The 121,896-nt window shown below is 40.5% G+C and overlaps 2 protein-coding genes across 9 annotated transcripts; one reads left to right on the top strand and one right to left on the bottom strand.

The window, feature by feature from the left end:
- Nucleotides 1-1,865: 1,865 nt before the first annotated feature.
- Nucleotides 1,866-66,379, bottom strand: LOC122882886 (helicase ARIP4-like). 8 transcript variants are annotated; one of them, XM_044210798.1, is made up of 24 exons: nucleotides 64,072-64,375; nucleotides 40,657-40,900; nucleotides 34,591-34,724; nucleotides 33,977-34,150; nucleotides 25,907-26,127; nucleotides 25,414-25,497; nucleotides 25,294-25,341; nucleotides 24,770-24,903; nucleotides 23,428-23,448; nucleotides 17,261-17,457; nucleotides 16,855-17,058; nucleotides 16,542-16,680; nucleotides 16,187-16,364; nucleotides 15,409-15,627; nucleotides 12,782-12,900; nucleotides 12,374-12,498; nucleotides 11,383-11,482; nucleotides 11,048-11,253; nucleotides 10,019-10,194; nucleotides 7,860-8,056; nucleotides 7,241-7,431; nucleotides 6,965-7,054; nucleotides 6,506-6,601; nucleotides 1,866-5,926 (listed from the first exon to the last, which is right to left on the bottom strand). In XM_044210798.1, exons 1-24 carry the CDS (start codon nucleotides 64,103-64,105, stop codon nucleotides 4,836-4,838), a joined length of 4,422 nt encoding a protein of 1,473 aa, XP_044066733.1. In that variant the 5' UTR covers nucleotides 64,106-64,375; the 3' UTR covers nucleotides 1,866-4,835. The 8 variants fall into 8 exon arrangements, with proteins under 8 accessions (XP_044066733.1, XP_044066734.1, XP_044066731.1 ...); XM_044210799.1 differs by having other exon boundaries at nucleotides 25,315-25,341; XM_044210796.1 differs by lacking the exon at nucleotides 64,072-64,375 and adding an exon at nucleotides 66,029-66,379 and having other exon boundaries at nucleotides 25,294-25,497.
- A 42,885-nt stretch (nucleotides 66,380-109,264) lies between these two features.
- On the top strand, nucleotides 109,265-110,758 carry LOC122882995. Its single transcript, XM_044211010.1, has 2 exons — nucleotides 109,265-110,129; nucleotides 110,298-110,758. The coding sequence occupies exons 1-2, from the start codon at nucleotides 109,719-109,721 to the stop codon at nucleotides 110,688-110,690; spliced, it is 804 nt and encodes a 267-aa protein (XP_044066945.1). The 5' UTR covers nucleotides 109,265-109,718; the 3' UTR covers nucleotides 110,691-110,758.
- Nucleotides 110,759-121,896: the final 11,138 nt, after the last annotated feature.

Genomic DNA, 121,896 nt, shown 5'->3' with positions numbered 1-121,896 from the left:
GTTGTAAAGGCATAACGAGTGATGGGGTGGCGAATATGATGGGCAGAAACAGCAGAGTTGAGAAAAGAATCATGGAAGCAGCTGGCAAGGACATTGTGTGGAATCATTCTTTCATTCATCCATCATTCACAGGTGTTGGCATGCAAAGGAATACCTCCCGATCTTAACAAAGCACTGAAAGAAGTTATCCGCGTTGTGAACTTTATTAAAGCCAGTGCACTCAACAGTTGGCTTCTGTTCAGATCAGATGTGCACTGACATGGGGGCAGAACACGCGCACTTATTGTTTCATACAGAAGTGCGCTGGCTCTCCAAAGGCAGAGTTCTTACCAGGGTATAAGAACGGAGCAATTAAATTTTATGCTTTTCTCCACAAGAAATCTCCCATGGCGATTTGTTCACTGATGATTGGCTTCTCACATTGTTGTATCTGGCAGATATCTTTTCATCTCTCAACGAGCTGAATTTGAAATTGCAAGGACAGCATGACAATGTTTTCCTAAATTGGAAACACATTCACACTTTCCAAAAATCCCTGAAGCTGTGGCATTCATGACTCAGACGGCCAAACCCAAGTCACTACATGTTTCCGACTGTGTTACAGCACAGAAGAAAATTATGTCACTGACCCAGATGTGAAACGTCTGACTGGACTTCAGACACACCTAGTTGCACTCATTGATAACTCTGATCGCTATTTTCCAATGGGGAGATATGACATTTTGAGTGACAAAAGGTGGATTCAAAATCCCTTTGAATTTGAAAGCCCAGAGTCATTGCTGGAGCTGGGACTAACTCCTGCTGAAGAGACAGAGCTGTTACCAGTGTTGCCAACTCTTGCAAGACAAATAAGCAACTGCAGCTTCAAAAACAAGCCCAATGTTAATATTGCATGTTACAGCCTCAATGTAAACATACTGTATTGCAACATATTAAAATGAAACCAGTTGGAGTTTGAAAAGCAAAAACAGATTATACAGCTTTGGTGGTTACTTTTGTATTTTAGAGTGACGCTGACAACTTGTAAAACATTATCGAGTTAAATTGACAGAATATGTGATTGTTACATTACTCACAAAGTGTGATGTAATGTGATTACATCTACTCTGTACAGCCAGAAAATAAAAAGGCTGTAACAATGCTGATTTAAATTTAAAAAGGAAAACTAAGAAGAATCATGTGCTCCACTGACTTCTTTTATCATCTATAAAAAAAGAATAAATCAGAGTAGTCAATATTGTTTGGTAAAAATTAAATGTAAAAATCACCACAGATAATGGCTAGAATAATGCCTGCATTCTAAAATGAAAGGTCTGTTTTAAATTTAATTAGAAACAACCACCTATAAACTACTGTATTGTATTGTGGGAGCAATGTCAAAATTCCTAAGAATGGTGCAATCAGAAAATAAAATTATAAACCTATTAAATCCTAGACCTAGGCCTAAAAAGATAATATTCAAAATAAGTAAATAGCACATAATGGCCAGCCATTGTGCTGTGTGGTTTAGAGAAGTGTGACTTCAAGGTTTAATAACTTTGGTCCAGGATGGACTGCATTTGTTTTATTTTTTCATCTTCCTCCTCTTCCTCCTTCTTCTTCTTCCTCCTCCTCCTCAAAATGCACAGCAGCTATAATTTGTCTTTATATGTCCACATGTATTTATTCTTTTATTTATTCTTCTTTATATTTCGACATTAATTTTCTTATTCTTTTACAGATGTATTCTTTTTTATGGCACTCCTGTGTCTCCATACTCAGTTGCCTGTGTGTATGTGTGTGTGTGAGGGAGTGTGTGAGGGAGTGACAAAGGGGGGTGGGCACTACATCTGCTACTAATATTGATGTAAAGAAATTAGGAAAAGTATTGTTTAGAACATGTTTATTTACAAACTTCCAAAAAAAACAAAAAAAATCTAAAAGTCTAAAAGTAATCCAAGGTCATACACATTATCCATCGATAAACTACACAACAGGCTTTGACTAGAGCAAATCATCAAAGACAGCAGCTTTAATCTTCTCCTCGGCTAAAATGGAATTCAGACAGTCAGCTCGATTTGTAAAAATAAATATGTAAATTCAAGTAGAAAGCTGTGAAATAAAAGAGCAGTCAGTCAGCACAACAAACACTGAGCTGACCACCAAATAGTTGAGGAAATGTGCATGTTTGCTTTCATAGGGATGACACAGATTGGCATTTCTGATGATATGGTAATGAGCAACTGAAAAAAGGAAAGAGAAGCACTTGATTTCATTATTTTCTTTCTTTTCAGCTGATGTGTGGTTGGACTGCCCCAGTTTCTGACCCATTGCTTGTGAATGAGCTTACTCTACTCACTCTACTTAGATTTGTATCCCACTTGTGAACAGGCAGGCTATTCTGATGAAGGAATCTGAGCTCATATAGATAAGAAAACGTTTTTTTAACACAGCTCAGTATCACAGTTAATGTCATTGTATCCCTGATGTCTTTTTTTGGGTTTCTCATAATCAAGAGCTGATTACAGTTATCGTAAATGGGATATGATATATACTTGATCCTTCTTAAAGATTCTATCCTGGCTATTAATGTGCACAGAAACGCACTAATTGTTTGGTCCACATGCAAGAGCGGCACAAGTTCACATGTGCTGGGTCAGATTGCAGGTTGTCACTTTAAAAAACTGAAGCGTTTTCCATCTGTAGTAACAACAATAGTAATATGACCATAAAAATCTTACAAACAAGATAAAGAAAAGCAACAAAGGAAAACAAAAAACATTGTACAAAAATAAAAATACAAATGAATAAATATGCACTATGTCATAAATAAATAAATTTGGTAAATTCAAACATTGTAAAAAGAGGAGAACAAACATGAAACATAAGTAAACTAACAATTGCAGTATGAAGAACACATACATGGAAGAGAAAGAACAGGAACTGCTGAGTCTTTATTTGACTACTTATGTTAAGAGTTTCATTTTCAACAAAAGAGCTGGTGGGTTTTAAAGCTCTTACTGCAGCCATTTTGGAGGAGAAGATTTTCTACACAAGGACAGTGCCGAACATAGATCAGTTTTTGTGATCAGAGGGGATTCATTTGAACAGTAGAATTATGGTTTATGGTTAATCTGGTCACATGATGAAGCCTTCCCAGCTTTCAACCAGCCTACAGACATATACAGATTTGTGTCTCTTTTACAGTGCAGTACAGTGTTACCTGCAAGGTCATACAGAGAGATGAATATGTACTTCTCGACTGTGGCTGTGAGGAAGCTGTAGAGAGAACTGTTGCTGTGGTGGATTTGATTCTGCTCTACATTGTTGACAACATTATTCAGTCTCTTAAACAATCCTCTTAAATGGAGGTTTCTGATGTGCTTGTGCATTTCTCGTTTTTGGCCAGTCTACACTATTTCTCCAAAACAATCAGTTTGGTTTCACAATGACCTCTGTTCACAAAATGAGAAAGAAAAATAAACAGAGTAGTCATAGTCAGAACGAGTTACCAAACAGAGTAACACAAGTTTTTATTTTCTTTTCCTTTTGTACCCCTTAAGAACACAACACACAGATACGAACACAGTAATGACACAAGCGTAACCAAAACTCTGGGTTGCGAGCTTAATTCCTCTGGGGTTGTACAAATACATATATAGGCTTGAGTGAGTGTTTTGCATCGTTTTTCGCTAGGCTACAGTGAGACTGTGGGTGAGATTCAGAGAGCCGTAGTGACAGCCGTCTTTACCGCTCCTCTCTCACAGTTAACATTCAGAAAGATGGAGGAAAAAGGCATTTTCTGTTGGTTGTTTCTCCGCTACAAAGAGAACACCTCACAAGAACAGTTTTTTGTAATTTTTAACCTGATGTTTTTTAGGCAACGATTTTCTTTAAAAAAGTAAAAGATTACATAAATATAAAATACACAAAAAAAGAAAAATCAGTTCGTGCCACATCTGATGCATAAATAGAAGGAGTCTTTTCAAAAAGGCCTGGTTTAAAGGCATTTGATTAAGCATACATTCTTTCGTTAGAGTTTTAAGGTTTCAGTAATTGTCTTTAACCTCATTCTCATTGAGGCTCAAACGCTTCGTCAATAATTAAAGAAGATCCCGTTTTTTTTTTTGTTCTTCAAGAACATAAACATACAATACCCCTGTCCTGGCAGTGAATTATAGAGTTAAATCAAAATGCTTTCTAAAAGTTCTGTTTGATCTTTTTACCATTTCTTTTGCCATTTTAAGAATAATTCAGTTGCAATATTCTACAAGTGACAAACAATACCATTTACTGATATTTAACAAACATTACTACCAGCTAACTTAATTATCAAATCTTTTATAAGCAACACCACCCTACCATCATCTTTTTAATTAGCTGAAAAAAAATAAGTCTTGACATTTAGCAAAGGTGCATGACTATAATCTCTAATGTCAACAGTACAACTAGTGGCCATTTGTGGTAACAACAGGCCCACACTCAGCAGTACTAAGTCCAGTGATTATTTCAATGCCAGTATTGAACAAAAACTTGGAAGCCCAAAGTCCTCTGATTTTCAAGCTTTGTTCTTCCTCAGGTTTCATCCTCTGATATTCAGCATAAAGATTTGTTGCTCTGCGTGCAGTCTGTGTTCAATCCCCATTCAGACTGTTGGGTAGAGGCAGAGACGAACAGAGGAAACACTTTAGCAGGGGCTCAGTTGTCATCACTTTAGTTGCGTTTCCTTTTTTGTCCATTTCCCTAATGGCCTCGGCCACAGGCTCTTTGAAGCATGCATCCTGGCAAATAGGATGTCATCCTATTTTGATCATTATTAAATTGAATCAAACTTGCTCAAACAACCACATCATGTATCACTGCCCCTTCACCTCAATTAAATCATTGTCATCATCTGAACTGCTGGTGCTGCTAACATTCCCACTGTTCACCAGCACCGGGCCCCTGTGGCTCTCAGACCATGCTGAGGGAGAGAAGGAGGAAGGAGAAGATGAGGAGGAAGTGGAGGCGGCAGTGGGAGGGTAGTGGGAGAGAAAGCTAGCTCCGGCTGGACCAGGAGTGGCAGCTGGACCCGGCAGCATCGACCCTGTGTAGAGGCTAGCCAGAGACTGACTGTAAGAGAGAGGGAAGCCTGGCGGGAGCATCCCAGCCATGCCCGCCATGCTGGGGCTCAGCATGAACAGCGGCAGGGCTCCTGGAACCGAACTGGCAGCTTTGACTGATGCAGAAGATGACGATGATGAAGAAGATAAGACAGTAGTAGCAGTGGTTGTCGTCAAGGAGGAGGAGGAGGTGGGGACTGCGCTGGCTCTGCCAAAACTACACAGATCAGGGTACATGTAAGTGGGATCCCCAAGTTGAGTGTGGGGGGGATGGAAGTAAGGCGAGCCTGCCCCCATGAAGAGTGGGTGCCCAAGTGACCCACCCAACATGGTGGGGTTGAGGCCCAGAGAAGGGAGGCCATAGCCCCCAGTGAAGGGGAAGCCTTGTGAGGCCAGAGGGGCTGAGGAGTGCTTTCCTGCAGGGGGCTGCTCACTGGGCCACTCATCCAGGGACGGGGTGGAGGCTTTGCGCTTGGAGCCTGTTCTCAGGTCTTTGGCGGCAGTGGCGTCCATGTTGGGCTTGATTACATTAGTCACAGAGGAATTATGGTGGCTCATATTTCCACTAGCAAAAATGCTCCCACTGCTGCCATTGGTCTGAACCAGTTTGGTGGAAGGCAGGTTGTTCATGTTGCTCTCTGCTGCCCTCTCTGGTTGAGCTCTGGAGCCTGCAGTGCTGCCAGCTCCTGTGCCACCTGTGTAATGCTGCAACTCCCTGATGATCTCTGGGTCATCAGGTGAAAGAGGGCAGGGGGCAGTCTTGGAGGGTACCTGCTGCTTCCTGTCAGGTGACAGGCAACCGTTACTGCCATTGGCTGACACTTCCTCTGGTGGGGTCTGGGAGTCTGAGAAGAAGAAACAAGGGATTAAATATTAGCTTTTGGAAAAGAATTAAACCCTTCACATGGGCTAGGTTTGCATAAATAATGTCAGTAACATCTCTGCTTGACTAAACCAAGGCCTTGCTTTGGCCCTGATCAGAGCGCTTTTTCCAGGTTGCAAAACGCAAGGTGCACCGCCCTGCCTTTTTTACTGAAGCATACAATTTAAACAGAAAGCAGCTTGCTGCATTTTTTTTAACAATTGTTGCTAGGCAACCACTAAATCATCTGTCATTGGCCTAACCATGATTTTGCTGTGAAGTAAACTCACAAATCTGATCCTATTGGACAATGGGGAAAAAACAAAATGACGTTGGGTGCTTTCCTGCACTGAATTGAAGTTTTTTTTTTTCTTCAACATGAGGCGTTCAAAGCGCTTCTGCAAAAATGCAAAGCGCTCCGGGCATCAAAATGCGAGACGCCCAGGACGCATGAGTAGCGCGCAAAACGCTTACTGCCTATATAAAAACTGGAAAAAGACGCCTCTCACTGCCTAATCAGGGCCTTAAAGTGGAGTTCAGTTCTGGTAATAAATCATCTTACCTTTGGGTGGTGCTGTAGTGCTCTCCTCTGCAGTCCTGGCCTTATTAGCTGCTCTGATGGCAAAAATTCGACCATCAGATGTTCTGATGTAAGTCCCTAAAACAGACAAAGGTGAAAGAAATTATCAGTACACACAGAAAGCTTATTCTGACCTGCTTCATTAAGTGAAGCTTAACTGGTTCTTAGAGAAGATGCTTTTGCAGCATTGTGATTGCATATAGGGCTACAACTGATGATTATTTTCAATCAGCCGACTATTATCGCCATTAATTGATGAATTGTTTCATCTGACCAACACTCCAAAACCCAAACATTTTCAGTTTAGTATCATGCATGACGGAAAAAAGGGAACAAATTCGTACATTTGAGAAGCTGGAATGCAGCAAATGTTCCAAAAATGTATTGATATTGTGACTAACACGCAGAAGTTTTCATAGGTATAATAAAGAGGTACTGTACCTTTGGTGCCCCTGATGACGTGGATGCTCTCTCCAGCGGTGATCCTGGCCTGGACATCTGTTGAGTTGTTGGTGCCTGGAATCACTATGTCTGAAAGAGATAGCCAAGATAGAAACAACGATTACTCTTCAGCTAATATCATAGAGTAGATGATTCTGGGGGAAAAAGGATTAATCGAATGAAGATTAAATAAAAATAGCATGAAGATGGAGAACAAAAAACAAACAAAAAAGAAACCATTAAAAAAAAGGTCCATTACATGTACAATTTGCCTACCAGTAGTGGTGACAATCCTTTGTACAAACACCCCAGCTTTTTGTAGGCAGTTGACGGGGAAACCTCCGAGACAGGATCCTGATGAATCGTCACCTTTGGCAGTGCCTGCAGATGCTTGTCGGGGTATTATGGGAACTGGAGTTGACTGGACACTGGCCACTGGCTTCTCTTCAGTACGAGGAGGTGGGCGCCTAAGCAGAAAGTTTATTTTTTAAGTTAGTGACTTGTGTTTAAACCAGATTTAGATGTTAGATACCCTGGCTAATCAGTTCGTTATGAAATCTTTTAAAAAATGTAAGATTTTATTTGAGCACCTGAATTGTTGCTTCATTAGAACCTTGCATCTCCAAGGTGTCAACCAACTATGATAATCAAGCATTATTTTAGCTTTGTGGAAGCTACATTTTTTTAAAACATCACTGAAAGTGAAGTTGCACTGAAATGTAAGATAAATCTGTAAACACAACCTGCATTTGTTATCCTTTTATGTCACTTGTTCCCATTATTCAAGAGTGCTTTGAAAGGCAAAATGATAAATTAACTAAACAAGACTTTCTAAAAAAGATTTCCCATTAATTTGTTAATTTCGATTTTGTCATTGGTGCTGTGAGCTACTGACCAGTTTCTCTGACTGAAGGCGGGGATGTTGGTGAGGCTCTGGTCACTGGCAGGGTAGTAGTGAGCATAGGAAGGGCGGGTGTATGGCACAGAAGCCCTCTTCTCCTCTTGGTAACCCTTCTTTGCTGCTTTCTTCTCAGCTCTGCTCAGCTTCAGCTCCCTGCGGTCTATCAGCAGTGACTCGTGGGGAAACGGTTGCTAGAAAGGAGAAAGGGTGGATAAAAAAATATGTGAGGTAGATGTCATTTACTGACACCACTGCCAGAGAGTCCAGCTCCACCCCCACAATGTCACTGGCCTTACAGATCAGTTTGATGAGTCTGTTAGCGTCCGCTACCTTCAACCTGCTGCCCCAGCATGTGACAGCATACAGGATAGCACTGGCCACCACAGACTCAAAACATCTTCAGCATTGTCCGGCAGATGTTGAAGGACCTCAGCCTCCTCAGAAAATAGAGGCGGCTCTGGCCCTTCCTGTACAGAGCTTGAGTGTTCTTAGCCCAGTCCAGTTTATTGTCCATGTGTACTCCCAGGTACTTGTAATGCTCTACAATGTCCACACTAACCCCCTGGATGGAAACCGGGGTCACTGGTGCCTTGGCCCTCCGTAGATCCACAACCAGCTCCTTAGACTTTGTCGCATTGAGCTGCAGATGGTTCTGCTCACACCATGAGACAAAGTTCCCCTCCACAGCCCTGTACTCAGTCTCATCACCACCACTAATACATCCCACCACAGCAGAGTCATCAGAAAACTTCTGAAGGTGGCAGGTCTCTGTGTGGTGGCTGAAGTCCGTGGTGTAGATGGTGAAGAGGAAGGGAGAGAGGACAGTCCCCTGAGGGGCCCCAGTGTTGCTGACCACGCTGTCTGACACACAGTGCTGCAGGCGCACATGCCGTGGTCTGCCAGTCAGATAGTCCACAATCCAGGACACAAGGGGGGCATCCACCTGCATCGCAGCCATCTTTTCACCCAGCAGGGCTGGCTGGATGGTTTGAAAGCACTGAAGAAGTCAAAAAACATGATCATCACCGTGCTTGCTGGCTTGTCCAGGTGGGTGTGGATGCGGTTCAGCAGGAAGATGATGGCATCCTCAACTCCCAGCCGGGGCTATAGTTCCATATATGACATTTTATATGTAACATGAAATGCGGTGATATTATGTCTTCGCCTACCAGTGCAATATGACTGGATTCACACTAATCACTATAGTCTGTCAACCTACAACGGTTCGTAGATAGCTTATGGAAAGTAATGCACCATTTTTCCTGCATAATCCTACAAATGTCCAGCAACAGGTGTACTGGACCTTCGTTGTCATGTAACAATAAACATGTGGTTAACGTTGTGAAACGGACGTAGTTTGGTTAGGTTTAGGAAAAGATCATGGTTTGGGTTAAAATGAGTAAGTTATGTTAGTAACTCACAGTAAGTCTCGTGAAGTAAAGCACGTGCCTTAACTAACGTAGGTTAGGTAACTTACATACGTAACTTAACTTATGTACGTAACTTAAAATAAGTAAGCATTACTTAAAATAACTCAGCATTCACACAGGACACAAACCCCACTCACCTGGGTGAAAGTCCTGTGTTTTGACCCATCCACCTCCCTACATGGACTTTGAAGCTCTTTAAACTTCCTCATCTGACTTCTTCCTTTGATCCCGTCATAATTACTGGGGCCACTAGAGGTCCCCGTCTAATGATTAATGTAACTTCCTCGTGGCTCCCTATTACGTGGGTTATATACGAATTATAGTGCATTACTTTTCGTAGGTATAACTACGAAAAGTGAACGAGAACAGCCTCCAACCTACAACTGAACAAATTATCAAAATGATTAAACAAATGTGTGTTTTGTGACACGTTGATGTTCAGACCGAATATCACCCAGTTTTCAACTATGAATCAACGTTGAAATCCTGGTTGGTGGACTCAATGGTTTTAGGGAAGGGAAGGGCAATCCAGTCAGAACAGTAACAGGGCAGTGTTGGACATCCAACCCCACCTTTTATCTGACCCTGCCCCATTCCGCATTCCACAACGGTAAACAGTAACCAACAGTAAAGCCTAAAGAAACATTCCCACATGTCCTACTTTTAAACACCTCTAGGAGGCATATAAGGACAGTGTTTTTTTCCTCAGTCTCCTCCACCTACCTTAGTAATCAGGTGAGGATAGAAGTGCATTGCCTTCCTGAGGACGCTCTCCATGCTGTCTTGGGGCTGCAGCTGGACCTCGGAGGGGTCCGGCTCCTCCTCCACGAAGTGAAGAAGAGACTCCACTTCCCTCCTGGTGAAAGTCAGCACAGGGTTCAAGTCATCCACCACCCGGTCTAATAGAGGGAAGGAGAAAGGAAGAAAGAAGAGAGAGAAAGAGGAAGGGTTCATTCCAGTACATTTGGAGAGGGAGGAGGATAAAAGGAAATGATGGAGGCAAAAGAGAGCAAATGTGAAAAACTTGTTTGATTTCTAACAGCTCTCCAAAGCATAAGCGGCCTCAATGCGTTTGTCTCGCCAGTCAAAGCTTACAGCAAACACTTGAGACAGTTTACTCTGTCAGAAAAGAGCCTCTTGGCAGAAGAACTCAAAAACCTGATTAGTTTTGGGGGTTCTGTCTGCTGGGTGTTCACACAGAAGAGCCTGGACTGGGGTTTTCAGTAAGTCTTGTTACTGACAGATGTTGTCAGATGAAGGCAGTGAAATTCACTGTACAGAGAGAGTAACCAATATTTGTATATTTTAGAAGAAATTTACATGGATTGAGCTTAGTGTGTTTTAATACGTTTTATATGGCTTTTATATTGTCCATTCTGATCTGTTTTATATGTGGTTCAGTTCCTATTAGAGTTTTGTCTTTTTTGTTTTCTTTTTTCCCTTCTTCCTTTCCTTAGTTTCTGTGTTGTTTCTCTCAGGACATCAAATATAAAATAGGACAAATGTTGCAAAAATGTACCCAAAATAATTTTATGTACTGAACTGGGAAATGACTGAAATAGGATGATACATAAAATGCTTTTCATTTGTCATCCATCTGTAAGGAATAAGACTATTTTACATTTTAACTTCCACAAAGTGTACCACATCTTTCATGTGAACAACAGGAAATGAAAAAACACCTGCATGTTAGATTAACTCTCTTCTAAAGGGATATTAAAACATAACTCATCAATGCATATTCTGACTCACCTGACATGCCTTGTTTGGAGATCTGGCGGTCGTAGATCTTCTTCTCCAGTGTGAAGTCGCACACCAGCCGGTAGATATGACACGGCTTCCTCTGACCATAGCGGTAGACGCGGCACACTGCCTGGGCATCATGGCACGGGTTCCAGGAAGCGTCGAACACCACCACACGGTTTGCCCCAATCAGGTTTATGCCCAGACAACCTGCCCTGAGGCCCAGAGAGGTCAGCAATTGGTTATGTTTGTTATCGTTACATTTTATGTCCTGACCTCATTATTTTACATCCATTCTATTCCAGTAATATTACTGTTGTGGTGTGTGTGTGTGTGTGTGTCACCTGGTTGACAGCAGGAAGACCCATGCTGAGGTGTTGGACGGATCGTTGAACTGGTTTATCAGTCTCTCTCTCTCTGAGGCTGTTGTACTTCCATCCAGTCCTTCAAGACATCACACAACCAATGGAGAGTTAAAACTGTTTTCAGTTGCTTTGCATGCTGTGATACTTTGGGATATTCAGTTAAAATACAATTTTATCTTATTCTTCTGTATTTTCTCTCAATTTATAGTTTTAATTCTCCTTTATTTACTTGCTCACTCATTAGTATTTACAAAATCAAGGGCAGCGTTATGTAAACTTTATCCCTGTGGGGTTCATTCTCCACCTGCTATATGTAATTTATAGGTAAAATAAAGCAAAAAAAAAAGTGTATAGAGGACCTAAGTCCTTAAACTAGTACTTAAACTCAAATCACTTTTACTTGGTTGACAAAGTGACTTTTTAACAACTTAATCCCCAAGAGATGATGACTGACATGTAATGGATACAGCTCATGTTTTACAAGGCAATTCTTTAAATATCCCTGAAATACACAAACACCAACTCCACAAAAGCTGTGAATTCCTTTCTGTGCCTGTGGATAAACCAATGTCTGGCTGTTATTAAGAAACACCAGCAGGTGGCAGCACTCATTGTTAGTCAATGAGAGGAGTGGTACCACTGCACAACCAAACCACTATAGTCAGAAATACCCTCAAGAAAAACAGTAAAGCATGGTGGACAGAATTTTTTTTGCCCTCTCAATTGAGTTACTAAACTGTAGAGAATATTCAGACCATCTTCCTTTCTTCCACTGAACTACACCTGCCTGTCACCTGCCCCTGTTACACACTCAACCTGTCTCCTCCTTTTCAAGTCTCCTTGCCATATATTCATTGGCCTTAATAGTTTAATAGTTGGTTTATAGGTGGTTTATAGATATTTAACATTTATTGAACCAAATACTGAACAAAGAAAAACATCTTTAAAATCAGAATTGATGATCACTTACTGTAGTAGTTGTGGTTGCGGACCCAGTTCTGGTTAGGTCTGTCTCTGCTGGACGCGTTGGGTGATGGAGGCACTGGTCTCTTAGCCATAAAATCCTCGATCACTGTTAGTGTGGACAAACTCTGACTGCAGGAGGCAGACAAAAGGCAAAATTACAGATTGCCGGAAAATCTTCAGGCATATAAATGTAATACAAAGTAAAATTTAACCAAATCAGAAAATAAAAGCTGAGAAAAAGACAACCCTTGTCCCTTCTCACTTAGCTGCATAAGTAATTTGTTTAGCTGCAATTAGTTTGTTTATTTGTTATATCACATAAGTGTGAAAATACTTGAAAAAGAAAATAATTGATAAAAATCTTAAATTCTCTATTATTCAGTTGAAGCACTCGTGTTGTCTGATCTTATACCTGAAGATGAGGAGTTTGTCTCCCTTTTTGATGCTTTCTTCTATCAGGTGGAACAGCAGCACCATTTTTGCTGAGTTCTCTAAGATGCCAGGCTTGTAGTCACACATGATGTCCTTTGCCTGTCCATGTGAAGAGAGAGACTGTTAGAATTTATTGTACTATTAAACATCACCTTTACATTCATAGCTCAGCTGATTAGATGTTGTCCTTATTTAAAGTTAGACTGACTTAAAAGATGTGAGGTTACATTGCTGGTTTACAAACCTTATAAGCAAGGATAAGTAACAACCAAAGCTGTAAACTTTATTTAAATGCTTAACTTCACACTTGTCAGTGCAACATATATTGTGAGATTTAATTTAAAAGTGTTCTGATAAGAAGAAGAATGAAAGTTAGTTATCTCAAGCCAACAAGTGTAATAAGACTTAGGAACAAAATTAGGGCTCCACACGGCTCTAAATGTCATGATAAGTATTATTAGAGTATTTATTATTAGTAATATTAGACTAATAGTTAGAAATCCTGTACTGTGATGTACTGCAGGCTGTTCTCATTCACTTTTCGTAGTTAGAACTAGTCAGTAATTATAACGGGAGCAAAGGAGGAAGTCAGGTGATGTACTATAAAGAACATTAAAGTCAGCATAGGGAGGTGGACAGAGTGAATTGGTGGGTGAGTGGCTCAAACACATCTTTCACCTAGGAGACCAGGGTTTGTGTTCTTTGACGTTGACTTACTTTAAGTTATATACTTAAGTTATGTAAGTTACGTAACCTATGTAAGTTAAGTCACGTGAATGTGATTACGCCACATGACTTACTGTCATGAAAAACTTTTCCCTTTACTGTCATACATTAAATCAGAGTAAACTTTTTCTGTTTTAGATCAATAAATATTAACATTTTTTGCATTTGTTAAATGTCAGAATCAAGCGAGGGAGAATTTTTATGTATTTTTTATCACTTTCATCAAAGTCAGAAATATACATACACTTCCTTAATATTTGGTAGAATTGCCCCAAAACTGTTTCACTTGGGCCAAACGTTTTTGGTATCCTTCCACAAGCTTTCTACAATAGTTTGCTGGAATTTTGGCCCACTCCTCTTGACAGAACTGGTGTAACTGGGTCAGGTTTGTAGGCCTTCTTGCTCGCCCTCGCCTTTTCAGTGCCGCCCACAAATGTTCTATGGGATGGAGATCAGGGCTTTGTGATGGCCACTCCAATACCTTGACTTTGTTGTCCTTAAGCCACTTTGTAACTAATTTGGAGGTATGCTTGGGGTCATTGTCCATTTGGAAGACCCATTTGCGCCTAAGCTTTAACTTCCTGGCTGATGTCTTCAGATGTTGCTTCAATATATCCACAATTTTCTTTTCTCATGATGCCATCTATTTTGTGAAGTGCACCAGTCCCTTCTGCAGCAAAGTAGCCCCACAACATTATACTACCACCCCCATACTTCACAGTTGGGATGGTGTTCTGAGGCTTCAAAGCTTCGCCCTTTTTCCTCCAAATATATAAATATATAGTTTATCATTATGGCCGAACAGTTAAATTTTTGTTTCGTCAGACCACAGGACATGTCTCCAGAAATTAAGATTTTTGTCCCCATGTGCAGTTGCAAACTGTAATCTGGCTTTTTTATGGTGGTTTCGAAGTAATGGCTTTCTCCTCCCAGAGTAACCGTTCTGCTCATGGTGGCACAGGACTCGTTTTACTGTGGATAATGACACTGTCTTACCAGTTTCAGCCAACATCTTCACAAGGTCTTTAGCTGTTGTCCTGGGGTTGATTCACACATTTCGCACCAAAAAACGTTCCTCTCTGGGACTCAGAATCCGTCTCCTTCCTGAGCGGTGTGATGGTTGTACATTCCTATGTTTTTTATACTTGCGTATTATTGTCTGAACGGATGAATGTGGGACCTTCAGGCATCTGGAAATTGCACCTAAGGATGAGCCACACTTTTGGAGGTCCACAATTTTCCTGATGTCTTGGTTGATTTCTCTTGATTTTCCCATGATGTCAAAGAAAGAGGCTCTGTGTTTGAGGTGTGCCTTTATATGCATCCACAGGTGTGCCACCAATTAACTCAAATGGAATCAATGAACCTATCAGAAGCTTCTTAAGCTCAGAATGGAATCATCTGGAGTTTTCTTTTTGTTTAAAGACACAATAAACTTAGTGTATGTATACTTCTGACTTTGATGAAAGTGATAAAAATAATACATAAAAATTCTCCCTCGCTCGATTCTGACATTTAACAAATGCAAAAAAAAATGTTACTATTTATTGATCTAAAACAGAAAAAGTTTCTCTGATTTAATGTATGACAGTAAAGAAAAAAAAGTTTTGTGTTTTTTTGAGAGAATATGCTGTGTACTGTAAGATGAGTCCAGCTTTCTTTGAACTGGATCATTGTGGATGAATGGATAGTTCATAATTCTATTTGTATTTATCTTCATTATACTGTGCGTGGCAGCATTGAACTAATACCAATATTGGTAGTGTTCTTAAAAAAGTTGCATAGTGCAGCTTTATGTTACAGGAAGCAAAAACAAAAACATTCAATTAGTTCAAAAACTCTTATGTCACAGCTCTTTTGTATCCAAGTCTTTCAACGTACCCATTCGTAAGTGATGACTTGATTGGCTTTCTCCTGCAGTTGGTTGAGACTCAGTCCACCAATGGGGTTAGGATTTTCCAGGGGCTTAGACTTTTGATTAGGTGAAGTTCCACATCGGGTGGGACCTGTGGAAGTGATGTCATCAAGGTCTAAGTCCTGGTCACTCGCCAGGTTTTCCTTCTGTAAGGCCTCGTACAGCACGTCTGAATGGTTCCATATCTGAAGAATAACAGGAATGAATAGCAGCAGAATGAAAATACTTTCTCAAGGTGACAATCACTGGATTTGCAAAGTATGATAAATATATAGATAGTAATTTGTGTAACAGTGCTACAAGGACAGCAGGACCTCTTACAGAGCGAGAAGACATGTAGAAGTCATTTTGATGTTTATCCTCTAAATGCAGATAAAATGCCCCTGATTAATTGTGGGATTTTTAAAATAAAAGGCTTTGGTAACTGCATCTATGATCCATCCACCTCCCTACATGGACTATAATGCTTTAATATACTTCCTCATCTGACTTCCTCCTTTGATCCGCCTAATGATTAATGTAACTTCCTCGTGGCTCCCTATTACGTGGGTTCTATACAAATTATAGTGCATTATTTGTCGTAATTATACCTACGAAAAAAAGTTATACCTATAATTTGGACGTAATTTTACCATTATCTCCAAAACTAGTAGAGTTCCAAATTTTAAAGAAATCAACCATAGATGTGAAATAGGGGTCCTTTTGTATCCAGATAGCGTTCCACACACATGCCCTCCTCCTCACCTTGCAGCAGACGCAGAAAGCCTTCAGTGGGTTGAGGCTGAGCCAGCCAGTGTTTCCTGCCTCTCTGAAGCGGTTCATGAACTCTGTGTAGAGCGCCCTCTGGAGGGGAGACAGACGCACCAGGATCACATGTTCCTCTTTAGGGGGCAGCTGGTCCTTCAGGACGTCATGACCTCGTCTGGAATAAAGACAAGTTACAGTCAATATTTGTAAAGTGTTACTAAAAATTATGAATAGGTGGGAAAAATGTCTCATGGTTTGACCAGTAGAACCTTTGTATTCTCTATTAAATGTTTAAAGGTCAAGATTTGTTTTCTGGACAGTAGTTGTGTGTTTATGAAGGCAGCTGTCTCACCTCTGCACGAAGCCCTCCAGCAGGCTGTGCAGGACGTGGCTCCTGTACCTCATCAGCTGGATGTCCTGAGGTGTGCTGTCCACACACTGCCCGTTCAGAATGGGACGCTCAAACATGTTACTGAACTCCTGGCGCGTACCTGAAATACGTCAGGATGTAAAAACTGTAGTTAGAAGATTGATAGGAAAACAGCCAAACAACAACCAAATCAGTCTTTTGATCTTAAAAAAGACCTGTCAATATCTTCATGCTAATCCCTGAGAGTGACTAGAAAAAACATCAACTGAAAAAAAATGCAGATTTTCTCCCATACCTAGGAAGTTGGGTCGGACAAAGTCGACCATGCACCAGTACTCAATCAAGTTGTTTTGGAGCGGATAGCCGGTCAGCACCAGGCGTCGTCGGGTTCGGATGTTCTTCAGAGCCTGCGACGTGCTGGCATGGCAGTTCTTGATGCGATGGCCTTCGTCACAGATCACCACGTCTGGACCAGGCCGGGCTAAGGCTCTCTCTATACCTGGAGGAGGAGGACAGGAAAAATATATTCAATGATATTCTACACTACTTTAAAAAGTAGCATATATTAAACTTTTTGCTCATATTTCCCATCAATTTTCTACTCCTCTTTGTTCCCTCCCTCCTTTGTTCATCCTTCCCGTTTCCTCCCCTCCATTCTCTATCTTTCTTCTTTTCTCCCCCCTCTCCTTCATCTTTCCCACCTTTGAGCAGTTTCTGCTGCCTGTCTTCTTCATCCAGGTCAATGACAACAGGTCCCGTTGTTTTCTTGCTCTTCTTCTTCCTTCCAGCCACAAAGCTCTTCTTCAGTGACAGGAGGCGGTACATCTCATAGCCCATCAGCAGCACCCCTCCTTCTCGTGCCCAGTCCTCCACCACCTTGGCCCTGGTCGTTGTGTTCCTGGGTAACGTAAGAAAATATAAGTAAAGTTACTGCTTGTGTTTCTCAAAACTGAGATCACAATTAATTTCCTGTCACAGAGAGGATTTTACTTATTTTTAGGGGTTCCAGCCCAGAAGGGGCTTGTGTATCATTGTACTGTGTTTGTTCACCTGGATCTCACCTGCTCTTCTGGTTATTGGACTTCTGCGTGTTTTTTGGACTTGGGATTGCTGGCCTGCTTCTTACGGATTGTTGCCTGTGTTTATGGACTGTGATTCCCTGCTTTTGCTCTCTGCCTGCCAGACGTCCATGTAAGCCGTTTGTCCTATTAAATCATTGAACTGTACCTGCTCTGCCTCGGTGTCTGTATTTTGGGTCAAAAAACCTTGTGTTTCTCCTGCTACCTGCTTGACAAACTGCAACAGTGAGTCCGAGCTGCACAAATTTTGATGCTCCAAAAAATGCACAGGTTATAAAGGAACAACTTCCTTTAGGTTGCAGTAAAACAGGAAGGGATGTCGTATCTCCCAAATGGTTAATGATTAACACGAAACTTGGGCCAGTACTTTCCCACACCGCTCTGAGGTTCTGTGCAGAATATGGTGCCAGTTGGCCACTAGGTGGCGCTACAAATGGGTCAGTTGTTGCATAAAATTAAGTAATGATTGATTAGTGGGTGTGGCTTTACAACAAATGTAAATTTCTAGACATTTCACATTTCAATCTTCAAAAATCCACCGTATGTCCTACAGAGTTGAATTTTTTTCAGCTATAACAGAAACATTGCCCAAGGGAGAAAAATCAGCACACTATTTAATTTGCAGTAGTCTGCCATGGATATAGACCTAAAGTTTGTGATTAACCATGGAAATTAGATTTATTACCAATATTTGTAGCTCTTTCGAACTGGCTCTTAATGTATTTACTTTTTCCTCCCTTAGAGATTGATATGCAATAAAGCATTATTACCAATCGCATATAGGCACTGTTGACATATTTTGTAAAACACCTGTGCCTGTAGCTCATTTAATGAGCGCATAATAGATAATGCTTCTGATTGATTCATTTTCTGCATTTGAAATTCAACTGACACTTCCCTCCTTTCTAGTGGTTGTAAATCTGGAATTTCTTCTTTTTCATTAGGACACATCCCTGTTAATATTAATTTCTTCTAAACATTCTAATCGCTCCAATTCTGCTTCAGGACAAAGAGCCGCCCATGTTTTCCAATCTCTGTGCTGATCTCCACCTGCGACTTGCATCGCGCTTGTGGGACTGGAGGTCTGAATTGCACTGCCTCCGTGGGCCGCATGATGCGACTTGCACCAGAGGCTTGGACCCCGTTAATACCTGCTTGCAGGTCTAGTTATTTTTATTTTTCCGTTAGTAAAAGTGATACTGCAGCCTACACTGTAAAAGTTATGCAAGTGAAATTCACAGGGGAGGTATAGCCAGGTGCACATACCTCAGACACCAAAAATGACATATGTCCACCAGCAGGTAGCACTATAATCAAGGTAAACGCATTTTGGCCAGTAACTCCTACATAGTACGTCGCACATTCAAAAACCTCACTTGCACGCGTTCCCTAAATTGAGCTGCATCTTGTGATATAGGCCACGCCCATTTCCGTCTATATATTTTTTTTGCAAAATCACAAAATATGCAAAACCTAGCTCTTCCTAGGCCATGAGTCCAATCTGCACGAAATTTTGCACGTGGAATCTGTGGTCAAAAGTTATTAAAAGAATGTTTATACTCCAAAAAATGTACAAGTTATAAAGAAACAACTTCCTGTAGGTTGCAGTAAAACAGGAAGTTATGTCATATCTCTGCATAGGTTTGTCCGATTAACACATAATTTGGGCCAGTACTTTCCCATGCCTGAGTAAGGCTCAGTGCAAAATGTAGCGCCAATCAGCCACTAGGTGGTGGTACAAATGCGAAAACTTTATATTTCATAATCGGCTCCATGGATTCATACGAAATTCGGTATGAACGATCTAGGGTCATGACTCAGTTGATTCAGTAAATTTCTACACGTTTCACATTCCAAACGTCAAAATACCGGCAATGGGCAGGTTCAAACCTTTTTTCACTCAACGGAAGGAAGCAGCTCGATTGGCCAAAATTAAAGCAGCAGGCAGCAATAAGCAAAGTCACTTCAGCTTGCTTAATTCTGTTTGAAAGAAGGAGTGAGACCAATCACACACTTGTTCCATCATCACAAAGCCTGCAGTGTTTCAATCATTGCAGACTCAAAGTTCAGCCATTCATCCCCTTTTTATCTGATTTGAACAAAACATGTTGGAGGAGATAGTGCTGGATGTCTCCAGTGAGTTTATAATCTTGCTAATTTATAATAGAATAGTATATCTCAGTCTCAGCAATGCTGTATAAAATTTTTGGTGTCGATAGAGTCAAAATTCAAAATGTTCTATTCATTTCCTGTTTTTTACAGCGCCATATGGCCATTTGGGCTCAAATTTCTGTGGAAGCATTTGCACATCATTTCCAGTTATTGGGCCAGGTTTTGTGTTTCTAACTCGATCCAGCTCACAGCAATTTGAGCCGCAGCATAAGACATAATAATAACAAACCAGCACAAACTCATTAGGGTTCTACCGCTTCAATATCTGAACATTAAATATAGCTGCAAGTGGTAATTCAGGGATTCAAGCCAACACAGACCAAAGGTTGCCCCCTAGTGGAAGGTTTGAAGAAAACTTTCCAGGGATGTTTGAGGTACTTATATGGACATATACGTTTTGTGATGATTTTACAAACAATTTCTGATTTATAGTCTGATTTATAGTATTTGCGTTATGCCACGCCCATTTTTTGCAGTTGTAGCGCCCCCTAGTGGTCGATTGAACGACACTTTCAGGGTATGTTTCAGGTACTTATATGGACATATCCTGTAAGTTTTGTGGTGATTGGCCCAATGGTTGTTGAATTTGGTCTATTTATGTGCTGAGCCATGCCCCTTTCATTTGTCAATATCTTGAAAACTAAATAAGATATCAACAAGCCTTATGCAACTTTTGAAAAGCTTGGTCCAGTGAAGAGCCACCAAAAATTTGGTAGCAATCAGACCTAGGATGGAGGAAGAGGATGTCAAAAATGTGCACTTCAAAATAATTCAAAATGGCGGGAAATCTAGTTTAGCATACTTATATGGTCCAAGAGGCTTTTTTGTTGAGAACATTGAGCTGGATGTGTCTGAGAAATTACAAGTCAATCAGTTAATGTGAGAGGGGCGTGGCCTATTCAAACTTTCATTTTTTGGCCTTAATTACAGCGCCACCATGTGGCCAATTGGGCTCATATTTCTGGGGAAGCATTTGCACATAATTTCCAGTCATTGGGCCAAGTTTAATTTCTTTAGCTTGCTCCACCTCATGGCAAATTGAGAAAAGTAGATAACAGACACAAAAACAATCGCAAATATAACCGCAAGCGACAATTTGTGGGTGGAAAATCTGGTTAGGCGGACTTTAGTGGACCAAGAGGCTTTTTCTAGAGCACATTGAGCTGGACTTGTGTGAGAAATTTCAAGTCATTCTCACCTTTGGTGTGAGGGGTGTGACTTGTTCAAAATTTGGGCATTTTTGGGCATTAATTACAGCGCCACCATGTGGCTTATATTTCTGTGGAAGCACATACACATCATTTGTTTCTAGCTCATTCCAGCTTACGGCAATGTGAGCCGCGACATAAGACAAATAATAATAATAAACCAACACAAACTCAATAAATGTGATGTGTGATTTTTTCAGAATTTTTTGTTTTTTTTTAGCATTTTATGTTTAAACTGACAAAATACCTCAGTCTTGCACACGTGATATCATTGCCTCAACTTGTGAGAAGGTGTGTGGAATTAACATCTCCCCAGTGGTGCAGTAACTAAATCAGCACTTCTGGGAATACAAAGATCCAGGGTTCAAATGCTCAGGCTTGCAGGTCATGCCAACAATGTGGCAATTCATGTATGATGTGTTTTTTCAAGTGCTCTTTATTAATGACGAGTCCTGCAATCTTTAATATTATTGTTTAATATTTAGATTGATTTTTAAATTCATTTTTAAAAATAGTCACCTTTTGCTCTCCACTAACAGTGTATCTGAATAGCCAAGTGGTTTCAGCTCTCACCAGTTTGGTACCCCTCTCAGATCCAGTGGTTGGGGTATCGAACCCAGCAGCTGGCAATATGTTGTTAATCAAACTTACACTCTCTTACTTCAAACACACAGTGTACATCCTCATGTTCTGGAAAACCTCCTGCCACTAGTAATGCTCAAATTTCTGACCTAACATATTAATTTTAGTACATTTTTAATACATTTCTTCTCAACAAAATGTTAATTTGCGCTTTGTCTGTCAGAGATCCTCTGCTGGCTCTGTGCTCTGGTGTTCAGCTTTCCCTATTAGATAGCAAGGTTCTTGGTTCGATACCACCTCAGGGCAGTCTTCCATATTTTATTACAATTAAAGTAGTTATATAGTGTATGTTTATCATGTACCATCATTCAATTAAATTCCCTCACTCTTTAATATTATTACTTAGCATTTAGTTTGATATGCATTTAAAAAAATAGTCATCTTATGCTGTCTGCTAACAGTGTGTCTTAATTGTAAAGTGGATTAAGTTATTGCCACGTGTTCCCCTGTCACATTCCAAGGATGTGAGTTTGAATCCTGCTAATGCCATGGTAGCCAAATTTAGTAAAGTTGTATAGATGGTAAGTCTGTAATATTTGATATAATTTTACCTGTAGGTAGCACTACAGGTAGGATTCGAAAAATTGCTGCTGGAGCAGCAGCTTGCAGCAGCAGCAGCGGAAGTAGGCAGGCCTTACAGCTCTCATACGCAATTTCTCCAGAAATTGTACATTCTAGTTGTTCTTCAAATATTCTTCATGAGATTTTTTTAGTACTTTTCTTTATTCTAACATGTTTCAGTGATTTTATGGGTTGTACTGGCCCCAGGCCATCGGTTATGTCGGACCCTGGCCCACTTCTAAATCCCCTCTGATTCACATCTTTGTTATAATGTTACATTGTTTGAGGGAACTATAACATTAGGTAACTGGACACAACCGTCACTTATGCTAACGTAGCTCCTCAGGGACTGAAACTGTTATTTTTCTAATTTTGATAGTCTAACCAGTGGCAACACATTAGTTAAGGTTTTAAGGACTATGACTGTCTGTAGTTGTTGTTTATTGTGTTTAAATATGCAGAACTGTAATTTTATGGGTTATTGTTGTTCGGACGAACTGCCAACCATACCATGTGATACCAACGTCGTTATACTATTGGCTCACAAGCCTTGTTAAAAGCAGGAACCAAACTTCAGACATCTCACATATAGATAAACAAAACATTAATTTTGGACCTGTCAAAATTTTTTAAATGATTAATTCACAATCATATTTTTTTTTTAAGAAAAGCGATATTTTTATTCTGCACCTTTCTAAAAGCTCTGTTGATGTATTATTTTTTAAAAAAGTGTCTACATAAAAATGTTATCAATATAACCTTTAAGCAGAATTAGTGATTTTGCTCGACTTTGTGAAGCCTAAAACCCACTCATTGCTGCTCGCAGCTTTAGTTTTGAGCGATTGAGCTGCTTCCTTCTGTTGAGCGAAAAAGGGTGTGAACCCGAGAATCCGCCAATCGGCCACATGGTGGCGCTGTAATTAAGTCACAATAATGCAATGTTGAACAGGCCATGCCCCTCACACCGTAAGTCTGAATTTCTCACACACATCCAGCTTGTGTGCTCTGCATCTCCTAAACCATACTGTAGGTATGATTGCTACCAAGTTTTCGGTGGACCATCATTGGACAAAGTTTATCAAAAGTTGAATAAAGCTTGTTGATATATTGTTCATTTTTCAAGATATTGACCAATGAACTTCAAAAGGGGTGTGGTACAGCACGTAAATAGACAACAACTGTTGGGCCAATCATCACAAAACTTACCAGACATGTCCACATATGTACCTGAAACAAATAGAAAAGTTTTATTTGTGAAAATGCCAAAAAGGGAGATTTCTCTGCTTTTTTCACATCTAGGCCACATTTGACCAGGTCCAGATCAAAAGCTTTAAACTTCTAACAGTCTGTGTTGACTTGAACCCCGGAATTGCCATTTGCACATATTTTACTTTTTGTTTTACTTTACTCGGAATCTCTGAAATAGTCTGCTCCATTTGCACAGAAAGAACAACACCCTCTCCCTCCCTGTGGTGGGAAACAATCCCACTTTGCGCAAGCAAGCAAACAATACAGAAAGTTGTATAAAGGCATTGCAAAGTAAAAGTAACTCAAATTTTACAAAAAAAAAAATACCCACAACACATTTATTACAATGTAATAAACCAACCCAGTGGCACACAATGTCAAATGCAATGTTGGAGCTGTTTGCGCTCCCAGTGATGGGCTAAAATGTGATTTGTAGCACCTTGAAGTGGAACTACAAGAATGAAGTCTGAAATATTTGAATAAAACCAAAACAGATGAGAGAGACGGAAGAAAAAAAAAAGTAATAACTGCTCAGATCATCTTGTATGAAAGAGAGAAAACAAGAATGAATGGCATTGTAATCCATCACTCTAATTGTAATAAATTACAGATTAACAAAATGAATAACAATCATTTCAGAGTAGTGCTTGAACAGCTGCTTGAAATGCTTGTTAATTTTGTTACGTTACGCGTTACGCTGGTAAGATTTTTTAACTGACCAAAGAGAGAGACAGAAAGAGGTTACTGTGACACTTTCAAACAAGGCTGTATTGGAATGGAAATGCACACTCATCATGCAGCATTCCTTTCTTCCTCCTTAATCCCAAACACACACATCCATGCAAGAGTCATAAAATCTTTCCAGCAGAAGCAGTTGTCGAGAAAGATGATGATTGAGAGATGGGACGAGCCAGATGGGGATCAAGTGCAGAGCCAGGTTAGAATGTCAGTGCCGTCCTTTTTAAAAAACACAGAGAAGGAAAGTCTCTTCACTGCTTTGCATGAATGTTACTGTATCCAGCCTCCTGAGATGGCTTTTAAATTTACCAATGACCCTGCTGCATGTGTGTGTGTTTGTCTGAGGAAGATAGACCATGCCATGCAGCATTTAAAAAGTATTTTATTCACTTCATGTTTTTTAAGAAATAAATAAAGTTATTCTTTATCGACTCTTAAGAACCGTAATACATGTTTCTCTTGAGTTGACTGTGTTCAATTTTCCAACATATAAACAAAGGAGGTGGTTGGGTGAAAGGATCCAGGCTTTACACAGGAAGCACTAACTGTTGCTATTACTCACTTGTGTTCGTCGTTGAGGATGTGAACCTTAAAGGTACGAGGCATCACCAGTCCTGGGTTGGTATCTGGAGGTAACGCCTCCAGGGGTGGGACCCACATGTTGAACTCTGACAACCAGTTCTGCAACGTGTTCACCTGGGATGTAATTAATAGATAAATAATCATTAAATTTTACATTTAAATATTTTTGTTTTGTTTTAAGCAACTGATCAAACTAAGTAAATTACTTTAAGACATCTTTTTGGGCTGCAGTATCTTCTGATGGGCATTTTTTTCTATTTCTGACAATTTCTAGGCAACTTCTTGTATTAACTAATTAACAAAATATTTATTCACCCATTTATTACCTTAAATGTAAGGCTTGTATGCAAGATGGCAAGCATATGTGTTTCCAAACACGTTACAATTTAATCAGTTTTATTCTTATTCACTTGATTCACTTTTCTGGGTCCCACACTAAGCATACTGTGTCTCTGAATTTGAGCACTTGTCGATTCAATAGTTCGCATTTCCTTGTATACTAACATTAAAAGCACAGGTGCTTACAGGTACGATGGTGAGCACAGTGTGAGCCTGGGTTTGTCTGAACAGGACTTCAATGAAGGAGATGACCTGCAGCGTTTTGCCCAGGCCCATGCTGTGAGCGAGAATACAGCCGAATCCGTTGCTGCTGCCAAACCTCTCCACCGACTCCACCAGGTTGTCATACAGGAAGCGGATTCCACCGATCTGAAGAGGAGATGGAAAGAAAAGAGATGGAGAATAAAGTAAAGGGACAAAGAGGAAAGAGAGGGAAAAGGAGGGAGAAGAAGAGAAGGAAGATGGTGACAAAAGTTGGAGCCATAGCGATAAGAAAAGAGAGCACAGAGGCAAACAGAAAGAAGGAAGAAAAAAATACGTAGGCAGAATTTTGCTTAAACCATTCAACAGAAGGGAATTTTCATAGTATGACTTTATGGTACAGTACAAAATGAAAGGCAAATTTGGACACAGCAATGAAAAAACGTTTTGATTGATTTGATGATTTGATAACATTCAGATATTTATTTCCTTATATACAACCCAAAATGGTGCAGAATGGCCAAAGGACATGGACAAAAGGACCTAACGTTTGCTTTGGGTGCAGTTGTAGTAATACCTGGTGAGGTTTGACTGCTCGCGCCAGCTGAGGCAACAGGAAAATGTCCTTCTCTGCATCTGGATGGTTCAAGTTGACCAGTACCCTGCCCTGGGTGTCCGGTTGGTTAAGGGCGTCGTTGGCATGCACACCGCTCAGCTCGCTCTCTTCTTCCTCGTTGGTGGACTCACTGCTGATATGGACGATGGTGTCGTCCTCGCCCGAGCTCAGATCAATCACATCTGTATGGAGGGAGGAGATGAGCAATAGGAGGGTGAAGGAGAAATCTTAAATTAAAGCTTTCCAAACATTACATTGCCGGTATTGTTAACTGTTTTTCTACATGTAAGTTCAGACACCACATTTTAATCTCTGACTGACAACTGTATGCAAAAGGATTTGAACTCTTGGATCTAACACACACTGCATGCCATGTCAGTCTACTGAAGTTGACTATCTTGTCCCCCCTATTCACAACATATTCCAGCCAGATCAGCCTAGACACTAAGACACAGTGCCAGTGTCTTCAAACTTCACTGTAACAATTCTAACCATTACAAGGCCCCTTCCAGATACATAACAGATGATTCAGCTGTGATTCAGCAGTTTTCACATATGCATTTCAGTAAATGCTACTTCACTAACTAAAAAGAAAAAGAGAAATATTTAAAACATATCCAAAAATGAGAGGTCTTATTTTGTAGAGTGTTCAGGAGGGGCATTTTTTTTCACAGACGGACAATTTTGAATGAGAGGCCTTACAGAGTTTTTTTTCTCAGTCTAACAACTGGGCTGCAGCTTTTCCTGTGAAAACAATTAATACTATATTTTTTATTGGCCTTGATACATTCATCACAAGTGATGCAGTGAACGGTGGCTCACAAACACAACTGGTGTGATGTTACATCAAACATGGACGTCACTGTGTGTTTGTGTGTGTAGCGAAAGACTGAAATCTATATCTGATAAAAAGGACTTCAACGTCAGTGGTATCAAGTGGTGAAAGTTACGCAAGCAGGCAGTCTGCAAGGGCATGGCAGGAAGAGGAGAGGTGTGTGTGTGTGTGTGTGTGTGTGTGTGTGTGTATCAGTATGTCAGTGTGTGTGAAAAAGAGAGAGAGAGAGTGCTTATATAACTGCAGTGAATGGCTGGTTATACAAGTAGGATTAGAGTGGAGGGGGAGACTGGTTATGCAACCCCAACTAGAAATGTCACTGTGCCACTGTGTGTGTAAGTGTGTTTCTTATGTGTGTGTATGTCTATATGTGTGTGTTCTGGCTTATAACCAGGATTAGCCAGCTTTATTGCTCTACAGACCTGCTCTGATCTGCCCCACAGATGCTTTCTCCCTTTCACCTCTCTTCCTCTCTCCTCCCTCCATTTATTTTTTTCTCTCTTTTGCTTTTGTCTTTCTCAGCTCCCAAATCTACACATTATCTGTCTTTGTTCATTTGTTCATCCCACTAGTCTCTCTCTCTTCCTGTTTCTTTCCCTCTCTCTCATTTGTGTGTGTGTTTGGGTTGCAGGTCCGTGTGCCTGCAGTTTGCCTCCATCTCCTCTTTCAATGCAGAACGTATGTGTGTTTATCCCTGAGTGTGTGTTAAAGTGTGTGTTTATCCTTGACTGTGACTCTGTGAATGTGTGTCTATGAATGTGGGCGTCTGTGCACTTGGGCAATAAGGGAACAGTACATGATGTACCGTGTGGAGGTTTTAAATATTCTGCTGCACAAGGCAGCTAATCTACGAAAACGCCCTCCACTTTTAAAACTAAATTTGTGCACAGAGACATTCAGTAATTGGGTTTAAATGTTTCCAAAAAGGCTGTAGTGTCTGTTCAAATCTGCAAGTGTTGAACATTTTTAAGTGAACATTAAGTGATCGCCAAGTTTTTGTTTGAAATTAAGTGCAACTTGTTTTATATTGTCTTTAATGAGACAACATGAAGGCTGAAATAAGCGTAGAAGTCACGAAAAAGAACCAGCAGAACTCTGACAGAGCTAGCGGTTCGCGTTTTATTACACTAAACTATTTTGTAGATGTGATGTTGAACATTATTACCAACATTAATTCCTATAAATCATCCTTTTGTCTACGGTTCTTAGAAGATTTCAGATGAATACCAGCTCAGATATTCAATTCAATTAAATTTTATTTATATAGCGCCAATTCATAACAGAAGTTATCTCATTGCACTTTTCCTATAGAGCAGGTCTAGGCCGTACTCTTTATAATATTATTTACGGAGACCCAACAGATCCCACCATGAGCAAGCATTTAGTGACAGTGGCAAGAAAAAACTTTCAACAGGCAGAAACCTTGGACAGAACCAGACTCAGTGGTGGGTGGTTGGGCGCTGCCATTTTAGGTTTTAAGAAAGAGAGAGAGGGAGAGAGAGAGAGGTTTTTTAGGGGGGGGGTACAATGCAAATACCAATTCATGATTAGATGAATTAATCGTCGAAGTTAGTTGAAGAAGGTCGATAGGAGGAAAGCAGTCAAAATATATATCAGGATTTACAGTTGTTTCTAAGGTTCCTGTGTTTGAAGATAAATCAGTACCAGTTGAGGGCAAGGCATGATTAATTTTTTCTCTAATAGTTCAAATGTTATTAAAGAAACTCATGAAGTCGTTACTACTGAGGGCTATAGGAATACATGGTTCAATAGAGCTATGACTCTGTCAGCCTGGCTACAGTGCTGAAAAGAAACCGGTGGTTGTTTTTATTTTCCTCTATTAATGATGAGTAGTAAGTTGCTCTGGCATTACGCAGGGCCTTCCTGTATGTTTTAAGACTGTCTTGCCAGACTAAACGAGATTCTTCCAGGTTGTTGGAACACCATTTGCTTTAATTTGTGGGTTTTGGGGTTATACCATGGAGCTAACCTTCTTTGTTTTATTATCTTCGTTTTTAGAGGAGCGATAGAATCAAGTGTCGTTCGTAGTGAGCCTGCAGCACTATCAACTAGATGGTCAATTTGGGAGGGGCTGCGATTTGCATAGGAGACCTCTGTTATATTGAGACATAACATTGAATTAAATGCAAATGGGATCGTTTCCTTGAATTTAGCCATAGCACTATCAGATAGACATCTAGAATAGGAGTTTTTACCTAATGGCGTGTAGTCCAGCATTAGCAGTTCAAAAGTTATTAAATAATGGTTCCGATAATGAAGGATTCTGTGGAAAGACTATTAAATGTCTAGAGTCTCCAAAAGTAGAATGGGAGCCAGAGCCTTCAGTTATCAAGCTCCTCTCCTGTGGAATCAGATCCCAGTTTGGGTTCAGGAGGCAGACACCATCTCCACATTTAAAAGTAGACTTAAGACTTTCCTCCTTGATAAAGCTTATAGTTAGGGCTGGCTTGGGTGAACCATCCCTTAGTTATGCTGCTATAGGCCTAGACTGCCGGGTGACTTCCCATGATGCACCTCTTTCCTCTCTCCTTCTCTCCCTCTCCATCTGTATGCATTTTCATCCCATTACTGCATGTTACTAACTCGACATCTTCTCTCTTCCGTAGTTTTGTGCTTTCTTGTTTCTCTCCTCTTTCCTTCTGTCGCTTTCAGCAGGCATTTTTGCCTCCGGAGCTGCAGAGACTGGATCTGTGGTTGTGGGCCACCTGCAGCCCCCATATTCCTGCTCGACAACTGCTACTACAATTGTTGTTATTGGCTTTGTTACTAATACTTACATTATTTTTCCTATAGCTGTCATTCCTATTATTATTAAATGTATTAATATTAACACTACAATTACTATTCTACTATTAAAAAAAATAAAAATTATAGGTGGTATTTGCATTGTGCCCCCCCCCCCCAAAAAAAAACCCCTCTCTCCCTCTCTCTCTCTCTCTCTCTCTCTCTCTCTCTCAAAACCTAACACGGCAGCGGTGGATGGCTGCCCACCACTGAGTCTGGTTCTGTCCAAGGTTTCTGCCTCTGGAAGTTTTTTCTTGCCACTGTCGCCAAATGCTTGCTCATGGTGGGATTTGTTGGGTCTCTGTAAATAATATTATAAGAAGTATGATCTAGACCTGCTCTATAGGAAAAGTGCAATGAGATAACTTCTGTTATGAATTGGCGCTATATAAATAAAATTGATTTGAACTGAAATGTTCAGTTTCGATGCCGTATACCAGAACAAGGTCGAGGGTGTGGTTAAAACAGTGAGTAGCTTTATGTACACTCACTTATGTTCTAAGGCTATCATCCACATGAATATTGAAATCACCTACAGTAATTACTTTATCTGTTTTAAGGACTAAACTTGATAAAAACTTGAGAATTCAGATAAAAATTCAGAATAAGGACCAGGAGCGCGGTACACTATAACAAATAGAATTGGCTGTCGTGTTTTCCAGGTTGGGTGTGAAAGACTAAGAACAAGGCTTTCGAATGAGTTATAATTTAGTTTAGGTTTAGGGTTGATTAATAGGCTTGAGTCGAAGATGGCTGCAACGCCACCACCTTGGCCAGTGCCTCGAGGAATGTGAGTATTAATATGACTCGGCAGAGTAGATTCATTTAGGCTAACATATTCTTCGTGACCCAGCCAGGTTTCAGTAAGACAAAATAAGTGATATTAAATCGTTCACTAGTACAGCTTGAGATGACAGAGATCTGATGTTTAAGAGTCCACATTTAATTTGCCAATTTTGTTGTGCTATTTCACTGTTTTTGTTGAGGTTTTTATGTATAACTCCTCTTCTGTTAACATTTGGTTTTATTAATTTAAGTGATCGGGAGGCAGACACTAAGTAGTTTTGGGTGGGTAACTGCTCTGGAAGCGCAGAGAAGCATGTAGGACTGCAACTCTGCCTCCTGGTCTCAACTCTGAGTTGTCATGGTTTTGGTCCACTACTAAAATCAGTCAGATTTCTGGATATGAGAGCTGCTCCATCCAAAGTGGGATGAATGCCATCTCTCCTAATCAGACCAGGTCTTCCCCAAAAAGTCAGCCAATTATCTACAAAGCCCACATCGTTTGCTGGACACCACCTCGACAGCCAGCAGCGTAATAAAGACATGCGGCTAAACATGTCATCACTGGTCGGGTTTGGCAGGGGCCCAGAGAAAACTACGGAGTCCGACATTGTCTTTGCATATGTACACACCGATTCAACATTAACTTTAGTGAACTCTGATTGGCATAATCGTGAGTCGTTACCGCAGGCGTGAATAACAATCTTACTGTATTAACGTTTATCCTTAGCCAGTATTTTTAAATAGGATTCAATGTCGCCTGCTTTAGCCCCAGGAATATATTTGACTATGGTCGCTGGTGTTGCGAACTTCACGTTTCTCAAAATAGAGCTGCCAATAATCAGAGTTGGTTTCTCAGTGGGTGTGTCACTGAGTGGGGAGAACTTGTTGGAAAAGTGAACAGGTTGGTGGTGAACCGTGGGCTTCTGCTTAGAGCTATGCTTCTTTCGGACAGTCACCCAGCCTCTCTGGTTTCCTGGCTGCTCGGGAGCTACCTCTGGTCGGTCCGCACCAGCTACTGGGGGCTGGCTAACTACAGCAGCTAATGATTCCCATGGTGCGGAACCACGTTTCCAATTCACTAAGTCTCGCCTCCAATGCTACAAATAAACTACATTTATTACATGTACCATTATCACTAAAAGAGGCACAGGACTAGCTAAACATTTGACACACCGAGCAGGACAGCAAGAGAGAAAGAGAGGATCCATTGCTAGCTGCTAAGCTAAAGAACGGTAACTAGCAAAAATGAATAGTGTGTAAACTGTGATATTAGCGAGAAAGTCATTAAAACAATGAGAGCTATGAGTGCTTGAGTAGAACTAGTGTACGTTTGAATGTATAGCAGTTTGTCACTATAATGAAGAATCAAACAAAATTAACTGTGATGAGATAGAGCAGCAAAAACACGCTACTAGTAAAACACCAACTCTGGTGACCGTAAATGAGGCAATACGGTTACCACAGCACGTAGAATGCCGTAATTGACCAATCAGATCTGCTGTGTTGCGGCTTTTGAGTAAGAACATCGTTCAAATGTGGGTTATTTTTCAAGCCTCCGTTTTTTTCCTGGAAATTCAAGCTAATGTGGCCTTTCAGTGTGCTGACTTTCCAGAAAGAACTTTCCCTGGGCTCAGAAAGGAACTTGAAACTAATTTGAAAGTGTGTAATTTAATAAACACATAACTGTCATGAGACTATTAAGGCTGCTTTACTTATTCTCTGAGAGACTGATGCTTTAGAGATGCGACACAGGTAACTACAATAACTGTGTACATCAAATTGCACCAGTGGATTTGCTTTATGGCCTATGGTTGAACTGGGCAGTTGAAAGGTCTGAATGTAGGGACCTATAATGAATATCAACTAGGATGAAAACCAGCGGTATCCTGACAACCTTTCCCATCATTATGTGCCTCTGCCAACCAGTCAAGAAGCAGTTTACATCTATGTCTATCCAGACTCATAATATATGTAGTGAATACTTGGAAGGAATTGAATAAATGGTATAAACTGTATTTTTTTTTTGCTAAATGGAAGTTATCACTATATTGATGATACATATGTATGATTCCAGTAAATATACATTACTGAACTGATGAATGAAGGATTATCATAGATGCATTGGCTAATCAGGTACACATGTACTTGATTACTATATAAAGATGGATTCTTATAGAGTATAGCTACACAAAATGTGGTGCTTTTGTTTTCTCCTGGCATTTTTAGATGCAAAGCTTCTCTATGAGCTGTAGGTGAAACTCACTCACTCACAGGATCCTGCTGTTTGCAGTCACGTGATTCTGATGACACTTGAAATTCAGAATGAGGCAGGAAGTGAAAGATAGGATGGACAAGTGCTAGTTATTGTTTGTGTTGTACCAGTCAACGTGTGTGAAATCTGGAATCTAGGTGGAATTTGTTTTTGAAGCTTTAAATCATTGCCATACAAGCTGCCAAAGAATGCCAGATTTCTGAAAACTGAAGCTATCCACAACGCTGTATTAAGCATGATGATAAATAATGGGAAACAAGATTTTAATAAATCCTGGGTTGAAAAACAGTGAATCTACTTTAATTTCTTAAATTGGACCTAAAAGTTGGTGTAACTTTTCCCAAAAACTTGACATCTGAAATAAAACTTCAGATACTGTACCAAAGCTTACACTGTGCTGTTTAGGCATATTAAGGAAAAGCATCTGGCTTATTTAAGGCTTTGCCTAGCTATGCAGGCAGCTCAGAATATACAACTGGATGATGGGTAATAAATAAACTTCACAACTCTGTGTCGCTATCTGCTTTCATGACCTCCCCCAGCCATCTGACCTATTAGCCCACACAATCAAAGGTGAAAGGGCAATCGACCTTCAATGTGTGGGGCACAATTCAGGCAACTGAACTCTGTCATTATGGGTCTCTTATTCTGATCTACTGTTTTCTTGTTTTCTTTTCACTTTTTTTGTTGCTATTTTTTTAAATTATTTTTGTAAATACACTAAATGTGAGCTGCAGATTCTGGGATTCTTCTGTCTAAAAAGGGCTGAATAAGAACGGCATCATCCCATCCTGGCAAATTATCATAATGTTTGACCTAATATTCAAATGTATTTTTATATACATGGGATAGGATAGAAACCTTTTCTGCATGTCTACCTTTCAGTCTACTTCTGCTCTCCGAGGTTCTTCACTGAGTTATCTCACCAAATTTTAATAAAGTCGTTTAATCATTTTCATCTTTGAAATATTCTTATAAACAGCACTGAAAAGGAAAGACACGTGCTGACAGTAAAATGCTCAAAAATTCACATGAAACAGCAACACAAAATAAAATACTTTATTCGTTTCAAAGTAAAGACACATATAAATTGTAGAAATAATTCGGAAACAGGCAAACGTCATTCACTCTGATTGCTTTTTTGTACTCTTTTGTACTTTGCTTTTGTCTAATTCCAAATACTTTTTTCAGAAAATTATGAATAAATGCAGAAAGCTTTAGGTAATATTGAAGTAACTCCAAGGAATGTTGGTGATCTTTGTTGCTCCACTGCCATAATTCTTGGAGCCTCTTTGGTTGACTGTATGTGTGTGTGCGTGTGTGTGTGTCTCACCTGTTTTGTCTGTGTGCTCTGTGGTAGCAGAGATGAATACGTTAGTCTTGCTGTCGTCCTTGCTGATGCCAGTGCTGCTGGAGTCCAGGCAGATCACTTCCTGTCTGACCAACTTCACTTCTTGCTGTGATGCCGCTGATGCAGATGATGATGACAAATGCTTTGTCACATCACCTGCAGAGAGAGACAGGAATGATGCAGCAGATCAAGAGAGTAAAAAAGAAAGAGGAAAGAAAGAAAAGACAAAAGAGGACAGAAGATTGGAAATAAATGAGGGACAGGAAGGGAAGAAAATAAAATAAGGGAAGGAAGACAAAAAGAGAGGGTAAGGAGAGGGAATATGGGGTGATGAGTGAAGAGATGGAAATAATAGTCAGTTAGTTCTTATGTTATATGCAGGCTTTACAGCCACGTAACTATTCCACAATGAAACACATTGTCAAACCTAGTTGAACCCCACAGGTTGAATCATTAAGAGGTTGGATAAAACATACTGTTCAGATGCTAGCAAGCTGTTTTAAGGTCGATGTACAGGTTGGAGGATTAATGTTTAATGGACCACTGGGTGCTGTTAGTATTTATGGACACATTTTTTTGGGGGTACATGCTCTCACCGATTCTGTATTCAGGCAGCAGTGGCACGGGGAAATCCTGTTTTCTATGCTTCTCCAGACGTCGCCTCCTCTCCAACTCCTCCTGCTGGACGGCTTTGGTCACTGCCTCCAACTGATGCTCCCTCAGTAACTTCCTACACAGACACAGAGAAAAATAACATTGGTATATTAAGCGTAATGTGTTTTTAGAAACTAACAACTGTCACTGTATTTGTTAAATGCTGGGAGACACATGGTTTTCATTGTACACATTCATATATTGATGAATCAATTATGACAGTCATATCAAACTGTGCTTTCTTTACAGCTGCATTAATCACTATTTATTAAAAATTAACATGGAATGGGATTACTCTGTGTATTGTGAAAGGTGTAACTCATGTAGCTATGAACCCTTAGAGAATTATCATCCCATTCTGGATCTCTGAGGAACTTTGTAGCCTCCTTTAGCTAATTGTTTGTTTAAATTGCACATTTACTGTTTGATTCAGTCTCACACTCAGTCTTGTTTCCAGATGCAGCAGGCAGCTGTTTTCAACGAAAGGGATCTGATTGTACAGTGTACACTATCTTCCCAACAAACAGCAGGCCAAGTTGGCAACTAGCTGGTGAATGTAGCAAAAAAAATTTAGCTGCTTAAGAGCCACATATTTTTCTCAGGGAGTTGGTAGAAACAAATCCAGAGCTTAAAGGAGAATGAATATGAGATTGACTTTACTAGTGGACAGAAACTCGACTCCAAATGAATGCTAATATTGCTAAGTGTGAGTAACTTACATTTTCTAGCGGACAGAAACACGACTCCAAATGAATGCTAATGTTGCAAAGTGTCTACTGGATGTGTTAAAGTGTTCGCTAACACATTAGCCAACACGTCCGTTTGCTTGTTTTTGAGTTCTTCTGCCCTCTAATATGGAATCAGATGAGTCTCGATATTAATGAATGCACACAGGATACACAAATGTATTTAGTGACTAATGACTATCTCCACAAAAATATTTTTTAGTGCACACAAAAATATTTATCATTGTATTATGATGACCCCTCTGCTCCACTAGGTGTCCCTGTGTCTTTTGTTTTGCTGGCTCTCCTTTGTTTTGCAGGATCCTGGTCAGGGCAGAGGGTCATCATCAACTTTGAGCCACACCTGGGCCCATTGTGGTTTTATATATAAAGCTCACCTCCCCGAGAAAGAGTTCCTCTTTTCCATCGTGGGCGCAGCTGTTGCTCTGTTTTGTTTGTTACAGACATTTTCACGCACCCAAGCATGCTTACATTACTGATTGCTGAATTCCACATTGTTTCCATTCTTTATTATTAGTTTATAAATACATATGCTTGTTCACAGTTGTAAACTTGTCTGGTCTCCCATCTTTGTCACAGTCTAGGAGCCGGGCTGTGACAGTATATAAATGAAATAAAAAACAGACCAAAAAAGAAGGTTCACAAATATATTTCTAATGCACACACAAATATTTCTTGTTTTATATAAAGGTCCAGTATGTAACATTTAGAAGGAGCTATTGGCAGAAATGGAATATAATATTTATAAGTATGTTTTAATTAGTGTATAATCACCTGAAAATAAGAATCGTTGTGTTTTCATTACCATAGAATACGCCATTTTTATCTACATAGGAAGCGGGTTCCCTTCCACGGAGGTCGCCATGTTGCATCGCCATGTTTCTACAGTAGCCCAGAACGGACAAACCAAACACTGGTTCTAGATTGGGCCGTTCACGTTTTTCACGAGTTTCTCTTGTCATCAGTGTTCAAAATACACTGTGGCTTCCGGAGAGCCCTATTTTTCGGAGTGGTTTACCATTGCTTTTTTAAAAAAAATCACTCTCCACCGAGAAACAATAAAAATGCCAACGCAGACACGCAATAGTTTGAGTTACTTTGTTAAACAGACCAGACCTAGGTTGCATCCCATGACAATTATGACCATGCCCAGTGCGTAACTTGCATTGAGTGCGCCGCCATGGTGCATGGATGGCCACAGCAGGAATAGACAGAATTGTGTTTATTAGAAACAAATGATCTGAAATAGTTATGTGCTTATAAACATGCATGTTAACAAGTGCTTTACTATTAGCCTATTATTTATTTCAGAAACCTAAATATACAGGAAAATGTAAATGTATACAGAAAAAAAACAGAGGCACCAAAAATTACGATATTTTAGAGCTGCCCCTAAATTTCTCAAATGAGGATTTCTGGGGAGCTCATGTCTCTTTCAGGGGAGCCAAGCTCCCTGTAGCTCCTCCGTATTTCGAACCCTGCTTGTTGTGCATGATTAAATATCTTTGAGTTATCAATGTCAACAACCTAGGATCATAGCTAGCTAACTAGCTAACTTAACCTGTTCTCTCCTTGCAGATGTTGTCATTATTATTTCTTTTTTTATTATTATGAGTTACATTCTGTCACTGCTTTCAACTGACTCCCTCAATAAGTTTCTACAGACACAGCAAATTGCCAATGTTTTGACAGCTGCATGATTTCATTATTTGAGAGAGAATGATATTAGTGAAGTTATCCCTTTCTGGGTGACTGTATATAAAGATGGACGACATGACAGCTCCACGAAAGTTAAGCCAAAACATCCTGATCGCCCCCTGTTAACCTCCATGTTAGTGGATGGGATATGGGCCAAACAAAAAAATTACTGCTTGCCAAGCACTGAGTCATTTTTTTTTGTTTAAAACATGGCTTAAAGAAACTTTGGTTGGTTTGATTTTATTTTGTTCGTAATAATAATAATATTTCATTGTGTTTAATGTATAGTATATGTATATGATCAACGCAGAGTCCTGGCAGGACTCAGAGAGGACACCAATAAATGCTAAGTGGCAATGGGCCAATTTATGACCCTCAGTAATCCACCCTCAGGATGATACCTGATCTTCATTAATAACCCACACAGGGAACAAGGAACAAAAGAATGTGACGTTTTATTTCTTAATGCTGCTTTTGATGCAGGAACTTAACTAACCAGAACTAGTTACACATATCCACTAATCCAGAAAGAAGAGTAAATTGGAATGTCAGACCTCACATCCATGTGTGCCTGTCACCCCTCCTCTTTTTATCCCTCTCAGGGAGAAGAGGAAGATTCTGTTACTATTACTATTTAATTTGCTGTTATATATATATATATATATATATATATATATATATAGGGACATAAGTATGTGTATTGTCATAATAACAGATATACATGACTGCCATTTAAATTATTGCCATTTTAATTTTATTTATAAAAGTTGTTTGGTATCATTCAGCAGCAGAAAGTGTCATGCATTTAAACATAGCAGATGTTTCTCCTGGTAAACCGACATCCAGCATTCTAACATGACATAAGTTAGAAAAGTCAGAACTGTGACAAACTCTGGCAAATGCTGCCATTGCATTTCTAGCACCCCCAGCCACGTGTTGTGTGGAGACCCTGCTGCCTGCTGAGCACACCGAGTCACCACGTGGGACCGCACCCAAGGAGGCCTGAGATCTCCAGTGAGAATCGACACCAGGTGAAATGGTACTTTTCCTGTGATCTTTGGGGTTAATGCTACAAATTACTAAAGTAATTTAGTGTTAAGTCAGGAGTAGGATCTTCCTTCAATATTATCATGATATGGATTTAAAATATTTCACAGTTGCTTCCCAAAACCTCTCAGCTGCTGAACAGTGCATTTTATTCACTGCTTTATCTGGTATACACTAGTCCTCACTCAATTATTAATTATTTATTGCTGTATTCATAACATATATTCATGGTTGCATTTATCCATTCATTTGTTGTGTGTATGTGTTGTTAGTAGTGTGAGTAATACATGTTTCATGTATAAAGTCGTTGTCTTTGTTTTCTGTAACTTATCTGTCACTATACATATCCTATCTTTATTTTACCTCTTGTTACCTGAGTTCAGGTTAATTTCCTCACAAAGCTAATTTGTGCGTTATCTCTTGACTTATCACCAAAAGAAACAGCTTAGTGTACAACTGAGCTAAACTTTAACTACATGTTATGGTGGAGAATTCTTGAAACTCTTTCACTACATATTTACTACATATATTGTCAATGCTGTGTTAAATTTTGCTTCTTATTGCTACTGCATTAAACTGCATGTCACTGGCAACCCCAGATGCCCTTGGACTACAGATGAAATTTAGCTTAGCTTAGCTTCTGGACAAATCTATGTACTGTGTGCTGTCAAATAAATTATGCTAAATAAAATTACTGTTCATCTGGTAAAAAATGCCTTGCAGATCATGAGCAAAGCTCTTCAGATGATTCATTACTTCAATATTAACCTGTGCTGTAACAAAAGAGTTTCCCCTCAGGGATCAATAAAGTATTTCTGATTCTGATTCTTTAATGTCATGGCAACAATCCTTTTCTAGTAGTATAGGAATCAGTTTCTTTAACATAGTAGATTGAAATCTTCATAAAGCTTTAATAAGAAATTATGGTGGGTTAATTGGTGCATCGTAGAAAAGGTTTCAGTCGAAGTCATCTGGACACTGTTTTCAGAATCAAGACGTTTCGGCTCCCATCCGGAAGTCATTCTCAATTGTGAAAAAATGGGACAGGAACTAGAAATGTAAGCTACTCTGTGTTACATAAGCCCTGCCCTCAGGAAGGAATCTACCTGAGTATCTGTTAATAGCTAGTTTCACCTGAAACTGACCTAATTGTTTCCAAGATGGCCCAGTGATCAGTAATCAGGCCTATTGTTTTCTGGCTGCACCTACCTCATCACTGTTAAGTACCTGATTAGCATGTGATTGGCGTGACCAAGGTGTTTAATACACTGTGATAGACTTTGGGCAGATTGAATCTCAGATCATTACTTCTGTTCAAAGAGGGGTTCTCTTTTTTCAAAAAAATGGCTTCCTCGACACCCCGTTCAAACCAACTCTTCTCTCTACTTGGAATGTTCACCTTGCTGTTTTCAAATGTGTGGTTTGTAGCTTTTAGATGCAAATGCACGGCGCTCTGTAATCCTGAGTTAGCGTGTCGTCTGTGCTGATAAAGTCCTTTGTGAAGTGGCTGTTTGGTCTCACCTATGTACCGTTCTTTGCACTTTTCCTCACTGCACTGAATGGAGTAGACTACATTGCTCTGTTTTTGTGTGGGCAACTTGTCCTTAGGGTGAACGAGTTTCTGTCTTAAAGTGTTGCCTGGTTTAAAGAAAACAGGAACATCGTGCTGTCTAAAGATCCTTTGTAGTTTTTCAGACAGTCCAGATACATAAGGTATGGAGACACCGTTCCTTCTTGGTTCTGTTACACTTTTGTCCTGTTTTTTGGCTCTTTTAACTTTGTTGATAGCTCAAGTAGGATAACCACAGGCTGAGAGTGCATTCTGGACATGCCTTTCCTCTTTCTTCTTACCATCTGAGCCGGTGGGCACTTCTTGGGCTCTATGTTGTAATGTCCGGATTACACCCAGCTTGTGCTGTAATGGATGGTGAGTCAAAGAGCAAGTGTTGATCCATATGTGTTGGTTTCCTGTACACTTCTATCTGGAGCTTTCCGTCCTCTCCTCTGAGTGTAGAACAATCAAGAAAGGCCAAGCGGTTCTCTTTGACATCCTCTCACGTGAACTTGATGTTGGGGTCCACAGTATTGATACGCTTCCAAGTCTTGTTTCTTGATTTTCACAAAGGTGTCATCCACGTAGCGGTACCAATGACTTGGTGGTGTGCCTGGGAACGAGGATAATGGCTTCTTCTCAAACTGTTCCATGTACAGGTTGGCCACGATGGGAGAGACCGGAGAGCCCATAGCACAGCCGTGAATCTGTCTGTTCCCGTCCCATTTTTTTTACAATTGAGAATGACTTCCGGATGGGAGCCGAAACGTCATGATTCTGAAAACAGTGTCCAGATGACTACGACTGAAACCTTTTCTACGATAGAACACTCCTGGACGAATGAGGGACTACACCGTCTTAAATGGTGCAGTTTATTTTAAAGATCCCTGCAGAATAAACAAGTGGGCATCCATTTGAACTCTTCGACTAAGACAATCTTTCAAGTTGAAGTCAGGATTCAGTACCTGATGTTGCGTCTCATACGTGCCGGTTTGGAGCTCCTCTTCTTGTTTCCTGTCAGGGCGGAGGGAGGGGAGGGGCATTGGCTGGCTGGCCTGGAGTGGGGTCTGGACGTGGGCTGGGAGGGAGGAGGGTGGGCCGGCGTCTCCCCTGAAGGTGAGGTAGATGGGGGAGGGGTGCACTGCCACGCAGCAGGGTCACCTCCCTGAGCCTCATTCTCTGAGCTGAAGGGGGCACTGTGGGACTGGTCTGTGTGGGGAAGAGAAAAAGTAATGGTTATTTAAAGTGTAATAAAAAAGGAAATATTGTGAATTGGGTCAGATACATACACAGGACATGATGCATGTTATGAGTTTGGATTCTTATCGCCCATGATTCATGAATCAGTTTACTCCAAAAATTAATTCTTGTACGATTAAACTTTATGGTTTTTCTTAGCTAAATATGCTATGCAAACAGAAATGAAAAGATGTAACTCTCTTATGGGAGTGCACATTGCAGTCAGGTGGAGCAACTATGTTGCTATGTAGAACAAAAAGTCCAATCTTCAATTAAAACTAACTGACCGTGTGTGGAAGTATGCTTTTTAAAATCTGTCTGCCAAATGAAGCAGAGAAAAGTGTGTGGAAGTATACTTTTTAAAATTTTATTTGAGGAAACATTTGAAACATATTACTAGCAGTCTTCTACAAAGAATAATGCTGTCCTGAGACAAATGGTCAAATTTATCACATATCAACATAGAAAAATAAAAGAATCGATTCTGAACTGAATTCCCCAAAAATTCCACCTGGAGTAGTTTAACTATCCTATAGGCTGGGTGCCTGACTTTGATTCTAAATTGAGTATCCTGCTGTTTTGTATTATCAACTAATGTCTATGAAATACTGTACATACATGAAGGGTTTTCATTAAAAATCCACTATTCTGTGATTCATTTCACACTACTTCCCCTTCCACAAGTGGTACCACAGGTGTCGTTTTACAAATGAGTAGCATGTCTGCTAATGGAGGACAAGGTCAGAGTTGATTTTCAAAAATTATGTGTCTTTAAAGTCACAAAAGCTGAATGGCTTGTATAACAGAGTGTTTTATAATAGAAATGGCATGAAACAGCTTTTTACTGTTACAGCTTCACAACTCAAAAACATTAAAATCATCAAAAACATTCCCAACTGCCACATCCAGGACACCCCTCTCTTTAACGCTTGGTGAGTATCTGGTTGTCATTAGATTAACATAGTATTATAATCATTTAGATAAGATAAACGATTTAATAAAGGAATTGTAAAAATATATTTTTATAAAATGGTTAATGTCTTCTATTCACAAGTCGGCATTTGTGATTTTGACTTGTTATTTCGAGCTGATGACATTTATCTAACCATGCCTGTTTACTGGGTTTGAAATGGAAACTTCCATCAAACTGGTTTGACTCATTTGAGTTGATGTCAGCCAGAGCCTGAGGATTTAGGTTTTCAAATGTATTCAAATTAATATTTAACTAAACTACATTTGCAAAACAGCATGAAGAAGATTCCTCTCATCCTGATCCAAAGCATACTGGAGAATGGGAGCCAAAGCCTTCAGTTATCAAGCTCCTCTCCTGTGGAATCAGATACGAATTTGGGTTTATTAATATTAATATTACCACTACCATTAAATTATTGCTATTTTAAAATTCTAGGTGGAATTTGCATTGTGCTTCTCTCTAAACCCCCCTCTCTCAAAACCTAACATGGCAGCGGCAGATGGCCACCCACCATTGAGTCTGGTTCTGCCCAAGGTGCAGGAGCAAGGGGCTCCTGCAAGGTGCAGGAGCAGGTCTAGACCGTAGGCAGAAGCCTACGGTCTAGACTTGCTCTATAGGAAAAGAGGAAAAGAGATAACTTCTGTTATGAATTGGTGCTACATAAATAAATTGAATACTACAATACAAAATCATAAAAACTGCACCGTATGGTACCTTTATCTCTGTTCTGTTTGTCTTATTTCTATTCAATCTTTTTCTAAACTTGTCTTCATTTCTAGTTCTCTCTCTGTTTCTTCTACCCTCAATCTGCCTGTATTTCACTTTCACCGTTCTTCTTCTTCTGCTCTCCTCCCCCTCCTCTCTCTAAGTTGTTCTGGCTGAGACACACTGAACCAGATCTGAGGCTTACATAAGAGCTGGATCATAAATATGGACAGCTTATGAAACACAAGACAGGACACACACACACACACACACACACACAAACTCACACATAAGCGCACCCACACACAAATGTGTAGGCCAGTCCAGCCAAGAATCTGCTTGGGATGACTGGACAAACAAGGACACACTGCCAACACACACATTATTTTCAGGTTCAACACACACACACACACACACACACACACACACACACACACACACACACACACACACACACACACACACACAAAGAAATGCATACAAGACATGTTCACTGCATGACACCTGGCAAACCCGAGTTTCACATGCTGTGCTCACACACACGCACACACACACATCCTTAACATAATGAACCATGGAGGCTGGTGATGAGCTCACCGTGAGTTGAAAAACAACTTACATAAAAAAAACCTTCAGTCCATTTATGTTAGAAACTTCTTGATGTGGCTACTAATGACAACAGCCAGTCTCAGTAGTTAACGTGTGTGTGTGTGTGGTATGCTTATGTGTGTCAGAGTAGTATTTCAGAACAGTTCATCTGAAATCATTGTGATATCAAAATTAGTTACTGCCCAAGAAGAGAAAAGAGTAAACAAATTAAAATCAATTAAATCACAGACATACTAGACAACATTCAAAACCCTCATACCTCCTCAAATGTTTGTATGTTAATAATAAATAAACGGTTAGAAATGTTGAATCTGCATTGGGATCAGCACAATGCAAATTCCACATAGAGATTTAAAATAATAGTATGGTAATGGTAGTGGTAATATTATTAACATCAATAAAAAAAATAGTAATAATAAAAATAGAAATAATAATAATATTAATAATAATTGTAGCAGCAGGTGTTGAGCAGGAACATGGGGGCCGTAGGTGGCTTGCAATCATAAATTCAAACTCTACAGCTCCGGAGGCAGAAATACCTGCTGAAAGTGACATAAAGAGAGAAGAGAGACGAGAAAGCGCAAAACTATGGGAGAGAGAAGATGTCGAGTTAATAAGATGCATTAATGGGATAAGAATGTGTATAGATGGAGAGGGAGAGGAGGAGAGAGCAGCTCAGTGCATCATGGTAAGTCTCCCAGCAATCTAGGCCTATAGCAGCATAACTAAGGGATGGTTCAGGGCTCACCTGAGCCAACCCTAACTATAAGCTTTATCAAAGAGGAAAGTCTTAAGATTACTCTTAAATGTGGAGATGGTGTCTCCCTCCTGAACCTAAACTGGGACCTGATTCCACAGGAGAGGAGCTTGATAGCTGAAGGCTCTGGCTCCCACTCTACTTTTGGAGAACTACTACTTTTAGAAATCACAAGTAACCCTGCATTCTGGGAGCGCAGTGATCTAGTGGGGTAATAGGGTACTATGAGCTCTTTAAGATTTGATGGTGCCCAACCATTAAAAGCTTTGTAGGTGTAGAGAAGGATTTTAAATTATATTCTGGATTTTACAGGGAACCAGTGCAGAGAAGCTAATATGGGAGAAATATGAGTCTTAAGGGACTTATTCAGGCAGTCTGACAATAAGGAATTGCAATAATCCAGCCTAGAAGAAACAAATGAATGGACTAATTTTTCTGTATCATTTTGAGACAAGATGTGCCTGATTTTTGCAAAGATATGTAGGAGAAAGAAAGGCAGTTATTGAAGTTTGTTTTATGTGGGAGTTACCGATCAAAGATAACTCAGAAATGTATGCTTTTCTTTAGACTCCTTCCTGTGGGCAGGGTTTAAGTAACACAGATTAGCTTAAATTTCTTAGAGTTCTCAGACCATTTTTCACAATTGAGAATGACTTCTGGATGGGAGCCGAAACGTCTGGATTCTGAAAACAGTGTCCAGATGACTACGAATGAAACCTTTTCTACGATGGAACATTCCTGGAAGAATGAGGGACTACACCGTTTTATGTGGGAGTTACCGATCAAAGATAACTCTGAGGTTCCTTACGATGGTGCTGGAGGCCAGGACAATGCCATCTAGAGTAACTATAGTATAGTTTAACATCAGAAAATTTAAGGTCATTCATCCAGGTTTTTATGTCCTTAAAGGGACAGTTCACCACAAATCAAAAATCCATATTTTTCCTCTTACCTGTAGTGCCATTTATCCATCTAGATTGCTATGGTGTGAGTTTTGGAGATATCAGCTGTAGAGATGTCTGCCTTCTCTCGAATACAATGGAACTAAATGGCACTCAGCTAGCTGTGCTCAAAGTGCCAAAAAAATAAATTTGAAAAAATCAACAGCAATGTCTTTTTCCAGAAATCATGACATGGCTAAATTTAGCTACAGCACTATCAGACATCTAGTGTAGGATTTTTTCCTAATGGCATGTAGTCCATGTAGGAATTCAAAACATATTAAATAGTGGTCCGATAAAAAAGGATTCTGTGGCAAGACTATTACATTTTCAGTTTCAATGCCATATGCCAGAAAAAGGTTCAGGGTGTGGTTAAAACAGTGAGTGGGTTTATGAACACTGACAGAAGCCAATTGAATCTAATAATGAGATAAACGCAGTACTACAGCCATCATAATCAAAGTCCACATGAATATTAAAATGACCTACAATAATTACTTTATCTATTTTAAGGACTAAACTTGATAATTCAGATAAAAATTCAGAATATGGACCAGGAGCGCGGTACACTATAACAAATAGAATTGGCTGTCGCGTTTTCCAGGTTGGGTGTGAAAGACTATGAACAAGGCTTTAAAATGAGTTATAATTTAGTTTAGGTTTAGGGTTGATTAATAAGCTTGAGCCGCTGCAATTCCACCTCCTCGGCCAGTGCCTTGAGGAATGTGATTATTAATATGACTGGGGGGAGTGGATTCATTTAGGCTAACATATTTTTTATGACCCAGCCAGGTTTCAGTAAGACAAAATAAGTCAATATGATAATCTGATATTAAATTGTTTACTAGTAGAGCTTTAGATGACAGAGATCTGATGTTTAAGAGTCAGAGAGTTTAAGTGGACGGGGGGCGGACACCATCTCTATGGGGTTTTGGATCTATCAGTCTAATTGTCCTTTTTTGTAAAAATTAATTTATGTACGTCAGGTGTAGGTAGGTTTTCTATGGGTCTGTTTCAGACTGAATCCAAAGTATTGGACCTATGAAGACCACCACTTTGGTCATAACTGTAATAGCTGGAAAACCACTGGATGGATTGCCATCAAATTTTACAGACATTCATAGTCCTCAGACATGAAGCCTACTGACTTTTGATTAACATACAATTTGATACAGATATCCATGGTGCCTAGAGAGTGAATTGTAAGCTCTCTGATAGGTGATCCCTTGACTTTTAATGTAGCACAGTCATCAGGTAAAAATTTCAATTTATCCATTACTTTGATTTATCACCAAATACCACCAAAACTAATGAGTGTTTTTGGATTATTGTGATTTCTGTTTGCTCCGTTGGACTTTGCCTGTTTTGGACTGCTTACCTGTTGTGAGTACCTGCTGCCTGCCGGAATCTGTGTAAGTGTTTTATCCGTTCATTAAATTATTTATATTGTAACTCCTCTACCTGATCGTATGCATTTGGGTCCTACCCCTGCCTGCTTGGTTCCCCGGCTTGACATTAACTTCAACACAGCTGTACTTTATGTTTAATGCCAATTAGCAAATGTTTGCATGCTAACATGCTACCCAAAACTAAAATGATAATTGGTAAATGTTATACCTGCTAAATATTAGCATGTTAGCATACTAACATTAGTATTTACATCAAAGTACCGCTGTGCCTGTACAGCCTCAGAGAGCCGCTAGCATTGCTGTAGACTTTTTGCCTGGTTTTGTCATTCAAGTATTATGATCATTCAGAAGAAAATAGCACAATGTTTAAAACTCCAAATCAAAAAAATCCTGACAATGCACCAAAATAACTTGTTCCCACCAGGTTTAAAACTCCTGTGTAGTGATTTTTATGTCACTGTCATGAGTCATTGTAGAAAAATTAGACAAGTGTTGCTTTCTGCCCTTTGAGCTCTGTGTCTCCTGGTTGAATTCATTCCTGCAAATAAGCACTTCAATTATATCTCTACTATATTTCTGCAGACTACCAGTACCAGGTAGGCCAAAATTTGTCTATGGCTAATCATGTTGTTACTGTTTTTAAAAGGTTTAGATGTGAAATGAGCTTAAAATGATCAGTACAAAATTTCCTGTGCACCACTTTTTTTTTCTTTTTTTCCCCCCCAGGAATGAGCTTCCTGACATTGTTTGTTTCCCCTACCCCTAAACTTGACCTAACCCTACCCTTAACCCACCACTGACCCAAAAATCAGCCTTTTCCAAAATGGGCACATAGCTTTTGTCCCCAATTGGACAAGCCGTCACCAATTAACTGGTTTTGAGTCTGAAATGTGTCCCTGAAGAGGATGCAGACAGGAAGGGAAAAGGGAGAGGGCAGAGAGATGAAAGCAAGGTCATCATTCAAAGAGAAAGAGATGCACTTCAGAGTGAGAGGGGTGACACACACACACACACACACACACACACACACACACACACACACACGCACACACTAAAAAAACATAGTGGTGACACAGACATAGATTGTGGGAAGTGGGACTGTTTCCTCTGTTCGGGTCAAAAGGACGGGTCCAGGAATCTTTCACCACAGAGAAAGAGAGAGATACTGGCAGGGCCTTTATGAAATATGATTTTATTAAAGCAATTGGTTATATACAACAGTTCTACAAGCGCCATTTATTAGTTAACAGTAATAAACAACAACAGATAATGATTTGTTTGTTTATTTAATTTATTTGGCTCTGCCAACACAAATAGTTCAACAACTGGACTAGGACTGAACTGTTGCCAAGAAACAAAAACATTTTCCTGTACACTAGCTTGCTACTTTGTGTAGGTCTACACGTTACCGCAAGACAGCAGCTTTGTATCATGTACATTTATCTGTATGTTTCCATTTATTGTGCTACCAGTGAAGTAAGAGTCTGCTGACAGTCGCTTTGGTGGCATGTGACACCCACCTGAACTCTATCCTCCTGGCTTTGCCGTGTAATCTGCTCGGAGCAGAAACATGCAGCAGAACCGAAGAACTCTCTTACCGCAGTAACCTGCATAAGATTTCTGCAACAAAGTTTTGCGCAAACAGCTGCCACACACAAAGCCTGACAGCTAACTTCACATCCTAACAGGAGCACGAAGCAAGTTAACACTGAGCTGTTAACTCTGTAACTGGCGGAGCGACTGGCTTCCTCCGATCTCCACAAGCGGACACTGCACAGCAAAAGACGCTTCCACAACAGGACCACAATTCTTCCCAGATTGGCTCATCTACAACAGACTGACCACCAGCTAACAGCAGCACCAAAGCCACCTCTCTTTCCCTCCCACGGACGGGTAATGCAACAACTGGGTATAGCATGGAGTAACAGTGTATATAGCTAAGCAACGGACTGTTTTGGAGTTTTGTACATGTGACGTTACTGATGTGTTTTCATTGAGGTTTTATTGTTGTAATCTTCTCCATGGTTAACGTGAGGTTAATATTGTAACGGTTACAATATTAACCTAAGCTGATCATCGTTTGCTCCACACAGAGTCTTTGCATGCTAAATAACTCCTTTTAACTTGGCACTGTTAACCTAAACAGATCATACACATACACCTCTAGTTTGGCCCTTAAAGACAACCACACACGGCAGAGAATAACTTTAAAGCTCCTGCTTCACATGTTCCTTTGTTTCTGACCGCGTGGGTTCATGCTTGTGCACACAAGACATACGGTAGAACAAAGAAACATACACATTCCTTTTGCCGTGCACCCAGACCTGCGCACATACACATACACACCCTTTGACTCACTCAATTAATTGGCTATCACTTCTCTTCTTTAAGAAGAGTGGTGCCCCAGAGGACTTTATTAATTAAAGTTATTACGATTATCTTTGATAATAGTCCATGCATTTGCTACTTCTAGGCTGGACTATTGCAATTCCTTATTATCAGGCTGCCCGAACAAGTCCCTTAAGTTGATGCAGAATGCTGCGGCACTTGTACTGACAAGAATTAGGAAAAGAGATCACATTTCTCCAATATTTGCTTCTCTGCACTGGCTCAGAGTAAAATCCAGAATAGAATTTAAAATCCTTCTCCTCACCTACAACGTTCTTAATGGTCAGGCACTATCGTATCTTAAAGAGTTTATAGTACCTTTATTACCCCACTAGAACACTGCGCTCCCAGAATGCAGGCTTACTTGTTGTTCCTAGAGTCTCCAAAAGTAGAATGGGAGCCAGAATTGTGTCTGGTTCTGCCCGAGGTTGCGCAAGGTTTCTGTCAGTTATAAGGAAGTTGTTTGTTTTTTTTTTCTTGCCACTTTCGCCAAGTGCTTGCTCATGGCGGGATTTGTTGGGTCTCTGTAAATAATATTATAAAGAGTACGGTCTAGACCTGCTCTATAGGAAAAGTGCAATGAAAACTGCTTCTGTTATGAATTGGCACTATATAAATAAAATTTAACTGAATAATTCTGATAGCCATAATTAAATGATCACACCTACACAAGTGGGTGCCCCCCTTTAACCACTGTAAATCCTAACACATGCGTGATTCCGATGAGTTAACACCTTGATCAGACAGTACATTGCTCCATCGTTTCCTGCTCTCCATGAATGGTCTCCGCTAACTTTTTAGCGAGCTTTCGGAACGGCGGTATACCAGAAGCTGTCTGCCGCCACTGTTACCCTCCTGGGCTGCAAATAGAGGGCTTTTGCACCAGGCGGAATTTTGCTCAGGAATTTTTAGAGTGATGCTACCAGGCAGATCGGATTTCCTTGCTCCTCCTGAATGGCAATCCTCCGATTTTCTCTCTCTTGTTAAAGTGTGGACACTCAGTCCAGGCATCAGTCTCAGTCATTTATGTAAAATCTGTCACTTTGAATACAAGCTGGCATTCAGCCAATCACTTGTTTCTGTTCAACAGTATATATCAAGTGCAGCAAACCTCTAGGATACATGTGTACTATCAATTTTCTATACCTTTTATAGCCTCTCATCCTGTCACTATTATAATAATGTGTCATCTTTCCAGGTGCTCACAGGATTGAACTCGGGAGATGTCAAGATGAAGATAGATCTGAGATTATATACACACTCACACACACACACACAAAGACGCAAACATACAGAATTGCAAGCACACAGCTTGGGGAGAGTGTTAGGACAAGACAGTAGGGACAGGTTATAAAACACACACACAAAGCACAAAATACATGATATAAGTAATGAATCATTCCAAACTCCCCACTGAGGGCCCAGGAAACTGAAAACCTCTGTTGAATTGTGCTAAACAAATACACACATGTTTTGGGTGCTGTGGAAATTATACTATGACACAAGTAGCCCTCCATCAAAATAGCCACTGAGATAAAAGGCAAGTCATTGGCTGTATGATGTCAGACACACACACTTTACATAATGCAATACTAATCACAATTGCATCGAAAAAGAAAAGAAAAAGTTAATCACCAAACACCTCCATCCAAACTGCTTAAATCCATCACATCTATCTAACTGTAGACCCCACACTACCACCACTACTACCAGTTAACTAGTCATCACAACCACTAACAAGGAAGGAGTGTCGGTTTTAAAAAATTCTGACTTTGGCAACTCCATTACGGCCACGCCGGAACCCGAGGCCTTCCTATGTGTTGTCCCCTGTTGGTCCATCTCCTGCAGTGTGTGTGTGTGTGCACTGGTGGGGCACAGCCCCAGGACTCTCCAATCAGGCAACGACACACCTGCATTCCATCCTGCAATCTACACATCTACAGTATATCAACCCCAGTCTTCAGTCCATTTGTCACCAGATCGTTGTTTAAACCTCCACGGTAGTGTGTGGCTCTGGCTCCTTGACCTATACCCAGTATCTTTGTCGCTTGCTCTGTTAGTTTTACTAACCTCTATTTGTTGTGCCCAGGATCATCACCTACCTGTCAGTTTGTCTCGCTCCGCTACACCGCCTGCCTGCCTCCCGGTCTACCCAGTTGTCTACGCCACCTGTCTGCCTGGTCCTCACTACCTCCCCACTCCCGTCACCGGTTCTGGACCCTGGATTCAGCTCACACTCCGGTGGCACCATCAGCTGGTCCCTTTCCCCAAACCTCTCCATTCAGTAACTGGACAATAAAACCCCTTTGCCTAAATCTAACTCCTGAGTCTGCACTTGAGTTCACCTTGGTAGATCGTAACACTCCCACTGGTGCCATGATCCAGTCTCAGCTTCTGAGGCCTGCCCACCTCCATTAAGAAACACTCCCTTGTGCCTGAGTCCAATGGCGGTGTTATCTTAAGGTGAGAATTAGTGTTGGAGAACTGAGTGTTGCTAGGCAAGTCAAACTCAAATTCAGCTGCGAGTGGTTGAAGAGAAAATGCAAGCAGGAAGAGAAAGCAAAACAATCGTGACAATACCTAGGCAAAATGAGATGATACAAAGTATGAATGCAGCTGAACCTTGACCTCCATCACCACAGATATACACTGAGCAGAGAAAGTGAGAATGCAACCAAGTGTCTTGATGAACTGCTGAACCATCAGCAGTCCCTAAGTGTCACAGAATAAATAGCACCCGCAGCAAATGTTCAAAGCCATAAATTTGTTCTGTTGGACACTCCCTGTGGGTTGAAGACTACTGCTCCTCACAAAAACAACGAAACATGTACTTGAGAGATATGTGGCTGCAAAGAATGTGAGGCCATCTGCAACAAAATCATGGTTTGTGTGTATTTGTGTATGTGTCTGTCTCAAAGGGTGGTTTGCAGTGTCTACTGCAACCACAAGGTTATGTAACCACATCTACATATGTTATGTGTTTATATAACTCCTCACACTGCGCTGACGAACATAACTGTGCAACGTCACTGTGTGTATATGTTTTGAATAAGTGGCATTCCCTGTGTTAGTGTAAGAAAAAGAAAAACGAAAAGAGAGAGATCTCAGGAAAGTTTAAAAACACAAAACAACAGGAAGAAAAAGAGACACCAAACATTGTACCCCCCTAAAAAGAACTGCATCCACAGAATTAATGCATACAGTACATAAAAGCAGCAATATACCATATATGAAAACCTCACAATGTGTTTTCCCATTAACTCCTTTGTGGTCTGACAAAGTGTGTTAGTCTTAAGTGTGAAAAACATTTAAACCCTCACTGAATAAATTTAAAACTGCATAGGCTGTTTTCTTGTCTCTGAAAAAGGTTAGTGATACAATGTTTTCATCCAACAGTGATGAACAGCTACAGACTGCATGGAATAAGGTTTCCTTGTAAGCTATCAGTGGTTGCTCTCGTCCAAAAATATTTCCCTGAGCTGTTCCATTAATAATTACTACAGACTGCGACAGAACTGACTGTGACCTCTTCTCTGCAATCTGATTTCTAAAAAAAACTGTAACCCGCAATCCAAAATGTAGCAGTTTTTGCCCAACTAGCAGTATGATTTAAGGATTTAAGATGCAATTTTGAAGTCTTGAGAAAATGTTGTATATGTTTAACTGCTGCAGGTAACTTGGAAAGCGGCATAGCACCACAAAATGGCAACTTTTCCAAGTTTTGATTTACATTTTGGGTGACAAGTCACAACGTCACACATTACAGTATAGAAAAAGAGAGGTGCACCTGTAGAGGAAGTAACTGTTTGAGTAGTGTGTCTGTGACCCAATCAGTAAACTACAATAGGCTAATCAGGATAGTCAATCAGTGAGCTAGGATCTAACCAAAGGAGAAGCAGGAGGCTAGTAACACATGTGTCTGCTTGTGAGCTAGATAGGGTTGTACATGTATTTGTATTTAGCCTTTTTTTTTTTGCAAAATTGTGAGTGTTTTGAACAAACTGATTGTTTCAGGCGTGGTTTGAGATGTTTTTATGCACTTTTTTGCTGCTGTAAAAACGTTGATATTGGCGTCCATTGTAACCACTATAAATCCAAGCTGACTACAGCCACTGTTGACTGCAAAGAAGCAAACCACAAACTTTTTACAGCTACTTCAAGTCTAGGGTTGTTTGACACTCAGAAGGTTTTAAGTGAAATATCACTTAAAGGTCGTTAAAATTTGTGAAACTGATTTCATGTGAAATCCCAACAAGAAAAAGTAAAAAAATTGTTTTTGTGTAATGATCTGCTACTTGACAAACGTTGATGTTAAATCAGATTTTCATGGAAACTTTGGACAACTATTTCAAACAGATATCCAATACCTAAATACCTATCCTGAATTCACCTTAATCATGAATTCAGATAGCTAACGGTTCTGGTTCTGCCCAAGGTTTCTGCCTGTTAAAAAGAAGTTTTTTCTGGCTACTGTCGCCAAGTGCTTGCTCATGGTGGGATTTGTTGGGTCTCTGTAAATAATATTATAAAGAGTACGGTCTAGACCTGCTCTATAGGAAAAGTGCAATGAGATGACTTCTGTTATGAATTGGCGCTATATAAATAAAATTGAACTGACAGCAATCCCATACAATTACACAGGAACTATGAGGTCCTGATGACAGCAGATGTTTACTACAACGCTGCATAGAATCCTCCACACATTTCACACACACAGAGGACAAACTGTCTGGTTATCCAACACAGACGGGGGATTCCAGGAAGTAGAAAGGAAATGGAGGGATACAGAATTCATTGTAACAGAGCACCAAAGTGATTCATTTAATCATTTCATCCAAACGCCATCCTAAGACTCTTAGCTGGATGTTTCCAGGGAGAAAAATGAATCAATTTTGTGCTCTCTCTACTAGGAACCATAAATATATCTACTCTGTCATAGTTATTTACCATGTTTTGAAAAACTTAAATGGGAATTGTGTAACATCTGACTTTTAAAATGCCAGTGAGAGGGAAGCTTTTGTTGCAAAACGAGTCTGAGGCAAAATGCCAGGTTTGAAATAAGATGTCCTGATGAAGCAGTCTTTTTTATTAATGACCCTATTCACCCCTCTTATGTCATTAGCATTGACGCACTGATATTTTTTAAAGGAACAGAATCAAGAAATGTGTCATGTTGTTTCATCAACATCAACAAAAATCTGGGTTAAAAATATTTTTAAATATATCATTTGCAACTTAACCATTGAACTATTCATTATTATCATTATTACAACTTCTTGCATCAGATGATTTTCATTTTCTGCCCATTTTTTTCTTTTCTTTCTTTTGGAAGTGTGCTTATCGCAAGAGGGCCATGATTAAGGTGTGTGGTGAACATCTGTTTAAACTATCTAATCTTTAAAAAAAAATTTGGGTATTTTTCTGTAAAAGTTGATAAAAATGATAACTCTATACTATGGGATAGCCAAAATATACATACATTTGTTTTATCGTAGAAAAGGTTTCAGTTGTAGTCATCTGGACACTGTTTTCAGAATCAAGACGTTTTGGCTCCCATCCAGAAGTCATTCTCAATTGTGAAAATGGTCTGAGAACTCAGAAATTTAAGCTAATCTGTGTTGCTTAAGCCCTACCCTCAGGGAGGAGTCTTCCTGAGTGTCTGCTGTTTACCCTGCCTAGTTTCAACTGAAACTGACCTTCTGTTGAAACTAGGCAGGGTAAACAGCAGACACTTAGGAACACTCCTGGACGAATGAGGGACTACTCCGTACATTTGTTTTACCAATTAATTCCCCCGCGACTATATATGGATCTGGTCATATACATATTTCTATAATAGTTGTATCACTCCGCCCTAATTACAGCAATCTTCATTAGTGAAATCAAATATTGTAAGGATTTACAGTTTTTGATGGCCCTAACTGACCCTGTCCTCCCCTTCTGTTTCTCATTTTCTCACCTCTCACTTTTTCCATCTCATCTCACCTCTAATTTGTTCTCCTTCCTCCTCCACTTTCTTTCTTTCCTCATCTGTTTCTGATGCTACCTGCCAACACCTTCTTCTCCCACTTTTCCTCCTCCTCCTCAATTACCTGGCTGTACTTTTCTGAATTTCAACTACCTCCTCCTCCACTTTTCTCCTTCATATCTCTCCTCTCTATTCATCTACCGCTTCCTCTCCTCACTTCTACCTGTCTTCTCACTCCTCTACTCTTGCCATATTACGTGTTATTTCTCCTAATTTGTCTTCCTGTCTCCTACCTTACCTCTCTTTCCCCTTTCCTCTTGCAAGGTACATGTTTGAGCATGCTCATTGGGCCGTTGTGTCCTCCTTGTTACCTAATCTCCTTTCCTTTCCTGCTGATGTTCGGTTATAAAACACAGAATAATGCCTCACAGGGCAGAAAGACCTTGAGACATTTGGCATGCTGATGTCATTACAAGGTATAATTACATCTGTCTGACTGACAAAGTGATAACTGGCACTTTGACAGGCTGACATCACTCACAATATATGTTCTTTGGTAATGGAGGCTGACTGATGAAGTTTTACAATTTGATTGAATCATACCGCAAAGGTTGTGTTTAAGCAATTGTAAATGATGATGGACTGAGATATTCTGTTTATTGTGAATGCTCTTCTTAATAATAGAAAATGTGTAGAAATATTTAATATGCATCTATATTTTAATGTGCATCAAAATACATGTAGTGATAGACTATGATGGGATCATATCATTGAGGTAAATAATTAATGAAAAAACAAAACAATGAGTTGTAAATGATTCATCAATCTGCACCAAAAAAATAATGATTTGTTTCTTGGTCCATGGCCTTATTTTCCTCCAAATTTCACTGAAAACTGATATGATTTTAAGATATCCAGCTAATTACAATACAGACAAACAAACAGGATGAAAACCAAATAGGAGCAATGAATGGTACTATACATTCACTATATAGTGGACTTAAAATACTTATAAAATGGAACTTCTATAGATGAAGGTGCATCATACTGCGACATATGAGCAAAACTGAACTTAGAAAACAAATAATTGTAGAAGAATTGAGGGAATGAGATTTCTGTTTTAGAGATTTCCTCAGCAAGGCACTCCCTGCAAAAAATAATAAATTCTCCAACTTGCTCTAACACCCAGACACATCATTCCCTTTCATTTTAGGCTAAACTGACTTGATTAACTGATTCCATGCAAACATACCCATAAGATCTAGAATAAAGTCTTGATTTCCTCTACTTTCATAGATAAATAAAATATTTATTTATGTAATGGTTGATCACCACCATCAAATGTGATTTAACCTTAGTTTGTGGCCAAACTATTCGCCAGATTACGTGGGAATTAATTTCTATGTTCCTCAGAAATCCAACAGAATAACAGACAAACAAGCTAACAATGTATAACACACATACATACCTTTGTTGGGCATAAAGACAAGTTGGTAAAATGCCCCTGCAAACTGAGATGTGATGGAAAAACACAAAACACAGATGACAGAAAACAGGAAGCCTGATTTTATTGTAGAGTAACCAGCCACATCCGATTCAAATAGGTGTTTGCGTGTCAGAAGGGGGACAAAATGTCAACATGACAAAAATGGAGACAGGTCAGGGATGAATGTGAAGGCATTAACAAGGTCAGTAGGTTGTGTTAAGAGTCGAGGTCAACATGCAACACACAAAATTTCTCTTATTCTCTATTTTACTTCCACCTCGAGGCGCCTCAAGAGGCTGCTGCACACAATAAGATGACCTGCTTTATTAAGACTCCCATTTGCTTCAACACACACACACACAGAGTCTTTGGACAGAAAGTTGCTCTCTAACAGATAGGCCACTGACTCGACGAGGGGGGACGGTTATGTAACCGCTGCCTCTGACTGTTACACAACCAGGTTCACAAGAACCTCACGTCCTGTACGCACGCACACACAAACACACACACACAAATACACACAAAGATGTACCATGTCACAGACACTCAGAACACACTTGCAAGAGCTGGTAGACCCAGACAAACACAGTGACATTTAAAGAGCATCTAGACTTCTAGACACTCAGACACTCAAATATACACACACTGTGGCACATATGCCATGATGAGTGTATCCGCCCTGTGTGTACATTACATTTATTTAGCTGATGCTTTTATCCAAAGCTGCTTACAAGAAGTGCATTCAACCATGTGGATACAATCCAAAAATTACATGAATCACGCAAGCATGTGTACGTGTGAGTGTTTCTGTACTGTCAATGTCGCAATGAGTTCATACTGTAACAACTGTTTTCCAAATTGCAGTGACAAAAAAAATGTTTGAGACGATTTGAGGTGGACGGATTGCACAGTGATGCAGATAAATGAACAGAAAGAACAAATAAGAACACAAACACAAAACAACAGATTTGTGTTAAATCTGATAAGGGTAATATACTGTATGGTCAACAATTATGCATTTAGCAATAGAAATAACACAATAATTCGATCTCATGAATGTTTGTTGTTCTGAACACTGGTTGGTCTTCCCTTTAAAGAAAAATTATATGATGTGTTTGATCTGTCGAGTTTGGTTGGAATTAGGTGTGTAACTCATAATTATTTTCATTTTCAATTATTTTTCTAGTTAATGAATCGTTGAAAGTAGTGAAAATGCCCATCATAACTTCCCAGGTTCCAGGCTGATGTCTTCAAATTGCTTGTTTTGTCTGACAACTAGTCCAAAAACCAAATAGATTCAGTATACAATGACATAAAACAGAGAAAAGCAGCTATTGAGAAGCAAGAAACAAGGAAAAACATTTTACATTTTTGCTTTAAAAATGACATTTGATTAATCTATTACTAAAATTGTTGTCAACTAATTTCCTGACAGTCAAGTTAACCATTAATTGGGCACTAATTTCAGTACTACTTGGAATAAATAGCATCAGCAATAACGGCCAGAGGTAAGCAGAGCAGTTCATGAGAAAATGAAAAATTGCTCAAAAGGTGTCGTCTTGAAATGTTAACAAATATTAAAAAGAAAAAAAAGATTTCATCATCATCTGCATTCACACCAAAATGTAATAATGTGTGGCCATACTTTCCACCAAATTTCATTAAAATCTGTTTTAAGGTTTTTGAGATATCCAGCCAGCTAACAGACAAACAAACAAGACAAAAGGTTGTAGGTAAGAACCAGGAAGGCCAAAATTTCTATTTAGCTGATGCAAAGCTGTCATTTTAAAAGCTTTAGTTGTGTTCATAATCAAAAACATTCCTTGTCGGTCATACAAGACTGAAAAACATAGCCTGCAGAGGTAAAAAATGACAAACTTGTAGATAAAACAGCAATTTCTGAAAGTGGTTCTATCTATCTATCTATCTATCTATCTATCTATCTATCTATCTATCTATCTATCTATATTCATTATAACCATTCATCCCACATCCTGTGCATAATACCACCGGAACATAACTGAAGTGGCTGATATCAAGAAGTCCTACCAATGGCTAGAGCGGGCTGGATTGAAGGACAGCACAGAGGCACTCATCATGGCTGCACAGGAGCAGGCCCTGAGCACCAGAGCAATAGAGGCCCAGATCTACCACACCAGACAAGACCCAAGGTGTAGGCTGTGCAAAGAGGCCCCTGAGACAATCCAGCACATAACTGCAGGGTGCAAGATGCTGGCAGGAAAGCATACATGGAGCGCCATAACCAAGTAGCTGGCATAGTGTACAGGAACATCTGCACTGAGTATGGACTGGAAACCCCGAGGTCAAAGTGGGAAACACCTCCAAAGGTGGTAGAGAATGACCGAGCCAAGATCCTGTGGGACTTCCAGATCCAGACTGACAGAATGGTAATGGCGAACCAGCCTGACATCGTGGTGGTTGACAAACAGCAGAGGAAAGCCGTTGTGGTTGACGTGGCGATACCAAGCGATGGCAACATCAGGAAAAAGGAACATGAGAAACTAGAGAAGTACCAAGGGCTCAGAGAAGAGCTGGAGAAGGCTTGGAAGGTGAAGGCAACAGTGGTACCCGTGGTCATCGGAGCACTCGGGGCAGTGACCCCCAAACTGGAGGAGTGGCTACAGCAGATCTCTGGAAGAACACCAGACATCTGGGTCCAGAAGAGTGCAGTACTGGGAACAGCAAAGATACTGCGCAGAACCCTCAAGCTCCCAGGCCTCTGGTAGCGGACCCAAGCTCGAAGGACGAGACCACCCGCGGAGGGTGAAGGACAAAGTTTTCATTATAAGAAACATTATAAAGCTTTCAACATGACAACACAACACACACATATGCACACATAACTCTCTTATATGAATGCCCTGAATGTGTTATTTAGGCTGCTTTATAAGAGCGAGGCAAGTGAGTTATGAAACCCTCCTGCTGGCTGCATATGTGTGTGTGTGTGTCAGAGCAACAATGAGGCGGTGACAGACAAATGAAGAATGAAAAAGAATGTAGACAGAAAAAGAGAAAGAAGGCAGAGAGAAAATTATGATAGAGAGCAAGCAGCAGAGGGGTGAGGCGAGGTAGAACGCTCTGTTTGTAGGCCAGTGTGTCACTGCTGCTGAAGAGGAGGAGTGAGAGAGGACACACACGCACACACATAAGCTGCGTTTCCACTGCAGGAACTTTCTCCAGGGACTAGGAACCTTTGGAGGAACTCAGTGCGTTTCCACCACAGGGACCAGGGTCTAAATTAAGTTCTGGGGACATTATTTTACCCCCCAAAAGGTCCCTGCTCGGGGGGTAGTACTTTCCAAAAGTAGAGGAACTTTCAGGGTGGGGCTTGCGCTGAACATTTCTGATTGGTCGAGCAGCAAGTGGTTTGACTGTCTGGATCAATGAGTTGCTGGGTCACAGGTCAGCCTTCTCTGTATGGCCAGTTTTTTTTTGGACAGGTAATTTTGCAGCTAATAAAATCTGAGGCTAGCTGTAAACAACCCTTGTTGTGTGCATGTATATAATGTGTTTGTATTAAGTATTAAGTTTTTGTAAATCACACATGCTTCTCCAGACTGCATGTAAATAAATGTGCACGGGGGTCACTTGATAACGTTAGCATGGCTGTTTTTTTATACTTTATATATACTATATCAATTTCGGGTGTTAGGTTTATGAGTTTTTTCTTCAGCTAGCTTGATGCTCAGGTCCGCACAATGCTTTATTGAGATTTGAGAGGTGTGCGTGTCGGCACCTCTGCAAGTCTCTGCAATATATGCTTACCCATAACACCCTTTTCTGTGTCATTCCATAGGTACATGGTTGATCATGGACATTGTCATTCAGCTGTTAATACACATAAGTAAGAGGAGATGTCAAACATGACTTCTGCCATCCTCGATGTTTTTCAACATCCTTTTAGTAACTTCTTGTCGACACAGAGGTCAAGAGTTGAGTTACATATTTAAGCTTTAAAGAGTAACTAAACCCCAAAGTTTTGGCTGAAGTGCCTCTACCCTGGCAATTCAAAAAATGACTCTAGAATGTGAAAAAAGTATCAACATAGGCAGCGCCTGGAAGGGGCACAATTGGTTGGACCTAAAACCAATCAGAGCAACAAAACGTGTGACATTATGTAGCGCTGAGCGATGGGGCAGGAAAAATGGCAGTCTCGTCACAAAGTTTCTAAAATTACAGCTAAACAGTACACTAAAATGTGTTTATGAAAAGATTTGAGGTGGGAAATAGGCAATGCAGTAACAGTCTTGATTCATATTTCATCAGCACTTCCTCGTTTGACAGTTTGATCTGAGTTTCGTGAGCTTGGTGCGTTGCACTGAATGGACTTGCAGATTGGGCCATGGGGACTGGACCAATCAGAGCAGTGAAACGTGTGACATGTGACTTTTCAAATAGGATGGGGCAGGGAGAGGGGGGCTGGTTGGTGACAAAAGCTGCCACCATATACGTCACCTGCCTCCAGATCAGCTAATAGCAAAATTCAATTGCAATAGCCGGGTTTCAACCTGTAGAGGGCTGTTGCTATAACACAATATGTAGAAGTCAAATACTTTACAAGATTTGGACCTGAATCCAACAACATCAAACAATCAACAACACTACAAAATACCCATATGCATTGGTTTTCAGATGGAAAAAGTGGTTTGGGGGTTTAGTTACTCTTTAAGATCGCAGAAGAATCGAATCAATTTATTTATTTTTTTTACACAAATAAAGGCTCTCCACGCTCTATAAAAAAGGTGCTGGTTGTAATCATGTAGTATTTGGTTGCAATGTGAAATAATGTGACTGGTTCCGGCTTGGGACGGCATTTAGAGCACTGCAGCCATTTAATGAGGGAGAGAGAGTTGAGTACGGAAAGACAGAAACAACAGGAGTTTATTCATGTGCAGGAACAAGAGAGAGGAGCATAGCACAAGGATAAAAACAACAGAGTTAGGGATGAAATCTGCACTTACGAAGAATAAATCTATAAAATCAATAAGACTGAAAAGCATGAAGAGTGAGAGACAAACAGAAAGAGAAGAAAAAGACAGAAAGAGGGGAGAGGAGGGGGTAACGGTGTGCAAAAATAAAACACAGACAACTTAAGACGAGGAAATTTACGTTGAAGGAGAACAAAGAAAGCGGCTATATGATCTGACAGGAAGAAGTAGGGAGATTTAAAAAACCCTGATGTTTAACAAAGACAACATTAGGGAAGTGGGAATGAAAGCCTTGTGGCCAGCCTGACAAAGCCTACATCTTTCACGCTGTGGCATTATGAAAGCAGCCAGACTACACATGCTCACGGCATTTGGCCCGAACTCCAACACTGGTCTGAAGTGGACAGGTTGTTCCTGCCCAGCGTTACAACGGAACACAGCATGCAGTGGAGCACAAGGGGAAAAAAACAGTACAAGCTCCCTCCTGTTTTATTGTACCACAGAGGTGTTGCCGCTGTAAAAATGTCTCACTCTTTTCCTTTTCACAATAAGCAGTTTGTCACCGATGGACTTTTCCTTTTCACAATAAGCAGTTTGTCACCGATGGACAGATTCTACTCAGGAAGATGTGCAAACACACACACACACACACACACACACACACACACACACACACACACACACACAAACCTACACAATGGATTTGAGGGAGAACAGTGTGTTCTTTCAGCCTTTATCACTATTAGACGTGCCATGTTTGCAGCGATGACAAGGCATTAAGTGTCTCTTTTCACAGCAAGCCTAACACCCAGAGCAATCCCAAGAATTACAAGCATGTAGTCATTAGTTATTTCTCCATAAAGTATACCTGTGAATGCTTTTCAAAATTAATGCCAACACAGTGAAAGGCAGACGCAGCGGAACACAGTGCACCCTGAGCAAAACGAAAACAACTGATGACATGTTTTTACAAATAAAAAGTCAAAATCCTTGACTGATCAGTTCAGAGATGCTGAATAAATGACCTGATGACCTTTTCAGACACATTTTTGTTTGAACACATTGGATTTGAAATTAGACATTGATTAAGTGTTGACCTATTACTTTCATTTGAGTGTTTACATCTATATTTGGTGAAAAATGTAGAATGGACAATGCAGTAGGAAAACGATATATACAGACAAGGTAACCAAGAGTTTTTAGGGCCAAACGTGAATGTTCTTTACTGGGAAAGTCAGTCACATGACTTTAATTCACCTGATTGTGTGTTTCACCTTCTGAGGGTCTGTGTCTCTGAGTCGGAGATATTGGACGGGCAATTTACAACTGCCTGTTAACTTGTTCATTTACTTGAATGCCCGAAAATTTAAATAATAATAAAAAAGGCCTACAATTCTTGCATTGCTTATCTGAAGTGGATGTAAACACCTTTGAATTAAAGCTAAAAGTCAGCATTTGAACTGACTTTATCTTTACTCAAAACACAAGACACAAAACATATCACTGTCCTACCATTTACAGACTGCACTTCCCAATTCAATTTTATTTATATAGCGCCAATTCATAACAGAAGTTATCTCATTGTACTTTTCCTATAGAGCAGGTCTAGACCATACTCTTTATAATATTATTTACTTTCGCCAAGTGCAATAAGACAAGATCCTTAGGTACCCTTCAAAAATAAGTAAAAATACTTTGTTTATCGACTGGGCGGTCTACATTTTGAAGATACCTAAAGAGTATTCTCAGGAAATTAACTTTCTGCATACAAGCCTGTTAAAAAAAACAACTTGAAGCAAGGATTTAATGCAGGGTTTATTGACCTGAAATTAGCTGATACGAACGTTTATGGCATAAATTCATGGCACAAATCAGTGCATATAACATTAAAATATTCTATTAAAAAAGTGGGAAAATAATAAACACTTCAGTCTTATTACTGGTTCCGAGAAATTTCTTTTGGTAAAGGTTTATCTCTTCTTATGTTGGCAAAATAACATCTATTTGAACTCTTGCAGTTCCTGAGTGCCTTGCCTTTGCTGATACATAAAGATACATAAAGAAATTAAGCGCATATACATGCATAAAAAAAACCTCTTCATAGATTTTACTTTCATTCATGTATTCCTGTGCTCTGCCTGACACCTCACGCGTTTACCCCCCACCCCCGCCCAATCCACCAGTCTGATGAACCATATGTTTTCCTGCTTCCACATGCTCACACTTCCAGCATGGCCCAATCCTACCTGGATCCACCAATCATGTACCGGCATTGGTTTAGGTAACCGTAGAAACAGCCAATGGGAGGGTGGGCCTGAGACAACAACACGAGAGAGAGTGGCCGTGGGATAGAGGCTGAAAGATGGAGGTAAGACTGCCCGAAAAGGGAGAAAATGGGATGACTCAAATAGAGGAAACAGGAATTAATGTGTGTCACTGAAAGGAGATTGAAGTGCAAAGAGAGAAAACAGAGAGAAAAGAAGATAGATACTGTGCATGCTTCAGTAGGTATGGATCCAGTGTTACACAACTATGTTAAGTAACTTAACAAGCATCAATCAACTACTGCTGCACATTCTAGACACTTCTGAGATGGTTTTCTGCTCATCATGTCTGCTTAAGTCCTCTTTTGCCCCCATTCATCTCCTTTCTGGCATTCATTTATGCATCTTTTTTCTGGCTGCCACTGGGATGCACCTCTGCAGCCGAGGAGCAGTGTTCATTATCTCATAAGATGAACTACTGAGTGATGAACTAAATTTCTGCAGCGTTTCTTCCTGTTCTCAAAGCATCGGCTCATATCAAACCTTTGTGAACCCCCTTGTATTTTCTCTCTTTGCTACTTCCAAATTTCCCCCATTGCTCGATTTCTCCCCAACTTTCTACTCCTTTCCTCAAGGTCAGATCGTCCCTTAGCCAACCCTGTCTCAAGGTTCAGGGTGATGATGTCACCTACCTGCGAATGACTCTGAGTCGTCCAGGAGCAGCATGGTTACCAAGAAAGGAGAAGAGCTGCTCTTCTTTTCCTTCTTCCTCTCCTCTCTTATCTCTTGCTCTCAAACTCCCTGTCTAACTCTCAAAATCACCTCTTCTTTCAGGGAAAAAACTTTAAAAAGATGTAAACAGGAGGTCTATTTGTTCCTCAGCCTCGTTTTACACTCGGCTGGTCTTTAATCTACTGCCTAGGAACTGACTGACTCACTGACGACTGGTCGACCGCTCTGTGTGCTCCTCTCTAGTCACTAGCAACGTGAATGTGAGGCAGAGGCAGGCAAGAGGGCTGTGAGATGAAAATCTTACATAACCCTTCATGCTGGAGCTGGGGCCCTGCTGAGGGGGTTCTTGTACAGCTGATCACCCCCCCCCAAAAAAAAAATCACTCCTCCATAACACAGAAATACAGAGCATGTACGAAAGCAGCATGAATGTGTGCCCACACCTCAACAATGTTTGTCACTGGTTGGTCTAAGGACCACTTAAACTTAAAACTGCTTGAAAAAAACAGATAATACAGAAATGTATGTACATAAATGTACATACACAGACACAGACACACACACACACACACGCAAGCTGTCTATCTGAGTCAACAGGGCTCTGTTGTAGACAAGTATTCATGTGTGAGAAATATTTTGACATAGTACATCAAATAAGGGGTTATGATAAGGGTTAGGGTTAGGTATTTAGTTGTGATAGTTAAGGTTAGGGTAAGTGGCATTATGTCAATGACAGTCCTCACAAAGATAGAAGTACAAGGGTGTGTGTGTGAGTGTGTGTGTGTGTGTGTGTGTGTGTGTGTGTGTGTGTGTAGCAGAATGAAGGGCACAGAGGAGGAAAGTGGCTGCAGAAATATGTGTCAAGGTCCCTGAAACACCTACACACTGACTCCAAAAACCTCAAGCCTCAAAAGTTAAATGATCCACAGAATCCTTCTTTATGAAACAAAGCACACGGTGATCCTTACGTTTTCACATAAGTACAAGATTTTAGTGTTATAGAGCAAATGCTGTATCTTGGATCTAGTGTGTCAAACAATGGCTTTCAAAAAGTGACTTAAAACTCTTTTTCCTTCACTTATTACTAAACAAGATCAATCCCCACTTTGGCTAGAACATCCTCTGTATACTACCAATATGTACTACTCAGGAAATTATAATATCAACAATACAATAATTGAAACCTGATTTTCTAAAACCTCCCATACAGTACCCACTGCTGCATCAGGACTACTTATTTTTGCACCAGACTACACTCATAAAATGTGTAAATCTATGTTTTGAAGAAGTTTTTCTACAATCCATAAACTGTTGTTGTGTTTTATGTGTGGTTGTTAACATAAATGCCATAGAAGTACAACGGCACACTGGCAATTATAAGTCCATTTAAAGAGAATACAATGTGTCTAGAAGAAGATTTGTCTGATTTCTACAGTTAATCCAATTTGTTACAGTTTTTCACAGACCTGAGGTAACACTTACAATTCACAGGAAACACTTCACCCGGGATTAAATGAAAGAAAAGCGATAAAACTAAATTCCGGCTTCTTCTAGAAACAGCAACTTAAGTTTTTATGCCGGTTTCTGCTTGAAAAGACAGTTTTATCCAAATAAATTGACATTAAAATCCTGGTGAAACGAGACAAGGACAACTCCTGCATCTATTTCATAACATGCCTTATGAAACCTCTGAGCTCTGCTCTGCAAAGACTTGGCACTGCACCACATCTAGGTCAGCATGATAGAAACTCCCCTTGTGCCAGAATACACTGATAAGAAGACATATAGCAGAAGAGATATTGGGACTAACAGAGATGAGAAAAAACAGAAACAGATGTGTGAAAAAAACCTGTCAACTAACCAGAAAAGCAGTTACACACTGAACCGGTCAGTCACAAGAAAATTTCAGCTACTCACCCATGTCATGTGGTTGAAAGTTTTTTGTCTCCTATTCTGGTGAGAGATCCATGCCTCTATACTTCCAGTGTCAGAAACTTACTCTAGATGCTGTGTGTTCCTCCTTCATACTGCTAACATACCTCCTCAGCGTCCCGTCCGAACAGAGCATGTCAAAATGTGTGTGAGAGAGTGTGTGTGTGAGGCTCTCAACATCTAGCTCTAGCCTCGTCTCGCAGCTTTACCAGTGTTCCAGTGAGGAACAAGGGGACAGAAGGCCATTGGGACAATTACAAAACTAAGTCACTTAAAAGCTTCCCCGGCTTGCCGTGTGTAGGAAACCCCCCACTTGTGCTGCTTTTCCTGTCTTCCTCCTCCTCCTTCTCTTTCTCCCCTCCCCCAGCCAACTGACACTGGACCAAGTGTAATGTCAGCAAGCCACACCCACTCCAGAGACGCTACCTTAGGTAACAGGGGTAATGGGGTTCAACCAGGAAAAGAACCAGGAAAAGATGGATAAATGGGAGGAAGAAGAGAGGGATTTAAAATGATAATTCTGAGTGTTTACTGCAACTTCTGGTCGTGTTGATTTGTGGTCATTTTACTGGAATCTTGTGAAGATCATGACCTATTTTAACAATAGCTGGCATTCAAAATAAAATTAAATCCATCAAGACTGTCTGAAATAAGAGAGTATGAAGATAAAACTGTGAGGGAATGAGGAGCAAGAAAATAGAAAATGACTGAAAGAGAAGAAGATTTTAAACAGCCAAATTATCATTATTTTACTCAGTTTTGTATATGAATCCAATATTAATCACTAACTCTAGGTCTCCCATAACAAGTCTCTGCCATTTTTAACTATAGATAAAGTAAAAAGATATGTTGACAGAGGTCTACAGTAAAAGTTTATTATATTGTATCTATGTGATGGACTGTAAATGCCATATATATTGTAAAATGTTCCTGTTATTTTGTCCTACATTTTGCAAAAAACCAAAATCAAAAAATCAAATTAAATTAAAAAAATTGCAAAATCCCTCAGCAGGCATGCTAACTGAGATTTCATTGTTGCTAATATGCAACAGTTACTTTGCAATTATAGATCTGAGAAACTAAAATGGTAACGTGATTACAAAACCATGCAATTATCTTTCAGGCCTTTCTATGATTGTGCCTAGGGGAATGAGGCAATCACAAATTGACAGAGAGGGAGGAGATGGAGGAAAACTGCAACTGGAGAAAAGAGGGGGTGGAAATCAAGAAAATGAAATGAAGAGGGAGAGGAGGAGGATAAAAAAGAAGGGAAAAGGGAAAAGAAATTAATAAAGTCATGCGCTACTACTTTCTGGTCAGTGCACGTGTTGCACAATTCTTGTTTGGCTTCACAGAATGGTATTGAACATCGTAAACACCAATAAACACACCATAAACTCTACAATTGCCACAGGCATTTTTTTTTCAGCAACACATAAATGCGAAAACCATCAATGCTGAGCATGGTGAGAGGAATTATGGAGAATTATGGAGTATATAACCAAGAAAAATGAAAACTGGAGTTGACCAAGAAGAGAAAAAGTAGGAGGAGATCTTAAGGAGAGAGAATTAAGATGACAGTTAGGAGGCAGAGAAAAAAACGGAAGGAAAGGAGAAATACATGAAAGATGAGAGGAAGGCACAGAAAAGGCGAGTGAAGAAAGAAAAAGAAAGAGATTGATAAAAGGGGGGAAAGAAAGCATAAGCTAAGGATAGAAAACAGTTGAACAGATGAAATGATGAAGTCAATGAGAGTAAAAAACAGAGCGAAACATTTGTGACAACAAGGGGAGGGGGCTATTTCAAAACAATCCTGTGAACCCCAGGACCCTTTTAAACCCACGTTAGTGGTGTGGGATTATACTTCACAGACAAGTACACACACACACACAAGGGTGGAAGGTGAGAGCCCAGCCTCACATGACTACACACACTAAACCACATTGATACTGAGCCTGTGGGAGGGGGAGTGGAGTGAGAAATAGTAAGGTGGGGGAGGAGATAGGAGAAGGAGGCAGTGACAAAAGCAATGTGAGGCAGAGAACTGCCTGGTAACTATGATTACGCTCGCTCACACACACACACACACACACACACATTCACCTTTGCCACACTACCACAGTTCTGGTATCCAGCCACGCCTCCTCCTGTGAGGAAGGAAAGCTGCATTTCACTGTTTACATAACCTGGATTGACCAGTAGAGAGAAAGAGAGCATAAGAAACATTCTAATGATTTGAAGTTTATCAACTGAAGCATCACCATCCAATATAGCATGGAGTGTGCAAGTGCACAGTCTTGTAACATCATTATGTGCCTTCTGCCATTACTAAACACATCACATATGCTGTTTCCTTTTTAAATGGTGAAATACATGCAATGAAAACGTCCAACAATTGGCTAGGTGTGTGGAGGTGTGAAAGTAAGGCAGTATTTGAGCTTCTCTGTCCTGCTCTCTGTTCAAAAGTGTGCACCCATATTCCCATAATTCATTGCAGATTAATTGGATTCATTGAGATTACAAAGAAATTTTTTTGTAGAATGGGGAAGCAGTGTGATACAGCTAGTAAGAGGCTATAGACAGTAGGAGGTTTTACCTTGTTGTGAGCAGTTTCATGTAGGAATTATCGGTAGAAAGAAATTAGTTCCCACATAAACTGCTCACAACAAATCTGTTCATTATCTTGAGTAACCGGGTCACGATTTCTGGAAAGAGACATTGCTGTTGAGTTTTTCAAATGTATTTTTTGGCACTTTGAGCACAACAAGTTGAGTGCCATATATTTGCATTATATTAAAAATAGGCAGACATCTCTACAGCCAGTATCTCAAAAACTCAGCAACTCACACCAACTACATTCTAGATGGATAAATAGCAAAGAGGAAAAAGATGTATTTTTGATTTTTGGGTGAAGTGTCCTTCCCCTGTGACGTCTGACATATCAAATAATAGCCAGAAAATTCAAAATTTTGAAATTGAAATATTTATTGGATCTTTTGACAAAATCCAAAAAAAAATTTTTTTTTCACATATGATTTGTCCTGTATCATATTTATTTGATTTATCAGGCTTTTATGGCAATTTTGTTTTTAGAAACAAAAACAAATATAAAAATACACACAAAAATCAAAATCAAAATCAAAATAACATACAGATTATGATAGTAAAAGAATTGTTTTAGTGAAAATCAATAAGAAAAAGACAATTATTAGCAAGTGAGCCATTGCAACATCCAAATGATTATCATGACAGCAGGTTCAATATATAAAAAACCTATATAATTATCTCAATTTCCACTCTAAATACATCTTAAAATGACATTTCAATCTTTAATTAGTTTAATTAAATCATCAAAACAGTGTATTTGGCATTGTGGTAGACATAATGTGGATACATCATGAAATGCAATACAATGATGATTGAAGGATTTATTACCTCATATACCTGCTGTATCAAATTTGATACACACATTTTCATCACAATTTTACTATAAAACAAGGTACGAACAATTAAGTAATTATAAGTAGCTTCAATACAGTAAATATTCATATAAAAATATCAGTAACAATATAAATGTTATTCTTACCATAGGTTTTTCAAAATTAGCAAAGATTTCCCTGCCAAATACTTGCGAATCACAACATGACAGCAGCCATTTTGGATATGGCATTCATAGGCCCGTTACTGCCTGCAGTGCATGGATATGCCACCAGAGGGCAGAAGATATGTGTCAGACTGCATACAAAAAGTTTTTCAGTAAAGTATTGATCCTGTTGATGACATAGAGATCTCAGAAACTCATGAAGCAAATACAATAATAATAATAATAATAATAATAATAATAATAATAATAATAACTTTATTTATAGAGCACTTATCAAAACAAAGTACAAAGTGCTTCACAGCAAGAGAAATAAAATACCACAGTGAATGACGAAATATAAAGAAGTAAAATACATAAAATACACAAAAGCAATAAAATAAACAGCCATTTTAGGTAAATTCAGGATATGCTTTCAGATAAAAATGTGTTTTGAGAAGAGACTTAAACGAAGACACTGACTCAGACAACCTAATTTCTTCGGGCAGGTTGTTCCAGAGCCTTGGGGACCTGAAAGCAAAAGCTCTGTCCCCCTTAGTTTTCATCCTGGCCTCAGGAACAGACAGGAGACCCTTGCCCGAAGATCTCAAACTACGTGATGATTCATAAGGGATTACAAGGTCTAAAATATAGTCTGGGGCCAGGCCATGAAGAGCCTTAAAAGTAATCAACAAGATCTTAAAATGAATCTTAAAACAAACAGGGAGCCAATGTAAAGAGGCTAAAACAAGTGTGATGTTGTCGTACTTCTTGGTCCTGGTTAACAGCCATGCCAAATATGAGATTTAAAAGGCAGCAGAGTAACATGGGATCATGGGTAACATAGACTGTGGTTGTATTGGGCAGCTGTCAGGTGTGAATGTGTGTACAAGGTGTTCTACAAGGTCTGTCAAGTTATGAAAAAGGAGAAAGTGATACTAAACTGATAATTATATTGATGCTAAATGGCTCGAGTTGTGATCCCAAGAATTATGATTTACTCTGTAACTATAAACACAAATCAAATTCTTTCTGCTTTCAACAGGAGGTGGGGCTGACATGACTGTGGCAGACAGCAATAAAAATTAGTGATCTACTGAGGAGGAAGCTAAGGGTGTGAAGTTTAAAGTGACCAGGGGGTCAAGTTTTCATTTTTAGCTTAAGTGGTTTAACCAGCGTAACCATGACCAAATCCCTCACCTGACCTTGGGCATGACTGTTTTTGTTGTATGAACAAAACCAAAGTAGTTCTAGAGCAGAGAGAGGACACACATGAACTCTGGTTCACATTTACCAATGATGTCCTTAAACCCAAGATAACAGAAATTCTACAAGGTTAATGATTTATTATAGAATTGCCATATATAGCTGTTCTGTGGCTAATTCATGAAATTGTAGAGACTTTTCTACCATCTAGTGATGAGATTTTCTCCACTGCTGTTTCCAAGGTCAAGAATGAACCTTGAACCTCAGCATGAGTTATATAGTGTGGATGTTGTCCCTCGTTAAGTACATGTAGAGCTTATCTACTTATCTTATTAATGGTTCGTATTTTTAAAATTTTTATGCCTTCACAACTTTACCTTAAAAAGGTGAAATTGACTATCCTGTGCTTATTTCCTACCTACAAGTGAATATGATATTTTGGCTGTTGTTTGGCTTGAATGGCAGCTGTACCACTGACCACAGACAGATGTTATAAAATATAAATGTGTTGTAAAAAGGTATTTTGTTTTTTAATAATCACTGACTGGCGAAAATACATGATTTGTATGGTTTAGACTTTTATTGTTTTTACTAAACTGATATTATTAAAATCACCAGATTTATTGAGAATCATGACATTGTAGAGAAAAGAAATCTATATTAAATCCGAAGCTTTTTAGCTGAATAGTCAGTATTTACATTACATGCTAACATTTGGGTTTGCAATGATCATATCTGCCCTGTAATCCCCCCCCCTCACTGCCAGAGAATACATCATCCATGTCAGAATCAAGATGCCATAGAAGGTTGTATATTTTTAGTTATTGCCGTTAATTCTGTGGAGATTGACCTGAATCAGGCCCTTGTTTGCCTCTTAATTCTAAGAGGCACACAATAATATTTCCCCATTAGTCGGACATGGCGACATGACCACAAAGCCTCCTTTTGGGAAGAAAATTGGCATCATGTGTTTATGGTCTGACAGCTGAGACTGTGAACCACCACCTGTCTCTTCTGGAACAGCCTGAGTTGAATTAACTAGTTTGGTCGAGGCTGCAGGAACAAAAGGTCTTCCGGTCTTCCCTTTCAACCCCTTCCAGTCCAGCAGGCAACCATCAACTTCACAACTACAGTCCTCCCATTTGTCATCCTAACTCTTTTATCTCCCGTCCTTAACTAGTTTCCACCAGTCTACGCTAACAGATCACAGACGTACACAGATCTTGCTCTCCTTATCATACCTTCCCTTCATCAACCACCTACCAACAGATTCCTTGAAGGACACAAAGGGCACCTCTGCCTAAATGGTAGAAAGCCCACCCGTTCCAGAGAGCTTACTTTGCTTATGCTTTCTATCTCAGAGACATATTTTGTTAACAATTTCCCACCCGCCAGCAGGAAATGGACAATTACATGGCCATTATCGTTAATCTGGCCCTCCGTTTTGGCAATTGGTTTCTACCAATATTACATCCACTTTGCTGGCCACATATTGGGACACACTTGACAGTGAAATATACTGCGGCATCTTCGCCGCCCATGCAGCCCTACCATGCTCCATATGTGATGTCCTGTCTCACCCAGATCCTTCTTACGCCATTGCCGCCCACGCTAAGCCAATTTCATCCTTGCCCCATGCTGCACCAAGCGCCAACTTCTCTCCCTACCAGGTCACCTCAACTTTGCAACCTCTACATATCAAGGTGAGCCTTTATCTCTCACTTGCTATCAGTCACTTCTTCCGTCCCATCATTCTTGAGTTCCATCTCCCTGGACAGTCCAAGCCGTGCCAAACTCTGTGTTTGCTTCAACTTTCTCAACAAATGGAATGGAATCACCTTCTTCTAAGACGTACAATTGACCCAACTGTCGGTTTTGGGGGTTTCTACAATGTGCACTTTGCAATGTTTGGTTTTCAAGTTGGGTTTGATTGCTTGGTGCATTGTAGCTCAATTAAATGGTAAAAATCGACATTTAAATGTATCCTATGTTGTAATCATGTTTGTCTGGATGTAGGTGTTTTTATTCAGCTTAGGTTTCGTGATTTGACGCATGGTGCCAAGTGGTGTGTACGTGCATAAAGTTGCTGCGATTCCCTTGTGCCTTTGCTACTTTGGCGGTAAACATTGGCGGTAAACATTCCCTTGTGCCTTTGCTACTTTGGCGGTAAACATTGGTTTCCTCATTCATGAGCATTTGTTGTGACTGAGTTTCCCTCAGTCACAACAAATGCACAGTGTGTTTTGGCTGGCAGAACAGGGTAAGTAGGATGATTTCTGTGGGGTTGGCTTTGGTTTGAATAAGTTAATAAGTTGTTTTTCTTACCTCACACTTGGTGGGGCGGCGTTCTAGTCCTAGGTCTTTGTTAATGGTGACAACAGGTGAGCCAGGTGACAGGTGCTGGTTCTCATGTGCATAGTCCTTGTAAAGTGGTTCAGAGTTTTCCATCGTAGCCTGTAGCAATGTTCCTCTTTGGGTTTGTTGAGCTGATCATGTGTAGTGTTGTGGCAAACATGGCTGAAGCTTTGCTTGGGAGCATGTCTATTGTTTCATGAAAGTTCCTCGTTTGTTAGTCGCTCTCCTGGTCCAGTAGTCTTTTTAGTGCGTAAGTACCCACCACAATAGTTGCATGAAGACTAGGGGGGGAGCTTAGTTAGCCGGGTTGGTATTTAGATAGCGGGGAAACTCCAAACGAGTTTGAGGATTATTCCTCTTGTGCACAAGAAAACTTCAATGTCTTGCTGGGACTGTTCAAGCGTAAAGTTGTTTGGTTGGCTGGTTGTATTGGTAAGAAATTGTACCAAAGGCATATCGCCAGTGAATCGATCAGACATATGTCGAATTTGCTAGAGATCTAAGCAACCATTTTAGATGCTAGTTAAGTGCACTTGAAATTACCACCTGATGACTTGTGTGATTTGGTTATTTTGGAGCAGTTTAAAAATATGCTTCCTGGTCAAATTGCGACATACTTTAACGAGAAAAAGGTCACCACTGCGGCTGATGCAGCTGTTTCAGCGGATGAATATGTACTGCTCCATAAGGCCAATTTTAGAGAGTGCATTGCGGCACACAATGACTTTGGATGGAGAGGAAATAATTCTGGCACTGCTTCATTTGACCAGACACGTCCTTGGAAAACTTGTTCGTTTAAGTCTGACCTTGAATCACGAGGTAACTTTCACAATAGTAAAAGCTGCAAATACTGTCACGAGAGAGGCCATTGGAAGGCTGATTGTCCAGTGTTACATACTAGAAATAAGGGAGGAAAACCTAACATTAAGCCTGCATGTTGCGCCTGTTGGTACTGGCTGTCGAGGTGCTCTGATTTTTGTGAACTTGATGTTTTTTGTCCCCTTGTCCTAAAAATGGTCCACAATAAAGGTGGACACTTTGGCATTAGAAAAACACATCAACATCTTGAGAAATTTCTTTTGGCCACGCATAAAGAGAGACATATATAAAAACCTGTCATGTGTGCCAGTGAAGGGAAATGCTAAACCAGTGTATTAAGTCTGCAGCCTATCCCTGCTGTAAGTGAACCATTCAAGTATCTCATTGTGGATTGTGTGGGCCCATTACCGTGTAAGTCTGGCTGTAAGTACCAACTTACTGTTATGTATCAAAGCACCAGGTATCCTGCCATGTACCCACTGAGGTTGATAACCACTAAAGCAGTGGTAAAGGCATTGACTCAGTTTGGCATCCCAAAAGTTATCCAGAGCTGCACATAAAGCATAATCAGTCATCAGCTTACCATGCGCAGAGCCAAGGCACTCAGGAAAGGTTCCGCCAGACACTGTCTCTCCTGCGTGCATATTGCACCAAGCTGGATAAGAAGGGTCTTGATTTGGTTGATGTTAGCTGTGAGGGAGGCTGTGCAGGAGAGTACGGGGTCTTTGGACATACGGTGTAGGGCCCCTTGGCAGTGCTAAAGGATGACTGGATGGATACTGAGCCGCCTAAAAATTTGATTGATTTTGTAAATGGTTTTAGATATCGCTTGTTTGTAGCAGGTGGTATGGCAAGGGAGAAGTTGCAAGTGTGGCAAGGCAGAATTAAAATCATCATACAGAACACCAGGAGTTTAGTCTTGGAGACCAGGTTCTTGCGCTCATGTCTATTGTGGGCTCACCATTTCAGGCCATGTACACCAGTCCTTATTCAATTTTCAATTGATTTTTATTTATATAGCACCAGTTCATAACAGAAGTTATCTCATTGCACTTTTCCTATAGAGCATGTCATAGTTAGCCACTATGCCCCCTGATCATTTTGTACTCTTTTGTATCTGCCCTCCCTTGTGTTTCTTGGTTGTCCCCTGTCTGTTGTTGTCTATGTTAGTGTGTGTCTGTGTTCTGGCTGGCTCCACGATCTCCCGGCTGCGGTTGATTACCGGCACACCTGTTCTCCATCATCATCCATTACAACAGTTTATCTACTGGGCTCATCCACACTTCCAGCGCCAGATCGTCTTCATACTCATGTATGCACCACGCGAAACGGCCTCCGCAAGTAAGGAACTGTTTATGTGATTAATACTTACCTTGATGGTAACGTTATCAATCTCTGTCACAGATCTTCGCCTCGACGGTAATCTCCGCTCCAGTCTGTTCCCGGATCCCCGCAACTCCTACTCCACGCCAGCGGTCACGCTGCTCCTGTTCCCCGACTCCCGGACCCATCGCCAGCTCAGCCCAACCTGCCGCCTCACCAGCCAGCCCAAAACCAGTCCCGTCGCCTCTGCTCAAAGTGCTGCCACTCGGTCTCCATCCCGGTCTCGCCAAGTCCACAGAACCAGCACGAACAACGCCAATCTCCTTGACTAAAACAACAATAAAACTGTTCGAGTCCTTATCTGCTCTGTCTGCGTGTTCTGCTTTTGGGTCCCCAGTTCGGCCTCCCGACAGAGCAGGTCTAGACGTACTCTTTACAAGTTTGTAAGTAAGTTTGATCTGCTCAAGGGATATTAGCAGGTACCCTTATCTAGGCATGTTCAAGAAATATCTGTGTTTGTCACACCGTCTGGTCTACATTCATACACGGTGATGCCATTCGGGTTAAGAAATGCTCCAGCATTGATGATGAATTGAGTCATGTCAGGGCTGGACAGCTGCTCTGTTTATCTGGATGACTTGGTAAATTACAATAACACATGGCATTCTCACTTTCAGCGCATCCGTGCGCTGTTTGAATGGTTGGCTGAGGTGCGGCTCTGTTGTGTTCTTGTCCTGTGTAAGCAGCTCTGTGTTGTGACCATGCATTCATGCTCCAGGTTTATGCCAGCCAGGTGGGAGCAGGTGCTGGGGGGATGAGGAGGTGGTGGGGCCAGTCAGCTTCTTTTCGAAAAAATTAAACCATTACCAGTTAAATTACTCAGTGATAGAGAAGGAAGCATTGGCAATTGTTTGGGCTCTGCAACATTTTGAGGTGTATGTAGGGGGAGGAATGCCCCTCGTGGTTTACACTGATCACAACCCTCTGACATTTTTACAGTCTCTCAGATGCCCAAATCAGAGACTAATGAGATGGTCTTTGTTTTTGCAGGCCTATGATCTTGACATTAAACACATTAAAAGGTAAGATTCAGCACATTTTATGTTGATGTCCAGTCAGGGTTGATGGTAAATGTAGTCATTTGAAGCAATAAATTCCTCAGTGTATGCTATATTGACCAAGAAAGTGGAGTTAGCCAAATTCATACTGCAACCAGCGCCATCATTTGACATGACAGTGACATAGTTGGAGGCACGGAAGAACTACAGGTGATTTCAGCTTGGATTCCTAGTTTTTAACTCTGGGTAGCCAGGGGGTGTGCTCCAGATGCCGTTCAAAGACGTCCTTGTTGTCTTCGCTTGTATTGCAAACTAGCTATGTTTCCAACAGCCAAAATGGCACCTCAAAATATGTATATATGCAGAGGATGTTATGGACGAGTATGCATTTTGCAGTGTTTTGGCTGACAAGGATATTTAGCTGTATTTATTCGAGCCAGAGTATACGGCCGAAGAAATGAAGTGGAGAGAGGCAGAGGCTGCAGCTGCATTAGCCTTGCAAGAGGATATGGCTGGCGTGGACCCTTCAGAACCTGAGCTGCCGAGAGCAAACAGTGACTGGTGGTGCCTTTGCTCAAATTGACCTTCGATGTCAACAGAAACTGAATCATTCTGCTGCAATAAATTTCAGCATGGGCAGTTTTTGTTGGATGCTGTCACCGACTTGAACCCCCTGTGTGTGCATTACTATGCATGAACGTTTTACTCCAAACTTGGACAGAGGGTTTGCTGGAGACCTTCTTCAGGATCTGAACATAAAGTGGAAAAGACATCCAAGAACAGCAGGGCCGAGAGGGGAGATGATTTGTTACCTAACGCTATGTTAGGTTAAAAATTATAACTCATTTGAAAGTCTTGTTCTTAGTCTTTCTCACCCAACCTGGAAAACACGACAGCCAATTCTATTTGTTATAGTGTACCGCGCTCCTGGTCCTTATTCTGAATTTTTATCTGAATTCTCAGAGTTTTTAATCAAGTTTAGTCCTTAAAACATAGACATCTCACATATCACAACAGATAAAGTGGTTATTATAGGTGATTTCAATATTCATGTGTATGTTGAAAATGATAGCCTTAGTACTTTGTTTATCTCATTATTACATTCAATTGGCTTTTGTCAGAATGTACATGAAGCCACTCACTGTTTTAACCACACCCTCGACCTTGATCTGGTATATGGCACTGAAATTGAACATTTAATAGTCTTTCCACAGAATCCTTCTTTATCGGACCATTATTTAATAACTTTTGAACTTCTATTACTGGACTACACACCATTAGGCAAAAATTCTTACTCTAGATGTCTATCTGATATTGCTGTGGCTAGATTCAAGGAAGCGACCCCATCTGCATTTAATTCAATGTTATGTCTCAATATAACAGAGGACTCCTATATTAATTTCAGCCCCTCCCAAAATGACCATCTAGTTGATAGCGCTGCAGGCTCACTGCGAACGACACTCGATTCTCTAAAAAAGAAGATAATAAAACAAAAAAGGTTAGCTCCATGGTATAACCCCCAAACCCACAAATTAAAGCAAACATCACGAAAACTTGAAAGGAAATGGTGTTCCAACAACCTGGAAGAATCCCGTTTAGTCTGGCAAGATAGTCTGAAACCATATAGGAAGGCCCTACGTAATGCCAGAGCAGCTTACTACTCATTAATAGAGGAAAATAAAAACAACCCCAGGTTTCTTTTCAGCACTGTAGCCAGGCTGACAGAGAGTCACAGCTCTATTGAACCATGTATTCCTATAGCCCTCAGTAGAAACGACTTCATGAGCTTCTTTAATGATAAAACTTTAACTATGAGAGAAAAAATTCATCAAGTCCTACCTTCAAAGGGTGCCGACTTGTCTTCAAACCCAGGAACCTTGGAAACAGCTGTAGAGCCTGATGTGTGTTTTGGCTGCTTTGCTCCTGTCAACCTTCTTCGGCTGACTTCGATGATTAATTCATCTAAGCCATCAACCTGTCTCTAAGCCCCCATTCCAACTAGGCTGCTTAAAGACGTTTTACCCTTAATAAGCACTTCTTTACTGGATATGATCAATCTGATCAAGTAGCTGTAATTAAACTGCTTCTTTTAAAAGCCAACTCTTGATCCAGGGGTTTTAGCCAACTATAGACCTATATCTAACCTTCCCTTTCTTTCTAAGATCCTTGAGAAAGCAGTCTGCAAATAATTGTGTGACTTTCTAAATAACAATAGTTCATTTGAGATCTTAGTGCTGCGTTCAACATCATTGACCATCACATCCTATTACAGAGACTGGAACATGTAAATGGCATTAAAGGAACCGCACTAAGCTGTTTTAAATCCTATCTATCAGATCGATCTCAATTTATACATGTCAATGGTGAGTTAGCAGCTACACCTGTTTCTATGCCAAATGACATCAATATGGCACACTCTGTCAGTGAAGTTCAGAATAGCACAACTGTTGTTTGAGTCTTAAATCCCTCCAGAGATGACATTAAGCTGCATTCTGGTCAAAATCATGGTAAGTTTCATTCAACTTCATCTGTTGATATCATGCCAGTTGAAGAGATATGTTGTGCAACTTCTCCTGAATGTGATTTAGCCCAACCTGTTCAGATAAATGAAACAAAAATGTCAGACAGTCCTTAAAGTTTGTTTCATGTGGGAGTTAAAGGATAAATTCTGATCAAAGATAACTCAGAGGTTCCTTACGGTGCTGCTGGAGGCCAGGGCAATGCCATCTAGAGTAACTATACCTTTAGATAATGTGTCTCAGAGGTGTTTGGGGCCAAGTACAATAACTTCAGTTTTGTCTGAGTTTAACATCAGAAAGTTGAATGAAAGTTTATGGAGTATTTCCTAATAACATTGCCTAGAGGAAGCATATATAAGGTGAATAGAATCAGTCCACATACAGAACCTTGTGGAACTCCGTGACTAACTTTGGTGTGCACAGAGGACTCACCGTTAACATGTACAAACTGAGATCAATCTGATAGATAGGATTTAAACCAGCTTAGTGCGGTTCCTTTAATGCCAATTGAATGTTCCAGTATCTGTAATAGGATGTGATGGTCAATGGTGTTGAATGCAGCAAGCTCTAACAAGACAAGTACAGAGACAAGTCCATTGTCTGATGCAATTAAAAGGTCATTTGTAATTTTCACCAGTGCTGTCTATGTGCTATGATGCACTCTAAACCCTGACTGAAAATCCTCAAATAAACTTTTGTTATTTAGAAAGTCACACAACTGATTGGCGACTGCTTTCTCAAGGATCTTAGAGAGAAAGGGAAGGTTAGATATAGGTCTATAGTTGGCTGAAACCCCTGGATCAAGAGTGGGTGTTTTAAGAAGAGGTTTAATTACAGCTACTTTAAAGGACTGTGGTACATAGCCTATTATTAAAGTGCTAACTAAGGGTGAAACTTCTTTAAGCAACCTAGTTGGGATGGGGTCTAAGAGACAGGTTGATGGCTTAGATGAATTAATCGTCGAAGTTAGTTAAAGAAGGTCGATAGGAGCAAAGCAGTCAAACAATATATCAGGTTTTACAATTGTTTCTAAGGTTCCTGTGTTTGAAGACAAATCGGTACCGGATAAGAAAGACATGAGTCATCCAGCAGCAGCAAAAGGATAAATCATCAAAAATGGAAATATATATAGTTCTATCTCAATCAACCCTCTCTTGTTCAATTGAGACTTAAAACATCTAGGACGGCACCCAATTTCTCAACACCTGAATAAAACCAGCCCTAATGTTAGTAGGTTAAGTTTAAAATCAGAGGATGATATTCTGAGAGAGGCTTAACAAAAAGTATTTCTAAAGTTAAATATTCTAATAGCCTTAGTATCACACATAAAATGCCCATAGGCATTAGCCCGGCGTTAGCTTTAGCTTAATTAGCTTAAGGTTAAAAAAGGTCATTTACACAAGGAAAATAATATAACGAGCCTGCATGCCTACAGTCTCATTCATGCAATCCAGCAGCGCTGCTTACAGAAACTGTTACATTGGCGAGACAGCGTTGTCTCTAACTATGTCATGCACCCATTTGTCTCTCTTGATCGCGGCAGATCAGGCAACACAAAGCTCCCACACTCAACGTAGCATGATTGAAAACTCTCAGCAAAACTCACAGCTCTGTATTAAATTTTAATCAAATTTGCTCCAGCGAGCAGGCACAACACATGACCATTAGGTCTAATGACAAAAGGGAAGCTATGAACACAATGAATGACTAAATTGATAGGGGCCTTTATAGGATTTAAGGGGGAGAAGGTGTTTTCACACACAGTGTGACACATAGGGGAGAAATGTATTTCCGGTTCTGCATAGCTTGTGGATTAAAACTGCTTATATTAACCTGATATTTTCCTATTACAAAACTAGAGACAGGAGTTATTTCTCTGAAAGAAGGGGTTGGGAAAGATTCTTTTTGCATATTTAACTGTCTAAACTCCATCCATCCATCCATTTTCTACCGCTTGGTCCCGTTAGGGGTCGCGGGTGACTGGAGCCTATCCCAGTGACTTTGGGCCTTAGGCAGGGTACACCCTGGACAGTGGCCAACTCGTCGCAGGCAAGGACAGACAACCATTCACTCTCACATTCATTCAATACGGGCAATTTTAGAGTTATCAATTAACCTACACATGCATGTGTAGGTTAGGAGGAAGCCGGAGAACCCGGAGAGAACCCACGGGGAGGACATGCAGACTCCACCCAGAGAGATTGTGTGATGTTGGTCTGGTCCGGGAATCGATCCCACGAACCCACGATCTCCTTATTGGGAGGCAGGAGCTTTAGCCGCTCTGCCACCGTGCACCCCCTGTCTAAACTCTGTTTGAGATATGCACTCATTGAGGGGGTGGTTGGGTTGGGGAGCTGGTTTATCGCCGAGGTCCAAGCTTGGCACCAGAGGTGTTGGTTTATCATCCCGGTCTGAGTCTGGCACCAGGTGTACTGGTCTCGCTATTGGACATTGTAAACAACATTGTAAGTATGTTGTGAGGGCTTATTTTGTGTTTCTTTAATCAGATGAATTTGATCCCGCATGAGGAACCATAGGGTAAATTAGAAGTTTAATTGGCCTGCTCCTCTACTAGCACACCTGTCACCTGTGAGTGTAAGCTAGAAGCTTACACTCACAATTATTAGAAATACCTTAGCTTGTTTGGCTACATGGTGATATCAGATCTGTGGTGGCTCTGTTGTATTTTTGTAAGTGAGCAATGACGTAGGCTAACAAACATTCATGTCCTCAACCTTGAACTTGAAAAATAAAACCCAAAGGTGCAGGTCTGTCTGTCTGACTTTTTTCCTTTACAGCTCCAATTCCCAGTTTTGTTCCTGTCAGTCCCAGTACATCTGTTGTAAGTCAGTTTTATTACTTACCATGCACTATGTCTATGTTGAACAATGCTTTATCTAGTAATTGCCAAATATTTAGATTTTAGATATGGGAATATCAGTTAGTGGTGGAGGACCACTTATCACCTTTCTGAAAAGTGGAATGTAAGAACAATAGCATGCACTCAACCATGCAGACATAGCAAGCTCACAGTTATTTTAAATAGATTAATTGTATTCTTGAAATTGTATTAGCACTATATAGTAGTATTAACTGTTGTTGTCTTCTTGAGTTTGTTGTTTTAAAAACTCTGTTAGAGCTAGCAATCTTTCATACAGAATGCCTACTGAGCCATTCTCCCTGTGGTTATTCCTATAAACTGAAGGTCATGAGGCCTGTGTACATGAAGAACAAGAAGGTATTTGTCAACGCAGGTTTGTCATTTCACATTGAAAAAATCTTAATTTATAATTTTTTTTTGACAGGTTAAGTAATCATATTAAATGTGGAGCAATCAATTCCTATAAAGAATTCATCAAATTTGTGATGCATTTTTGAAAATCATTTTCTGTGCCTGTTTGCTGAGTTCAATAATAGCAAAAATTAGGTATAGGTGACAGGTAATTTTACCTATGTTGATATGGTAGTCTTTATAGTAGTCTTTGGTTATGTTTTTATTTTTTTTCCTTTTTTTATTTGGCAGGATGGCTCTGCATCATCACTGCCAAAATGTGTGAGTGTGAACCAGAAGCCTGCACTCTGCTAAGGTATGGGCTCTGGCCAGCAGCAGCCAACAAGCCCCAGTCAGCCTTTTCCATCCGTCTGCTAGAGCTTTTTGTTTGTCTGTAACTGGAGTGCATAATGATAGAGAAACGAGCTTATCTGTCCCACCCCCACATGCTCTATATGAATGTGTGTCTGCGTACTCAGCTGAGTAGAGAGTTGTCTCCAGTGTTTGACAAATATTAGCAAAATAATTGATGACAAAACACATTAAGAATTGCATTGACTGGACAGACAGGGGACATCCTCATTAGACAGGCTACTTTGGAAAACACTGGTGGCAGTGACTTGACGATTGCTCAGTAAGCATCAAAAGTCCACTGAAAGCACTGCATTTTCCATATACGCCACACAGATGTTTAAGGGCTTAATGAATGAACGAATTATCTTTATTTGCATTGCACTTTTTACAGCAGAGCCATCTCTAAGACACATTGCTTGATAAACCTTACAGTGAAGGTGTCAATAACTGATTGATTGATTTGTTAATTTGAGTGTCCTGCACCTTATGGTGCCCAGCTCGTATGGGCTTACAAGACACTGGATGTTAAAAAGGCCATTATATTCATCAGAATAATATGCCTTCTGATATACTTCTCTCTCTCTGTTGCCGAGATTGAATGATTGACGCACAGCATCCAGCACAGCAGCCAATCAGCGCTCACGGATCGACGTGCAGGCGATCATCCCGCCCATAGCGCTCAGTTTTATATCTTCTATAGTTTATTCATCGTTCGGGTGTTGTGCGTCTATTGAAAGTAAGTGCATTATATGTGATCTTTGTAGGATCGCTTGTGTGTTATGGTATTCTTTTTGCTTGTATACAGTGCGTCACTATGGCTAATGATAAGAGATTATTGTCTTTAGCACGATGCTACGCTGTATATATGTTACTTTTATTCATACTCGCTTACACTGATGTCGTGTCTGTATATTTTGTTTGTATTGCGGTGCAGTTTACTAGTCTAAGTGCTCGTTTTCGAGGGATTCTAAGTAGTAAACAACTTGATGCGCACGTGCGCAGAACATGTCCAGACCAAGCACCGCTATATAGAACAGATTAAGCTGTTTTATTGCTTAACTTAACGTGCATGACATACCTATTTTGTTTTCTTACAACTATTAATCCCTTTAAATTTGTATTTTGCTAAATATACATTGTGTATCTTTGTTTAACAGTCAATGTTAATATTATGTATATTTATTTTTACTCTGTATTTTTGTTTTATAGAAAGACCACACACACACATACTGAAAACACCCAACTAAGTAAACTTTTCAACTTTCTACTCATAACTGAGTTGTTGTGGTGACAAATAAACGGGTTACTCCCATATTTCAACCATCTTTGCCTGTCTCTTACCGGACACCCTGTGGCGGGTTTCAAACCTAACCAGCAATATACTTAATGGGAGTGTGCTACCAACAGCTAACTCATCTTTTCACTGGACAACAACAACAACAACCAAGGATGGCCACATGACCAATAACAACATACAGTTCCACAAATTCCAAAACAAATAAGGTCTTATTATGGTGGATATGGTGTTCTCTGTCTTAGTTTCCATGCATTTTCTATAAATCTTGCTAAAGAAAAAACCTCCTCATTAAAGAGCCAACTCAAGATATTACCTTCAGACAACCAAAACAAATCAGGGTTCCTCAACTGCATTTTTTCATACAAATTATTCATCTAGGAAGCTAGGAAGATGGGATTTAAACCAGCTTAGTGCGGTTCCTTTAATGCCAATTGAATGTTCCAGTATCTGTAATAGGATGTGATGGTCAATGGTGTTGAATGCAGCAAGATCTAACAAGACAAGTACAGAGACAAGTCCATTGTCTGATGCAATAATTTGAGCATGCATAGTGCAGAATTGCCGCTGCCCTCAGCGTCAGAGTCTTTCGGCTGACATTGTTTGTGTTATGAGCCATACTCTTAATCAAATGGACAGTTCAAGCCTCCTCAGGTTTCACAAGCTAATTTGATAAGTGTAGGTCTGACTTAATCAGTATTTCACGAGTTATTCCTAAATTTGCCATAGAGAGACAAATAGGCTCACATCTTTAAGTTGCAGACATCCTAAAAATCCAATAAATAAATAAATAAAACATATGAAATAAGGTCTAATTACAAAAGTTCTGATCAGTCAGGAATAGGCATGGTTTTAAATATTAATAGCTATTTACAGACTGTGTGGGGGCCTAATTCTCAATTTACAATAATTCACTACATGTTTACAATCGGGTAGGGAAACTCATTAAAATGTGCAATAATTAAGATCAATGTATATGATGAAGTAATGGTATGAAAATGTGCCAGAGGCCACCAAATTTGGGCTTTTATGGTCAAAATCTTTCTCGCCTACAAAGCTCTAAATGGTCAGGCACAATCAGATCTCATAATACCATATTACCCAACTAGAACACTGCGCTCCCAGAATGCAGGGTTACTTGTGGTTCCTAGAGTCTCCAAAAGTAGAATGGGAGCCAGAGCCTTCAGTTATCAAGCTCCTTTCCTGTGGAATCACGTACCAATTTGGGTTCAGGAGGCAGACACCATCTCCACATTTAAGAGTAGTTTCTTTGATAAAGCTTATAGTTAGGGCTGGCTTGGGTGAGCCCTGAACCATCCCTTAGTTATGCTGCTATAGGCCTAGATTGCCGGGAGACTTCCCATGATGCACCTCTTTCCTCTCTCCTTCTCTCACTCTCCATCTGTATACATTTTTATCCCATTACTGCATGTTACTAACTCGTCATCTTCTCTCTCCCGTAGTTCTGTGCTTTCTTGTTTCTCTCCTCTCTCCTTCTGTCACTTTCAGCAGGTATTTCTACCTCCAGAGCTGCAGAGACTGGATCTGTGGTTGTGGGCCACTTACTGCCCCTGTGTTCCTGCTCGACAACTGCTACTACAGTTGTTGTTATTGGCTTTGTTACTAATACTGTCATTATTTTTCCTATAGCTGTCATTCCTATTATTACTTTATTAATATTACCACTACCATCACATTATTGCTATTTTAAAATTCTAGCTAGAATTTGCATTGTGGTTCCCTCTCCCCCACCCGCCTTCTCTCTCTCTCTCCTCTCTCACAAAACCTAATAATATTATAGGGTATGGTCTAGACCTGCTCTATAGGAACAGTGCAATGAGAACTTCTGTTATGAATTGGTGCTATATAAATAAATTGAATAATTGAATTACTGAACAGTTTGATAAGCATGAAAAAGATGTAAACCATTGCCAAGGGCCATCACAGTCACTAGAGTCACATTCATCTAAACACAGGATATTCTGGAGAGGTGCCTTAGAAAATGTGTTCCACTATAATCATAAAAACTCCAACTGAGGAATAGTGTCACATCCCTCACAATGTGTTAAAGACACATACATAATCTATAACAAAATGCAATAAAGCTGTTCTGGATGTTTGGAATTGCCCAGCACTATACAAGGACTCACATGTAGGCCTGTGTTATTTTTTAGTTACCTGATTTCGACTTTGCATAGAGCCAAATGGCATGCAGAAACAAACTATATTACTACATTACTATATTTCAAATTAAATCCTCTTGGCGTCTTTCAAAATGGTTTCTAATTGGTTCCTTCCATAAAAGGTTAGCTTCTTGAGGGTAAGGCCATTGGGCAGTCCAGCAACCTTTATGGTCATGCTTTGATTCACCAGGGACTGCTAGGAGAGCCTTATAGGACCTCTGGTCTCCTCTAAAAGACACAGCACACACATGCATGCACACATTACATAATTTTACACAGCTGACAAAATGACAATTCTGACTTTCCCCTCCTGTTGATAGGCAGTGTACAGGCTATAAACGTGTAATTTTGTTAAGGTGTCATAATCTTATGGTTGATGGGCACATTAGATAAATAATTTATTAATTCAATAATAATGCCACTAATACATGGAGGCACATTAGGTTATCAAGATATAAGTCTAAGCCATTTCTTTACATTGGTCTAAAACAGTCTAGAAATATGCTTACTATATTTTTGACTACACTTTTTACAGTACATTGACTTGATATTTGGCACTGGGTGTTGCTGCTAAGGTGTCAGCAAATGTAACAACAGACAACAACTATTCATTTCATAAAACTGTATTATGTACCTTTGCACTATTACGAGCCTGAGTCATTTGTGTGGATTTTCATATAACGAATATCAAAGTTATTAACTGTGTGTGCTGCTCATTTCATACATTGCTAATCTGAACTTTTGGCGGTCAGATGGCAAAATGGCCATTTCCACACCCAAAGCCTCAACCTTCACAATATTTAAGTAAACAAGAAGACCTACATTTAAAAATCCACCATACACTGAAGAAACAACTCATAACAGGGCTAGGCAATCTCTGTGAAAACATTGCTGTCACAGGTGAAAATATTGTGAGAAATAAGTGCTGAGGGAGATTACATTAACTTTACATTAGCTGTGTTTACTTGGAGGCTATTATTCCACTAATAATTTGATTTATAGCCATATCTGACTACTAATGCATCAATTGACCATCTTGATCTGACCAGACTAGCCCATACAGTAGGAATTTAGTTTGAGAGGGGTGGTATAGGGCTTTGACAATCTCTTGTGTGTGTGTGAATATTGTGAGCATATTTGATACCGATAGCCTTGTAGACATTTGACCCAACTACTTTTTTTTTTTACAGGCTACATTTGGTCTTACTGTGCATATTCTTTCATGTAGGATAGATGTTGTTGCGATTAATGATACCACTAAGCAAATTAGGCTTCTTTCCAAACCTGTAAATTCAGCTGCTTCTGATGCTTTTTAATGTTTGAGGTCCCTCACCTGCCTCCCCTTGTGCCCTCAGTGCTGCTGAATCTTGAAAGTATTTCTACTTCTGGTCTTTGCCTAAGGTGGACCACCTGCCCTTAAAATCGTTAATTGTGCCTGAGGGAAAAAAATAGATGCACAGAAAACTTTACTGACTAACACTTTAGAGTCTGCACTCTTTTTTTTAAGTACATTCATACAGAGACAATCTGTCCAACACACTGGTTTGCACTTGGGTTGTGAAATCCATTTCTCTGTAACAACTCTGTAAAAAAGAAGCTTTAAAGTTTCCAATCCAGTTCTGAAAGAGAGAAAACAAAAATAATGAAATGGTATTACACCAATTAAACTGAAACTTTCCACATTCCATTTTATAATTTGTATAGCAGAATGATGTACTAAAGTAAACCTTAAATCTATGTATTAATCTAATCTTATGTAATGTAATCTTAGTAGCTGATTCACTTCAATTAAATTTTATTTATATAGCAAGCCAGTGGCGAGCCATCTGCCATTGCTGGTTGGGTTGAGAGAGATGGGTGAGGGGCACAATGCAAATTCCACCTAGAATTTTAAAATAATAATACTGTAATGGTAGTGGTAATATTAATATTAATGATAATATGAATGATAGTGACAGGAATAATAATGATAATAATAGTAATAAGACTAATGAATGTCCTAATGAATCTATGTTCTCTGGAGCTGTAAAGGGAGATGAAAAAAGTCAGGTAAAGAGGTATTATGAAGACAGACCAACAGACTGACTGACAAACAGACCTGCACCTTTGGGTTTTATTTTTCAAGTTCAGGACAGGTTGAGGACAGCAATGAATGTCAGAGCCACCACAGCCCTGATATCACCATATAGCCAAACAAGCTAAGGAATTTCTAATAATTTGGCATTTGGTGTTCATCTTTTGCATTACAAGTATCAGCTGCTTCTAGCTTACACTCACAGGTGACAGGTGTGCTAGTAGAGGAGCAGCCCAATTAAACTTCTAACTCTCCCAACTCCCATGTTAGTTTTGTTGCACCTGGTTGGGCAGTACAACTTTTACTTTTATTGTTCTATAAGGAGTTTGATGACTTCATCTAGCTCCTATTTGATGCTGCAGTCAGAACCCAGTGAGATGCGAACCATTCCAAAAATTAAGAATTTCTCACTGAAATACCTGCTGGTTGGTGGATCAGATTCATGCTAAATTAAACACAGACTCATAACACTGTTAATTCACCGTTCATTCATCGTTTGTGTGTGTGAATGCGACGGTAAGAAAAATGTTTTTTGACAGAGAGGTTTATTTTGTTTATTTCTATGATTTCAACACGGATTTGTTGTTCACAATGTAGCATTAGCATTATCAGGGAAAAATATCATGTAGGCACTCCTTTTGTGGCATTGTGCTGAAAAAGTAACAACTTATAAACTCTATGTATGTTCATATTTAGCTAACACCAGACCCGGCATTATCGGTGGGCCCCAGGGGGCCAGGCCCACCCAGGAGAAATAACCATTAATATTGTTATTATCATATATATATATATATATATATATATATATATATATTGGTTGTGATTTATTATTATCATTATCATTGTTATTGTATATATATGTGCTTTATCCAAATGTTTCTTTTATATTCAACTATCTTGCAACATTAGCGTATGGAATATCATGTTTTTATTGTCAGATGAAGGTCTGAAAGAATTGACTCCATTTCTGATATAGTCTAAGTACACCCTCTGCTGGTGATCCGCTAGACTGGTTTTGAGTTGTGGGTAATGATAACAACATGAGCGACGTCAAATTCTCGAAGGTTTTGCATATTTTTTTAAGTCAGTATGATGCTTCACTTCAGCCAGTGTCTGGCTAGCTAGTATTAGCAATCGTATCTCTGTGGAAATGGACATAAGAAAGTGGTTTACCTAATGAGGATGGTCACTCAGCAGGTGCAGCCACACTAAAAGAATCAGCTACCGCTAGCAGTTTTGTAGTTTTCAGTAATGAAACAGGATCTAGCACTAACGTTACTACCAAGCTAGCAACTGCAACAGGGACAAGTGCAGCCACCACTGTGTCATCTCTCCCACCATCTCCTCTCCCCTCTCCACAACCACCATCACTACCGGGGCCTGGGTCGCTGTTTTTTATATAGCGCCAATTCATAACAGAAGTTATCTCATTGCATTTTTCCTATAGAGCAGGTCTAGACTGTACTCTTTATAATATTATTTACACAGACCCAACAAATCCCACCATAAGTAAGCATTTGGTGACAGTGGCAAGAAAAAACTTCCTTTAAGAGGCAGAAACCTTGGACAGAACCAGACTCAATGGTGGGCGGCCATCCGTCGCTGCCGTGTAGGTTTTGAAAGAGAGAGAGAGAGGTTTGTAGAGAGAGAGAGAGGGAGAGGTTTAGAGAGAGAGAGGTTTTTGGGGATGGAGGAGTGGGGGTGGGGGAGAAGGAGGCACAATGCAAATACGTAATGTAATGTAATTGTAGTGTTAATATTATTAAATTAATAATGATAGAAATGACAGCTATAGGAATAATAATGACAGTATTAGTAACAAAGCCAATAACAACAACTGTAGTCGCAGTTGTCGAGCAGGAACACGGGGGCAGCAAGTGGCCCACAACCACAGATCCAGTCTCTACATCTCCGGAGGCAGAAATACCTGTTGAATGCATCTGTTAGCAGCCCTTCTCCCAACCCTCATCTTGGAGAATTAAAGGTGGGGTATGTGATTCTAATCCAATACACGTCTTTGTCAAATTCAGCGAATATCTCCTCATGGTCCTCTAGCTGTCCGTTCTGTGTGTGTGCTGAAAATAAATCTGGTGTTTATACACAGCCCAGTTGGACATGACACACCCATAAGACATATAACGAGCACAGCTCTTGTGTTGCATGTAGATAAATATTTATCTGTTATTTATATTTACAACCATTAGACTTTACTCAATCACAGCAAACATTTCCTCAAATAGCGTCACGGTCAATACGTCCAATAGACGTTGAGTAAAACTTTATAACAAGCATTAATACTTAACCTAATGCTCTTCAAAAAAAAAGACAGCATTCAGGGTATAAAGTGCATTATGCCCATTTTTTAACATTACTTCTTTAAACAACAGGTATAGCTAAATTATATTTAGTGGGTCCCAAATCCCATCTCCCCAGTCCCCCAGCATGCTTAAGTTGGACACCCATGGCTGCTTCGATTTCACTTTCTGTGGCCGTTGAATTCCATCTCTTCACAGCCGCTGGAAAGAAGGCACAACAAAAAATGTTAGCTGGAGCTTGCTAACTGCTAACCGTTAGCTACAGAATACACAGCTGTGTCCTAACTTCCCCGCCCCTCAGTTTGCATTTACAAATATGAAAACCAGGTATCTGTGAGAATACGCCATGTAGCCTCAACAGTTTAGCATACAAATGATAAAAGCATAATTTCTTTACAATACATTTGCGTTTTAAATTGGAGTGCCTTTTCAAAACTCACCGGCAACTCGCATACCCCTCCCTGTCAAACTCGATGTGGAATTGATATCACTTGTTGCGCATGCATTGAAGGCCAAAGGGATCACTTGTAGTCTTAGTGCGCAAGGAAAAATTGTTCTTAAATGGAAATGCTGGAATAAAACACCTATTTTAGCACCTATATTGTCCATATACATGATAGCATATTGCATTATTGTGATAGTTCACTCATGTTACAAAGTTATATCGTTGTTATCTTAAATAGTGTTTATTCGGTTATACCACTCTAAAATACGTTTTCTTCGAAATCACCATTCCCCTAAGATTACATGTTCATGTCGGCAAATGATCAAAATAAAGTCACGTTGTGACTCGAGGAAATGTTTGCTGGCATATAAACCTACATGATTTTTAACTAGTCAAAATTAATCTGTTGTTGCGTTAAAAAGTCTAGAAAAAGATGACTTTGATTGTAAGTCATCTTAAAAAACCAAATACCTGGCCAGTTACTTTCCGCTGGCGCTGGGACTGGCTAACACTATGCAGCAATATCCTGGTAAACTTTAAAACACATGTGTATTAATACTTACACTGTACGGTAGCTGTTTGTGCTTATCACATAATGTTGTTAGCCAATGTTAGCTAGCGGGTTAGCTGTTAATATTTATTGTTTACATTAACACAGCTATATTTGCAGGAGTGGGAAAAAACTCGTGTTACTGTTGATGTCCAGCGTGATGACAGAGACACTGGGAAACGTGAGTTTATTTGCTGCCTCACATGTAGTTTTAAATGAAAAAATCTGCAGCTTTAAGGGCACAACGGCCATTTCATACCAGGGCATGCCAAACTGGCTGTGTGGGTAGTTAATTAGAAGGTGCATTATGGCCACACTCTAGGCATCCACGGCACTGGCTGTTTGGCCGTGGTATAATTCCTGCCTTATACACTGTATTATGAAACAGATTTGCAGGTGGACTGCCGCACACCTTTCTAGCCTGTCTGACTTAACATGCAAGATATAGTACTCTTTACATAACCCCCTTGTACTGCACTGTACCTTCTCTTTTTCTCATTCGTACAGTGCCCCCTATAGGCCAACAATCCATAGTGCTTTGCATAACGCTGGATTATGTAACTTTTGCAGTGGGGTGAGACTGAGGAGGATGAGATGGACACCTGTTTGAAATTGCACCTTAAATTTATTATTTGAGGTGAGTAGAGAAGAAGAACTCTTCATGGGAGCAGATAGCGCACACATTATTACAAATCACCCCTAGTGGATGACAACAGTACTAGTAAATGGTCAGTGCACAAAATCCAACTACAAGACTCAAGCTAGTCAAGATTTCCAATCTGAGACATACCTACAGGGCAGGACAGAAGCGGAGCTGGGAAGCTCAGACGGACGGCCTGGGGGCTGGACAGGTGCAGGGCAGAAAACCTCAGGCGGACGGCCCGAGGGCAGTACAGAAGAGCAAAGCGGGTCAGGGGGGTGCCCAGGGCTGAGCAGGTCCAGGTGATGTACGTATGGAGCAACTCAGGAGGTCGGCGACGAAGGCAAAACCCCTCCAGAGTTTGAACAAAGACTGAAGCTCTCTGGAGGCTGGTGACGAAGACAGAAACCATCTGGAGGCCGGCTATGAAGACCGAAACCATCTGGAGGCCAGTGGTGTTTGCAGCCCAACCAGAGCAGGAGATATCTGCTGCGATCCAGCAGCGGCAGGAGTGTGCTGCAGCCCAGGTGATTTAGGAGTGTGCTGTAGCCCAGAGGGTTCAGGTAGCCGCTGCAGCACAGAGTGTTCAGGTAAATGCTGCAGCACAGAGAGTTCAGGAGGCTGCTGCAGCTCAGTAATTAATGATTGCAGCAGCTCAGGAGTAGATGTTAGCCAAGTCGCTGACTGGAGATGAGGAGCAGGCATCGGGCCTCCGACTGGGGATCAAGCAGGACTGGAAACATCACAGTGGTGCTGGGTGGCTGAGTCTCTATGGCGCTGGGCAGCTGAGTCTCTGTGGCGCTGGTTGATTAACAGGTGCCTGAGGTGCAGGCAGAAGATTAGCAGGCTAGCCAGGTGGCTAGCAGGCAGGAAAGCAGTCTGGAGGTTTTGCTTGAGGTCAGAAAACACAGCTAAATTCTTAGCCATGGCCAGAATGTCCAATAGCCTGGGCATTGACAAAACTGCTTTTTGCATTAAAGCATATACAAAAACCTTGCATTAAAAATCTGTGGAGCCCTCTCTAGCCAAGTGCAGTCTCTCCAGAACAGAGCTCACCTCTGAGAGAGAAGTAATGTCTGCTGGGTCCATGTCTGGTCTAGATCGTACTGTTCAGGAGGCGAACCCAAGAGCAGACAAGGCACATGGGGAACTGGTAAAATTACTTTATCACTTACTGTGGAGGAACACAAAACAACACAAGGGTGGAAAACAATGAAAGCAATCAAAGACAGGAAGCAAAACTACCAGACACAAAAGGGATGGAGAATATTACTAAATGAAACAGGAAACAACAAACAGGACAAAAACCCAAAACCATGACACTATAATACCATTTTAACTTGAAAGATGTCTCCAACTAGTAGCTGTATGTTGCCAAGTAGGTTTTCACATACAAGGAATTTGCCTTGGTATATTTGTGCAACAATAAATATAGTAAGTAAAAAATATAAAGAAAGAGCAAGCACTGCAAGTCAAGAAGCACTTACTTCCTCTCCTTTCTATTTCCTCCTCTCCATTTTCTCTTTTTCCATGACTGTGCAAATTGCTCTCCTCCTCCTCTGTCCTTCTTTTTGCCTTTGTCTCTCCTTGATTATATTTCCATCAACTCCTCCCCTTCCATTTGTTGGTGTCTTCTGTATCTCTGAAACCAAAGGCATCTGTGCAGCAAGGTAGTCAGAAACTGAGGAGCAGAAAATACAATAAACGTCAGTATAGATTAATGTGGTTGTGTATCTGTATGTGTGTGTGAGTGATGTTAAATATCTGTGGCACGACAGAAGAAATGGACGCTACTGATTGCTCAGGAAATTGGAACAAGCTCTGAGGCTCGGCCCTCTTCCTTTTTCTTTCATTCTCTCTGACACACATTTTCTTCCTATCTCAAGTCAGTTGTGAAGTAATTGAAAAGTGAATCCAACCCTGCACACACACCCCTTTTGGCTAGCAAACAAGCAGTAATACACACAAACTAAGTAAACAAACAGCAGCACAGGACAATAATGCTTTAATTTTCATGTGATGCAGCCAAAATACATTTGGTTCTGCAAAATCAATGATGTACAGCTTTATTTATTTTAGATTACGATTAACTTCATATTAAATTGCATTTGAAAATCAAAGGCAGTTATCAGCACAGATTGCCTGTATTCATAGTAATTCATTAGGAACATTTTTATGCTGCTTGAATTAATTTAATGAATAATACTTCAGTGTAATTTCATTTAACACTTAATAATTTAGATTTGCTTAATACATTAATTTTGTGGATATTGCTCATCAACTGTAAATGCAGAAACCTCAGACTACACGTTTTAGTTTAAAAAGACGCAGGTTATACAATTTATAGGGACAGCATGGAAACTCAAATTGCCTAGTTTTTCTGAAAACCAAAAGCTCCACCGTGGAAAAAGAAAAAAATCAGATACACAGATCAGGCTGGAGTACAGGTATATCATAGGTATATCATTGGGTATTCAAGGCATAACCCCTACTGGTCTCAAGGGCCCAGCTGTGTCAAAAAACCTCTAAGCATGCAAATGCACACACTGTAATGGCTGTCTTGCTGCATTCACATCATGTGGGATGAGCAGTAGCATCAGGAAAGATTCGTGGGGTTACAACTTGTTATTGTCATCAGACAGCTTAAGATGATGACTGCAATCAAATGCAATCAGAGAGACAGAAATACAATCAGGCACAGAGACAGGTTGAATCTTCACCTGTGTTGACCTCATATGTACACTAGATGGAGCCACTTACCATGTAATACTACACTGATCTTATTAATTTCTAAAGCAGGTTTTAAGTATGTGGTGTGTTCACATTGGAAAAGTGACAAGTACGCATACTGAAAGATGTTAGTATGCACACAGAATCTACCTGATTATTCAGTGTTGATTGACACTACTGTCCCACAATACAATTCATGAGAAACAGAGGAGCTACTCCTGCTAAGTGTGTAAGGGCTCAGGGCTTCCCCACTCTGAAGTTGGCAAATGTTCAAGGGCTCTCTGGTTGACTTTTTTAACCTTTTATGCACACTTAAATCTGCAACTCTGCAGACTTTGCTCAAGGGAATAACCCACAATGCACAGCTTTGTAAACTTTTATACAGAGATGACAGTGGAGTTCTGGAAGTGTTAAAAAAGAAACATAAACAACATGGAAGGTATTGGATAGATGAAAATGTCCTGTCCATATTTCATTCAAGTATAAACACACCTGTCACTAACCAGCACTATGTACACTTGTTTATGTTATAATAGCATGATGGTGAATTCCAAATACATTGATTTGGAGCAAACAACAATTACTTCTGTTCAGGTAACATGACCTTTTCACAGTGGACATTTTGGCAAGTCATTGCAGTAAAAGCACAGGTGTAATTAATATCATAAATGTGAGTGCATACCATTTAGGTGCTTTTAGGTGCTTTCAGAATGTCTGCTGTGAATCATTGTTTGGGGCCCTGATAATCTCCTCTCCTTGTGGACATTGAAACTGGGCCACAGTGATTGACGTCTTTTGGCACACTTCTTGTATCATTTTCTGTTAGTTCTGTAGTTAGTGTTCTATAGTATAAAATAGTAAAGTACATCCATTTCTTGTATACTAACTGCCTTGACAGTATATTATGGATCCATATGTGTGCATGTTTATGACCTTACTCCACCTGTTTGATTCCCTCATTACTAAGTTAAAAAATGTTATTCATGTCAAAAAGTGTTTACTTATAAAATGTAATCCATTACCATTAAGACTGTAATGATTAAGCTTAGTCATGTAATCAGTATAAGTGCAGTGAGAGGTCCAGTGAATGGCAGACCTTTTTCGCAGTGAGCATTTTGACGTGTCAGAGTGACACAGGTATAACTAATAACATTAGCTGAGGTTGCATTTCATTCAGGTGTTCCGTTTCAGGGTCCTAATATTGTGTAGGGCTGTCCCGAATACCATTTTTTGGGCTTCAAAAATTCGGCGAATATTCGAAGCATCCACGGTGGCGGCAGAGGGTGCTGAGCATGACTTTTTATTTTTTATTTGTCCGAGAGCCTGACGCCATCTGCGATCAATTTACTAGTGGACAATCTCCCCTAGCTCTACCCCTCCCATACAGGTATACTGACAATCACACATGCTCTGCAGAGAAACACAGAGAGAGAGAGAGACAGACATTCTCTGTTATTACGCAGACACGTGGATAGTTTACAAGCACGGACCAGGTAAAGCAACAGTGAACACTGGTTGGTGCAGATGTCATTCAGTACCATGTTGGTTTCGATCGTTTCGGCAAGCTACGCCATTAACAACAAGCCTCCTCCACACGTGGCTCACCTGCTGTTGTAAAAACAGAATTGCCGGTGAAAAAATCCAAAATGCGAGTTGTGTTTTTTGGGTGACTTTATAAAACATACTGCTGACAAAGAAAGTCAACAGAGCAGACATACAGCCTGTATGTGTCTGTCTCTGTATGATATAGCAAGAGAAAACCCAGAAAGAGGTGGGGTGGGGCAAGCCGATGTGTGTGTGCAGTGGTGTACAGAGGTGAAGGTGAATATCCAAATCTCAAATTAAGACGGTGTAGTCCCTCATTCGTCCAGGAGTGTTCTTTGGTAGAAAGGGTTTCAGTCGTAGTCATCTGGACACTGTTTTCAGAATCAAGACGTTTCGGCTCCCATCCGGAAGTCATTCTCAACTGTGAAGAAATGGGACGGGAACTAGAAATTTAAGCTACTCTGTGTTACATAAGCCCTGCTCTCAGGAAGGAATATACCTGAGTATCTGTTGATTAGCTAGTTTCACCTGAAACTGACCAAATTGTTTCATGTTGGCCCAGTAATCAGTAATCATTATCTGGCTGCACCTACCTCATCACTGTTAAGTACCTGATTAGCATATGATTGGCGTGACCAAGGTGCTAAAACATTGTGATAGACTTTGGGCAGATTGAATCTCAGACCACCATTTCTGTTCAAAGAGGGGTTATCTTTTTTCACAAAAATGGTTTCCTTGACGCCTCAAATGTGTGGTTTGTAGCTTTTAGTTGCAAATGCACGGCGCTCTGCAATCCTGAGTTAGCGTGTCATCTGTGCTGATAAAGTCTTTTGTGAAGTGGCTGTTTGGTCTCACCTATGTTCTTTGCAGTTTTCCTCACTGCATTGAATGGAGTAAACTACATTGCTCTGTTTTTGTGTGGGCCTCTTGTCCTTAGGGTGAACGAGTTTCTGTCTTAAAGTGTTGCCTGGTTTAAAGAAAACAGGAACATCGTGTTGTCTAAAGATCCTTTGTAGTTTTTCAGACAGTCCAGATACATAAGGAATGGAGACACCGTTCCTTCTTGGTTCTGTTATACTTTTGTCCTGTTCTTTGGCTCTTTTAACTTTGTTGATAGCCCAATTAGGATAACCACAGGCTGAGAGTGCATTCTGGACATGCCTTTCCTCTTTCTTCTTACCCTCTGAGCCGGTGGGCACTTCTTGGGCTCTATGTTGTAATGGCCGGATTACACCCAGCTTGTGCTGTAATGGATGGTGTGAGTCAAAGAGCAAGTATTGATCCGTATGTGTTGGTTTCCTGTACACTTCTATCTGGAGCTTTCCGTCCTCTCCTCTGAGTGTAGAACAATCAAGAAAGGCCAGTCAGTTCTCTTTGGCGTCCTCTCGTGTGAACTTGATGTTGGGGTCCACAGTATTGATATGCTCTGAGAACGCTTCCAAGTCTTGTTTCTTGATTTTCACAAAGGTGTCATCCACGTAGCAGTACCAATGACTTGGTGGTGTGCCCTGGAACGAGGATAATGCCTTCTTCTCAAACTGTTCCATGTACAGGTTGGCCACGATGGGAGAGACCGGAGAGCCCATAGCACAGCCGTGAATCTGTCTGTAAAAGTGTCCCCGGAATTGGAAGTAGGTTGTGTTAAGACAGATGTCTAATAGTTTGCATATGTGTTCAGGTGTAAGCTTGGTCCTTTGCAGCAAGGTGGAGTCCTCCTGCAGTCTTCTCCTCACCCCCGTCACTGCTTCTGAGGTCGGGATGCAGGTGAACAAGGACACAACATCATAAGAAACCATTATGTCATCTGGGTCCAACTGGAGATGTTTCACTTTGTCCACAAATTTCTGTGTGTAATCCACATGATGTACTGTGTTCCCCACCAGCGGAGCCAAGATTGTAGTCAAATGTTTGGCTACGTTGTATGTGATGGAATCTGTGCTGCACACGATGGGTCTGAAACGTCTTGATTCTGAAAACAGTGTCCAGATGACTATGCCTGAAACCCTTTCTACGACAAATCTCAAATTGAAAATCAAATACCTACCCAACGAACAAATATCCCAATAGTCGAAAATTCGGGTCCAGCCCTAGTATTGTGCATGCTGGATACTTAGTGGTATCGATTACTGGGGCTTTCATTAAAGTTAGTAGTTGCACCTATGCTTTTCGTGCTATAAATACTCATGTCCGCTGCATGAACAGTTAATTAACTTGAATTGTGTGTTTATTATCTCAACATCAGTATCATCCATTGTTTCAAGGTTGTTCGTTCTCCTCACCCATGTGTGTGTAGAGCAACAGAGAGGAAATCAAGTGTCGGCTCAGTTGCTCACCTATCAGCTCTGCCACATGCTGCTTTATATAAAAAGTCTTGAAGGGTCGTGTCAAATCTAACACAAGCAATAAACTGATAAAACTACAGTGAATCCGTTTTCCCCAAAAGTGTGCTTTTACTTCAGCCTTAACTTCAACACAATTGCATATACAAATAATTTTTATTGCAAGATTATTGAAAGATATCCCCTTTTCAGTATTTTGTAAAGCATCACGTCCTCATGTACTCTGACCCCACATCTGTTAACACAGCAGATGGTCGGGTACAGTACCTGTGTTCTCCCAGTGTAATTCTTTTCTATTCTCTATAGTCTCTTACACACTTCTGTATGGTTCCCCAGTGTTTTCTAACCATTTCCTCTTCAGTTCTTTTCTTCTGTTGTATTATTTTGCTCTACTGCTTCTACTTCTTTTCTCTCTTCCTTCCTTCATTGGCAAGCTTCATTCTTTCATTGTCAGCCATCTTATCTACTAAGTATCTCTCTCAGTTAGGTTGGCTTATAATGGGATAGGACTGTATTATGGTCTGACCCAGCTTAAAATGAAATAGCTTGGCAAGCTCTTGTGTACCTTTATACTCAACTGCAGACTGCAGATCTGATATGAAGCACATGACATGCTGCACAGAGGAGAGTTTGCTAACATGATAGCCATTGCATCTTTATAAGGTAATAATATGTTGGGACTGTGTGTCTGTCAACTTCTTTTGAAGTTCTTTTCCCCCCTATACTGGCTTAAAAATATTAATGCCGCAGTAATAGTGACCCAAATTTAAATTAGTAGGTGTCATCTTATTTCCCATTGTTGTATCTCACCCTGGAAGGAAACTTCTGCCTGCCAACACTACTTTATTCAAGATAATCCAAAGATTTCTTGTGTTTCATGTAGGAACTTTCTTTCTACCGATAGTTCCTACATGAAACTGTTCACAACAAGGTCTGTGGATTATCTTGAGTAACTGGGTCATGTTTTCTGGAAAGAGACATTGCTGTTGAGTTTTTCAAATGTACTTTTTGTTTTGCACGTTGAGCACCACAAGCCAAGTGCCATATAGTTCCATTATATTCAAGAAAGGCAGACATCTCTACAGCCGATATCTCCAAAACTCTGCAACTCATACCAAAACAATCTAGATGGATAAATAGCACTACAGGTAGGAGGTAAAATATGTATTTTTGATTTTGGGGAGAACTGGTTGTGATGAAAAAACATTAAATCCATGACTGCTTTCAACTGCCCTTTCAATTAAATTGAAACTCTCAAAATTAATTAACTCTTAAAATAATTAAGTGTCAGTGACTAGCTGCTAACTTTGGCCATTCATTTGAGCAAGGGAAGATTACACAATTGCTAACTGTAGCTCTTACAAGTTGAATATTAACAATTATACAGTCTCATTAACATTAAAATTTTGGCTGTCACAATGCTAATGTTTACCTAAGAATACAAAATGTCAGTAACATTAGCTGGTAAATTATCTTATGGGTAGCCATCGTAAGACTAACAGCCTTATTGTTAGCCATCATAAGACTAACGATAAGATAAACTGATAAAAAGTGTGTACTACTAGCCGTAACATTGCCGATCAGTAAGGTAAGATCATATATTCTTAATACTAGATACTATTGCTGAACATCGAAAGGCTAGTGTTCACCTAAGATTATACAATGTCAATAGTATTCGCTGCTAACTTTGTTAATGCTTGCCCCTCCCTCATTACCATCACTGAGGTACCCTTGAGCAAGGCCCTTAACCCCATCTGCTTTCAGTGGAGTTGCTCAGTGACCAGCAGATCAGACTGTGGTTGTACTAGAATGTGAATGTGATCAGGGCGTTCATGAAAAAGAGAGCATTGCTCTCAGTGAAACTCCCCCCTGAATAAATAAAGGTGAAAAAAGTAACAATAGATGTGAACAAGGCCAGTGCAAGGCTAATGTTCACATAAAATGATGAAATAAAATCCTGGTAGTCTGCATGCTAGGTCACAGTCACACTGTCATGGCTTACTGGGACACTTGAATAGAACGTAGCCATTGTAAATGTTGTTAGTAACACCTGTGCTTGTACATGTCAAAATGCTGTGAGAGTCATTTCCACACAAGACATAATGTCTGCCTTGAGACAATTACGTAGTAGGACACATCAGTTGATCAGTTTGAACATTTTTAAAATGTTGTGATTAATTGTAAATCAAAAACCCCTCTGGCTTCAGAGGGAGACACTGGAACAGAGAGCAGACCTTTTCCCAGTGGCTGAGGGTGTGAGATGCTGCTTGGAGGCTGTTATCTGATCGACTTTGTTGTTATTGTTGTATAGGATGTATTTTATACCCTTTTCTCGAACTCTCCCTTTCTCTTAAATATGTTTTTGTTACTGTTAAATATTTGCTGCTGTTGGTGTTTTTGTTGGTCTGTCCTTGCTGCTGTTGTAGTTATTGGTGCTGCTCTAACTGGGACTGCCTTAAGGCTGTCTTAAGGCTGCCTTAAGGCTGTTATCAGTTGACTGAGTGCCTTGGTTATGCTTATTCTGAAACGAATTATTCAATTAATAAAATGACCACAATCCAACAAACACACAATGAATCTGGGCCGCCTGGGGCCGCTAAGGGTCTAGGGCCCTGGGGAAGTTGCCCACTTTGCCTGACCTTCTCCAGTGATTCTGTTTGGGTGTCTTGAGACTCTGATTCATGGGTGCAAGTGTTGGAAAAGGGTCTGCCTGACCTGGTCCCTGACCCTCCACTACAAGAGAATGGGGTAGAATGTCTGTTTATGGGAAAGAATATCCAATAATAAAAGATGATGGAAATATAATAATACATAAGAGTAAGAAGGCAGAATAAGTATGAGCAAGGGTAAGATGGTGATAAATAAATAGCCCTTGTTTGGCTATCATGGCATGGAAAAGCGAGGTAGTGTAGCGGAAACCTGATTTAGCAAAGCGGGTTCGCATCCCTGCTCAGCACCTATTATTTGGGCAAAGTTGCTGCAAGTAACTCATTTACAATTAGCCAACCTGTACTGATATTTTGGCTAACCCTTTCTTGGTAAAAACCGATGAGTGTGCATGCATTCTGCCTTTGCCCTCTATAGTCAGTAAGCATATTAAAGCAAGTGTGGCACAGAGGATATTTACATGTTATTGCCCGCTTACTTATGTGTTTTTTTTTTATATGTATGCACTTTATTTTGCATGTTTACAGACACCCCCATTAAATTTAAAGCATTTCTATTTTGATTCTAAAAGGCACAAGATCACCTGTGGGTATATAAGTAGTGGGCTTGTGCTGCATTCTTCAGTTGGCAGTTAACACCTAATACCAGTAAAGCCACTGAAGACTAGCCAACTCACTGATCATTCTCCAGTTATTCTTTCAGAATAAATAATTTCTAAAGTATGTATATACAAGATATAAGATAGATTTATTGATCATTTTACAACACAGGGTTGAATTTTAATTTTGATTGTTGTTCCCTTAATGCTTCCCTATATGCTACTCAAAAACAAATGTTATATACAAAAATGGTATACAGTAGATTAGTGAATATATAATAAGTCATAGAAATAAAAACAATTTTACATAGTGGAGTGCTGAGGATCAGAAATACTTTATTGAAACTCTTTTGCTACAGCAGCTCACTATCACGTCAGTGCACACAGGAATAGAAGTACTAAGCAAAAAATATAATACTACTATACTATAGTAGTATACTATACTATACTATACTATACTATACTATGCTATACTATAATACAGGTCAGAAAATAAATTAAGTATCAAGTGGGTATAAGTATAAAATAAAATAAAATAAGTGTGAAGTACAAAGTGGGTTTACCGGTTGATGATAATAATACGGTATAAGGTATTAGTGCATGAACTATCACGTTAAATGTAGCTTATTAGGATTTTAATGAGACGGAGGATATTGCACAGCAGTAATAGAGGGATGAATAAATATCAATATCAATATATAGGCAATTTTAAACTGAAAACAGTATATTGCACAGGGGTATTAACACAGAATATTGCACAATTATGTCAAGTATTGCAGAGATGTAATGATCAATGTCCAGTTTAATGACCTAGGGTCATATAGACTAACACTTAGAGGGAGGAGTTAAAGAGTTTGATGGCCACAGGCAGGAATGACTTCCTGTGGTGCTCTGTGGTGCATTTTGGGGGGATGAGTCTTTTGCTGAAGGTGCTCCTTTGTTTGACCAACATGTCATGGAGTGGGTGGGAGACACTGTCCAAGATGGCATGTAGTTTGGCCAGCATCCTCCTCTCTGACACCACCGCCAAAGATTCCAGCTCCACCCCCACAATGTCACTGGCCTTACAGATCAGTTTGTTGAATCTGTTAGCGTCCGCTACCCTCAACCTGCTGCCCCAGCATGCAACAGCATACAGGATAGCACTGGCCACCACAGACTAAAACATCTTCAGTATTGTCCGGGAGATGTTGAAGGACCTCAGCCTCCTCAGAAAATAGAGGCGGCTCTGGCTTTTCCTGTAAACAGCTTGAGTGTTCTTATCCCAGTACAGTTTATTGCCCATGTGTATTCCCAGGTACTTGTAATCTTCTACAATGTCCACACTGACCCCCTGGATGGAAACCGGGGTCACTGGTGCCTTGGCCCTCCGTAGATCCACAACCAGCTCCTTAGACTTTGTCGCATTGAGCTGCAGATGGTTCTGCTCACACCATGAGACAAAGTTCCCCACCACAGCCCTGTACTCAGTCTCATCACCACTGCTGATACATCCCAACACAGCAGAGTCATCAGAAAACTTCTGAAGGTGGTAGAACTCTGTGTGGTAGCTGAAGTCCGTGGTGTAGATGGTGAAGAGGAAGGAAGAGAGGACAGTCCCCTGAGGGGCCCCAGTGTTGCTGACCACGCTCTCCACACACACAGTGCTGCAGGCGCACATGCTGTGGTCTGCCAGTCAGGTAGTCCACAATCCAGGACACTAGGGGGGCATCCACCTGCATCGCTGCCAGCTTCTCACCCAGCAGAGCTGGCCGGATGGTGTTGAAAGCACTGGAGAAGTCAAAAAACATGATCCTCACCGTGCTTGCCGGCTTGTCCAGGTGGGTGTGGATGCAGTTCAGCAGGAAGATGATGGCATCCTCAACTCCCAGCCAGGGCTGGTAGGTGAACTGAAGGGGGTCCAGGAGGGGTCTGACCATGGGCCGCAGCTGTTCCAGCACCAGTCTCTCCATGGTCTTCACTATGTGGGAGGTCAGTGCCACCGGTCTGTAGTCCTTGGAGACACTAGGACGCGGCGTCTTCAGCACAGGAACGAGGCAAGATGTCTTCCACAGAACAGGGACCCTTTGAAGACTCAGGCTCAGGTTGAAGGACTCCACATAGCTGGGGGGCACAGGCTTTTTAGCACCCCGGGGCTAACGCCATCGGGGCCTGCAGCCTTGTTTGAGTGGAATTTCATCAGTTGTCCTCTCACCTGGTCAGTAGTCAGGCACACAGCAGAGGTTACATTGGGGTGTCATTAGTAGTGTGAAGAGGGCCATTAGCCTGATAGCCAGTTGAGGGGGGAGTAGGACTCTCCCAGGGGGGAGCAGAGTACTCAGAGGAGCCCAGTTGCTTGGCCCTGTCCAAGTTGCCTTCAACTCCTCTGCTGCCAGTCGGTCTGAAGCCAGTGATACTCTTCATGCCGCTCCAGACCTCTCTCATGTTGTTCTGCTGGAGTTTCTGCTCCAGCTTCCTCCTGTACTTCTCCTTGGCCTCCCCGATCTTCACTTTCAGGTCGGCCTGGATTGCCCTCACCTCCTCCCTCCTCTTAGCATTCAGGATGTCCTTGATGTCCTTTGTTACCCATGGTTTGTTATTTGGATATCAATGGACCATCTTAGTTGGGACATTGCAGTCCACACAGAAGTTAATGTAGCCAGTAATGCACTCAGTGAGCCCATCAATGTCTTCTCCATGAGGCTCACAGAGTGCATCCCAGTTACCTCAAAACATTCCTGCAGTGTCTCATAGGCCTCCTCTGACCATCTCCTCATTGTCCTTGTGGTCGCAGGCTGCCTTTTAACCAGAGGCACATAGCAGGGTTTTAGGTGAACCAGGTTGTGGTCTCACCTACCCGGGGGGAGCTGTATGCGTCCTTAACGTTAGCATACACCAGGTCCAGTGTCCTCTCCTCTCTAGTCGGACAATTCACATACTGGGTGAAGTTAGTCAGTGTTGTTGAAACCCTGACATGGTTGAAGTCACCCGAGGTGACGGGGTAGCAGAGGGGGGGATGTAAACAGCCACAACAATGGCATGTGAGAATTCACATGGCAGATAATATGGCCGGAGTCCCACAACTAACAGTTCAATGTCCGGGCTACAGATACCGGGCTTGATAGTAACGTGACTAGGGTTACACCATCTGTTGTTACCAGAACAGCAAGCCCGCCGCCTTTCCGCTTACCGCTCCTGGTGTGATCCCTGTCGGCCCGAACAGTCTGAAAGCCGTCGATGGAAACATTATGATCTGGGATATCCTGGTGTAGCCATGTCTCTGAGAAGCACATCAAACTACACTCACAGAACTCCGTCTGACTCCAGGCTAACACCGTTAACTTGTCCATTTTATTTGCCAGTGATCTCACGTTGCCCATGACGACAGAAGGCAGACACGGCTTAAATCTCTTGTTCTTAAGCCTCTTTTGTCTGCACCCCTCTCTCTTCCCTCGCCGCTTCGTTCCACCTCTGCATCCTCGGTGTGTCCTCCTCCAGATCTCAGTGGGGACATCGGTTGTGCGCGATCAGCTGTTCCCTGGTGTAAAAAATGCGGCCAAACAGCTGATCTGCAGCGGTGCCCTGACAGAGTAGCAGGAGCAGTTTCACAGTGAAAAAAAGTACTAAAACACTTTCTACTCTCATTTTCGTGAAAAGCGTAGTTTAAATTATACTTACACACAAGTTACCCAAGTTTTGAAGAAAAAGGAAAGCTAAAAGTTGGAAAAAGTAAGACGATGAGACGGAGCGACTGCAACAGGCAGCATGCACGTTGGCGCATGCGCACTATATCTGATGAATTAAGTAGTCTCACAAACTGAGGAAAGAAGCTGCTCTGTAGTCTGGTGGTACGACAGTGGATACATCTGTATCTCCTTTCAGATGGCAGCAGGGTGAACAGGCTGTGGCTGGGGTGGGTACTGCCTTTTTGTATCCTTTGGGATACAAAGGATACAACTCTGCACAAGCACCTCAACAATATTACTGATGTTCAGTAGGTTGGTACCAATGATCTCCAGAGCAGTTTTAATCACCCGCTGCAGAGCCCTTTCTATTGCTCCTCTGTAAAAGTTAATAAGAACTTTTTATTCTGAGCTGTGATGCTGATTTCCCGCAACCTAAAACTATTCACCTGCTCCACCTCAGCTCCACTGATGTAGACAGGGGTGTGTGTCTTTGCCTCCTTTTTCCTAAAATCAACCATGAGCTTCTTGGTTTTGCTGACGTTGGGCAGTAGGTTGTCCTCTGTGCACCACTCTTGAAATCCGGCCAATGATGGTGGTGTCATCCGCAAACTTCACAACAGAGTTGTCTCCATGTCAGGTGCTGCAGTCATGGTGCAGCCCCTGACATGTTGCTTAAGCCCTGCCCTCAGGGAGGAGTCTTCCTGAGTGTCTACACTCAGACACTCAGGAAGACTCCTCCCTGAGGGCAGGGCTTAAGCAACACAGTAGCTTAAATTTCTCAGACCATTTTCACAATTGAGAATGACTTCCGGATGGGAGCCAAAACGTCTTGATTCTGAAAACAGTGTCCAGATGACTACCACTGAAACCTTTTCTACGATGAGCATTAAATGTGTTTATCTCATCTGGTAACGTGGCCTCACACATGATGGGGGCACTTCTGCATTTGTAGCCTGTGATGGTTTTGATCGCCTGCCACATATCTTTGGTGGTGTAGAGGTCTCTCTCCAGTCTCTCCTGATGTCTCCGCTTTGCCTCCTAAATGCCAGCTTTCAGTCTCGCTCTAGCAGTGTTGCATGCCTCCTTGTCTCCTGACCGAAAAGCATCTTATTGGCTCGGAGTAGAGCCCTCACCTCTCCATCATATATATACTGTCCCATGGTATTCTGATTTTGTTTTTGTTTTGTTTTGTAATTTAATGTGATTGATTAATATCACTTATATGTCTTATGTATTCAATTTTCTATAATAAAGAACTTAAAAAATACAGTACAGTCTACTCAGATTCAGTGGATTATGTGACAGCATAGAACCCTCTTTTGGATATTCTCCCCAAATACCATTCAGCATTCACAATCAAATTAATGATGATCAAATAGACTGTAGTCTATGCTACAACCAATTAACAAGCAACATATCACAGTTTCTACCACACTCTAGTATGTCCACTAATGCCAGTATGACTATGCAATGTGTTCATAAAATATGTTCAAGGGCAATTAGGCTACTGGATGCCTATGAAAACAGTTAGGTCTTACAGAGGTAGCATGGAATATTTTTGAGACATGAGATGATATCTCTTTAAACTCTATGACACTGACATCATTGGAGATACTGAAGAAAGACCATCATTGTTGTAGTCACCATAAGCCTAAATGTGCCACTACATTAAACAACACATAGATTGGCACACAAATCTTGGTTATATTGATATAATAATAAAAAATAATAATAATAATAATAAAACTTTATTTATAGAGCACTTATCAAAACAAAGTACAAAGTGCTTCAAAACAAGAGAAATAAAATACCACAGTGAATGATGAAATATAAAGAAATAAAATACACAATAGCAATAAAATAAACAGCCAGTTCAGGTAAAATCAGGATATCAGCATGAAATCTATGGGATACTATCTAGCCCTAAACAGACTGCGCACTGTAGCAACCTACCTGACCACAGTGTCTGCTACGAAACTGAGGAGAACACAGACTAAGTACAGACAGCGGAATCGGAGACACATCGTTTGGCTGACAAATCTGCAGCGATCACATAATGCTGACATGTCTACATGCCCCAGAATGTCTTCAGCATCTTTTTGACCACTCAATGATGAACCAAATCAGGCCCTTCCCAGTGTTACAGTGCTAGTCATAATAAAGTGGCCACTTACTTAGTGCAGTCCAGACTGAGTAGTCGAGCAAGCAGTTATTAATAATGGTCATTAGGTGCAGATGGTGTGCTTACCGTAAATATGAAATACATTCTGTGACATAACTTATTTCTGTGTTCTGTTGCATAGCAGATGACGGAAACATACCAACATCTGCTTAAAATTGTTGGACTACTTGATTATAGTGCATACCACTTATAAATTCTGAGAAATATTTCATTGGGGCATACCAAGATACCATAGTTTTATGTGGCATATCCAGACCTCTTAAAATAATCTTCATATGTTAAACCATTGGTGTCAGATTGTTACTCTTCCTCACTCTATGATCTGGTATTAAGTAAGTACATTCTTTGTATCTCCCCCACATGCACTGTGTGTGGATGAGATATTTTTTAACCAGATACAATAAAATAATAAAAGCAGGACAAGGCTAAGATGAGTCTAAGAATCATCTTAGACACACATCCAGGTTGGAAATTAACACCTGCCACTACACAAAATCACCCACATTTGGCTGTTGGTGGGTGCGAATTTGCTCAACCTACCAGCCACGGTGGCGGGTAAATAAAAGTAGTGTAACAGAGCGATTTGTGACATTCCACAATGCAGATTGAATTGCGAGTCTGAATGTTTCACTCGGATAATTTAACAAGGTGACATAGAAAAACAATGTGGTGTTTCATCGCAAGGGTTCACATTTAAGGTGTGTTGACTCACACCTGAGTAACATGCAACAAAACATTCCACCTTACCCTAACACTTGAGCGGCAGTCTATAGCTAATGTTAACTAGTAAAGATGAAAAGGCAGCAGAACATCATTTCATTCATCATTCACTCTTCTGACGGTTTCTTTATTTGTGATGCATTTGCAAAGAAACATTACGAAGCCAGCCTGTAAGTAAATAAAATAATTCAAAACACAAACTACTTGTGTTCATTCGCCTATAAGTTATTGGTTAATGCTACACTAACTGCAACCTACTATATCCATGGTATCGCCTAATACAACTTAGCCAGTGGCAGGCGGACAGAAAAGTTCATTTCCAACCCTGCTTACATCTAAGATTTGATAAACAAGTGAATAACATCAGGGCTCAACACACATCATTTGTAGTCACCTTATATTTTGAGTAATTAAGATACTATGCAATTATACGTCAGCTTAATAATGAAAATGTGACATAAAATGATGTTTAAAAGCTTTATTATGAAAACCAAACAAAATTCATTGTAGTTTGTTTTATTTGATACTTTACATAATTTGAATCTTAAGTTAATGTGACCACCCTCAATTCCTTGTATACAAAATACCAGCATTCGTTTGTGATATTGACAAGTTAGTCAAACTTTTCACCCCCCAGTCAAACACCTTTATTTGCTTCGCCGTCATCTCTAAAACAGATGCCTGTGCACACATGAGTAAATTCACCAATACACGTGCAGTGTTGTCTGGTTCAAGTTCCAACTATAACAGCAATATTTCACTAATGCAACAAATATTTTTAAACTATTCATTTTAGGGTGCATGTTTTGCTGTGTACTGTCCCTATTTTTTATATGTTAAAAAGTGGTTGCAACTAGGGATGTGTTACGAACAGAGAGGCAGGAGACAGCGATAGGGAGAAAGACGTAGGTTTATTAGGATTATTGCCAGAACAGACAGGTGAGCAGGTATGGAGATGGGGATGTCCGTTGGAGTGAAGACTTGCTGGCGTGAAGATCGCTGGAGAGGGAGATTGCTGGAGAGGGAGACTGGCGGCGGGACAGCTGGACCGGGAGCTGGCGGCAGAACAGCCGGACAGGAAGCCAGCAACGGGACAGCAGGACAGGAAGCCGGTGACGGGAAGATTGGTAGCTGAGCGGGCTAGAACAGTGGTGTCCGGGAGCCTGCCACTCCAGCAGAGAAGGAGGGTACTGCTGCTGCTGCGATCCAGCCTATGGTTCAGCGGTGTTCTGCGACTTAGCTGATGGTTCCCTGGCGTGCTGCGACCCAGCAGACAGCTCCACGGCGTGCTGTGATCCAGCCGGGAAAGGAGGCAACTGCAATCCAGCGGCGACAAGATTTTGGTGCCGCTATGATCCAGCTTGGAAAGGAGGCGACTGCGATCCAGCAGGGAGTCCAGAGGGCTGCTGCGATCCAGCCGGGAATGGAGGCGACTGCGATCCAGCTGCGACTGCGATCCAGCTGCGGTCCGGCAGAGAGTCCGGGAACGGAGAGCTACTGCAGTCCGGCAGAGAGTCCGGGAACGGAGAGCTGCTGCGATCCGGCAGGGAGTGATGATCACCGCGATGCTGGAACTGGAGGCCGCAGCGGAGCAGGCGAGCAGCAGGGCGGCGGTACAGGCGAGCAGCTGGGCAGTGGGGCAGGCGAGTCGCTGGTTAGTAGGCTGATGCCTGGCAGGTCGAGGTGTAGGCTGATGACTGGCAGATTGATGATGTCAAGGCTCCTCAAACTTACTCAGCTAAGTACCTTTTGCTAGTGTGTTTTTTTTTTTTTGTTTTTTTTTTTGCCGTGTTTGATCCGTTTTTTTCTGCTCTGCCTGAAGGATTATCCTGTGCTGGTGATCACAGCTCCTGTCGTTGCCTGGATTCCTGTCAGCCTGTCTGTCTGCCTCTCCAGCCACCTTCACCTAGCCTGTCTTCAACAGTTCAACCTTGCCCACCACTCCCCCATGGAGCCAGACCCTCTTCATCTTACCTGCTCCATGATCTTGGTTCCGTTGATGGTCAGTCTCCACACACCACCATCAGCGCTGCACCACGACCAGCTAGATCCACGTGGTACCTCCTCATCCTGCCTCACGGACCAAGCCTGCCTGTCCAGAACCACGGGGAGGCTAAACCCAGTCAGCGGGGGTGACCGCAGCGCCAGTCTCCTAGTTGGAACCACTGCTACTCTCCCGGGGGTACCAAGGGTGATGCCGAAGGCTTCACTCTGAACTACTACACCCCTTCCCACTATTCCTGCCACATATAAATAAAGTGTGAATTAGGTTATAAAAGACTATTTGTGTGTTCTGCATTTGTGGGTTCGAAGATTGTACATACGACAGTGACAGGATGGGAATGGATAGATTTTATTGATACCAATGCCATTATCACTTCTGCTTATTGGTCTGATTCTTTATCAATTCCGCTATTGATTCCTGAATAATTTTGCATGTGGAAAAAAAGTAGACCTACACTGGTTTTCAGCGTCAATGCAACTGTTTTATTATCTCTGAGTCTGGCACAATGCAAATACCACCTAGAATTTTTTTAGTAGAATTGTAATTGTAGTGTTAATATTAAATTAATAATAATTGGAATGACAGCTATAGGAAAAATAGTCAGTATTAGTAACAGAGCCAATAACAACAACTGTAGTAGCAGTTGTCGAGCAGGAACACAGGGGCAGCAGGTGGCCCACAACCACAGATCCAGACTCTGCAGCTCCGGAGGCAGAAATACCTGCTGAAAGCGACAGAAGGCGAGAGGAAAGAGACGAGAAAAGCACAAAACTACAGGAGAGAGAAGATGTTGAGTAAGTAACATGCAGTAATGGGATAAAAATGCATACAGATGGAGAGGAGGAGAGATGAAAGATCATGGGAAGTCTCCCAGCAGTCAAGGCCTATAGCAGTGTAACTAAGGGACGGTTCAGGACTCACCCATGTCTTAAGCCTACTTTTATATATGGAGATGGTGTCTGCCTCCCGAACCCAAACTGGGACCTGATTCCACAAGAGAGGAGCTTGAAAACTGAAGGCTCTGGCTCCCATTCTACTTTTGGACACTCTAGGAACCACAAGTAATCCTGCAATCTGGGAGCGCAGTGTTCTAGTGGGGTAGTACGGTATTATGAGCTATTTAAGATATGATTGTGCCTGACCATTAAGAGCTTTGTAGGTGAGAAGGATTTTAAATTCTATTCTGGATTTTACAGGGAGCTAGTGCAAAGAAGCTAATATGGGAGAAATATGATCTCTTTTCCTAGTTCTTGTCAGAACACGTGCCGCAGCATTCTGGATCCACTGGAGAGTCTTAAAGTTCAGGCAGACTGATAATAAGGAATTGCAATAGTCCAGCCTAGAAGTAACAAATTCATGAACTAGTTTTTCGGCATCATTTTGAGACTGGATGTGCCTGATTTTTGCACTGTTACGTAGGTGAAAGAAGTCAGTCCTTGAAGTTTGCTTCATGTGGGAGTTAAAGGATAAATCCTGATCAAAGATAACTCAGAGGTATCCAGTAAAATAAGTACTAACTAAAGGTAAAACTTCTAGCCTAGTCTAAGGACAAGTGCATTAAATTGCAGCCTAGTTGGAATGGAGTGTAAGAGACAGGTTGATGGCTTGGATTAATTAATCGTCGAAAGTTAGTTGAAGAAGGTCTATAGGAGCAAAGCAGTCAAAATATATATATCAGGTTTTACAGTTGTTGCTAAGGTCCCTGTGTTTGAAGATAAATCGGTACTGGCTGAGGGTAGGACATGATGATTTTTTTCCCTAATAGTTAAAATTTTATTAAAGAAGCTCATGAAGTCGTTAGTACTGAGGGCTATAGGCTGTAAAGCTGTGATTCTCTGTCAGCCTGGCTACAGTGATGAAAAGAAACCTTTTTTATTTTCCTCTATTAATGATGAGTAGTAGGCTGCTCTGGCTTTACGGAGGGCTTTCCTATATATTTAAAGACCAGGTTGTTGGAACGCCATTTCCTTTCAAGCTTTCGAGATGTTTGCTTTAATTTGCGGGTTTGGGGCTCATAACATGGAGCTAACCTTCTTTGTTTTATTATCTTCTTTTTTAGAGAGGTGAGAGAATCGAGTGTCGTTTGCAGTGAGCCTGCAGCGCTATCAACAAGATGGTCAGTTTGGGAGGGGCTGAAATTAGCATAGGAGTCCTCTGTTATATTGAGACATAGCACCAATTTAAATGCAGATTGGATCGCTTCCATAAATTTAGCTACACCAATATCAGACAGACATCTAGAGTAGAAGTTTTTAATGAAGTTTTAATGAAGGATTCTGAATATTATAAAGAGTACGGTCTAGACCTGCTCTATAGGAAAAGCGCAATGAGATAACTTCTGTTATGAATTGGCACTATATAAATATAACTGAATTGAATTGAATTGTAGAAAGACTATTAAATGTTCAATTTCAATGCCATATACCAGAACAAGTTTGAGGGTGTGGTTAAAACAGTGAGTGGGTTTATGTAAACTCTGACAAAAGCCAATCAAATCTAATAATGAGATAAACGCAGTACTAAGGCTACCATTTTTAACGGCCACATGAATATTGAAATCACCTACAATAATTACTTTATCTGTTTTAAGGACTAAACTCTGAGAATTCAGATAAAAATTCAGAATACGGACCAGGAGCGTGGTAAACGATAACAAATATAATTGGCTGTCGTTTTTCTAAGTTGGGTGTGAAAGACTAGGAACAAGGCTTTCGAATGAGTTATAATTTAGTTTAGGGTTTGGTTTAGGGTTGATTAATAGGCTTGAGTCTAACATGGCTGCAACTCCACCTGCCTCGAGGAATGTGAGTATTAATATGACTGGGCAGAGTGACTTTTATTAATTTAAGTGGTCGTGGGGCAGACAACGTCAGTAAGGAGTTTTGGGTGGATAAGTGCTCTGGAAGCGCAGAGAAGCGTGTAGGACTGCAACTCATGGTTTTGGTCCACTAACAAACTCAGCCAGATTTCTAGAGAGCTGCTCCATCCAAAGTGGGATAAATGCCGTCTCTCCTAATCAGACCAGGTCTTCCCCAGAAAGTCGACCAATTATCTACAAAGCCCACATCGTTTGCTGGACACCACCTCGACAGCCAGCGGCGGAATGAAGACATGCGGCTAAATATGTCATCGCTGGTCAGGTTTGGCAGGGGCCCAGAGAAAACTACGGAGTCCGACATTGTCTTTGCATATGTACACACCGACTCAACTTTAGTGACTACCGATTGGCGTAATAGGGAGTTGTTACCGCCGACGTGAATAACAATCTTACTGTACTTACATTTATCATTAGCCGACATTTTTAAATAGGATTAAACGTCGCCCGCTCTGGCCCCAGGAATACATTTGACTATGGTCGATGGTGTCACTAACTTCACATTTCTCAAAATGGAGCTGCCAGTAATCAGAGTTGGTTTCTCAGCATGTGTGTCGCAGAGTGGGGAGAACTTGTTGGAAACATTAACAGGTTGGTGGTGGGTTTCTGCTTAGGGCTATGCTTCCTTCAGACAGTCACCTAGCCTCCCCCGTTTCAGGGACGGCTAACAGGAGCTACCTCTGGTCAGTCCTCATTGGCTACTGGGGGCTGGCTAACTACAGCAGCTAATGATTGAGTTCCCACGGTGCAGAACTGTGTTTCCAATTCACTAAGCCTCACCTCCAATGCTACAAAAATAGCTACATTTATTACATGTACCATTATCACTAAAGCAGGTTGAGGAATAAACGTTTGACACACCAAGCAGGAGAGAGCAGGAGAGAACAGGAGAGTGAGAGGGAGGGAGAGAAGCCATTGCCAGCTGCTAAGCTAAAGAACGGTAGCTCGCAAAACTGAATAGCGTGTAAACTGTGGGATTAGCAAGAAAGTCATTAAAAGAAGGAGAGTGCTTGAGCAGAACTAGTGTACATTTAAATGTATAGCAGATAATTAGTCACTATAAAAAAGAATCGAACAAAATTAACTGTGATGAGCTAGAGCAGCAAAAATACGTTACTAGTAACACACAAACACTGGTGAACAGAAATGAGACAATACGCTTACAGCAGCACGTCAGCACGTCAAAGATACATACTGACACACACACACACACACATACACACACACACACACACAACTACTACTACTACTACCATGACTACTGCAGTCTTTACAACTACTACTACTACTACTACTACTACAACAATCTTTACTACTTTCAGCACTGTTTTGCAAAATCATCTTTCAGCATTCCCACACATTTTCTGCAGGAAATACTGTTATTCTAGTTTTACTTCTTATTCTTCTGTATGTTTTTGCAACATTTCAACTTTCAGCTACAGAACCCATTCAACTATCAAAATGTTCAGCTCTTTATGGACAAGTGCATTAAATTGTATTCGACTTTTTTCTACCTTTCCTACTTTTTAAAATATTAAGCTTTTTTAAACAATTTTTTATAATGTAATGGAGCAATCCTCAAATCCTTTCAAACATACTCAAACATACTAACTTTGAAATGTAACTAGTTCTGCATACTTTCAGCTGCAGACGTCATTTAAACTTTAAACTGGTCACAAGACTTAACTATTAAACTTGTATTCAAGTTTTTCATATCTTTTACAGTTTTTAAATTATCACAGTTTTAGTTTTTGTGCTTTTTTCAGTCCTTTTTTGAGTTCATAATAGGTGTGTATTGGGTGAGCTAGAGTGGATGACATCATCGCTAGAGTTGTAAAATCTTAAAAAATTTTGTTCAGCCTTCTCTCATGCCGACAGTTTTGACTATTCATACATAATTTATACATCAATTCTTAGACAAACTTGTCCTAGTTCAGATGATGTAACTAATTAAGCCATAGGGCATACAGTTTTTTAATTATATACCTCAAAGCACCAAGAGAATCCTTCAACTGTCTCATTCACTGTTATGTTATTTTACCTCTCACAGTCTCAGACAAAAACACACATGTGCTGACTTTTGTAATTGTGATTTCTCAGTTATTTTTTAACTTTATCCACACAAATTTTACATTTAAATGTTCATCAATGCCTTCCGGTGCTGATGGTGAGGTCGTTTCACCAATATAACCTACAGTGTAAGCTTTATTGTGTCTTCTTTGAAGGGAAGTTTTACAGGGCTCTCTCTGTCTCTGAGCACTTTCAGACTACACAAATACAGTTACACACAGGTGTTGTTGATTGGCTGATTACACATCAAGGAGTTTGTTCCTCTGTTCTGAATGGTGGATAAAAAGCTTGAGCTATTTTTGGCAATGCGTTACTTGCACAATCATTTCTGGGTTCTGCTTATTACTGCTTGACTGTTTCCGGTTCAACAATGGCGACGTTCTACACCCACTGTTTACAAGGGCTGCCAAGATTAACATCACAAATGGTCATCGGATTTGCCATACCACTAAAGCACCTACAAGCAAATTAGACAAAGGATTTAAATTATATGCTGCATCATATATACACAACTACGAAGGTAAGAAGAAAACAACTTTTAACTGACTACCTAGCTAATTCTAATGCTTGCGTCAGCTCTAGTTGTAAGTTACATTACAAGTTCGCTAACTTAACAGTCTCTAACTTATCTGTCTAACATTAGGTAACGCTACATGCTTTATCTGGTTCTAATTCTCTACAACTTTTATAACACGTTTTCTTAACGTGTTATATCAGCCTTAGCTATTGTTAGCGTTTTGTGTTAGTTAACGTTATTCTTGTTATTAGCCACTGTTATGCCTAATGTTACTTGCTACATGTAAAGTGTCATGGATGTGTAAGATGTGTTGACGTAATACATATAATGCTAACGAGACTTTGTTATTTTGTTCAGTGTCCAATAAAGACAGACTGACAAGACAGATCGGCGATCAGAGTGAAGCACCACACAGTATAAGTGTAGGCAGGAAGTTGTGTAACTGTTCATCCATGTTCAGTGGGATTAAGTTAAGCATTAGCTAAGTTTATTCATAAAGGCCCATCATTTGTTACAATTAATAAGGATGAGATGAAACGTGTGTGTTTTGGTGATCAGAAACACATTTACATTGAGTGAACACTGTTAATATATACCATCTAGGCAATATAGTTAATAAGGAAGGTTACGTTTGTTAAAGTAGGGACACAAGGTAACTAAGCATTCAGGAAGGTAGGCTTCTTCTAGGAGCATGGTTCAGTGACAATAAGACACTGTTCAACTCATAATAACCTATTGGCTCTTTTCCATGAAGCAGAGGTTATATTTCTAATTAGTATGTTTTTATTCTTTCTTCTTAGATTAAGCTTCACAATTCATCACCAGTGGGGTTGACACTCAACCACTGTTCCTGTGTGTCTCTTTGCAATCACACAGTTGTGGTAGTTTAAGGTTTTTCATCCTGTTTTATTTTGTAGTATTAGCCTTCCCTCGTGTGTCTTGTGGTTTTACTTCCTGTCTTTGTTTGCTTTCCCTCCAGTTTTGATTGTTGGCTCTTCTTTGATTGTTTGCACCTGTGTCTCATTGTCTCACCTCCCCTAGGGTATTTAGTCCGGGTCTCTGGCTGAACACTTGTTCAGTGTTGGGCAATTGTTGTTACTACATGGTGTTGGGCCTGCCTTGAGTGATTCCTGCCTTGAGTGATTCCTGCCTTGAGTGATTCCTGCCTTGAGTGATTCCTGCCTTGAGTGATTCCTGCCTTGAGTGATTCCTGCCTTGAGTGATTCCTGCCTTGAGTGATTCCTGCCTTGAGTGATTCCTGACTTGAGTGATTCCTGACTTGAGTTTTGTTCCTGTCTAGTGAGTGTTCCTGACCTTTGTGTGTGTCGCCATTTGGTGCACCTTTTGTTATACCTGGTTCCAGTGCCCAGTTCCTTGGCATTTTTATAGTGAATTCTGTTTTGAATTCTTTATCTCCCATGGACCTTGGTTGGATTCTGGATTTTTTGTAATTTGCCTGCTCCCTAGTGAACTGTTTTGCCACCTTGGACTCACTTCCCTGCTTCCACCACTGCCAGCCGATAACCTTTCTGCCTTTTGCCTGTTTGTTTACCTGTCTGCCTGTAAACCACATTAGCCTAAAACACTGTAGCCATCCGGCTACTTCACCCTGATACCCTGGTCATCTGTTTTTGGGTCCTCATGCCACTGCACAGCATATACCAACACAGTGGCATTGCTGTGCCAAACAGCACATGATAAACAGCTCAACATGCCAGTTGTGCCCCCTGTACATAGCTGTACAGAATCTGAACAGCAGTGGCTCAAGCCACTAGCAATGGTAATTTAAATGGGATTAAAGTTTTTTTTTTTTTTTTTTTTTTTTATTGGTCTGTGTTTTGATTTAAAGTGACTCCATCAACAATAAATGTGTTCTCTGTTAGGGTGTGAAGCCAAGACCCATCAGATGAAACTAACCAGTTAGCTAAACTTTAAGCATGCCTTAAGGACATAAAAACCTGGATGACCTGCAATTTTCTGATGTTAAACTAGACTAGCCTAGACAAAACTGAAGTTATTGTACTTGGCCCCAAATACCTCTGAGACACATCCAAAGATATAATTGCTCTAGATGGCATTGCCCTGGCCTCCAGCAGTGTTGGAACTAATTCACCAAACTAATTCAAGCAGCACCGTAAGGAACCTCTGAGTTATCTTTGATCAGGATTTATCCTTTAACTCCCACATGAAGCAAACTTCAAGGACTGCCTGCTTTCACCTACGTGCAAAAATCAGGCACATCCTGTCTCAAAATGATGCCAAAAAACTCATCCATGCATTTGTTACTTCTAGGCTGGACTATTGCAATTCCTTATTATCATTCTGCCCGAATAAGTCCCTTAAGACTCTCCAGTTGATCCAGAATGCTGCAGCACGTGTACTGACAAGAACTAGGAAATGAGATCATATTTCTACAATTTTAGCTTCTCTGCATTAGCTCCCTGTAAAATCCAGAATAGATCCTTAGATATCCTTCCCCTCACCTACAAAGCTCTAAATGGTTAGGCACCATCATAGCTCATAATATCTTACTACCCCACTAGAACACTACACTCCCATAATGCAGGGTAACTTGTGGTTCCTAGAGTGTCCAAAAGTAGAATGGGAGCCAGAGCCTTCAGTTTTCAAGCTCCTCTCCTGTGGAATCAGGCCCCAGCTTGGGTTCGGGAGGCAGACACCATCTCCACATTTAAGACTTTCCTCTTTGATAAAGCATATAGTTAGGGCTGGATTGGGTGAGTCCTGAACCATCCCTTAGTTATGCTGCTTTAGGCCTAGACTGTGAGGATACTTCCCATTATGCACCTCTTTCCTCTCTCCTCCTCTCCCTCTTCATCTGTATGCATTTTTATCCCATTACTGCATGTTACTTACTCGACATCTTCTCTCCAGTAGTTTTGTGCTTTCTCGTCTCTCTCCTCTCTCCTTCTGTCGCTTTCAACTGCTACTACAGTTGTTGTTATTGGCTTTCTTACTATTATTGTCATTATAATTCCTATGCCTAACATTCCTATTATTATTATTATTATTATTATTATTATTACTTAATTAAAATTAATATTTCCACTACCATTACATTATTACTATTTTAAAATTCTAGGTGGAATTTGCATTGTGTTTCCCTCAGAATATACATGGATCCAGAAGCTCAAAGAGCAGTCCGAGAAAAAGCTGACCATTTTTTTTCTATGCATACATGCCAAAATACCTGTCTTTGAAGAATTAACAATGAAATATGAGCAAAACCCAGATCCTTAACCCGTTGTCCATGGAATGACTTCTTAGGAAGTTTTATAATGCTGCTCAAATGTTTGTAGTCCATATACTGCAGATCACTGCAAAACCTTTAAGTTGTTTACATAATGTTAAGTGTTCATATACAGTAAGGGAAAAGTAGAGGCCTTTTGAAATGATTAAATGTACCTTTATCAGCTGCCACAGCGGTTAGATTGCTGTTATTCCCGTTATAGATTTAGTCTTCTGCTGTTAAGGATAACAACAGGTCTGGTGATGTTCTATAATTTTGTGTCCAGTTGCCTAGTTCTTGTAGAAAAAGAAAATATAATATATATATATATATATATATATATATATATATATATATATATATATATTTGTGACCAATTATAAAGATTTACATCAGGGACAGGGACTCAATTTACTTACATTTTATATTTTACAACAACGAAATCATTCTTATATATGTACACTTTCATAAAGATGCTACAGACTGTAGCAGATTAGCTTGCTGACATTGTGCCAACTTTTGGAATACCCTGGATAAATTATAGTCAAGGGAGTATCCTGATACATTTGTGAAATACACCAACAAACTAACACAATGTATAAATTATTTTGACAACAATTTCAAATATCATGAGAAATTAATATGACAACCATAGTTGCTTCACTGTATTATCAAATCCATTAAAACAAAATATTACAGCTACTTCTTAGCTGTTACACACATATTAGATATATAGATGTAATTTACAATACAGTGATCATGTTCTACATATTTTTTTTTTACCAAAGTTCCAGTGGCAGAAGTACAGTTGTGCTCCTGTGCCCCAAAAAGATACATTTGGTCATCTTTCATTCATTCAGAGAAAAGAGTGTTTTAGATGATGCAGAGCAGTGGGTCCCCAGGACCAGGGTTGAGAGACTGTTCTAGTCCATCTAGTTTCACTTAACCCATATGATCTGATAATTTTACAGCATACATGCTACTGCAAACAGTTGGTTGATGTTGTAGGCATGTGACAGGAGGATGACACCATCAAAAATGTTGTTCTGTTTTATCCTCCTAATGACAAGCTCCACGTGCACCCTCAGTCTGGCTATGGCCTGTGTCTCCCTAACCTGGTGTACTGGCATCTGCTTCTGCTTAGACAGAAAAGGTGGGCAGTACACCTTGCATTTACAACAGTCGCTGATTAGGAAGCCCTTATCTACCATTACTGCCATGTCTTTCGTCAATTTCTCAGCTATTCCTGATGTTTGAAGATCTCCATACAGATCAGAGACGAATGTAACTGCACCATGTGGGGCTATGTCAACCAGGGCAGTGGGATTTGTTTGTAGAAAACTTGAGGGGGAGGGTGGTGTCTGACACCTCAGTTCTGTACAATCTAGGATAACCTGGGTGTCTGGGAAATCTCTGAATGCCTCAGGGAGGTAAGCTTGCACTTCTGCAGGTGTAAGCCAAATGCATTGTGACCCAAGTGTAGTGGCTAGAAAATGTGTCCATGTTGCAATAATGCGGCTCACTGTGGACTGGTGTACGTTAAATCAATGCGCCAGGTCCCTCTCCTTCAAACCAACCTACAAGAAGACGAGGAAAAGAAAGAACTCGTCGATTGGCTGAAGCAGCTGTCTCTGGGAGGGGGAAAAAAAGAAAGAAAGTAAGCCATGGACTAGTAAGGCTGTGCTCTTGTATGCCTAAATGTTTTATAATGGTTATGTGTACCATACCATGGGGAAAACAGTGAGTTACTGTGTACTGTGCTGATGTATTTAAAGGGGAGATGTGAGTCTGTGTGTAAACAACAACACCTGCTATATAACTACCAACAAAGTACACTCAGACCATAGCCTACTGTTGATGGACGTGCTCGTGTGACCACTTCTTCATTTCTCTTGACAGCTGATTTGACTCTTGAGACCCTGACCATTTTATAAAAGACTCAATCAAAACCAAAATGCCATCAAATGGTCATTCACAGAAAACACAGAAAACACATACATCATGTCAATCATTAATTAACATAGTAAATAAAATCGTATGCTAAATGGACTGTACTTATATAGCACCTTTCTAACTACTCAAAGCGCTTTAACTACATACCACATTCACTCATCAGTTGAAAGAAACTAACACACACCGAGGGCACAGCCCTTGGGAGCAATTTGGGGTTCAGTGTCTTGCCCGAGGACACTTCGACCTGTAGGCTGGGAAACTGGGATCGAACCACCAACCTTCCGATTGGTGGACAACCCAATCTACCACTAAGCCACAGTGGCCTAGGCAATATTATTAGGAAACACTCCATAAACTTTCATTGTTATTCGCATGATACCCAATTATATCTATCGATCAAGCCAGATGAAACTAACCAGTTAACTTAACTTCAGGCATGCCTTAAGGACATAAAGACCTGGATGAGTTGCAATTTTCTAATGTTAAACTGTGATAAAAATGAAGTTAATGTACATGGCCCCAAACACATCCGAGACACATTATCTTAAGATATAGTTACTCTAGATGGCATTGCCCTAGCCTCCAGCCTCTGTCAGGTTGATCCAGAATGCTGCAGCACGTGTAAAGGAACAAGGAACAAGGAAGGAAGGAACAAGGAAAAGAGATCATTTTTCTCCAATTTTAGCTTCTCTGCACTGTCTCCCTGTAAAATCCAGAATACAATTTAAAATCCTTCTCCTCACCCACAAAGCTC

Source organism: Siniperca chuatsi, linkage group LG10 (assembly GCF_020085105.1).
Source record: "Siniperca chuatsi isolate FFG_IHB_CAS linkage group LG10, ASM2008510v1, whole genome shotgun sequence".
Classification (NCBI taxonomy): Eukaryota; Metazoa; Chordata; class Actinopteri; order Centrarchiformes; family Sinipercidae; genus Siniperca; species Siniperca chuatsi.
Note: the sequence above shows the minus strand (reverse complement) of the source record. Positions and strands in the feature narration are given on the sequence as shown.

Coding starts and splice junctions, on each gene's coding strand:
- LOC122882995 (XM_044211010.1), top strand. CDS start 109,719: ATGGTTCCCTGGCGTGCTGCGACCCAGCAGACAGCTCCACGGCGTGCT. Junction 110,130..110,297: donor GTGGGGCAGGCGAGTCGCTG/GTTAGTAGGCTG, acceptor CTCTGCCTGAAG/GATTATCCTGTGCTGGTGAT.
- LOC122882886 (XM_044210792.1), bottom strand. CDS start 64,105: ATGCTGCTCCTGGACGACTCAGAGTCATTCGCAG. Junction 34,151..34,590: donor GCTGCCTGAATACAGAATCG/GTGAGAGCATGT, acceptor CTCTCTCTGCAG/GTGATGTGACAAAGCATTTG. Junction 17,059..17,260: donor GCAGCAGAAACTGCTCAAAG/GTGGGAAAGATG, acceptor CTCCTCCTCCAG/GTATAGAGAGAGCCTTAGCC.